This window comes from Podarcis cretensis (genome assembly GCF_951804945.1).
Source record: "Podarcis cretensis genome assembly, chromosome: 10".
Classification (NCBI taxonomy): Eukaryota; Metazoa; Chordata; class Lepidosauria; order Squamata; family Lacertidae; genus Podarcis; species Podarcis cretensis.
Genome location: NC_137179.1, coordinates 45,923,643 through 46,066,195, shown reverse-complemented (window position 1 = coordinate 46,066,195; position 142,553 = coordinate 45,923,643). Strand labels below are relative to the sequence as shown.

The following is a 142,553-nucleotide window of genomic DNA, read 5'->3' as shown; positions in this document are numbered from 1 at the left end:
TCTTTAAAAACACAAAATGTAGTATGTTTTAGAACATATTGGTACTGTTTAGTTTATTTATGAAATTTAAAGTTATAAACATCTTTATTTTATTTAAACAATAATTGCAAATCTATCCAGGGTTAGGGTGCAGCAGTTTAAAATTCCATGTTGAAGGTACCTTGCCAATGTTCACTTGGAAAAATAAGGAAAAAATGAAATGAAATACAGTATTGAAGCGATCAATATTGTAGTAAACAAAGGAAAGCATGGGCTTAAAATAGTATTGTAAACTTAAATATTTTCATGCAGAAACAGAATATGCTATATTTTAAGAGAGAAGCTGTGGAACTACACGTTCCTATACTAAGATAGCGGTTTTACATTTGGATAGTCTGTTAATAATATATTATAGGGTTATTATACTTAAACAGTTACTATACTTGGAATCCAGACCCATGCAAAGTTACAGACCAGCTCCAACCCCCTGATCTGTGCTGTAAGAGGGATTATGATATGGTGGAGGTATCCCATCTGCCAGGCTCCACCAGTGGATGGGCTTAGCTGCTGAAATGGTGATGATTGAGTAGTTAATGCTAGTGGTGTTTCTGCTGGTGATACCAAGGGTAGGACGCCCAAACCAGGACATTGCTAGAGGGAAAGGGGAGGCACAACTAGCAAAGTAGCTTAAAAATTAAAATCCTGTCTTCCACTCTGGTCAGTTCTGTGCTCTGCCCTGTTCCTACCTGGCCAGGGTAAAGATTTCTCTGTTAATTGGCTTGAGCGTCACTGAATTCAGTGGAATTTGCTTTTGAGTAAACATGCATAGGAACAGCTGAAACATTCACTGGAACTGCAGAGAAAATTATCTCTCCTGAACAGTTACTTGTTTTATTTATAGCCCATATGATCTCAGTGAATATAATTGCAGATAGTAGCATAACTTGTGTTTTTTTGCTCTGAAAGATCCATAGGTTCTGAATCTATAAACTTTCAATTGGAACTTCATGGACTTCAAACAAGGACCAATTTCCTGTGAATTTTGAATTAAGTCTTAGTGTGTTGCTTTTCCGATCATAGCAGCAGTGCTTTTATCACTAACATTTACTACCTTGGTCTGAGAGATTTTCAACACTGTGAACTGACTGCATAGTGATTTTACTTTAAAACTGGTTTTTAAAAAGTATTTTCCTCATTCTGAAAGAAAATGCTGCATAATTTTTTTCTATGTTTCCCAAAACTTTCTTGTAGATGAGAAACTAACATACAGGAAAAATGCATATAATTCAGGTTTTTTTCTTTTGGGCCGTCACGTCTCTATATACATTTCCTTCAAATTGAACAAAACTATGTTAACAGATCAATTTTTTTTAAAAAAAAGCTAAGTGTCTTCCAAAAAAAGTTGAGTTCCATACACAAACCCTCCAAAAAAATCACTTAAATTATTGTTTTGGCTTAGTATATAAAAAAGACTCTGGCAAAGCTGCTTTTCTGTTTAGTTATAATATTGCCTTCATTTCGATAACATTTTAAGAACTCAGCTGCCTAAAAATACCTTCCTGCTCATATTTATATGAGAATGTAGTCAGATATACAGCTGGAATCTTTCATGATGGAAATGACAGAAGGAATGGGATGTTGTGAATTGTTTTGGAAACAAATTATTTCTTTTTCTCTGTCCATCAATGAATGGTGCTTGGAAGTATAAATAACCTGGTACTTGAGAAATCAAGGGACTATTGATACTCTCTGAAAGCAACTGTACATTGAATGTGTCAGGATAATCTGAAATCCTGTTAAATATATTTCAGCTAACTGGATCCTGATTGGCAGTACTGCATGGTGTTAAGCTCTATAATTTTGCTTGAGGAAAATAGGTATTATGAAATATACAGTAGAATGTAAAAGGAAAGAGGATACGATCATAATTTATTTTTGAGAAAAGCTTAGATGTGATCAATTGTCTTGCATTGTTCCTGTTAGTCATCTTTTGTGTCTTATGTACCTTAACACTATCTCCTTGCATGTATGTTCGAAAGAAACTAGGGTAGCTCTTTATCCTTTTCTGACATCCGAAATAGCTTTCATGGTTTTATCTCTGTCTCTTCAGGGAGACAGTGTGTCTAATTAGCTGCTATCGAATGACAAGATATGCACTTTATTGGAGACTCATCAAAGTTGGGATGCAGTCATCATTAGCAGATTTGAGTCTCTGTTTGTCATCAGTATTAATGTTTGCATTGGATCTGCAATGTGCTTAGTAGGAGAGCACTGAACACATACTTTTTGGAGAAATAACTTGCATGATGTTGACATTTCCTCCACAATATCCTGCAAAAAGTGGCAATAACCTTTCAGTAATACTATCTATCCACATTTTTTTTTGCCTGAAAAGTACACAAGACACCATTTCTCTGCTGTCTTTATATTATAACATTAGCTGTAAATCATCCAGTCATTTGGATATCACAGAAGGGCACAGAGTAGGTGCACCTACTGCTTCATTTTGAAGTCTTTACAGTGTAATAATTTTAGTTGTGAAAAGTACAAGACATGATGTTATAGGTTGACATACTTGCAAAAACAAGGTGCTAATGAACATGTGCATATTCTGGAAACTCCTCAGTTAATACCTTTAAAATCATAAATCTCACTCTCTGAATTTTCCATCTCCAGGGTTTTTTGTGTGTGTCAGCAAAATCCAAATTCTGTTGTTACACCAGTCAGATGTGCATATGCTGATTTTGCATGCTTTCCTAACAGAACTGTATTTTGGAAGACCGAAACAGAATAGAATGGGAGGGCTAATTGGATGGAGGCTATTTAGGTTTGTAGACGCAGGTGTCGAGAAATAGGAGCAAAGAGCTGTGGCTGGCACTAAAATGAGGTTCCTAGGTCACAGGAAGTCCTGACTTTCCTTAGATAACATAGATCTCACATATTTCCAAGCTTTTTTTCAGCTACCAGATTCTTTGAAAACAATAAAAGAAGCTGGTACTGATTCCCAGGGTGCCAGATTTCTGGGTCCAATTGTACCTTTTGTGCTTGTGCAGCAGTCATGCAGAGATACTGAACACATACTCAGCCTTAACCACCTATCACCTGGACAGGATACTCTGCTGAATTGATGAGCCCAAGTTGAATAGCAGTCTAGTAAAATGTGATTTAAGAGAATAATATTGCCAACCACCTTTTTATGTCTACCTATTTTTCAGTAAAGTGCTTTATACTAAAGGCAAAATTTGCCACGCCTAACACAGATAAGTGGAGAAAGTATCAGCGTAGGGAAAACTATTTACAAGCGTTTGCTTGATTGCTGTATTGGGTTTTGGTTTTTTTCTTTGTACAATGTGGTACAGTGGTACCTCAGGTTACAGACGCTTTAGGTTACAGACTCCGCTAGCCCAGAAATAGTACCTTGGGTTAAGAACTTTGCTTCAGGATGAGAACAGAAATCACACGGTGGCAGCGAGAGGCCCCATTAGCTAAAGTGGTAGCTCAGGTTAAGAACAGTTTCAGGTTAAGAACGGACCTCCAGAATGAATTAAGTTCTTAACCCGAGGTACCACTGTACCTGATACTCATGCAAAAGTGGGCACAGTAAACACCGTCCCATGAATTCTATGGTGGTGCTCAATTTTCCTGCACAACATTGTGTGTTAATATCAGCATATTCTGTGGTTGGTGCCGATTGAATCTTGTGTTCTCCCCTCTTTGTGACTGCTGCTTCACCTCTCATTCTCCGTTCACTTATATTACTATTTTTCAGCAAACTTGCATTGTTGCACCCATTCACTTCTCTGACAAAATCAGCGTCACGGCCCTGTCAGGCAAGGAATGTCCAGAGTGATGAATTAACTCTGTATTGTCAAATGTACACATAAAAGTTAGGAAAAGGCATGCCTATCAGTCCTGCATCTCTCAGCTACTCCTAGGCCTGCACTGGATGAGGCAGTTGTCGCTCCCGAACTGTGTGCAAAGAGGCAATGACTCTGCCTTCATGTAACCTGTTTCTGCTCCTCCTGCTTCAGTCCTCTGCTGGTTCTGGGAGACAGTGGAGCAGGAGAGGTGAGGGCAGAAGGAGAAGGTGTGGAAGTCCTTTTCTCTACACCAGCCTGACCTGTCTTCCTCCTGCACCTGTTCTTTCCTTTCCAACCCTGCAGCTTCTCCTGCCTCTGACTCTCGATCTGGCTATTACAGGCTGCCCCAGATCACTGATCTCTTTCCAAGTCAGTCTCCAACCTCCCTCCTGGTGCCCTCTCCTCAGTGTCCAAGCAGTCACTAACAATTAGGGAGGCTTATAATAGAAACAGAGCATCTGAGTACTGCATGATCCTGGCAGAACACCTGATCACTCTGCAGTCCCAGGCACCAGCTATGTACAACCACGTTTCACAGTTGTCTTGTATCCTGTTCTCTCTTTCCTCCTCTTATTTAATGCTTACTGGGGGTTTTCTTCACCGTGGAATTAAGTTAGAAAGTATATGGGTGCAATTGCATGCAATCTGGATGTGGGGAGCACATATGCACAGGATACTTCCTTCCCCAGATTTTATTTGTGGGCCAAGGAAAGATGGAAGTCAATGTGAGAAAGTGTTGGTGCTGACACATGTAGCGTGCATAGATTGTACAAAGTTCATTTATTAAACAGACAAGATAGAAATACGGTACTTTGCTTGAAATTTCAGTTGTCAGTGGTACTATTTCTTTAACAGCATTTGATGATACACAGATTTATATTGGGCTAGACCTAAGCAGTATTGCGTGTGATCTCCCTTTAAAAGGACACATTTGTGAATTTGGTGACGGTGTTGGATTCATAAATCCTTTTTTTTCTGTTTCTTGAAGGCTGATTAATTTTACCAAGTAAAGGTTGAAGCAGATACCCACCTCTTAAAATCCAAAAACACAAGGAACCTAAAACCCATCTCTTAAAAAGTAATAATAACAATACGAGCAGTAAAATGATCAGCGACTGTATTTACCTTTTGCTCTCTCTTCACAGTAGCATGACTTGATAAAAACAATAAAAGAGTTTCCACACCTTTAACAGTCATATAAAATGCTATCCTTCTGTACAACTGTTCACCTTATTTTACATTCCGTCCCCCAATTTATTTTTTTACAGTTCTTTTAATTTAAAATATTCCAAATGAATGTTTCTGATGCTTGTTTCAAGGTAAAAAAAAGAAAGAAAGTGTAACTTGAACTTGCATTGTTGTCCAGTCTGAAATTACTTCTTTTAGATGATGCATACCAGTGTTAACTATCAAATCTAGTGAGTGGAATGACTTTGGACTTAAGATATGGTCAAGATTTTTCTCAAATGTTTGTCAATAGTTTTGCTGGGCTATTATGACAGTATACTAGGCTGGGTACAGAGAACGGTGAGCGGGAAGAAGCTCATGAAACAGGACTTTCGTTCTGCCTCCACCCCTTGAAAAGCCATACTTGAGGCTCAGAGCAAGTGGTTGCCTCTGTTTATTATGCAGTTTCCCATCTCCCCCAACAACCACCTGCAGCACTAAGAGAATCACCTTTATGCAGTGCTTTTTTTCTTAAAAAATGTTTAGGAGTACTCTCATTTTCCTACTCATATTAAAATACTGTCCCTCAATGAGGCCAAACTTAGATTCACAAAATATTTAGGGGTATGCGTACACCTACGTCCCCCCCAGAAAAAAAGCACTGCCTTTATGACTAAAGGAGATGTGGAACAGGGAAGACTGTATGGGTATATTCACTTCTGCAAGCTTCCTCCTCACAATTTTCTGGATCCTGCCCAAAATTTACTCCAGTTTAACATAGACTTTTGTGTGAAATAAGGAAAGTAGAAATTAATATCTGATGAAGTTCCTTTTATTGTCCCTGAAATTTTAATTAAAAACAAAGCTACTTTTTGAACTGTATTTACAAAGCACAGTTGAAATACTCTCATCATTTTTAAGGCTGGTAACATGTATATTTGATGTACATGTCTTCTACTATATTTGTCCCATTGTACTTTTATGTAAAAAAATGTATGACTGTCATTAAGAATGAAATTGTTGGTTCCTGTGGCACAGGGCAGTCTTCCTGTATGTTCACAAAGGCCCTACCATAGAACGGCTTCTTTCTTCATGAACAGTTCCTTTGAAATCTACCACAGAAGTGTCCGTGAATGGGGCCAGAACCTTGATCTGCGGCTAGGGACTGGAGCACATCAATATAAATCTGATTAAGGCCATAATATATGAGAGACATGATGCATGTCTGACAACTTTGTTCTTGTTTCAAAGAAATTAACACAGTAGTGTGAAATGAGCCGCAAGTTTGCATTGGTAGTGACATCCCTCTGTTCCAGAATCTCTTTGCAGTGAAAAAAGGGGGGCAGAGTTAGGAATTAAAGTCTTCTCATGCAGAGCTTTTATGTCCACATTGTCTTAGCTGAGAACATGAGGTATCATCATCAAACAGGATGATGTTGCTTTTCGATATATTTGCAAATGACCTGAAAATGTAACTGAAAAAGTTTTATTCCCGTTTATGGTCAGACCTGAGGTTACTTTCTGAATTTCACGTTCCTTAGTGCTTTGATTTTTTGAGGTATTGTATGTGAAACAAATGATCTTAAAAATGGAGAAGGTCCTTCACTCAGGAATTTCTATACTTTTTGTTTAGCAACGGATGTCAACAACCTGAACTCCCTGTTAATTTCCAATGCAATATATACATATATATAAATATATAATATTATATAAAGATACATATATGGTACTAATTGTATATTTCCCCTGATATTTGCCAAACCTTGAATGCAGGCAGTTGTCTTGTTTGTAAGGCATTGATTGCTACTGAATGTATAGGAAATGCTTCCATTTTGTAAAAGGAAATAGTGTTTGTATGGTATACCATATTATGGCATGTTCCAACCAGCAAGTATGGTGCCTTTCTTTTTTTAACATAAACGTGTCATTTCATTGTAGCATCACCTTCAGCTATGTCTTCTGAAACATTGCTTCTCTAACCCTGCACTGTGGTTCCGAAGTTATGGTACAGCCCAGCTAAAATCTTAGCATGAAAACAGACAATAACAGTCCTGTAATCACCAGTGTGCCACAAATGCATTTATTAAATGCATAAATATACATTTCTATGAAAGCCAAAACTGTATTTGTATGTTACTTTTTGTCATTACATTGTAAAATACTGTAAATTTGTTGTTGTTATTTGTTCTAATTTTGCATTATAATTTTTTTCCTACATAAAGACATCCTACATAGCGACTTTGTATAAAAGTAGCTTTCTAGAGTTTATTTTATAAAAATAAAAAATTCTAAAGAGTTGCCAAAATCCTTCTGAAAAATTCACAAACTTGTTTCAAGCCACCCCTCTCCCACTGTGGTTTGTTTCAAACATTCCATGCTTCCTTTTGAGCAAAAATGACATTTATACTACACATAGTATGTTTTGTTTTTCAAGATTCATATACTACCATTTAATTTTGGCGTGCTTTGTCATTGAGCTTACCAGATGATGTCAGTTTCAAAATGTATTCTGTAATATTGAAAACATCCCCTCACCAGTGCCAGCTTCATACGAATTGTAGCATGGCAATAAAATATTGATTTTTACTATGTAAGTGTTCAGTGCTTCTTGAGTGGATGGGGAGAAGAGTGTTTTCAGGTGTTTGTATTTTGTACTTTTTCTTACAGTCGAGTCAACTGTAAAGATAATCTGCTTTTAAGTACACATCACATTAATTAGCTATTCAATAATCTCTCCTGTTTTGGATTGAAAGCCACCAAACCTAGTTAGTGCTTGAGCAGACAAACGTGAAGGCTGGGTTAAAACTATGGTGAACTCCCTTTGTCGTTTCTATAGAGAGAGTGGTTTTGTGTAGGACCGTTCAAAAATGCAAGTTTCCCTTCTCCACCTTTAAATGGTGGAGTCTGTTAATAGCTTCTGGCCATTATTTTTGTTGATAGTTTAAATTGGACCAGATCAGAGGGGTGCCTAACCACTATCTCCCATCTTGAAGTCTAGGTCTCTGACATTTGTGGCAACCCAGTACAGTATTTAGAACCTTCGGTTTTGCCTAATTAAAAAAAATATAGATACCACTGTGTGGAGACTGCTATACCCAGAATTAACAGTTGCTTCAAGCTGTTGTTGCTTCAAGAAATCTTTCTGCATACTCCATAAGTTTTTATACCCAATTCTTCCTTTGCTGGGACTTCTGCTGCTTTCCATTTTGGGGCGAGTAACATTCTTGCCGCTGTAGCAGCTAGATCTGAAAACCCATCTCCACCCGTTACATTACAAGCTCGTGCCGATCCCTGGCTAGGCTCCAACCCGCTACGCAGAGGCATAATAATAAAGGACCGGCCGCTAGACGGGGAAAAACTACACTTCCCGGCATGCAACGAGCCCGCTCTGCCCTTCCTTTCTCCGGCGGCGCGCGTCATTTCCGGTGTTCGTTGAATCCGCTCGAACGCGCAGCTGCGGCTCCGGGCACGAGGCGGCTGGGAAGATTCGAGTAGCGGCCTGGAAGCCCGACCGCGCCGTCAACATGGTGAGCCTCGAGTCTAATAATCCCATCCTCCGTCCCTCTTCGCTGAGGGGGAGCCGGAGCCCGTCGTGTCTGAGGTGGGGAAGGGAACCGAAGGTTCCAGAATTACCGGAAAGGGGGAGGGGAGGGGAGCCGGTGACGCCCTGGCGGCAACGGCCGGGGATGGAGAGGCCCCTGGGCCCCGCTCTCCTTGGGCGGCGCCGTCCACGGTCGGTAGGATGCTGGGGCCTTCATCCCCTCAGCCCGTCCCCGTCGCCTTTCCTCGGCCCGAGGAGGAAGGGTCGCCTCCCTCCCCCTTCGGTGCGCAGGCGGCGCTTAAAGGCAGCCAGCGCCAGAGACAAAGGAAGCCGCAGCTGGGGGGGACGACGGACTCCGGAGAGGCCTCTTGGTTGTACTTCCATGCAGTCGCTTCATAGGGTTGGAAGGGATCCCGAGGGTCATCTAGCCCAACCCCCTGCAATGCAGGAATCTCGCGTAGAGATCATACATGGCAGAGGTGGCCAGCCAACCTTTTATGATTCAAAATCTCGCCTCCCGAGTTCATTGGGGATTTGTGTGAAGACTCCTTTCAGGGGAGCCTGGCTGCTGCCATGCCTACGGCGTCGCATATCACACACCCCCACACCGCCCTTTTTCTTAAATTTCGATGTAGTGATTTGCACCGCAGTTCACGTTGCATTCTGCAGCAGGGGTGGGGGGCCTGGATCTGGTGGGTGGACCACATCCTTGTTTCCTTCCCCAAGTTTGACAGGTGGGCGAGGCTACCCGTATTTGTGCCCTTGTTGTTTGAAACCAAGCAGCAGAGGCAGAGAGGCATGTAAAGTGCTGAGCATCGTCTGATCATTGAGCCTGGCGACGCCATGTGTGTGGCGTTCTGCAAGAACTAGCATCCGTCTGATCTGCGGGTCTTGCAAAGTCCCATGCACAGTACAGTGGTACGCTTCAGGTTACATACGCTTCAGGTTACAGACTCCGCTAACCCAGAAATAGTGCTTCAGGTTAAGAACTTCTTCAGGATAAGTACAGAAATCGGGCGGCGCAGCAGCAGCAGCAGGAGGCGCCATTAGCTAAATTGGTGCTTCAGGTTAAGAACGGACCTCCGGAACGAATTAAGTACTTAACCCGAGGTACCACTGTACTTTGCAAGACCTGATTATCAGAGCTTGGGAAGCTTTGCGGACAGTGTGTCTTTAGCTGCCCCACACTTGACAATAGCAGGTACAAGACAGGCTCGTGTGTATTGACCAAAATGGCCTGGTGGGCCGTGTGGGCATTATTTGGCCTGCGGTCAAGATATTTCTCATCGCTGTTCTGCAGCTGTAAGCTCTTGTTTGTTTGTTCGATTTGTGTGTACATTTTACACCTGAGGAGGGACAAGCATGCTCAGCTCATTCCCCAAACATCACCATACTGTCGCCTTCCACAAATTGGAGGATGAAGTGCTTCTACTCATTGAGGCTCCACATGTGATCTAGAACATTGCTTTTGTAAGATATTATTATTATTATTATTATTATTATTATTTATATCCCACCCTCCCCAGCCGAAGCTGGGCTCAGGGCGGCTAACAACAATCAAAATAATCCAACATTCTAAAAACATTCATTATAAAATTAATTAAAATCAAATTGATGGCAACCATTAAGCAAAATTCAGTGCTGATTGCCAGAGGAGGGGGGTCAGGCTGCGCCCTGACCAAAGGCCTGGTGGAACAGCTCTGTTAAATTTGTATGTCGCCCTTCACCTGACGACCACAGGGCAGTTGACAACATTAAAAAAACAAAACAAAATGAGAACAAAATACATAATAAAATGAAAACAAACCAATTGCTTCTCTCCCGCAAACACATTTAAAAGACCATAGAATGTTAAATCAGCCCGAGACCTGGTTAGAGAGTAACATTTTTGCTGGGCACCTAAAGATGTGTGATGAAAGCACCAGGTGGACTCCTTGTGAAGAGCATTCCACAAATGGGAAGCCACTGCAGAAAAGACCTGATCTTGTGCCGCCATCCTCCAGGCCTCTTGGGGAGGCACTCAAAGAAGCACCTCAGATGATGATTGCAGGGTATGGGTTGGTTCATACTTTAAATCACACTGTCAGCCTCCACCCTAACCCCCAAATAGAAAATGATGTCCACTTCATACTCATGAAGGGCAATGACAGTGGTGATCTGGGAGGCAGAACTTAATGCTCTGGTACCTGTTAGTGTGTAGGATTTATAAGTGAACATCATGCCTGAAAGGAGCAATAGTCACAATGTGAGCAATTCAGCAATTACGTAACACTCATAGTAAGTGGATGGCAAGGTGTAAAATTATTATTTGAAAATTAAGTCTTTACTATATGCTAATTGGCATTTTGTTTCCTATTATTTCAGGCATCCTTATCCCTAGCACCTGTGAATATCTTCAAGGCTGGTGCTGATGAAGAGAGAGCAGAGACAGCCCGTTTGGCAAGTCTAATATTCATTGACGCTTGATATCTAGAACTGTAGTTGCACCTGTATATGTTTCGCTATAAAAGAAAGCTTGAGCTTATTCTGCTTGGGGTCATATTTATAATTTCCTCTTTTTTATTCCAGTCATCTTTTGTTGGGGCTATTGCCATTGGAGATCTAGTTAAAAGCACTTTGGGACCTAAGGGCATGGTAAGTTATTTGTGATTTCTGAAATACATTGTTTTTGTCACTGTTACCACTTTTGAGTCAAATATTAAATATCTTCAAATATGGACCTTCAGGACAAGATTCTCCTTAGTACTGGAAGAGAAGGCACAGTGACAGTAACCAACGATGGCGCAACTATCTTAAAAGCTATTGGAGTGGACAACCCTGCAGCCAAGGTTTTGGTTGGTATGTTTGACTAAATCCATTATGGGGATATTTTATTTTGCTAAATTAAAAGATTGTAGAATGTCTGCTTCCTGTGAAAACTACGCTGTGTTCCCAGTCTGACATTATTCACCACATCATGCTGGTTCTTGAACCAAAGCAGTCAAACCTAGACGTAAATAAAAAGCTGGACTGGATGGTGCTGCTTAAGCTGTATTGCATAATGCTGTATTTGCTTCTCATGACATAGCACCCTATCCTGGGCACATACAGCCTTGCCTATAGTATGACAGTGCAGTTAGAGAGATCCTGTTTTTATCTCTGATTTCTGTATAGCCGTGTAGAATGCCAACATGATACTTCAATATTAAAGCTTGTGTGGTAACGTTCTCCTCACAGATATGTCCAAGGTTCAAGATGACGAAGTTGGAGATGGAACTACTTCAGTAACTGTTCTGGCAGCTGAATTGCTAAGGGTAATAAATAGTTCCATTTTTTTAAAACACTGAAAAGGTATGCTGAAATGCTAAGTTGAAGTTTTTTTGCTGCAGCAAACTAATATAGCTAACTTTATAGAATATGTATAAGGTATACTGATAAAAAAAAATTGGGAGTTTTTATTTGTTGAAGATTCCAGGTAATCTTATTTAAGCTGTTACATCATTGAGACAACTGAAATAAGGAACAAGAAAGTGGCATGTGTTTGCCGGAGAGTACACTTGTTACTGTTTTACTTGCAACTGCATTAAGATAAACTAAATACTTTTATTTTTCTAGGAGGCAGAATTATTGATTGCCAGAAAAATCCACCCTCAGACCATTATTGCAGGTTGGAGAGAAGCCACAAAAGCAGCAAGAGAAGCCTTGGTGAAATCTGCTGTGGATCATGGGTTAGTTCTAGTCACAGACAACAGGCATTTGTCTCTCAGATTGTTAAGGTCCAATATCATGTAACTAATGACAGGTGTGTGCAGCCAAACAAAAAAGGAAAGTAGCATTAAGAGCTGAATGGTGCTTGCACTTAAAGAAGTGTTTCCTGCTATTTGAAACACACAGTTTGTTGTAATATTCTACCAATAAGCAGAATAGTCTTGAAATTTATCCTGACCATACTACTACTACTACTAATTTATTTATACCCCACCCATCCGGCTGGGTTTCCCCAGCCACTCTGGGCAGCTCACAACAGATTAAAAACATTCTAAAATCTGCAGTATATTATTTTAGATCTTGCTGTATTTATTTATGAAAAACATGTTTTAAAGACAGTGGTGTCGGATGCAAATGGCTTCTTCCCTCTTTAGTTTTCTATTTTTCCAACTACTTTAAATATTTTACAGTGGCTATTATGGAAAGAATAGCCTCCCTGTTCTAGATTCTTTTGTCCTAGTGAACAAGACTTCTTCACATTTGGATAGGACAGTGTTCTAGGATAGTATCCTATATTTTGAATAAAATTGTCTTGTATTAGAAGAAATTGACCTGTGTTGCAAAACTTTGATTTATACCAGAGTTCAAAAATGTGCTAGATACAGAGGGAAAGGAAGGACTGGGTGTATGGCACATTAATGAGGCAAAACCCTATTGTACTGCTGTTGATTCATGGATTTTAAATGCTGAGGTTCTGCATTTGAAAAAATAAAATCCATGATTCATGGATTAATTTAGTCTCTTCAGTATGCAGATGAAACATTGGACATCTTTATGTGAAAATACAGTTTCTTCTAAACTACAAATAGTGCAGCACATGCTATTAGGCATCTGCATGGGCTTACAGTATTTTTGTTCTTAACATTTGAAGATAATGTCTTCCAAGTTTGGGTAGCGGCTTGTTAGGTTGGTGTAGGTGGGTGGTTGTTATTCAAAAGTAGAGTGTCAGAAGCCTTGCAATTATATGCAGAACTCTGCTGTGTGGTTCTCTGGATCAAGGCCATATATTTTAGTGGTGATCCAAGATGTGCTTTTAAGTTTACTTTTTCTGCTTTTCAGGGGAAATGAAGCTTCATTTCACAAAGACTTGATGAATATTGCAGAAACCACACTCTCTTCAAAATTGCTTACTCATCATAAAGATCACTTTGCAAAACTTGCAGTAGATGCTGTCCTTAGGCTGAAGGGATCTGGTAATCTGGAAGCTATTCATATCATCAAGAAACTAGGAGGAAGTCTAATAGACTCCTACTTGGATGAAGGTATAATTTTGCTTACTGGTAATAATTCAGTAAATTATGTCAAAGCAAGGAACCTTGTCATTGCTTACTATGAAGATAAAATAGCAGGCTTTCCACTAAGCCAGTTTAAAACATTTTTTACTGTCACATAAACCATAACACCAGACAGTGTTAAAAAAAAATAAAAATGGTGCCTGCTTTATTCCTACAGGCTTGCACTGGGAGAAAACTAGCTCACAATTCCTGTCTTAGTGTTATGCCCAAACCAGGGATCATAGTTTGTTTCACTCTAAGTAAACTGATCTGTAATCTTCTTTGCTTACTGCTCATTGTTTGTAGGAGCGAAACAAACACAATCACTGGTTCAGATATAGCGCTGAAAATGGAAGGAACAAGATGGGTTATGGCTTACTGTGATATATAAGTGCAGCCAGTATTTGTATATTTCTATTAGCCTTGGTAAAATTTTGAAGGCAAGTTCCAATGTAATATTTTGCATGCAGAGAAGGGCCTCTGAAAGCTATTTCCATAGATGTGAAACGTAAGTGGATCATGTTTACATTGCTTCCTGAATGGTTTTAAATCACAGGATTACCTATGTAAACTGAATGTTTGCCCATTCTGAGAAACCTTTTCATATTTATGCACTTGGGTCACTTCATAATGTATTGTACAAATTAAGCATCTGAAGTAGCCTCAAATTATCTACATTTAAGAAGCTAAGTATCTTCTGATTCTATTACTGTTTCATTTTGGTCTGCCTTATGTGTTCCTTGATGCTTCATATGATTTGGGGGGAATACTGCTTTGTTTTATTCAGCTAAGTGTTTGAATCTATTTCTATGACAGTTTGAGTGAAAAGAGACCCAGGCAACCTGTTCAGTTTCATAAAATATGCCCGATAATCCTTGCTGCTGTAACGAAAGTCTGATTCTTCTTCATTTTAGGTTTTCTGTTGGATAAAAAAATTGGAGTCAACCAGCCAAAAAGGATTGAAAATGCAAAAATTCTTATCGCAAATACTGGCATGGATACTGATAAAATTAAGGTACGCAATTTTTGTGGTGCAAATCCTAGTGAAGTCAAAGCAGTTGAGCTATTTTTTAATATTGTCATATTTATTTCTTAGATATTTGGCTCCCGTGTAAGAGTGGATTCCACAGCAAAAGTGGCAGAAATTGAACAAGCAGAAAAAGAGAAAATGAAGGAGAAGGTTGAACGTATTCTGAAACATGGAATAAACTGCTTTATCAACAGGTATGTATTATGCTGAGGATGTTTGGAACATGCTGATTGACCCTTCAGAGCCTCTGCTGACAAGCCTGTAACTACATAGTGGCACAGTTCACACATCACCTTAAACCACAGCTTAAAACAAACTGTAGTTTAGTGTGAGCAAACAGCATTCTGGTACAAGGTGCTCAGAAATTCCCACATCACTCCTTCCTCATATCTTCTGCTGCTGCCGCCATGCCATACCATGGATGAAAGCTAGAGCCTGGCTTGTTGAACCCAAGAACAAAACCTTGGTTACTAGTCTTTAACAGTTAAAGTCATACACAGTGTTTAAAAATCATTGTACTGTTAAGCACTATGGAAGTTTTTGTTGAGATAAATTAAGATATGTTTTCTGCTACATTATTATGAGCACCTTTTCTTATTACAGGCAATTGATCTATAACTACCCAGAACAGATGTTTGCTGCTGCTGGTGTTATGGCTATTGAACATGCAGATTTTGCTGGAGTTGAACGTCTAGCTCTTGTTACAGGTACAGAATTATTTTTAACCTGCCTTTTGTTACACAAGGGATCCCAGAATGTGGTACAGTAAAAAAACCAAAAAAACCACAACTGCATAATAAAAGTAAATCAGCAGCACCAGAAAAAACATGCCAATAATACTCTGGTTTCTCTTCAGATCGTATAAATCTTTTGCCTTTTACTGAAAAAACATGCCAGTAATAACCAGGAATCACATAGTAAATACTTTACCTTGACGGCAAAGTACCATCCATTGAACAAAGGATCTGAACTCCTACTCCTACACTTCTTTCTTTCTTTCTTTTTTTTTTTTACAACATACTGTAAATCTGATTTCTTTCTTAGCTATTCGGGAAAGTTACACAAGAACCCAGCTTCTTTGCTGTTTGTGGGCCAACCATGAGAGCTGAAATTGGCTACCAATACATTTTTTAAACTTTTTTCGCACAATGATAGTGAGGATGTCTCCATAATTTAAGGTGAAAGGTGGCATATCAGCATAGTAGTTTCTTTAAAACAAAAAACACACAGAGAGAGAGAGAGAGAGACTGATGAACATACATACTGCTCATACTTCTTTTCATAAAAGCTTTTTTTCAAAGTTCAGGTTTGTATGTCTACTAAGTAAAAGTTACTAAAACTATTTTACACTGGTGGTGGAAAAAGGCTAACACGAAGTTGCATTCATTCTCAGGTGGTGAAATTGCTTCAACTTTTGACCATCCAGAATTGGTGAAGCTAGGAAGCTGCAAGCTGATTGAAGAAGTCATGATTGGTGAAGATAAACTTCTTCATTTCTCTGGAGTTGCCATGGGTAGGTTTTGCTGCTCAGTGTTGGACAGAACAATCATATGCACCAGCTACCGTCCACTGCTGTGTCTGTGGAGCAGCTGCCACCTTGCATTCATGCTTTACCCAAGGAAGGGAGGAGAAGATACCCACAGTCTGAAAATTTTAAAAACAACAGGCACGTTCCCTGGAAACTATCAGGGAAGGTGGTTAGCAGCAGTGCTCATATGTTACCCACACATGGAAAGAGCAATGACCCCAACACCTCTACCACCTTGAGACAGAATAACACCTTTTGCAAGTATGCAAAGGGAAATGCCTGAATATGCAACAAGAGCAGCTACAGAGCAACCATCTCTGGTAGCTCAGTTCATCTAGTGGGGGGAGGGGGGTTATTGGTTTGTTGCTGTTTCTTGTTTTTATGCTTTTATATAGTGAACTGCCCTGAGATCTGCAGATGAAGGGTGGTACACATATTTTAACAATAATTAATAATAATAATAATAGCCAGTCAACACTATGCGGCTTTAGGATTTGGCTTGATAGACAGCAGGGCAGCAGGTTCAATGTCCTTTTATATGTAGGAGACAGGATTTTGTTGGAAATATTTTTATTGCTTTTCCTTACCTTTTTATACCTTTTAGGTGAAGCATGCACCGTAGTTCTGCGTGGTGCAACACAACAGATCATAGATGAAGCGGAAAGATCTCTGCATGATGCACTGTGTGTTCTTGCCCAGACTGTAAAAGATACTAGAACGGTGTATGGTGGAGGTAAATATACAGTGTTCTTATTTTAACTCCAGCAATTGAAAGTTTAACTTTAATACTTGCTCAGGTTAGTTACAAGGTGTCTGTTTGTTTCCTAACTCATAGGCTGCTCAGAGATGTTAATGGCTAATGCTGTCTGGGAGCTTGCAAAGAGAACACCAGGCAAGGAATCTGTAGCAATGGAGTCTTTCGCTAAGGCCTTAAGCACGGTAAACTAGTGTTTGGTTCTCTTTACTACCAGTATAACGAAGCACAATGCTCTGGAAAGCTAATAATTATGAGGAGGAGGATGAGCACCCATATGACATTTACTGGTTGTTGGTCATTGCAAAGTCTTTCAAGATGGTAGTTTTCAGGTTTGTGGCTCATGCAGCCAAACTGTGCCCTTGTTAACCAAGGAAGAGTAACATTACCTATCTTCCTCTAGGCCCTTTCCAATGTTTCTTTTGGCTTGGCTGGCTTTACATAGCGTTATTTCTAAGCGCTTTTAAAACATGGGTTGGCTTTCTCTCTCTCCAAACCAATTGTAGCAGGATTCCCTTGAACCAGGAACGGAGGACTGTGGCCCTCCAGATGTTGTTGGACTCCAGCTTCCATCAGCCCCGTCCAGTGTGGCCAGTGGTCAGGGATAATGGTTTGCTAGCCCTGACCTAAGCAGAGATCTGGGATTCTCTTGTAAACTTGTTTCTCTTCAGTGAATGGGAGGGATTGCCAAAGATTGTCAGTATTGACAAATTCAGATTCTGCATCAAGGATACACATATTTTGAGTAAGGATAGTGCAATGGTACGATAGTAACTACTAGCGCTTATATGTGTGCTGTGCATTATTGTTATTTATTTTTGCAACTGGCATGTAGTTTGCAGGTTTGTTCTTTGCCAGATGGTACAACAAGCCTGCTTTATTTTGTTAGCTCCCAACTATCATCGCTGATAATGCTGGCTATGACAGTGCAGATTTGGTTTCCCAGCTTCGAGCTGCTCATATTGAAGGGAAAACCACGTATGGACTTGGTAAGGATTTTTATATATAGTTTGTATGTTTTATTTTTTAAAAATGCACCTTTGTGTAACTAAGACTAATAAACACTTGCAGTGGGAATAGAAGCTGCTTTGGGGTGCTTTACATTCAACAACAGCAGTGAAAATTAAAATCAGGCGTAAGACTGAATTTCACTAAATGCAAATTCCACTTGAAAATGTGTAGACCTTTAATTAAATCAGTATCATTTTAATAGTGCCAAGATAGAAAATGGAAAACAATTATGGAAATGGAATGCTTGCCTTATTAACACAGAGAAACTTTTTTTAAAAAAATCTTTTGAAGACATGAAGGAGGCTACCATTGCAGACATGGCAACTCTGGGAGTGGTGGAAAGCTTTCAAGTGAAACGGCAAGTTTTGCTGAGTGCTGCTGAAGCTGCAGAGGTGATTCTCCGTGTCGATGATATTATTAAAGCAGCTCCAAGGTAAAACCCAAAGCTTTCCCAGTTCTTGCGAGACAATGCCGTAATCAATCTTTATCAGAAAAACAATTGATTTGAACTATAATTTCCTTATAATAGGTATGCTTCTATGTTTATGAAATTTTGTTATGGTTGTACATTTGATGCTACCGACTAATAGAGGATATACTCCCATCAAGGTACTATCAGTGTCCTATTTGGTCGAGTAGGATCTGTTCCAGGTTTTGAGGCCTGAGGATGTGGCCAAGGGAGTTGAAGCAGTGGGACTGAAAACATACCCCCTTGGCACTTGCCTTCCTTGGCTGATTCAAAATAATCAGAAGGGCTTGGCCAGAGGGATCCAGCATGTGGTGAACTCATACATGAAGATCTGTAGGGAGGCCCTCTTGATGGAGCTGCAATTAATTGACTGATGCACAGCGCAGGAGGGAGGACTTTCTTGGTGTTGGTTGTCTGACTGTTGAATTCCCTCCCTCTCAGATGTGTCTGGTGCCAACTCTCTTGTAGATACACTAATTTGTCCAGGAATCTGTGGTAGTGAGCCAAATGATGGTTTTATCCTCTTGACTTGTAGCTATCTCTGCCTGCTACTGTTACGAATTGAAATATCATTGTAACCTACTCTGGGATTACCTGGGCAATTAAGAGTGGACTGAGAAGGCTGTTGCTGATGAACTAAATAACAAACATGTACAAACACTTTTAGGTTCTTAACATTCTAGGCTTGCAATGAACTTGGAGACTCTTCTTTCCTCCCAACATTTTTGTGTACTGAATTCTGATTCTTCTTGCAGGAAAAGAGTACCAGATCGTTATCCGTGTTGAGTATTCCGTGGTCAATAAAAACACGTGGACCAGAAGTTTGCAAAATACGTTGTGCCCTTCAGACCGATTTGAAGAATAAAGGGATGGAATATTGAGCTTTGGCATATGATCATTCTTTTGTTGGTTTAACTTATATTGTTTCAAAAAGACCAATTCATTCTTATTGTATAACATCTATACTTCCCCACCATTCTCTTTGTAGTACCCCATAATAAAAGTTTCAAATTGTTTTGACTTTCCATTTACCTTGGTATAGTACCAGAGTGTGCGCTTTTTATTGGAAAGACCTTCAAATGCATACATGTGAAACAATGAGAGCACAATTCAGATAATATGCAGGTGGCTGATCATGATAGCAAAGTTTACTGCTAGTATTTAAAAATGTCATCCTGTGTGATGCTTTTATTAAACATTGCATGAAGATAATACAAGCCACTAAACCTTAGCTAGTTGTGTGCTTATCACATCTCGGCAAGGAGGAGGTAATCTGAACTCTCGCTGTTTTTGCTGGAATTGGAGGTTCAACTACATGACTTCCTCAAGACAATAAAAGTTAATTTCTAGTTGGCATGTTAAAAAAAAATCTGGAAGAAGTAATTGTATTAGCTGATTGCAGCAAATGATAGAGTGCTGTGGTACTGTAACTATGAACACATGTCTTGTGGCATGAGCTTTTGTAGGCTGTAGTCTACTTTGAGTTCTGAAATAGCTTGGAAAGTTGGAGGAGAAATAGTTCACAATGAAATAATAAAAAGCTTGGGATCACAGCCAACATATTTCACGCCTTTTAATTTAAAAGGTAAAACAACTAACTGCATACATCCTCTTACTTGTTAGGCATGTATAATGGGCTAAAGCAGTGGTTCCCTATTGGTGGTCTGTGGTACCATTCACATAGTGAAAAGTACCGCAGAGATACCTACATTTTCAAAAGTAGGAGGGTCATTGGCTTGACTATTGAAAAATGGGGTCCGCAGTACTTCGTTAATTGGATAAAACTGGGTTAAATAGTTAAATGGAAACAAACTATTCTAATGGGATATCTATAAATCTTGCTTTTCTATCAGTCATGGCTTCCCCAGAGACTGATCTGCTGAACACTATGCTAGGGGTCCTATCTCTCCTAACCCTACACATTCTACATTTCCCTGAGCAGCGCTCAAGCTGGTATGCAGATAGACTCCATGTAGTCGGATTTGTAACTGGTGAACCCCAACTTAAAAGTTCTCATTTACACACAAAACCAGGATAAATGCAAAGAATTTCCCAGTTTTGTTGTACTAGATACATTTGCAGGATGAAATATCTTCAAAGTGCCTTCAAAATACACACAATTTCTTTAATACCACAGAGCTAGTGCTATAGCATTGGTTTTAATTGTACAGAAGGCAAGGCACCTGCATTTTTATCTTTAAATGGATTCCTTCCCCCCCTTCTCAAATTAAAGATTTGTTTATAATGTGTAAAGGTAAAGGTACCCCTGCCCGTACGGGCCAGTCTTGCCAGACTCTAGGGTTGTGCGCTCATCTCACTCTAGGCCGGGAGCCAGCGCTGTCCGCAGACACTTCCGGGTCACGTGGCCAGCGTGACGAGCTGCATCTGGCGAGCCAGCGCAGCACATGGGACGCTGTTTACCTTCCTGCTGGTAAGCGGTCCCTATTTATCTACTTGCACCCGGGGGTGCTTTCGAACTGCTAGGTTGGCAGGCGCTGGGACCAAACGACAGGAGCGCACCCCGCCGCGGGGATTCGAACCGCCGACCATGCGATCGGCAAGTCCTAGGCGCTGAGGTTTTACCCACAGCGCCACCTGCGTCCCGACTGTTTATAATGTGTATTAGATTTTATTCCATCTGAATTCTGTAGAAGAGCTGCAGGTATCAGAAGGGGTACGTTAGCTGGCTGTCACAGTTCAGAGTTTATCTTGCTAATTCTAGATATTTAAATTACCAAGCTGGGCATGCACACAATACCGTAGAAATCAAGAGAAATCAAACACATGCAGCTTTACACTGGATTATACAGCCTGTGAAAACAAAGTCCAGATACTCTCATCTTTATCTGGAGATGAGCACCCTGGCTGAGAAGGCTCATGTGGCAAACTTACAAGTTCTGCACTCTAGTGGAAATTTTTGTCACTCGGCTAGACTGAGATGGCCTGGAGGAGGGAGAATGGAGTCGATGTCCTCAGATCCTTTGTCCCTATCCATACCAGATCGTTTCCTAGGTTCGGGGCTTTCCTCAGACCACCTCCCAACCCTATGCACCCCCTTTGCTACCTTGGGTGCGTTTCTGCAGGGGTTGTGGTCATAGATCACCAGCTTCAAACTGCTCAGATGCACAAGACTGGGGAAGTAAGTGATGACATTGCGGTCGACGTCGATAATTTCCAGGAATGGCATGTGAAGCAACACGGGGGGGAATTCGGGCAGCAGGTTGCCTGAGAGCCAGATGCTGCGCAGGTCCTTCAGGTACCACAGCTGGGTAGGCAGGGAGTGCAGCGCATTGGAGCCGGCGTGCAGCGTCTTGAGTTGCTTCAACTCGCACACCACGTTGGGCAGGTGATACAAACAGTTGGACTCAATCCAGAGTGTCTTCAGGTTCTGCAGCTGGCGCAGCTCCACAGGCAAGTCTCCGAGTCTGTTGTTGCCCAGGTAAAGGATACACAGCTGCTTCAAGGTGCACACCACCGGGGGAAGCGTTTGGAAATTGTTGAAATCCAGTGCCAAGATCTGTAGGTTCTGCAGCTGTTCTAGCTCAGAGGGCAGATGATTCAGATTGTTGTCGCTCAGGTACAATTTGACCAGTTCCCTGAAAGAACAAACGTGCAGTGGGAACCTCCTCACCTGCCTGCTGCTCAGATCCAACATTTTATCAATTGGCATCTCTTCAAGGTCTCCCAGGATGTATTTCTGGCAGGCATCTGATGGGAAGAAAGCAATGACTGTTCGGAAAGCGTTGCCCATCCTAACAACTTTGGAAAGTTACATCGGCTCTTTGCTACCCAGTGAATCAGGCTTATGGAGCAGGGAAGCTGCCTGGCTTCTATTTTGTGTGCTGCTCCCTCCTCCTTGCTGCAATATATATGGTCCACATAGCAACAATCATGAATCTCAAGAGCCCTGAAATGTTCCTGATAACTGAATGAGTGTCTGCTGATGAGAAATACAGGCATTGCCTTGGAATAGCTCTCGTGCGCAAAAGCAGCAGAAAACACCGAGGTGAAGTTCTGAGATTGCACAGTGGTTAATCAGACATATTTTCCAAAACAGTCCCAATGTTCCCCTTAGCATGCTCTACTCTAAAGGCTCGGCTCTAATGGTGCTTTATGCTATAGTCACTTGCCAGTAACATGAGAGAGAGGCATGTTCAATACTCATTTATGTAAATGTCATCTACTATAAGTGTTTATTCATTGCAAGTAACATATTATGGCCTCTGGCACAAGCTAAAGGGCTCTCAGCCATGGCCTTCAGTCAGGGTTCAACCATCAGCCAAGCAATTCTTGTTGGTCCTAAACTGTGACAGGTTCCTGTTCTGGATAGGTGCGGCTGTTTTAGTATACCTGATGTAAACTACCCTACACCTGTACCACAAACCTGAACTGAATTGGATTCCATTGGCTGCTTTTGGTTAAAAAATATGTGGGAGTCTTAAGCATGGGATTCAAAGACACCTTTAACATCTAATTTGACCCCTAGTGGATGGTTTCAAATTTCATGGCACAATTAGGCAAATCCTACTGCTTAAATTGGACATTGATTTATATGACATTTTGCTATTTCTGGATGCAGAATGCTTATTTACATTTATTTGTTGTTAAGGAACATATTTAGGACTTACTTAAATATATTATGGGGTAAAAACTCTGGTTCACAGTTTAACTATTAATCTAGTCTTATCAATGCAGATCACAATGACCTTAGATTGCTGCACCTTGTGACTATGTTGGCAAGCCAAAGTCTCCTTGCAGTGGGCTAATGAGATCAAGGCAATGAAAAAATAGCCAGAGTCTGGACTTTTGAGGACCTTAATGAGTGATGGGGGGGTGAAGACCAGTTAATGTAGGATGCTCTGCCTCTCAGAGGTGAAAGTCTTGAGACAGACGGTAGTTGCACCTTTGTCTGCAAGAAAACAGGAGCTGATTCACGTGGCCCTCTGCATGTGATCAGATGTGAGTGTTGACTGAATCCTGATTCAACTTGGGTTGTTTCCCCAAATGGTCATGCAGTGACTCCATCCACTGGTGCCCATTGGGACTGCTGGAGTGCAAGGCAGGGAGGGAGGCCAACAGGAAGTGGAGCCACAGCCAATGACAAACAGAGCCAACTAAATTCGTTTGGACCCCATCCTTGTCCCTGTTGAGTTTTACAATGGGAACAGAGAAACTGGGGAGGAGGAGGGAAGCGATAGGCAAGGCTACCCCTTGGGCTATAGTTGTAAGCAAGCAGCCGGCCAAGTTTGGGTTTGGTGGTGCAGTGAGCCATTTTCCCTAAGGGACGAGCCTGTATAGTCTCCGTTACTCACTGGGCTTGCCCTGAAATCTTTGCAAAGCTGCTTGCGTTAGATGTGCAAGCTGAAGGCCAGAGCCATTGAGCAACAGTTTTTGACACAAGGATTACTCAACTCCATGTTATATATGTCAGGAGTAGGGAAGCTTTTTCAGAGGGCCACATTCCTCTCCAGGCAGCCTTCTGGGGGCCACATGCCAATGATGGGGAGAGCCAGAGGTAAGGAAGAGGCATTGCCAGAGTTCAAGGACGCACTTGAGCTCCAGGAGGGTGCAAAAGAGGGCTAGTGAGAGGCATGGCCTGGGGAGAGGCCGTGTGGCTGAGGAGGAAGAGGTGCAAACTGGAGACAGCTAATCTGGAGGGGTGAATGTTGCCCCCAGGATTGAGATTCCCCATCTCCGATACATTTTGTAGGAATAACTTGAACTGATGAATTGGATTGCAGACAGACTGTACCTTTGAAGCACCTTCTCTCTCTCCATGAATTCTGGACCCTGTCGTTTCTTTATGAGGTGCTGGGAATTATAGCTCCCTGAGGGGTAAACTACAGCAACCAGAATCCTTTGAGGGAAAGAATGTGCTTCAAGTGGGGTTTAAAGGTATATAGTGCCGACACAGCCTTAGAGTGCAAGCTTTGCACCTGCCTCCTTGGGGAGAGGTTAAATGAAAGTAATTCAGTAATAGCTAACGAGAAAAGGTGACATAAGGAAAGGTCAAATTGCTTGTTATGGTGCTGAATCTTTCAGATGAGGCCATTTACCCTTCATCTTTCTATAGTGCTTTGAATTGCATAGGTTCACCTATGAAAACCTGGGGACATGGTAAGACCTGGTTTATAACTACAGTGGTACCTCTGATTACATACTTAATTCATTCCGGAGCTCCGTTCTTAACCTGAAACTGTTCTTAACCTGAAGCACCGCTTTAGCTAATGCGGCCTCCTGCTGCTGCTGCCGCGCCGCCGCCGCGCGATTTCTGTTCTCATCCTTAAGCAAAATTCTTAACCTGAGGTACTATTTATGGGTTAGCGGAGTCTGTAACCTGAAGCGTATGTAACCTGAGGCACCACTGTACTTAGTCCACACTGAAAAAGACTCATTATTCTTAAGCGGTAGTGGCATGTGTGGTGAGACACAGCCAACCTCCTTACAATGGAGTCTACTAGACGCAAACTTTCAAATTTCAACGGCGCCCTGCGCAACACAACAAAATTTGACACCCCCATCCACATCTCTCGACTTTCATTATAAGTCATTGTTTCAGCCCCCTGCAGCGCCCTCTCACCAATGTGGGTGAACCAGTCACGCTTCCCTAAATCCACCTCTGTCACTGCTCCTTATCTGGACAGCGTTGGGGCAGGGCAATAGTGGCAAGGTTGGGGTGGGATGGTTGCACCAGTGGGAGCATCCCTGCCGGTCCAGCACTCCTGTCAGTGCAACTGCACAGTCTCACCCTTATTGGCACTTTTCAGCCCCATTCAGGTAAGCAACCACACCAGTGTCAAGCCCTACCACATGCACTGCTGCTACCTGCCTCCATCACTCCCTTGTTGGAGTGTTCTAATGCAGAGGTGGGGAACGTGTGGTCCCCTAGATGTCGCTGAACTCCAACTCCCAGCATCCCTGGCTATTGGCGATGTTGGCTGGGGTTGATGGGAGTTGGAGTCCAACAACAACCTGAGGGCCACCGGTTCCCCATCCATGTTGTAACAGATTGCAGTATTTACACAAATTGGCGGGTCCTTGTCCAGCACATTACAAATGTCCTGCCAAGCAACTGACCTGCAGTCATTGCCTGACCCCGCAAACAGCTGGTTGTGATCCAGCAAAGTATATAAAAGAGACAGAGAGAAGAAAAGCCAGCTTTATTTCCACTTCCAGCTGAAACCATGAGGGTTCTCTTAGCAGCTCTGGTTTATATTCCGTGCCTCACAGCTGTAGTAAGGTAAGGAAGTATTTCATATATTTTAAGTGTGTTCTTAGCAGTGGGCCCATGTTTCTGTAAAAAGGAGTCTTGTTAATTATTTCAGAAGCTTTTTTATATATAAAAAAGAAACTTTTGGTGTTGGCATGCTATAGAAAGGCATTTGCTACAAGATGGTACTAGACTCAAACCCTGGGCAAAATTCATGGAAACATTTCCCCTGCAACAAGTCCCAATGATTGGAAGGCATAATACCACAATTTATGTTAATTTCAGTTCTTGGGAAGATGCTCTATACTAATTCAGGCTATTTATCTAGTCCAGTACTACACAGACTAGCAGTGGCTCATGTACCTCAAATAGGAATGGGGGAGAAATTTGATTCCATTGGCACTTAAAAGTGAGCTAACCAACTTTGTGTTTTCTGAAACAAGATGCGAACAGAAGAACAGCTATCCTTCAATATTCTCAGCCAGCTTTTTCAGTGCAGTTCTCCAGTCAAGTAATGTATGTAAAAGTGCCTATACAATGGTAAAGGGTGCACATATTAGTGAAAATAACATATAAACATGTGTATATTGGTATGTGCATATAAAAATTTACACAGGAGAGATTTTCGCTAAAATGTTGGCAAATTTTCATGAGGATTTTTTTTTAATCACAAACTGATGAAGAAATGTGGAATTTAAGATTAGAAAACCGAGAGAAACCCAAAATGGACATGTTTGCCCATTCCAGGCCTCAACATCTACCATGTAGTTTTATAACACTCTAAGGGCTGGATTCAACTCAACTGGTGCACTAGCAGAAGCCAGTGCAAGGACTTGCGATAGCTCAGAAGAGCTTTCCCTCCTCTTCTCCCCCTGCACGTCCTCAATTCATTTCGGTGGGTCGGGGAAACCCCAGAACAACACATGTGGGGAGGAGAAGAACGGTTGTTTCATCTGGCAGGCAGAAATGCTTGAAGAATGATCTTATTAGCTCTATGTTGATTTCTATCCTAAGCTAGGCAAAATTAACATGGTACATACCAGGGGGAAAATATTGATTAAACACCCTAGAAAAAACATACTAGTCCTAGTCCTAATTTCTGCTTTTCTGGGATTTTATTGTCCATTGTGTGCCACACCAAACATGCATTCATGTCATCCGCCCAGGATCCCTCTAACGCGATTTGAATCTATCAGAGGAAAACTCCGTAAAAGAGGAGAGCTACATAAGCTTCTTGAAGACCGCCAACCTGACATTTTTGTTCAGAGGTACCCGCACTGTCTCCCTTCAGATATTAATTTGTCACAGGGACTTGCAACAGAAAGGCTCTATGATTACATGAATGTGAGTATGTCACTGCATAATAATGGGATGAAAGCTCATAGGACAGATGTTGCTCATTGATTGATTGATTTGAAGACTAATAACCTGCTCTTTCATGAAATAACAAGGCTCCTTCATAAAATAACAAGGCAGATTGCAACATATAAAATAGTCTATAAATGTCTATAAAAGAAGTAACTAAAAAATGTCAGCAAACATCCATTGCTCAAAGTATATGCCCATCTGTCTCTTAGTAAAATTGCTGTACTTGGAACCTATTAAGCCAATATTTATAGAGCTCTTAATAGCCCAGACCATACCAGAAACATTATTGTTGTATTGTAAAGTAAACCTAAAATAGATTACAAATTTAAACCACCTGTTCACTCCCAGGACAATTAGGAATTAAAGCACATGCCTCAAATAAGCGACAATTGACTTTTTTATGTTTTCTTAAGATATAATAGAGGTTCCATATGTAAATTCCTAATTCTAGGAAACATTTATTCCTCATAAACTGCAAAGAGAAGGAAGGTTGATTTTATCATTTAACGTACCACTGGCAATGTGGTGCCATCCAGATGTTGCTAGACTACTACTTCCATCATCCCTGACTGTTGACCACACTGCCTGGGGCTGGTGGGAGCTGTATTCCTCCAAAATCTGGGGGGGGGGGGCACCATGTTGACTCCCTCTGTGCTAACCATTTGAGCAGAATAGCTATCAGGCTTCTTGTCTAAGGATTTGTGAGTGGTTCTTGTTTTAATTCTGATCCTGTTTACTTGAGGAGGTGGCTGGACTTAGAGCAGGTCCTTCAAAAGGGACTGTGCAAGAAAATGAGGAGAAAGGGATCATGAGGTAAATCCACTTGATGACAGGTGTGGTAAAAGCAACTCTTTCCTCAAACTGCTGTAGAAAAGGAACACGATGAGATGGAAAACAGTTTCCTTTAACAGTTTCCTTGTGAGGCCACAAAATGTTTTCATTTTGTTTTAACTATGTTTTGAGGTATCTGTCAACAAAGGCGCTGCCTTGAGCCAAAGATTGGGGGGCCAGCAGTGCCGCGATGCGGTCCATGTGTGACATGCCAGTGAATTTTGCAACACGTGTTGTGTCATGTGTTGTGTGTGCATCGTCGGGAGGAGGCCTTGCCCAACACCACAGCTGCTCCTCTCTCACACTCAGGAGGAGGCTGCCTTTGATGCTGTGCCACACTCGGCTTGGCAGTTTGGCCTCCTCCACCCCCTCAATATTGGGGGCACTGAGACCTCTGCTAAGAAATATTGAGGGCGCTGATGACACCTCCACCCCTTAGAGTTGGCACACCTGGCCGTGAAGGTCTGTTAAAGCAAAAACAACCAGGAGTCTTATGGCCCCACTATTATATATACATGCATATGTGTGTGTATGTACAGTGGTACCTCGGGTTAAGAACTTAATTCGTTCTGGAGGTCCGTCCTTAACCTGAAACTGTTCTTAACCTGAAGCACCTTTAGCTAATGGGGCCTCCCACTGCCGCCACACCGCTGCTGCACAATTTCTTTTTCTCATCCTGAAGGAAAGTTCTTAACCTGAGGTACTATTTCTGGGTTAGCAGGGTCTGTAACCTGAAGCGTCTGTAACCCAAGGTACCACTGTATATGTATATAATATTGTTAATTGTCAATAGCAATAGAGGGACTTGCTCCCTTGCAGTTGCTGACCCATGTTGCCTCAAATGTGTCAACGAAGGCTGGGGAACCCGTGGTCCTTCAAACATTCCAGAAATAAAAAGGTAAAGGTAAAGGACCCCTGGACGGTTAAGTCCAGTCAAAGGCAACTATGGGGTTGCAGCGCTCATCTCACTTTCAGGCCAAGGGAGCCAGAGCTTGTCCACAGACAGCTTTCTGGGTCATGCAGCCAGCATGACTAAACCGCTTCTGGTGCAATGGAAACCAGAGTGCATGGAAACGTTGTTTACCTTCCCGCCACACCTGTACTTATTTATCTACTTGCACTGGTATGCTTTTGAACTGCTAGGTTGGCAGAAGCTGGGACAGAGCAAAGGGAGCTCATCCTGTTGCAGGGATTCGAACCGCCGACCTTCTGATTGGCAAGTCCAAGAGGCTCAGTGGTTTAGACCACAGCACCACCTGCTTCAGACATTCCTGGACTATAGCTCCCGTCATCCCTGCCATTGGCTGTGCTGGCTGGGGCTGATGGAAATTGGAACCCAACCATGTCTAGGTTGTCACAGGTTCCCCAGCCCTGCTGTAAACAAGGCTCTTGGTTTGCTCAGGAAAGAGTGAAATTGCTCCAGGAACAGCACCATGGTAGCTTCTCCTATTTCGTTCTTTAAAACAAATATGCAAAATATGCATTTCCAATTAAAGCAATGAAAATATAAATTAACAGTTAAAGCCTGTTCTGGGAATACAAGATCACTTCACCTTCTGCAGCAGATGCCAGGAATGGGTTGTTTTTTTAAATACTAAAAATAGAACATGAGACACGGCTGTGCTGCTCGCTAGGGGATGATATGGAAGTGGAAGACTGATAAGCTTGTGGAGTTCATTGGTGGGCTGATCCTGTCTTGGCATCCAGGATTCTTTGCCTGGTTTCTAAATTCACTTGGATATTTAAGAAAGCAAAGCTTAATCAGGCTTGTTAAGAATTTCTGAATAAAACATTCCCTCCCCCAATTTGAACAACATCCCATGCAAGGTATGGCTCAGAGTTCTGTGCAGTAAGTCATTTAGAAACATAGCTGCGCCTTTAAGTGCAGGGTTTTGTTTTTAAAAGCAAAATTGCCATGGTGGGTTCCCTAATACAAATGGGAATCCTAGTATTTCTCCAATTTGTATAGAGAGAGAAAAAGCTCCTATTGTTGGTGTGGGGATTGGGACCATGGCAGGAAAACAAGATTAAAGCCCTCTGGCACCACACTAAAATCCCAGTCCAGATTGGGACCCAATGCTGCCAATTCCTTTAAAAGACAAACACCAAATTGGCAGGTTTGTGACTAACGTAACATGTGTAATCCCTCCCAAAAGAGCTGTGCCTGGCACCTTGATTAGATAGCTTCTGGTGAATGCTGAAGACATACCTCTTTACCTTGGCTTTTTGGGTGTATACTTTTCAGACCCACCTCTATTTTCAGTGTTTAGGCTTGGAGGGTTGTTACCTCTGCTTCTAAAATGGAACTACCTACCCAACGTTGTGTTCACCTGATGGGCACCATCACCTACCTGAAGCTCCCCTAACCTTGTATGTCAGGTGACTGAATACTGGACTGATGGGTTATTTTTCCCCTAGGCCCAGTACTATGGAGAGGTGAGTGTTGGCACTCCACCTCAGCGATTCACCGTGGTGTTTGACACCGGCTCCAGCGATTTTTGGGTCCCATCCGCTCGTTGCTACAGTAAAGCTTGCAGTAAGAAATATTTTGACATTTAATGGGTTTAAAGCAGCAGCAATCTCAAACATATTCAACCTTGTGTACCACAGAATTCTCCAGACCCAAACGAAAATTTAAGGGTACAAATAATGGGCAGGGTACAAATAATAGAGAGAAATAATGGATTGGAGACAGGGAAAGGGAGATTTTAGATGGCTGATTGGGATGGAAGCAGCACAGAATTTTAGTCAGGGAGGGCCATAAAAAGGTATGTAGGGCATTGATGTAATCCATTTCTGTCTTTTCTACCACTCTGTGAGTTCCTGAACTTTCGCCAATTGCCCACTGTTAAGGAAAATTCCGGGTTGAGAGCCTACTCAACAGCCCAGCTCATTGGGGTATAAGTCCCCCGTGGGTCCATGCAGTCAGTAAAAGAAGGAAATTCCAGCCAAGCAATTTGGAGCAAATCAGCAGTCAGTAGACTTAGATCCTTTTTTGTTGCGCAACAGGTTCAACAGCAGCAAGTGAACCCAGAGCAGGGGGCGACATTGACTTTCCCACCATATCCCAGAATACAGTTCGCACAGCATCATCAATACATCATTGCTACATCACTAACATGTCACAAAAGGGGAGGGTTACACAAGATTAGCATAGACAGATATATCAGGGCAACACCCAAGTATAAGATTAGCATAGGCAAACATATCTTAGGTACCCACCACCCAAAAGTACGATAGAACTTCCTTTGCATGTCTGGAGCCTGAAGCAAGTCTAGTGATGAGATTTGGCTTCCCTTGGAGAACAATGATTGTCACCTCTGGGAATTTCCCTGGGGCAGGAGGTGTGTAAACATGTCTTCAAGCTTGGGGAGGTGGCAGGGGAAAGAGTCCTTTTTCCATGGGCAAAATGACTTGGAATGGAGGAACTTGGCAAAGGGGTTGATTTTATATGATTCATAAAGCTAGGTATCTTCCATGAGCTGTCAAGTCAAAAGGATACATTCAGGCATAATATTTGTAACATTTAACAACTTCAAATATATGCCCCCCCCCAATAATTTCCATAACACCACACAATGCCAGTAGAAGGAACAGCCAAATTCGGTATCTGAGTGATCTCTTGCAGGCATGGAGGTTCCAATGCATGCAAAGAGCTTTTTCTGTGTTGGCTTCCCCATTTGCTTTAGTCACAATGGAAAGGATGCCTGCCTGCATCTCCCCCACTTATCAGAGTGAAAGGGAAATCATGTTTATTGCTGAGGTTACTAATGGCCCTTGTTTTTACAGGCATGCATAAGAGATTTGAGTCATTTATGTCATACTCCTATGCGCAAGTAGGGGAGCCGTTTTATTTACAATATGGGACTGGGAGTTTGATCGGCGTCACTGCTAAAGACACCGTACAGGTGAGAGAAGCTTTTACTAGGGTTGCCTTCGAGCGTTCTGTATTTCGTTGGGTTCTTGGCAGTACACATGAGGGCATGGATAATTTGGGACATGTCTTTTATAATAATTTAGCTGATGTTCAAAATGCATTGTTAAGGAAATCCAGTCCATGTTTTATGTGTTCCAGTTCACCAAACTCTCTTTGAAGGTAAGGGAACACAAACCACACAACTATCATATAAAATAACTTTATATGCAGATGATATAGCATTAATACTATCATTGTTTCTCATCTTTGCCAGAACTGGAGAAAGTTACTGGCATATATGGTTCAATATCAGGTTGTGTGATAAGCTTTTTCCATCAGAAGCAGGGAAACTTAGGCCCAAACTATAGAATTTTGTGACATAAACCAAACCTGAAGAGGTTCAAGAAGGAAATTGCTTTGAACTGAATAACCTGAACTAGAATGTGGTTACATGTTTTTCATATTGTTTCTCTTTGGCAAATCAATGAACCAGTTCAGCAACCTTTCCATTGAGGCTCAAGATTTTGGAGAGTCCGTCTATGAGCCTGACCTGACCTTTACCTTTGCACACTTCGATGGGGTGCTAGGCTTGGGATATCCATCGTTGTCAGTGCTACATGGACTTCCAGTATTCGACAATATGCTGAGGCAACAATTGATAGAGGAACCTGTATTTTCCTTCATCTTGAACAGGTCAGTGTTTGAGAGTGAAAAGATAGGATGGCGCAAACCAGCCTTTCCACAGAATGGTTTCTGGTGAAATATTCATGTTGTTGTTGTTGTTGTTGGCAGCATCCATCTGTCTCAAGAGACAATAGAGTGTGCCTTCTGGGGTAAATCAAACCACTGTGATAGCAACACCAAAGTAACTTACCTGGGACATAAGCCTGGGCTTTGTGTATGAGAGTCCTTGGCTGCCTAGACAAGACCACCATCCCTCTGGCCTCGCTGATGTGGTCCAAAGGAAAGCAGAGCAACACTCTTGGCACCAGCTTGGCTGCAGGAGTTGCCAGAAAGAGGAGCGCAAGGTGCCATCAAATCATCTTAGGGGCTTCACTCCAGATTTGTGGAGGGTTTACTCAGTGCTTTTTTTTCTAAAAGAAATGTTTAGAGGTACTCTCATTTTGACTCAAGAAAACCACCATTTTATAGTTCAAATTGGGGAAAATAAATACAGTAAATGGACAAAAGTACAAAGATTCACAAAATGTTTAGAGGTATGCGTACCCCTGCATACCCCCAGAAAAAAAAGCAGAGTATATATATATATATATATATATATATATATATATATATATTTATGCAGTTATTGTGAGGTTTCTGGTACAGTGGTACCTTGGGTTAAGAACTTAATTCATTCTGGAGGTCCGTTCTTAACCTGAAACTGTTCTTAACCTGAGGTACCACTTTAGCTAATGGGGCCTCCAGCTGCCACCACACAATTTCTCTTCTCATCCTGAAGTAAAGTTCTTAACCCGAGGTACTATTTCTGGGTGAGCGGAGTCTGTAACCTGAAGTGTCTGTAACTTGAAGCGTCTGTAACCCGAGGTACCACTGTACTACATGTTTTCCACACAATTCATCAGGAGTGGAATCTGGCTCACAAGTTTTATCTACTTGCTGCATGATTTCAGTGAGCTGAGAATGCCACAGGTTTTAGGGGGCCCTCAGCCAAGATGCCAATGATCCAGTAAGGAGGCCTACTTGTAGTATAATCATAATAATCAAAATTATGAACGTTAATTTATTAATCACCTTCTACACCATCATCTCAAGGGGACGCAGGTGGCGCTGTGGGTTAAAGCCTCAGCGCCTAGGACTTGCCGATCGAAAGGTCGGCGGTTCGAATCCCTGCGGCAGGGTGCGCTCCCGCTGCTCGGTCCCAGCGCCTGCCAACCTAGCAGTTCGAAAGCACCTCCGGGTGCAAGTAGATAAATAGGGACCGCTTACCAGCGGGAAGGTAAACGGCGTTTCCGTGTGCGGCTCTGGCTCGCCAGATGCAGCTTTGTCACGCTGGCCACGTGACCCGGAAGTGTCTCCGGACAGCGCTGGCCCCTGGCCTCTTAAGTGAGATGGGCGCACAACCCCAGAGTCTGTCAAGACTGGCCCGTACGGGCAGGGGTACCTTTACCTTTACCTTTACCTACACCATCATCTCAAGTCAATGGACAATAAACCCCCCCAAAACAGTTAAAAACGCAAAGAACAGCTGATACATTTAAAACAAAACGGAAACAATACAAAATAGACACTCATAACAAAGGCCTATTTATCCAGCTGGGAAAGCCTGTTGGAACAAAAATGTCTCCAATTGTTTCTAGAAAGTGCAGATAGTGGGCACTTATCATATCTCAGCAGGAATGTATGGTATGACTATGGCTGCAAACATACCATACATTCTGCAGAACCAGGGAAACCACACTGAAAATCCTGCTGGGAGTTGCTGAGATCTTTGGAACTTGCATGAGAAACTTTCCTGCAGACCACAGAAATCTTCTGGATATGTAAGGGATAAGGCTATCCCTCAAGTAACCTGGTTCTGTATATGTTAGCACCAAAACCTTGAACCTGGCCTGGTAGCAGATTTCTGTTTCATCTTTTTGTTAGAAAATGAACATATTCATATTTGAGCTTTTAAAGAACTCCAATCAGGGCTGTAATTTCTAATGAACTTCTATTATTATTATTATTATTATTATTATTATTATTAATTATTATTATTATTATTATTATTATTTATTATTATTTATTATTATTATTATTATTATTATTATTTAATCAATTTATACACTGCCCTATACCCGGAGGTCTCAGGGCAGTTCACAAACAAAACCACAACATATAAAATCAAACCAAACACAATAACCCCCCCCCCCCCAAATGTCATTTAACTCTATTTGAGTTGCTTTTCAGATTTGGACTTGATGGTTCTGAAGTATTAAATACTGTTTTTGTATTCTGGCTTTTCTCTTGTCATGGTTTGACTATGGCTGCAAACATTCCATACATTTAAACCATTGCTTTCCCCAAAGAATCATGGGAACAGCAGGTTACCCCTCACAGAGCTACAATTTTCACCACCCTTATCAAACTCCTGTTCCCAGACTTATTTGAGAAAAGTCATGTGCTTTAAGTATGCTTTGAATGTATGGTATGTTAGCAGCCTAGGACACTTGCAGCTTCCAAGACAAACATAAATATCTTAGAAGGCTGAACTGGTTTACACCCTCATTCAACTTCATGTCAAACCACAACTGTTTTTATGCTTGCCTATCCAATAATAGTTTTTCTTTTTTCTTTTAGAGGAGGTAACACTGAGAATGGGGGTGAGTTGATATTCGGAGGCATTGACCATTCTCTCTACAAAGGGTCCATTCACTGGGTTCCAGTCACTGAGCAAAAGTATTGGAAAATTCATATGGACAAGTAAGTTTGAAAAATAAATTAACCAGAAACCTTTGGAGTGGGAATGTAGAAAGGAAAGCATCTCCGGATCAAATAACACAAACGAGCGAGGTACCGGGGGGCGGGGTTGTTGTATTTGGTCCAAAGCCCTTGTAGAATGTGATTTATGGAGCAAAAAATGTGCAGACTCCATTCTAAGCAATTGCTTTGGGAGAAAAGCGCTTGCTCTCACCTTTCAGTGTTTTTAACCAATGAGCCAACTCACAGCTTTGATTGTTGGGTACTATAGAGAAATAGTAGAATCATGCTTGTCCTAGAGAGGACCCTTAAAACGAACCAGGAAGTTCTTTCTCCAGACAATGGCTGGAGGCAATTCAGCAGGTTAAGCCTTGGCTATTATGGAAAAACAGTTATGGCGGAAAGTTCACCTGAGGACATTATGCCCGTCAGGCAAACTTATTACTTGTGTGTTGCTCCTGATTATTTTTGTGAGGGTTTCCTCCACCCCCTTGCAAAACAGTCTGAATACAAATATATTTTACAGCTAATTTTATGCAAATATTGTGCCAGTCTTTGCAGGGTGTGGGGATGACCCAACCTACATGCCATGTACCAGGCCCAGAAAATCTCTTTGGAGCTCCCGGGTGATGATATTTGGAGCCCAGCAAAATCCAGATGCCACAGTTCCCCCAGCACTGTTTTAAGATATTCAAAATTAGAACTAGTTGAATAATATGGAGGCAAATTTTAATATCTTTCAGAAGTTAATTTTGCTGAATTGATTTTAAAAGGTTATGTTTTAACTGATTGCTGACCTTTGCTTGCTTTCCTCATCTCTATAGCCCACATGCTTGCAACCTGATTCAATCAAGAGTATTCGTGTTTGTTCTTTTCTCCCCCCAAAAATACAGCGTGAAAATCCAGGGACAGATAGCAGCATGCAGAGAGGGCTGTGCAGCCATTGTAGACTCGGGTACTTCTCTCATTACTGGCCCACCCTCACAAATAATACGACTGCAACAAAAAATCGGAGCCCACCCAGCACCGCATGGCGAGGTAAACAGAATGTTTGGGGCAGCAGAGCCTCAAAGAAAATCCAGATGTCAGAGCCACCCTGGGTCCCAGCTCACAAGAGACCAAAGTCCAGTCCAAGTTATATACAAAAGGTTTTATTGAAGATCATTGTCGTCATTACATCCAAACTCCGTGGCTCCACATCTGTTACCCTTAGATGTTAGAAGTCCCCTCTGAGTCCGTCCCTCCCCTGCACCAATTTAAGAGGCTTGTGCTGCTCCACCTTTTCCTCTCCTTCCTTTTCCGCAGGGTCTTCCTGCCCCCCTGTGTTCCCTCTTTCCGGGACTCCCCAGAGGCTGAGTCTTCTCCTGCCTGCTGCCCCCTCCTTCGTGCTTTAGCACCAGGCTCCTCCCCAGAGCTCTCCCCACTTCCGCGCGCCTCCACATTTGAACTTGGCGCGCGTACGTTGCTCCTCACCTTCCTTTCAACAGCCACACTGCTCCCGGTACTGCTTTCCGCCCCTTCCGGCAGGACGTCTTGCCCCGATCTCCTTCCCCCCTCTGCTCCTTGTTCTGTTCCTCCCGACACACTGGTAACTCCACCCTCTTCACTCCGTTCCGGTGGAGAAGCAGGTCTCGATCTCCAAATCCCACTGGCGGTTCCCCCTACGTTCCCCTGCTCCTGACTGCTTCCCCCTTGGGCTCCCCTTGGCTTGACCAGGGGGGCTCCCTTTTGGGAATCCTCCGATCCACTGGACGGACTCATGGACCATCTCGGGTCATTGTCGTCCTCTTCCTCGTCAGGCTGGAATCCTTCTCCCTCACTCTCGGTCTCCTCCCTCCTCTGCGCCTCTCTCCCTGAACCCCTGACATCCATCCCCCCCTCGAAGCCCCCCCTTCCCCCCTCCCCCCCATCGGGTGCGGGTTGTGGGAACTGCAGCTCCTCGGAGGTAGATGCAGGATACAGTTCGGCTACGTCCATGACCTCTGCTGGCAGCTCGGTGTACGTGTGTTCGAATTCGGGTTCTTCACCCAACATGTTCGCAGTTCCCTCTTCCATTGCTACTTCGTTTGGTGCTGCCTGCCAAGGCCCCTTCAGCCATTTCTTGCGCCAGGCTTCCTCTGGTTGCTCATCCCACCAATAAGAGGGCTCTGTGTCCACCCCCGAACACGATCCCCTGGGCGAGTTTGAGTTCGGCGTTCTTTCCTCGGCTGAAGAAAAGCCGTGGAAAGTGCTGCCTGAACATGTGGGGGTAAAGAGCCAGTCATCGAAGTACTCGGCTGGCATGGGTCTATGTGGGAAAAGGGCATGGAACTCGTCCTTTAAAAGAGGTTCGTCTAAAGCGTAGTCCGGCACCCACCCACTGGCACTGACTGGTGCACCCTCTCTGACTAGAAAGTATTCTATTCCCTCTTCCCCCCATCTCGAGTCCAGGATCTCTGTGACCTCGTTGAGTGGTTCGACCCTAGGCGATCCCTCCCTCCTAGGTGACTCTGTGCGTGGCTGCGGTACTGTTTCAGACTCCTGAAACCTGTGCGGGGCCTTGTAGGGAGTGAGCACCGACCTATGAAAAACCGGGTGGACTCTGGAACCTTCGGGGAGGGCCAGTCGAAAAGCCACGGGGTTGATCTTAGCCTCCACCTGGTATGGTCCTAGCTGCCTGTGCCCTAGCTTCTTCTTGGCCAACGACTTGGTTGGCATCGCCTGGGCCGCTAACCACACCCAGTCCCCCACCTGGATGTCCTCTCCCACTCTTCTGCCTTTGTCTGCCTGCACCTTATATGCTTGTTTGGCTAGCTCCAAATGTCTCCGCAGCTCCTCGTGCACCTCTTGTAGTTCTGCAGCGAACTGGTCGGCCTCTTGCGGCTCCCCCTCTCTTGGTGCTACGAACCCCGGGAAGGTCCTGGGATGACGTCCATTGTTCGCGAAGAACGGCGTCACCCCCGTCGACGCATGCTTCGTGTTGTTGTAGGCAAACTCCGCCATCGGTAGGTAGTCCACCCAAGCTGTGGGTCGCTGATTTGCATAACATCTCAGGTACTGCTGCATGATCGCGTTGACCCTCTCGGCCTGGCCGTTGGTTTGTGGATGTCTTGCCGACGCTAGGTTGATCTTGACGCGCAGGATACCTAGGAGCTTCTGCCAAAAATTGGAAATAAACTGGCGCCCCCTGTCGGACAGGATGGCCCGCGGCAGCCCATGCGCCCGGAACACGTGGTCGATGAAGAGCTTGGCGGTCTGTTCCGCCGTCGCCACCTTCGCGCAGGGAATGAAGTGCGCCATCTTGGTGAACAAGTCCACCACCACCAGTACCGCCGTTTTGCCTCTGGAACTGGGCAGGTCAGTGACGAAGTCCAGCGCCACCCTCTCCCACGGTTGCTGTGGTGTTTCCAGTGGTTCCAGCAAGCCCGCCGGCTTCTGGTGTACTGGCTTGGACCTCTGACAAGTGTCACATCTGGCGACGTACTCCGCTACTTCTCCTCGCATCTGGGGCCACCAAAAGTCCCTGGCCACCAGTTCTATTGTCTTCTCCCTGCCGAAATGGCCCGCACTGGGAGCGTCGTGCAACTGCTGCAGAACCTTTGCTCGGAGCTCGTCGCTCGGCACGTAGAGGGCACCCTTGTGAGTTAACAGTCCGTCGCGTAACTGGAACTCATCGTCTCTCAGCGAACCCCTACGCAGCTCCTCTATTTTGGATTGTGCAAACTGATCTACCTGCAACGCGCGTCGCACTGCGTCCAGGTCGACAGCGATGGCAGCGCACGCCCACGCCTGCGGTGCAAAAATGTGCCTGGCTGCTATTGGCGCCGCTTCCTCAAGATATTGCGGTTTCCTGGAGAGCGCATCGGCTATAACGTTGGAGTCCCCTGGGACATACTCTATCCTGAAGTCGAAATCCGCGAAGAACTCTGCCCAGCGCATGTGTCTTTGGCTCTGGAGTTTCGCCGTGCGCCAATACTCTAAATTCTTGTGATCCGTGCGGACCTGCACTGTGTGCTTGGCTCCAATGAGGAAATGTCGCCACGCTTTGAACGCTGCGTGAATGGCTAACAGCTCCCTGTCCCATATGGTGTAGTTTTGCTCCGCTTTGCTGAGCTTTCTGGAGTAAAAGGCACCGGGTCTCCAGTTTCCATGTGGATCTTCTTGGAGGAGTACGGCTCCAACCGCTCTGTCTGACGCGTCGGTCTCTACTCGTATGGGCTTGCCTGGATTCACGTGCAGCAGCTGCTCCTCGGAGGCGAAAAGGCTTTTAAGCTTCTGAAAAGAGCGCTCCGCCTGTTCCGTCCACACGAACCTCTTTTTCTTGGAACTGAGAGTGTCCGTGATCGCTGCCGTCTCCTTTGCAAAACCTCTGATGAATTTGCGGTAGAAGTTGGCGAAGCCGATGAATCTTTGGACTTCCTTCCGATTGCGAGGGCTCTTCCAGTCCAACACCGCGCGGACCTTGGCGCTGTCCATGGCCAACCCCTTGTCGGACAGCTTGTAGCCTAGGAAATCCACGTCCGTCACATCAAACTGGCACTTCTCTAACTTGGCGTAGAGCTTGTTCTCCCGTAGTCTCTGCAGGACTTCCTTTACGTCCTTCTCATGGGCCTCCTCCGTTTCCGAAAAGATCAGGATGTCGTCGAGGAAACACACGCATTTCTTGTAGAGAAGTCCCGCTAGCACGTGATGCATAAATGCTTGAAAGACGTGAGATCCATTTTGGAGACCAAATGGCATCACTCTGTATTCGTACGTGCCCAGAGGCGTGAACATGGCCGTCTTCCACTCATCGCCCTCCCGGATGCGTATGAGGTTATACGCTCCACGCAGATCCAATTTGGTGAAGATCTTCCCCTTCCTTACGGTTGCCAGGAGATCATCTATCTTGGGCATGGGGAAGGCCTTGGGTTTGGTCTTACTGTTTATGAATCGATAGTCCACAATGAGTCTTTTTTGGGGCGTGTCCTTTTTCTTTACAAAGAAAACAGGACTGCCCCCCACCGCTTTCGATTCTCGGATGAATCCGCGCTTCAAATTGTGCTCTATGAACTCCCTGAGTTCTTGCATCTCGTCCTCAGACATGGAATACAGCTTTGCAGTCGGCAACTGCGCCCCTGGCACCAGGTCGATGGCACAATCATAAGGCCTGTGGGGCGGCAACTGGTCAGCTTCCTTCTCGCAGAAAACCTCCAGGAACCCCTCGTACTTGCGGGGTACTGCCTGCACCATGCCAAGTTGCAACTGCTGCTCAGCTCCCTCCTCCTGGCTGGACTGGATGCAATGTTGAGCACAGTACGATGAGCAAAAGGTGATCTGCCGTTGGTACCACGCTACAGCAGGACTGTGTCTCTCCAGCCAACTCATGCCTAATACTATAGGCGTGTCTGAAAGGCGGGTGACATTGAAGCTGATGACTTCTCGATGATTTCCAATCCTCATCACCATGGGAGGCGTCTGTTGCACAACTTGTCCTCCTAGCAATTTCCTGCCATCCACCGTGACTACGTTCAGAGGTGTTGTCGCTGGCAGAAGCGCTATGCGATGCTGCTTGACAAAGTGCGTCCCCACAAAATCTGCGTTGCTACCAGAATCAATCGTGATGGGGACTTCCAGGGTGGTTCCATTCGGCAACTGAAGTGTTGCAGTGAGCTGCACCGCTGGCTTGGGTGGTAAAGGGTCTGTGCGTTGCAAAAGCGCTGGGGACTGCTCTACAGATTCGCCTGGCTGAGCCCCAGCAGCTCTGCTTCCAGCCAGGCACTGTCGTTTCCCTGAGGTTGCTCTGCTTGCATCATTTCTGCTGCAACAGTTGCTAAAGCTGCAGTGTGTTTCTGCAGCCTCTGGGGACACTCTTTCGCCATGTGCTGTGCACTGTCGCAAATGTAACACTTCCTGGTCCCTCTAGGAGGCTGTGCCTTTACTGCACCGGAAGCTGGGGCTCTGGCTGTTGCTTGAGCCTTAGCACCACCAAGTTCCATGGGCTCCTCCCCCTGCCTTCCCAGTGGCGAAGGATGTGACTGACTGAACTCCCTGGGGATGAAAGAAGACGTCCTCGCTGGTGGACGCACCTGACGTTCTTCCTCAGTGTGCCAAGGACGTCCCTCGTGCCTTATCCCAATCGCCAAAGCCCTCTGCACAAGCTCCTCCAGGGTCTGGGGTCTGTCTCCCCTGGCAAGTTCATCCTTAATGGGACCGCTGAGCCCCTCCCAGAACAAATCCCTCACAGGTGCACAATCCTTCTCCCAGCTTAGCGCAGTCAGTAAAGCAAAAAATCTGGAATGGTACTGACGCACAGTGGCTTTGCCTTGCCGCAATCCAAAAATTTCCCTGCGTGCAAGATCCACATCTACAGTTGACTGGAAGCAGGCATCCATTGCTTTAATGAATTCATCTGCATCGCGGCGGGCAGGGCCATCTTCACGCCACAAATTGCGCAACCAGTCTCTGGCCGGCCCATGCAAGTGAGAAACAATAAACCCCACTTTCTCCTCCTCATCTTTAAAGTCATGACGAAGCAAGTGCAATGCATACAAAACGTCTGCTCTGAAACTGGGGTAGTGCTTCAGGTTCCCATCGAAGTGGGTGACTAGGCTGCCCCCCCTCCGTCCAAGTCCAATCCCTTCCCTGCTTGCACGTTCCCACCTGGTTTGCAGGTCCTGGCAGCGCTTCTCCGTTTCGTCATGCTTCTTCTGAGACGCAAGGACTGCAGCAGTGAGTTCGGAAACTGTAGTTCGCAGAGCTGTCAACTGCTCCTCCGCACTCATGGCTGTCACCGTTCGTGAGCTTTGCAAAAAAAAAAATTTTTGCGTTCTTTTGAGGGGACTTACTGTCAGAGCCACCCTGGGTCCCAGCTCACAAGAGACCAAAGTCCAGTCCAAGTTATATACAAAAGGTTTTATTGAAGATCATTGTCGTCATTACATCCAAACTCCGTGGCTCCACATCTGTTACCCTTAGATGTTAGAAGTCCCCTCTGAGTCCGTCCCTCCCCTGCACCAATTTAAGAGGCTTGTGCTGCTCCACCTTTTCCTCTCCTTCCTTTTCCGCAGGGTCTTCCTGCCCCCCTGTGTTCCCTCTTTCCGGGACTCCCCAGAGGCTGAGTCTTCTCCTGCCTGCTGCCCCCTCCTTCGTGCTTTAGCACCAGGCTCCTCCCCAGAGCTCTCCCCACTTCCGCGCGCCTCCACATTTGAACTTGGCGCGCGTACGTTGCTCCTCACCTTCCTTTCAACAGCCACACTGCTCCCGGTACTGCTTTCCGCCCCTTCCGGCAGGACGTCTTGCCCCGATCTCCTTCCCCCCTCTGCTCCTTGTTCTGTTCCTCCCGACACACTGGTAACTCCACCCTCTTCACTCCGTTCCGGTGGAGAAGCAGGTCTCGATCTCCAAATCCCACTGGCGGTTCCCCCTACGTTCCCCTGCTCCTGACTGCTTCCCCCTTGGGCTCCCCTTGGCTTGACCAGGGGGGCTCCCTTTTGGGAATCCTCCGATCCACTGGACGGACTCATGGACCATCTCGGGTCATTGTCGTCCTCTTCCTCGTCAGGCTGGAATCCTTCTCCCTCACTCTCGGTCTCCTCCCTCCTCTGCGCCTCTCTCCCTGAACCCCTGACACCAGAGCTGTTGATATGATGGTGGTCCAGGACATATTGTTTTGAGTTGTGGGGAAAAAAGGATCAAAGGTCAAAATAAGGGGGAAGTTTTGGGCAAGGCTAGAAATATACCGGTACTTCACTGAAATTTGAGAGAAATAGGAAGTTACGTTGGTCTACTCTCATGTTATGGGCAAAAGCAACAAAGATTCTGGTGGTACCTTGTCATTCACACCATACATTTAAAGCAGTCTTCTACCACTTTAAGAGTTGTGGCTTCCCCCAAAGAATTCTGAGAACTGTAGTTTGTCAAAGGTCTCCTAGCTGCCAGCTCTCCCCACCAACATACCAACACCAATAGGTCACTTTCGCTGTTTATGTGAATGACAATAAGAACCCCAGTTCAAGTGGAGGAATTCATTTCTGTTACAGTTTATTGTAGACTGCAGAAGACTCTCCAGCCTGCCCCCGATAACCTTTACCATTGGGCAGAGAGAATACACAATAACTTCAAAGCAGTATATAATCAAGGTATGTATCTGAATTCTCACGGTTGCTGTCTTCTGATGCAAGAGCTGTGTGGAGTGTTTGTGGGCTAAGTGTTGATATGGAATGTGGGTTTCTAGCTGATGGGTGTAAAGAGTCTCTCAAGAGCCACCCTAGCAGCTGGCATTCAGAGGAGCACTTAACAGTGGGTGCCCACTGCCATCTCGCCACTTTCCCCTGTACAAACATCCTTGTACCCTTTGGCCAAAGGGTGTGGAAAATTGTCAGAGGGAGGGCATGTGTTTTGAAGAGGCTCATGAAACGAAAGCATGTTGGTTTTGGTTCAATCCAGGGACGGCATGGCTCATTTCACCACTTAAAGTGAAATGGGAAATGCCACCTTTACTCTGCTGCTGCTCCCAACGTCACATGTCATGCTGCATCTGCAGCTGGTGGAGAAGTGGCGCCCTCACCAGCATTGATTTTGGGCAAGATTGCACTGATTTTGGGTGACATCTCACCCCAAATCATGTGAGATCTTGTGCTCTCTGCGTGGGTGGCTTCTGCCGCCCAAGGCAGCAGCCTCACCCTGCCTAATAGCTCTGGTTCAAACAGCTCTGGTTCAAACGCTAGTGGAAAAGCATCACCCAAACAGAAGTGTTTGTTTTTCTGTGACAGCAAACCAGTGGAGGAGAAGCTTTTTGCCTCAGTGGCTTTCAGGCTCTGGATCTCGGCCCCCGCAACAAACCGATGTGGATTCTGGGAGACGTATTTATGTCAGCTTTCTATTGCGTCTTTGATCGTGGGAATAACAGAGTTGGATTTGCACACAAAGCAAAATAGCACGAGTAATGGGAAATGCTTTGACAGGGGTTTGTATCCTGCCAGTAAACCTGCCCTAGGTGCAATGAGTCCAACTGATTTGGACAAGGAGGGGCGGGGGGAAGAGGCAGTGTTAAAGAAGACTTGAAAATTCTTTGATCAACTTGGAAGTGAATCAGTGTTTTTTTCTCTATGTGGGAATAGGAAAGCAGTCGTAGGTTGCAACCCTGTAGCCACTTACAGTGGTACCTTGGTTCTCGAACGGCTTAGTTGTTAAACAAATCGGCTCCCGAATGCTGAAAACCCAGAAGTAAGTGTTCCAGTTTTTGAATGTTTTTCAGAAGCTGAATGTTTGACACGGCTTCTGCTTGAGTGCAGGAAGCTCCTGCAGCCAATTGGAAGCCGCACCCTGGTTTTCGAACTGTTTCAGGAGTTGAGTGGACTTCCGGAACAGATTAAGTTTGAGAACCAAGGTACCACTGTACTTGTGAATAAACCCCTTTAAACTCGGGGCTAAAAATGCATGGAATTGTATTTTAAATCTCTGGACTAGAATTTTTCTCAAGGAGCTGAAGGCGAAGCAGGAGGTGAAGCTGTCTCAGGGATGGTGGCCCTCCCAGAGCAGCCCCACTTTTCAAAGAATGGTATGTGCATCATTGTTCTCACCTACCGTGCTCTTCCAATGGCACATTTCTTAGTGGAGGGAATAGGATACCAGACTAATACGAAAGGGAAGAACCCAAATTATTCACTGCAAATTAGATTTCCCCTTCTTCTGAGCAGTAGTTATGGAAAGAGGAGTCTTGTCTTCTCAGAGTTTGTGTTGTGTTATAGGTAAAGGTAAAGGTAAAGGTACCCCTGCCCGTACGGGCCAGTCTTGACAGACTCTGGGGTTGTGCGCCCATCTCCCTTAAGAGGCCAGGGGCCAGCGCTGTCCGGAGACACTTCCGGGTCACGTGGCCAGCGTGACATCGCTGCTCTGGCGAGCCAGAGCCACACACGGAAACGCCGTTTACCTTCCCGCTGGTAAGCGGTCCCTATTTATCTACTTGCACCCGGAGGTGCTTTCGAACTGCTAGGTTGGCAGGCGCTGGGACCGAGCAGCGGGAGCGCACCCCGCCGCAGGGATTCGAACCGCCGACCTTTCGATCGGCAAGCCCTAGGCGCTGAGGCTTTAACCCACAGCGCCACAATTCCTTTGACTGCAATCCTATGCATGGTTTACTCAGAAGTAAGGATGGAAGGATCTGTCCTTTTCAGTTCTCCCAGTTTCTCAGTTTTCCAACCTCAAATTAAGTTCTTTCCATTTCTGTGGCAATTTGTGAATCTTTTCTAAAAAATCCTCATGAAAATTCATCCTCATTTTTAGTGCAGGTTTCTCCAAATAAACATATTTTTGTATGTTCCAAGTAATGTACACATTTTTGCAAGCATTTCCCCTAAATATAGGTGTTTTCATATGTTATTTTCACTATTGTATCCACACTTTTCCATAACACGTTCATTATTATGTAAACATTATTTGGTTGGAGAACTGCACCACAAAGTTTGGCCGAGTCTGAATTTTGTAGGATATCTGTGTTTTGGTTCTCGTATTGCTTTGGCAAGTGCAAATTTAATAGATAAGGCTTTAAATGTGTACTGAATCAAAGTTCTCCTCCATCCCTACCCAGAAGTCAACAAATTCCAGTGGGGTTTATTGCCATGTAAGTGTGCATGGTCCAATGAATGGGATTTACAGGTTAAACTTATGCAGAGCTGAGCTGTAAGTCTGGAATTTGTCACTTGCACAGTGGAAAGGAGAGAACTCCAGGCAATTTGGTTTTTAAATCTCAACTACAGATGCTGAAATCGCTTAAAGCAATTTAAACTTTACTTCTGGCAACTGTGTCAACATGTCACATTTTAGATCCTGCTTTGGCCATCTCTCCTACACAAAAATATTTTACAAAGGCTGAATACTAATCAAATGGTGTTTAAACAGATATTTTAAAAGGCTGCATTTTTCACTAATGCCCACAGGGCTAGATTTGTTAAATCTGGTTTTAGAATCAGATGTATGGATGAATTAAAGTTGATCAAGAAAATGCCCTTTGGGGTTGTCCTGTTTTCACTTTATTTGACCATTTTGTTTTCATTTGCAAATGACTTCACTCTGTTTGTGTCCTCTTGCGGATTTATGCTGTGGGAAAAGGGAATGGAGGACATTAACTCTGTCATACAAAGAAATGTCTCTATTGTTGTGAGGCATAAAAGGGGGGAAATCCAAATGTAATGGTGCGGAAATCTCCAAAGTGTTTGCTGCCAACTTTGATTTACACCTCTTCCTTTCATTGCATTCTCCTAATTTGACTGGAGATATTTGGTGGAGACAAACAGCATATTTAAATCTGAAGGAATCCTGCTTTATTATAAACAGGACAGTTCTTACTTCAGCCAGAAGGATAAACACCCTAAATGTAGCTTCATGGAACCTGTGAGAATTCCTCTTTCAGTTGATATTCCCGTGTGCAGATTCAAACATCATTGTTTCTTCTGCCCCACTACCTCCACATGCCGTTTGCATTCAGATACAGATGCAGGTGGCACTGTGGTCTAAACCACTGAGCCTCTTGAGGTTGCTGATCGGAAGGTCGGTGGTTCGAATCCCCGTGGCAGGGTGAGCTTCTGTTGCTCTGCCCAGCTCCTGCCAACCTAGCAGTTTGAAAGCACACCAGTGGAAGTAGATAAATAGGTACCGCTGCAGCGGGAAGGTAGATGGTGTTTCCGTGCGCTCTGGTTTCCATCACGGTGTCCCGTTGCTCCAGAAGTGGTTTAGTCATGCTGGCCACATGACCTGGAAAGCTAACTGTGGACAAACACTAGCTTCCTCGGCCTGAAAGCGAGATGAGCGCCACAATCCCATAGTCGCTTTTGACTGGACTTAACCGTCCAGAAGTCCTTTACCTTTACTTATATTACAGACAGTGGGAGAAGGACAAAGGAGATTTTAATGGCCCAACCCTCTTTGGGACTGTCTCTTCCACCTCTGTGCCTCCCTGCAGCTTTTTCTCCTGTCTCTGACTGCCCAGCCTCTTCCTCTTCCCCCTGCCTCATGGATGCCACAGAACCCCACAAATCACCGGTTCTTTCTCTTGGATCATCTTCCTGCCTCCTTTGCCCACACTTTGGACTCTCTAACCTGTTCATGACACCAGGCCTTTACCAATGTTTCATTCCTGTCATTTTGTTAATTTGTACCCTGTTGGTTTATCATCTACACTGGTTATTTTCACTTCAATTTTATTGTTTGTTTATTTTTTATTTTTTTTAAAAAACATTATTTCACCCACTCTTGGCACTCAGCCCCTGGAATAGTCACTATAAGGGGATGCAGCCATTGGGCTGGATTCTGCCTTGGATATCAAAATGTCTTCTCTGACACCCACCATTGTGAGGTCTTGCTGAGGTCATGATCATGCTTCCACAGCTACTGCCATTGGCTGTGGACTGCCTGTGATGTCACAAAAGCAATAATGCTGCTGGGTGGATATAAAGGAGGTCCATCCCCTTCTTTGTACCAGAACACAGTTGGCAATTGCTGTGACATTCAACCCTCAGGTGGTCCACATGGCAGACGGAAGGAGGTAATCGCCCAGCCATGGGATGCTGTGGAGCAGCAAGAAGGCACGTTCATATGCTAAGTGGAAGTGAGGGTTGAAGGGACTTGATTTCCATGGTTGGTTTTAATAATAATAATAATAATAATTCTTATTCCCCAGCCACTCTGGGCGACTTCCAACAAAACTACAGAGGGAAAGAAAGAGGGTGGTGGTGTGTGTGTGTGGGGGAGAAACCTCAGACTTTAAAAGCTTCCCTGTGTCTCTCAACGGCACCAGCCATATTAAGAGTGTTCAGGCTGTTGTGGGGGAAATTAGACTTCTACTTCAAACAGTGAGATGGGGAGTGCGGTGCATCAAAGGGAGCTGCAAAGTGGGGAAGGAGGGAAGGACACCTGGGGGGCATAAGAGGGGAAGGACAATAGTTGTGACACTGTTTGTCAAGCCCTAATTTCTCTGAGTGACTGTGTGCCTGAAAAGTCGCTTGATGCACACGCACAGAGATAGAGTGTGGAAGTGGCCACAGCGGCCATATTCACTTCATACATACAGTTCCCTGTCATGAGGGATTTTATCATTAACCCATTCTGGGGAATGTAGCTATCTGAGGGGAATATGGAGTGTCTCCTAGCAACTCCCAGCTCCCATAACAAACCACAGCTCCCAGAATTCTTTGTGGAAAGCATTTAAAGTGGTATCAGAGGGCTATAAACATATTATAAAGTGAATGTGGTCTAGAAATGGTGTACATCCTGAGGAGAATGCCACTGTAGCTAGAGCTGGGAAAAAGGAGATAAGGGGAATACTGACTGCTTTGCTATCCAAGCGACGTGTGGGGCAAGCTACACCGCAAAGCTTAGGCTTAGATTATGATGGAGCAGCTGCTGTTTCTGCTGTTCTTCACACTGTGGACCACCAGCATGGAGCTCTCAGGCCACTGGTGATCCATGAGCCAGTTTGGGAACCTCTTGATATATGCAACTGTGTTGATAGGCAACTTTCTCTATTTGCTCCAAAGTAAGATAATGTAACTCTCGTAGTGCTAATCATTAGGACTATTTTTGGCTCCTAAATTTTCTTTTTAAAAAATAATTCTTATTTGATTTTACAAGTATAGAACTATAACAATACAAATTACATATCCATATTTAGAGATATTTCCCAAATCTCTAGACTTCCCACCTTCCCCTCCATGGGTCCTATTGTCCACCTTCTCAACTGCATATTATTTCATAGTCCACATTTTATATCTCTCCATATCAACCTTAGTATTTGCTACATACAAGTGTTATTAGAATCCTGCTAATGTTTTCATCTGCTTATAGTGGTCTCCTAGATCATTTCCCCCCATTCTTTTGGTCTTCTTGGTTCCTGAGCTTTCCAGTCAATTGGCTCCTAAATTTTCTATAATTGTTGAGCTAGCTATTGAAAACCTGAGTACAATTTTACTAACAACAAGAAAGAAAAGTATTGAAAGGCATTAGTTATGAAAAGGACAATTCAAGAGAAACAAAGCCATTGTAATGATATCCCACCTCAAGCAAATAACACTCATAATATTTGCACAAGCGTATGTTGTTTTTCGAAAATTCCTGTGTGTTTTCAAACCGGTTTTCTTTTCCGTTGAAGAAGGCTGCTGAAATAGTTGTGTGGCACTTTCTAATTGAAAACATCACCAGAAATGTCACACTAATTAAGAAGGCCTGATAGAAACTGATGATCCGACGCTGGTGTCAGAACTGTGAGGGGCTTATTTTGCAAAATGCCAAACCTGCCAGAGTGTTAGCGAACAAAGACAACTCATTTTTACTTGTTCACAGTTTGAAGGGGAAAGGATGGATCTTTTTTTTTTATAATAATTTTTTATTGCATTTTTCACAAAAAAGAACAAAAAAGCAGATTTTCACAAACATTACAAAAGAAAAAGAAAACATAGACAAAAAAAGAAGAGAAAAAAAGAGATTTTAACATAAAAAAACCTCACTTTCCAGTTATAACCTTTAAAACCTTATTTTCCTTACTTCCACCCGCCTCCCGATCTTGTATTCTATGTAATAATTAGTTCAGCAAGCTCAATCTTTGTTCATTTTGATTCTTGATCCCTCCCTTTGTGCTCTTATTTAACTCAGTCACTAGAACCCCTTCTTTTCCTTTTCAATGTCCTCAACATTCAAAGATTTTACAGTGTTTTTGTAGATAGATTTTAAACTTCTTCCAGTCCTCTTCCACCTGCTCTTCTCCTTGATCTCGAATTCTGCCGGTCATTTCAGCCAGTTCCATATAGTCTATTACTTGCATCTGCCATTCTTCCAGGGTGGGTAAATCTTGCGTCTTCCAATGCTTTGCAATAAGTACTCTTGCTGCTGCTGTAGCATACATAAAAAAGGTTCTGTCCTTCTTTGGCACCAATTGGCCGACCATGCCCAGGAGAAAGGCCTCTGGTTTCTTCAAGAAGGTATACTTAAATACCTTTTTCAGTTCATTATATATCATCTCCCAGAAAGCCTTAATCCTTGGGCACGTCCACCAAAGGTGAAAGAATGTCCCTTCAGTTTCTTTACATTTCCAACATTTATTATCGGGCAAATGGTAGATTTTTGCAAGTTTGACTGGGGTCATGTACCACCTATATATCATTTTCATAATATTCTCTCTTAAGGCATTACATGCCGTGAATTTCATACCGGTGGTCCACAACTTTTCCCAGTCAACAAACATGATATTATGACCAACATCTTGTGCCCATTTTATCATAGCCGATTTTACCATTTCATCCTCAGTATTCCACTTCAACAGCAGATTATACATTCTCGACAGTATCTTAGCATTGGGTTCTAACAATTCTGTTTCCAACTTTGATTTTTCCACCTGGAAACCGATTTTCCTGTCAAAATGATAGGCCTCTCTTACTTGAAAATAGTGTAACCAGTCTCGCACCTTGTCCTTAAGTTTCTCATAGCTCTGCAATTTCACTTTGTCTCCCTCCTGCTCCAAAATTTCCCAATATTTTGGCCAATTAGATTCCATATTAAGCTTTTTCAGGGCCTTTGCTTCCATAGGTGAAAGCCACCTTGGGGTTTTATTTTCCAATAAATCTTTATATTTCATCGAAAAGGATGGATCTTAAGGCGACAGGGAAAGTAATGGTTGTTTCAAAGCATGCCACATTTTACCTTTTGTGAACAGCGCTGCCTTTGAGTGACTGTAGTGCAATATCCCATCCGCACAATATAGTCAGTGCTGAATAAATAAAGCGGGAAGGGGTGGAACTGTAACAATCTCTGCAACTGAGTGAAGGAGCGTGTCTGGATCCCATGTTACAGTAGCAAGAACAAATTTATTACAGCAGGGGAAACATCACATAGAAAGGGGAGATTATCCTTTTGCATCGCTGCCACAGGCAAATAGAGATCAAGGGAAAGGCTATGCACAGATTCACCAGGCTTCCCCATTGCAGACATTTCTCCAACGTGGCATGGAGGTGGACCTGGCAGTGGTGGTGGGGCAGGGCCAATGGGAAGCAATGCCATGCCCTCTTCATGCAATCTTAACAAGAGCCTGCTAGATCAGGATGATGGCTCCTCCAGCCCAGCGTCCTGTTCTACAGTGGCCAAGCAGATACCCCAATGGGAAACCCGCTAGCAGGACCTAAGCACAAGAGCTCCATCTGCTCCTGCAGTTTCCAGCAGCTGGTATTCAGAAGCAATACTGGCTCTTAACTGTGGAAGGAGAGTGAGACCATCATGGCTAATAGCTCTATGCGATTAAGCAACAATTAACCACGGAGAATAAGGCTAGTGAGTCAGGTGTGCGTGCAGGAGCCAGGCCCTGTGACCAATAGGACTTTGCAGGACTGGGGCCTTCCTAAGTTTGTTCTGAAGAGGCAAGGCGTGGCCACACAGGTGAGGCTGATTGGTAACTCACAGCACCTGGTGGCAAGAGCTGGGAAGGGATAGAAGGACAGCATTTCCCTTCAGCTCTTTGCCACAGGAACACGCTTCCTGCCTTGCTGCGTTTGGCTTCTTGCTTCCTGATACTTGAACCTCAGCTTCTTGACTCCCTCCTTCTTGATCCTCGGACCTTTGACTTCTTGACTCCTTGCTTCCTGACCCTCAGACCCTTGGCTTCTTGACTCCAGCTCTCTGACCCTCGGACTCTTGGCTGCTGACTCCTGGCTTCTGGACCTCCATCCCTGCTCCCACCCTGCCATCTTGCCCCCAGTCTTGACGTCCGCTCCCGGGACTTCAATCGCCTGTGAACAGGACCTTGACATAGTGACTGATGGGAACTTCTATGAGCTTATTTCTTTTTTACCTATTAAGTAGCAAAACAGGCTAGAAATGATACGGAATGAAATGCACCAGTAAAATGTCAACCAGTTGCCAGAATGGACAGGGCTCAGAGGAGGAATCTTCACCCTTTTCCAGTCACAATGTCCCAGTAATGGGCAGAAATATGCCTGCCGAATGTTGCCGCTGCCTTCTTATCTGTGGCTCTTAAAGAAGCTCCAACACCAGTTAAGATACAGGCAGCCCCCTGTTTATGCGAAGGTTACATTCCAACACACACATCGGTGAAATCGTGCATAACTGAAACCCACTGAAAAAAGCCTGCAAACACCCCACCCCACCCTCCATTCTGCCCTTTTAGTGGCATTTCAGTGACGTCTTTATGACGTTTCCAGGTCACTTCTGGGTTCGGTGCAATGGTTGTATACACAGTCGCACACATATTGAATATGCATAAATGGCGCACTTACCTGTATGGTCATCTTACTGTGTACACACACACACACATACACCCCCCACCTGTATCTCATATTTACCTGTTCAGTTTGAGCTGAATTACTCAGAATAATTAAACCAAGATAGGATTAAATATTTTCAAATTGTATTATCAATATTGAGGCTTTTGGTGAAGCATAATGTTGCCTGCAAGCTGTCGCCTGTCCTGAGGTGAGCTGTTAAAAAATAGATGCCCTGCATGGCATGAGTCAGCAGCACAAGATCTTGGCGCTCTCCAATTTGTCAGAGGTGCCCTTTATTTTTCTCATTGCTACACTCAACGATATAAAGGATATCAGTTTCTATAGCATCCACTTGTTCTGGTAAGTGGCTTATGTCAAATGTATTAGTAGCAGCAGCAGCAGCAGGAGAAGAAGAAGAAGTGGGAGTGCTCTCAGTACTTAAGCTGCCTTCTCCAGGCATTGTCCCAGACTCTGTTGAAAGAGATTCAGTTTTTGTCCTAGGTGCCGCATGGTGAGTAAAAACTTCTGGGTATTGCCACATTTGATCATTTGGCAGGTTGCTGGATGTGGTGCTTTGATGGGTGTGAGGTTCCTTTTCCTGTTTTGCACCAGTGGATGAATCCTGTTGCCCGGATCCCATATGAGGTGATGCAATTTTTGAAGGAAATATGAGCAAATCTGTGGGAGAGCTGTGCAGCGGGGCACAGTGGGTCATCACAGGTCCTTCGGAATCAGTCTCTGACTCACTTTGATTGTCAAAATCTTCTTCTGTCAGGATGTTAATGTCCTTGTTTATTTGTGAATTCAATCTGCCTTCATTTTCAACAACCATCTTTTCAACTGCTGCCGAGTCCATTTTAGCTAGGTTTTCTTCTGCACCGGACTGGTAGCCTGTCTCCAGACCTTCATTCCTGCTGCTTTCTCTAATGACTCCAAGATCCATGCTCCCGTGCCCCCTCTCATGGCTTTTCATGCTGTTTGAGGAGAAATGTCTCCCCCTGGAGTGCATTTCTAGCAACTTGCCAATGTGATGCATTTCGTGAGAGGGGAAGAAAACAGAGTTCTCACTCGACTGCCTTTGGTAGGACCGTCTTGTTGGGGCAGGAGAGCCTTCACGGACACTCAGGAACCGTTTCACTTTTCTCAGCATCGAATGCTGCCTTCTGGGTTTATCGTTATTCCGCGGCCAGTTTTCTCCATGGAGGAACTGGCTATCAGTCAGGCTGCAAGTTGAAACATGAAAGTGGTTATCATCCCTATTGCTAACAATGAACTCAATTCTTAGTGTGTGGATCCTTATGGGGCCTCATCCACACATGGTGGCATCATCCACAAAGAAAAGGGAGGCAAGTTCTGCAACCCCCCCAGGATTTACAGAAGTACAACAAAACCTTTGGGAGGGTAACTCTATGAGGGGAACATAAAAAAACAGCCCAACCTCAAGGACTGCCTCTCCCCATATAAACCATCCCAGACTCTATGCTCATCATCTGAGGCCCATCTTGGTGTGCCTCCTCCATGTGAGGTCCTGAGGGTGGCAACACGAGAACAGGCCTTCTCTGTAGTGGCTCCCCATTTGTAGAATGCTCTCCCCCAGGGAGGTTCGTCTGGTGCCTTCATTATACATCTTTAGGCATGAGACAAAAGCGTTCTTCTTCAACCAGGCCTCAGGCAGATTAATATTATGCAGGCTTTTAATATGTGTTTGTGGGAAGGGTGGGTTATTGTTCCACTGATTTGTTTTAGTTATTTACATGTGTTTTTTTGTAGTTTATTCTGACTAGTAGTCACCAATAGGTTCCTCTAACATGAATTTGCCTACTAGTCATGGTGCTAAAAGTTGCCTACACTGGATTGGAGGCAACGTTCTCCAGAATACCACTTGCTGGAAGCAACAATGAGTGCTGCTGCCCTCATGTGCTTGCCTAGTGACTGGAAACAAGAGACTGCATGAGATAGCAAGAGCTCTGCTGGATCAGACAAAAGAGCTATGTTCTTAATAGTCTGACATCTGGTATCTTCTATCAAGAATTAGGTATGTCTAAGCCTGAATTCTTTTAGGACTGGGCTGTTAACGATGGAACAAACTGGGCCCATGAGGAACCATTTTGACCCTGTCTTAACTATGGTAGGAGACCGCAGACTTGCGTACCGCATTTCGATGGTGGATCCAAGGAAAGATGGAATACAGGAGTCTGCAGCTGCTAATGTGTAGGGCGGGCGGGCAGAGGAATCATCCCAGTAAATGTCTTTTTTCATTCTGGGTAAATTCATGTGCATTTCATCAACAGCCAGAAGTGAAACCTGGAACAATGGCCGTGAATTAGAAAGCTTGCAATGCAGTTTCAGGCGCAATAAACTCTGACCACAGTCTAGAGAATAGAGAGAACTGCACTATTCATACCCAGAACACCCAACATGACCTGGTCATTAGTTTTTTCCAAGCAGCAGCTCCTTGCACCCTATGACAAAATTATACTGAAACGTGGGCATTTCAGAAGCAATTTGTGAAGTGGTTGCTGTTTGGAGTAGGGCGGATCTGCTCCCACAGGGTGTCTGCAGGCCTTTGAGCATGCATAAAAGAGCTCTCTTCTGGTAGGTTTAAGCTACAATCTGTCCAGACTAGCCAAAACCAGAGGAAAGTGAAACAACCTCAGAGGAGAAAACACCACCATTGGCCAGAGCACTTACTAGGGTTTGGAGTACCTGCTGTAGGAAAAATGCATGCATATGAACACTAAAGAGCCATGCAGCCTGACATTTCAGATACTGCAGCAAAAAAATATTTGGAACTCTTGATGATAGCATATTGTAGGGTAATGATGTGTTTCTCCTGTACTTTTGCCAAGAGAACAATCCGCCTCTTAGCTCTGAAATCAGTCACAGCAAAATAAACGAACATGGCAGGCAGAGAAGAGCCTTCAGCAATGTGTTGAAGTGGAGCTTGCGAAGAAGTGTTCGAAATATGTTTGTAGTCTAATCTGTGAAATGTGGGAGGAGGGCATCACGCAATATTATCCATGGCAGAAATTTTTTTAAAAAATTACATTGCTGCAGAGCTGAAGAAAATAATTGTAAGTGGCAGCAAGAAAAGTCACACCTGCAGATTCCTATCGATGCACCAATTTGTTTCAAAATCATCGTCGTCTTCACCAAATGGGTTGATGAGCTGCTCAGCAACCTGTTATTAGAATTGCACGTATATATAAGTACATCACCAAAAGCTGAAATATCAAAAGATATTTATGCTACAGATTTGTACTAATGCACAGTCCTCTAGAGGGTAAGGACGATGCTTATGATAAGTGATTGTGCAGTCTCCACATTTTCCCAAGTGGATTTTGCAGCACGCGGCACCTGATCTACTGGACTGAGAAATCTGTTGGAGTAGGGGAGGTAAAGTATACAAAGAGGCTGGGTTTTCTTTGATAAATCTGACAGATTCTGCCAGTTACAAAGAGGAATGGGTAGAAGAATCCAAATCCCTCGTCAGTCGTGCTGGGGCTTAACAGACCCAATAAGCACGCGAGACGTAACCGGCTGTGTTCTTAGATAAATAAGGTATACTATTCATAGTATCAAATTATAAATTGCAGCAGAAGTAACTTATAAAGTTCAACAAACGAACAAAGTAGAAGACCCAGTGGATCAGATCATACTTTAGTCAGTTCATGCATAAGGTCCATCTGTGTAATGGTGTCTATTCCATCTGTCTGTTCGTAAAGTCCAAAAAATCCACATGAAAGGTTGTTACAGTTCCACAAAATCCTTACACAGAGTCTAGACAAGGATTTCCAGAATAATGGCCTTGTTTCGCCGTCCTGGGCTTCATCAGTACTTAAAGCTCATATGTGATATTACAGAACAGTGGATCTTATGGCATCATAGTATCTGCATGACCAATATCACCTCGAAAGCCCAGCTGCTCATGACTGCGAGAGCGGAAGGTGGGTGGTTCAGGAAGGAAAGTGTTATTTCATTATGTCACTTCCTGGGCTAACATGACGAAAAGGTCTATATTGGGCCTATCTTACCATCCTGTGATGGCAGAAATATTGGCTCAAGGGTGCAGTGGTTCCTAGCACGAACCCAGTGGATTCAAGATGAATTACGATTTTGCGAACAATTATGTATCTCGATGCTACAGAAGTAGGACAGTGAGACTTGCTATACTGCCCAGCTAGGCAGATATCTGTGAACACGAAATCACATTGCAGGGCATCCTTAAATGAATGTGGAAGATATAAAGGAGAGTGACTACAAATGGAAACATTGCGTTGGCTCATCTGCTACAGGCAATGCGGCACATGATATCACAGTCTGAAAAGAAATGCAAACCAGGACAATTAAGTGCTATTTTAGGATTCCTGGATATGAGAACTGAACAGATTAGTGACTAATCCAGGACAACACAAAGTAGGATTAAAAGGGCCTCATGTGAGGGGGACTGTTGTCCTATACATAACAGCAATGACTGGCAGCCAGACAATGATTTCAAATAACCTGTTTTGCAAACTAACTAGTATTCAGTGCCATCAGTAGATGCAAATGCCCCTTTCATCTAAGACTTCATAGAACCTTTATTTTCAGTGAGGATAGAACTCACAGGAGGAGAATGCTTTTATTTTTATGTATCTTTGTTATTTGTAGAAGGAACCTTTGCATAATACCTTTGGAGCTGTGCTGTAACTTCTCCTTCTGGGCATAATTGCAACAAACCTCTTTTGATAAAAATTGCAGCAGAGGGTGTATTCCTACTTGCGATTTCACTATGACAAGGTCTGCTTTGTAGGCTTCCAAGGTATGACTGTACTTGCAAGAAGGACTTGTGATGTAGCTGCTTCGGGACTTTGGGAGATTGGAAGTGCTGCTACTTTTTAGTTGCATTGTGACATTAGGAAGTTCTTATGATGAAACTGGACTGGGCTGTGATTTTTTATTACTTCCCTCCACATTGGGGGAAAATATGCCTGCATTGCAGGGGGCTGGACTAGGTGACTCTTGCTGCCCCTTCCAACTCTACAATTCTATGTTTCTATGTCTGATTAAAATGTATAACCTGCCCCATATCTAGGATTTAAGATGTGTGAGAGTTACAATGTAAACATAACATACTGGGGAAACCCAGCCAGATGGGAGGGGTATAAATACTGAAATTATTATTACTTCATACAGTAAAATCAGATTAAAACATATGGTTTGATGTTCCTAAATAGGCACCATTAGAGGATCCATTTTCTCTGGAGGAGGATAGTACCGGAGGGTTACTCTTTTCTTGACGCAATCTGTTTATTTGCTAACGTACAGGTTAAGCAGATATTATTGAGGCACTGAGGAAAAGCAAGTATGTTCCTCGGCCCCAGGTACGTCTCCACAACTCTGTGGGCAGGCCCATACTAGCTAATAACTCTCACCGGACTCCTGGGAGACAGGCATGCACAAAAACTATTTGTTTGCACCAGTGTCTCCATGTGCAAGGGCTTCTGAAAGGGCCACCACAGCCCTACAGATCACAGAGGCCCTGTGTATGTTCAGCATTGATTGCTCTTATTGCTCCTGGCCAGGACTCTACTCTGGCAGGGATGCTGAGCCTGAGGCCCTCTAAATGACTCCCATTTCCTTTCATTATTGGCCATGCTGGCTGGAGCTGATGGAAGTTGGAGACCAACATCAGGGAGTGGCACACATTCCCTGCCCCTGTGCAATGGCAAGGTTTCATCTGATACAGTGGCTGTACCCTTTCGGGGAGACATGAGCACCACAGCCATGTATGCTTTTGTCTTTCCAAGGATGTCTATTGCAATGAGGTGTACATGGCATTATGGAGCTCTGGTTAGAGTGGGGAGATGCATATACAGTGGTATCTTAGTTCACAAATGCCTTAGTTCTCAAACACCGAAAAGCCAGAAGTAAGTGTTCCAGTTTTTGAACTTTTTTTGGAAGCTGAACGTCCAATTTGGTTGTTGGCTATTGTTTCCGGGGCTCCTGCACCAATCAGAAGCCATGCCTTGGTTTCTGAACATTTTGGAAGTCAAACAGACTTCTGGAACGGATTACGTTTGAGAACCAAGGTACCACTGTATTTGGCACTTTTGTTTTTGCTGTTTATTTTGCGTTTTTGTTTTTGAGGATTTTTTGGTTAAATTGTTTTTGTGACTGTGTGGAACCCAGTTCAGCTATTTATTGATTGACTGTGTGACTGCGGAAATGGATAAAAGCCCCCCATCCAAACAATGACTATCATTAGTGCAAGTAAGAAATACTTTTTATTTTATTTTTATCATCTACAATACTGTCTTATTTATTTTATAGTACAGTACATTGATTATTGCTTTCACTTTATGGATCAAGGGTCTTGTTAGGTAGTAAAATTCATGTTAAATTGCTGTTTTAGGGGTTGTTTTAAAAAGTCTGGAACGGATTAATCCGTTTTGCATTACTTTCTATGGGAAAGCGTGCTTTGGTTTTGGAACGGACTTCCGGAATGGATTAAGTTTGAGAACAAGGGTACCACTGTACATTGTAGGACAATGATTGGAGAGCAACTTCCCTCTTCATCTGTGATATCCACTATGGTAGAAGCAGGAAGCTCTGGCTACTCATTCATATCTCTCTGTCTCTGTCTCTGTCTCTGTCTGTACTATTTTGTTTTTACCTTGTAAGCACCACTGAGTGGGCTCCTGCCCTTTAAAGGCAGCCTCAAAGCCCCCCACCCCCCACTACTACAGTTGATGAAGTGGTCTGTGAAATCCAGGGCTGGCAGATTCCTCTATACACCACATACATAGCCTTCTCAGTGGGATTTCGAGACAGAATAACACTTGCAGCAGTTTATAGTAGGCTATGTATAAAACTGCCCAAACCTGCACTGATGAGCAGGGCTGTTTGCAAAGTTGAGCTACAAGTGGCTCGACACATTGGTGTGGGCAGGATGCTGTGCATAATACTTAGAGTTTGCAAGAAGCCTGTGATCCAGAAATGCTGCTTGCAGTGTCATCGTAAATGCCAAACCTTCTGCAGTATGCACTATCAGCAGTGTGAATGTGTTCAGATCATTGTAAGAAACATAGCCCATCGGATAGCTATATATTTTTGGTATTACCTAAATCCTGTGCTTTTTTTTTTTCTTAAAAAAATGTTTAGGGGTACTCTCATTTTCCTACTCATATTGAAATACTGCCCCTCAATGAGGCCAAACTTAGATTCACAAAATGTTTCGGGGTATGTGTACCCCTGCGTCCCCACAGAAAAAAAGCACTGCCTAAATCACTATGTGATGCTGTATGCTGAATAATTGCTAAGTGTCCCTCTCTATATCCCCTTTACTTTGTAATTGCGTCTATTCAGATTGCAAGCCTGAGAAGTATAGCCGGTGTGCTTTTAAGCTTTATAGAATATTTTTAAATAGAAAAAAGCAGTCTGAATATCATTGTTACTTTATCTTAGCCTGGCTTGGACTATGAGACATGGATGCCAGATATGATGCTGTTGGCTGAGCTTCATGAAACACAGTGGGCTGTGTCCAGTGGTGACCTCGTGTGACCACAATGGACTTCTATCTGAGTGACAGGACAGACTTTCCAGAGCAGATTTGCAAGGGAATGGGAGAGGGGAATGGGGGTGGGGGAGGAAAGGAGAGGAGCAATAAAAGTACAGATAGCTTTTTAAAGGGGCCCTTTACTTCCATTGACTTGGCTGGAAGAAATCTTACTCACTGAATCTGAACAAAAAAATCACAAGAAAATTCCGAACACACTGGAAAACTATAGTAGCGATTTACCTTTAGCCATCCTGCATAGAAGAAAAACTGTAACAATGTGAAGATAGGAATATAAAGATCTAAATCATGACCTGGATAGTTTTGTTCAGGGTCCAAAAACTGACGTCCTATCAGGCACGTGAAGAAGAAGGTGTAGACAGCAAGTGTTACAACCTGAAATGAATTAAGGCCACATTAAGCTACTGCTATGGATATAATAAAGGGATGCGGGTGGCGCTGTGGGTAAAAGCCTCAGCGCCTAGGGCTTGCCGATCGAAAGGTCGGCGGTTCGAATCCCCGCGGCGGGGTGCGCTCCCGCTGCTCGGTCCCAGCGCCTGCCAACCTAGCAGTTCAAAAGCACCCCCGGGTGCAAGTAGATAAATAGGGACCGCTTACTAGCGGGAAGGTAAACGGCGTTTCCGTGTGCGGCTCTGGCTCGCCAGAGCAGCGATGTCATGCTGGCCACGTGACCCGGAAGTGTCTCTGGACAGCGCTGGCCCCCGGCCTCTTGAGTGAGATGGGCGCACAACCCCAGAGTCTGTCAAGACTGGCCCGTACGGGCAGGGGTACCTTTACCTTTACCTTTATGGATATAATAAGGCAAAGGTAAAAGGTAAAGAGTCTTGAGAGTCCCATGGACTGCAAGAAGATCAAACCTCTCCATTCTGAAGGAAATCAGCCCTGAGTGCTCACTGGAAGGACAGATTGTGAAGCTGAGGCTCCAGTACTTTGGCCACCTCATGAGAAGAGAAGACTCCCTGGAGAAGACCCTGATGTTGGGAAAGATGGAGGGCACAAGGAGAAGGGGGCGACAGAGGACGAGATGGTTGGATAGTGTTTTCGAGGTTACTAGCATGAGTCTGACCAAGCTGCGGGGGGCAGTGGAGGACAGGAGTGCCTGGCGTTCTCTGGTCCATGGGGTCACGAAGAGTCGGACACGACTAAACGACTAAACAACAAACAACAAAAAAAGGTAAAGGACCCCTGGATGGTTAAGTCCAGTCAAAGGCGACTATGGAGTGCAGCGCTCATCTCGCTTTCAGGATGAGGGAGCCAGCGTTTGTCCACAGACAGCTTTCTGGGTCACGTGGCCAGCATGACTAAGCCGCTTCTGGCGCAACAGAACACCATGACGGAAGCTAGAGTGCATAGAAATGCTGTTTACCTTCCCACTGCAGTGGTATCTATTTATCTACTTGCACTGCTTTTGAACTGCTAGGTTGGCAGGAGCAGGAACAGAGCAACAGGAGCTTACCCTGTGACATGGATTTGAACTGCCGACTTTCAAATCAGCAAGCCCAAGAGGCTCAGTGGTTTAGACCACAGCACCACTTGTGTCCCTATTACGGATATAATTACTGTATAAGAAGTGTGCCATATATATATATATATATATATATATATATATATATATATATACCTACACAGTGAACGTGCAAAGTTCTGTTGGCCACCTATAGTGCAATACATTCTCATGCAAGATGATACAAATGTGACATGGCAGTGGGAGAGCAGCTCCAAGTTGGGCTGTTACGGTTTGGTCTTTATTGAGTCTCCAATTCCACCTCAGCCCTAAGAAGTGAATAAACCAGGATAGGGAACCTGTGGTCCTCCAGAGGTTGCTGGACTCCAACTACCATCATCCTTGCCTATTGGCCAATCTGGCTGGGGCTTCTGGGAGTTGGAGTCCAGCAACATCTAGAAGGCCACAGGATCCCCATTCATGGAATAAACTATTTGTGAAAGCAAGAGGAGGTGGAGGGAGACACACAAACTTTTCAGGCTTCGAATATACACTACATTTAAGTTTAAACTTTTCAGCATCCCAAGATCCATCTCTACCCAACATTCATCATTGTTTCTGTATATTGGCAAAAGGTTCCACTTAGATACCTGTGTGTACACTAGGGGAATTCCAACCCAGTCATAACCAAATAGCAGGCTACACCATGATCGATAACGATTCATCTCCTAAGTGGAAAACAAACAAACACAAAGTTGATGTGGTCACTGAAGAGAATGACTTCATTCTTATTAATATTAGCATGGTGGAGCTTGGTAGTAATAGTGATGTAACAGACTCTCTGGCTGTAATTGGTTTAACTGATGTGATGTCACAGCGTAGCAGAGCAGGATTGGTTTAGGTAGTGGATTGCCTAGGGGGATGGCAGATCTTAGAGCTAGAACCCTAAGGCTGGAACCTTAAAGCCAAATAGTAACATTTTATGAAATGAACAGTGCAATCTATACATGTCTACTCAGAAGTAAGCCCCCTTGAATTCAATGAGGCTTGCTCCATCGAGGTATATGTGGATAGGATTGCAGCCTGAACTATGAATTATATCCTGGATTTTTCAGTTGAACTTTAAATCATACCATTGCTATAGGCCAGAGGAGGTCACTTGTGTATGACAGCTGACAATATAACACTGTCACACTTTCATGTTTCCTGGTGCCAGGAGCAGCAATTTTAATGTCTTACAAAGTCCTAGAATGGCATTGTGGGAAATTAAAATGGCGGCTCCCAGACCCAATTGCCTAGTACTGCTGTTAGGTAAGCCAGAGGAGACTTGTCAACATAGGAAGGGAATCACTAGTGGGCACTTTGTCTGCCCCACACTCAAGCCTGACAGCAGCCCTGCAACAGGCTACAAATGCAATGAAAATAAGGCATTTGAAATGCAAACCAGTGGAAGGGTAGGATGTGAAGATGCCTTGCCTGTGGTGTCATCTGAACTAGGGCTGGCCCTGGTGTACTGTAGTGTAGGATGAAACCCATTCACTATGATATAATGGAAAGTAAAGAGACAGGCCTATGGTTTATATTCGTAAAACAGGCATGTTTAAGAAAGAGCACATCTCACCCCCTATGGCGTTAAGCTGTGTTGGCTTACTTACGATCAAAAGGGTCTGCAAGTCTACACTGTCTCTGATCCTTCCGTCCTGTCGCGCTTTCGCTGCCAAATTTCCAAACCAGACAAAGGGGACCCAGTATTTAAGGTGGGGAGATTTAAGTTCATCAAATATTTTCCTTTCCTCTGGTGTCATAAAACCTGTTTATAAAGAGATAGAGTTGCCTTTGGATCTCCTATATTTGTTCAGAAAGCGCATCCTCTGAAGCACGTGACCCCAAACAACCTTACTCATTTCTGCTTGTACTCATGTATTATTAAAAGGCTGACCATAAACCCCTTCATACAATCAAACATGTCTAAAACAAGGGTGACGAATCGGCTCTTGGAGCAGTTTTATATAACCTTCAATGGCCCAACCAAATTGTAGCCAAGGTGCAGTTAAAAAACAACAAAAAACTGTCAGTTTCACCTGAAAGAAAGAGAAGCAACAGCTCATGCTGTGTACTGCATAAATATGGTGGTTCCAAACCACCTTTGGGGTTGGTCTGGAGGCAGCAGTTGGTGCAGAATGTGGAGGATAGCAGTGACATGCGGTGAATTTTTTTGTAGGGGAACAGTTAGAGCCAGAGATATCAGCTTCTAAGGACAATTTTTTTTGGGGGGGGGTGTTTGTTGTGCGTGTGAGCATCACGCCTTCCTCCCTAAGCTGGGCAGAAGCTTCCTTGGCTTTGGGAAGGAGGTGCCTGGCCTCTGACAGAAACTCTGACGATGGGTTTCTACCATTATGAATCTAAGCTCTTAAAGTCAAACTGCACCTGCTTGTGGAATCCCATTTCCTATAATGCTACATTTAGCATGATTGTCATGGTTCATGCATCACCCCAAGTACTTACTAACTGGAAAAGCAACTCCCAGGATAAGGACGGAAGTGCTGCTTCTCTTTCTGACGATGTGGCCCTGTGCCTTGCCTACTGATACGTCAAAAGATTCTGCCCCCGCTCAGTTATGGCCACATGTGACGTGGCTGAGATGGAGAAGAAGAGAAATAGACAAATACCTCCTTCTACCACGTGGTCCATTGTTGGAAATCGCTTATAGACAGCTGTGCTCACTGAACGGAAGATGAGGAGGGACGTTAAATTCACGTAACGCATTAGAGTTCTTCTGAGCAAGCGGCCATGCTCGTCTCTCCCCTGGATAGTACTGGAGATCAAGAACATAAGTCTGTCTGGCCACGGCAGATTTACAAACTGGTTCCACCAACGGTTCACCACCAAAGTAACATAGAAGCCTGGAGATTTTGAAAGATCCCGATTCACATTCATTGCTGCAAATCATCACATAGCTCTGGCTCTTCTAAAAAATGTGCACAGTTAAAATATACACCTAGGCTTACAACAACTCCGTCATGGAAAGCACTGGGGCCTATAACTCAGTAGTGGGGAACTTGTCGCTCTCCAGTTGCTTCTGGACTCCCACCCATCCTAGTCAGGTAGCACAATGGTTAGGACTGATGGGAGATGCAGTCTAGTAACATCAGGAGGGGTGCCAACTTGAATAAAATATTGGGGGGGGGGCAGGGAAGCCCTGCCATGCATAATTGATCACAAGATGTGGCACACACACACCATTTCAATGACAATGTCCATCAACTTTCAAATATTTTATTGGGGGGGGGGATCGAAAGCACCTCGGCCCCTAGGAGTTGGCTCCTATGTCTGGAGGGCCAAAGGAGTTTTCCCACCACCGCTGTAGTTGTTTTGTGAAGTCAGATGTCTTGACGGGAGTATTCAACAGGAAAGTATCACGACAGAGCAGCAAGTGCATTCCTACTCCCACGCCACAATTCAAGGTGCACAGCACCCAAGACCAGCCATATTATTTTGGCCACAGAGGCAGAAAATTCCACAAGCACTTCCCCTCCTTCTCCTCCCAAGCAGTAAAAATACAATCCTAATAATTTAAATAAGTAGCAATTCACTGCCTTTTCATGATACCCTAAAGCAACTACCTGGAGTGGATGCTACACTTTGCCAGCCCTGATAAATGGGAAGAAACTAGTGCTAGCATGTCTCCCGTCCTCAGGCTGGTACTGACATTGTGATTGTACCAGCATCAGAGCAGCTTGTGAACTGAGCTGCCTACTGGCTGTACACCCCTGGTGCATATGATGTGCAGTTAATATTGTTAAACAATTTGGGAGTAAGAAATCTGGGCCAGTCTACCATGACTCACCCAGAGATCTATCCAGTAGATCCCAAACGCCTTCCTGCCCATCCCTGCTTCAAGGTTAGTGGTGAAGTCCTAAATGAAGTCATGGTAATTATGGGATATATATATATGTATATACTCACCAAGCACAAAAGTAACTGGGATTTGTTCTGCATATTTGTCACAATAAATGGCCAGTTTTTCAAAGTATCGTTTCTGGCTACCAGTAAGAAAAAATCTGCAAGGACAAAAGAAAAGGGGGGCGGGGAGATATTAGTTTTTCAAGTTAGTTTTGTATAAAGAGCAGGTTACGGTAATTCCATTTTAAGAATATAATATGGGCAAGCAGAAATACTAGTATTAATAGTCATTTACTGCATAGGAGGTGATAAGGAAGCTCGTCTGTGTGTTTCACAATTATGACAAAAGCCACTGCTCTGAGACTGACAAGTGAATGGAAAAATCTCAGATATGCAGAATGAAATGAATTATACAACTATTATTCCGGGCATATAACTCACTGGGGCATGCTTCTCAGCAGACATGTATAGGCTTGTCCCTGCTTAGCAACGTGGGTGAAAATGAGAAATATTCAGTGCATTATGACAATATTTCTACAACAACACAATTCTGTATAACGGTAATAATACAGCCCATTAAAAACAGATCTGATTATATAATCCATGGTGGGAAAGGGGGAATCAATCAAACAATGGCCACTCAACAATAGCTTATGCAGGTTGTGAATCTTGGAGGTTGTGAAAGATGCAAACTCTAAATCCACATCAGCACCCAGATCAAACTATGCAAATTGCTTCTAAACGACTCTCATTACTATTCAGGACATTCCCCAAAAGATCTATAACAAGACAAAATTGGCTAGATTGCACTCCCCCCTTTTTATTCATTTATGAAAACAGTTTTACACCACCTTTCAGTCCTAACTAGGGCCCCCTGTTGGAGTGAACAAGAAGACGACAACAAAATTAAAATTCAACAACAAAATTACAACAGAAAATTACAGATCAAACAAGAGCACAGTAAATGAAAAACCATTGCAAGCATGCATCATTATAAAACATTTTTGCTGCCTGCCTAAATGTCATCAGAGATGGGGCCAGTCTAATGTCCCTGGAGAAGCTGTCATGTGATCCAACTCTGAAGAAACCCAAAGCTCTGGCCAAGGACACCTCAGGAAGCAACCCACACTCAAAGCTCTACTTGCAGAAATTTGATAGGAAAAACGAGCACAAGACATAAATGGGCCTGTTTTTGCTAGAATGTATTACTAATTGGGGGAGGGGAAGCTATAGCTCTCCTATTGACATATTATTATAATAATTGAGTATTTGTCTTCATAAAGGGATGTAGCTTTTCCCCCACAACACTTTTGCTGTTGAATATCAGAAACTTTTCCATTTCATTGTCAGTTGGTGTGGTAGTGACTCCCATCATAACTGCAAGGCAATCAGCTTCCTGGTTGGAACAGGAGGCATGGGGGCTGCACAAGAGATCCTGGACCTTGTATGCTCTTGCTGAAGCCAAGCAGGTCTGAGTCTGGTCAGTGCCTGGATGGGTAGACCCTGGGAAACCACTTGTACGCTGTCTCTGATTCCATGAGAAAAGTAGGATATACATTTAAGAAGATTAAATAAATAGTGATATTGCATAGCTCCTTCAGTAGAGCTTGTGCAGGAGAACATCCTAGTGGATTGTGTCCCACGTAGTCATGTTTCTTCAAGTCTCTCTTTGAGTACCAATCTTTATGTGGCCTAGATAGCACCATCTTCCTACAAGAAGATACAAGCAGACCTGGGGGAAATTCAGGGCACAGATCACTTGAGTGTTGGTGAGGGGGATGGGAGCCATAAAACTGGGAGGTGTGGCTAATCAACTTCAGGCAATACCAATGAGACGGAAACATGGAAGGTGCCTAAAGAAGCCAGGGTGGCTACCTAAAGAACTTTTAACTGAGTTAAGATTAAAAAAGGATGTGTACAAAAAATGGAAAAGGGGGGAAACCACCAAAGAGGAATTCAAACAAATAACCAGCATGTGTAGACACAAAGTCAGAAAAGCTAAAGCACAGAATGAACTCAGGCTTGCTAGAGAGGTTAAAAGCAACAAAAAAGGCTTTTATGGGTATGTTCGTAGCAAAAGGAAGAACAAAGAAACAGTGGGGTCACTCAGAGGAGAAGATGGTGAAATGCAAACAGGGGACACAGAAAGGGCTGAACTCCTCAATGCCTTCTTTGCCTCAGTCTTCTCTGATAAAGAAAACAATGCCCGACCTGAAGAATTTGGAGCAAATGATTCAGCAGAGGAAACACAGCCCAGAATAAGTAAGGAGATAGTACAAGAATACTTGGCTAGTTTAGATGTATTCAAGTCTCCAGGGCCAGATGAATTGCATCCAAGAGTATTAAAAGAACTGGCAGATGTGATCTCAGAACCACTGGCAGTCATCTTTGAGAATTCCTGGAGAACAGGCGAAGTCCCGGCAGACTGAAGGAGGGCAAATGTTGTCCCTATTTTCAAAAAGGGGGAAAGAGAGGACCCAAATAATTACCGCCCAGTCAGTCTGACATCAATACCAGGGAAGATTCTGGAGCAGATCATTAAGCAAACAGTCTGTGAGCACCTAGAAAGGAATGCTGTGATCACCAATAGTCAGCATGGATTTCTGAAAAATAAGTCATGTCAGACTAACCTGATCTTGTTTTTTGACAGAATTACAACCCTGGTAGATGAAGGGAATGCAGTGGATGTAGCCTACCTTGATTTCAGCAAGGCATTTGACAAGGTGCCCCATGATATTATTGTAAAGAAGCTGGTAAAATGCGGTCTTGACTATGCTACCACTCAGTGGATTTGTAACTGGCTGACTGACCGAACCCAAAGGGTGCTCATCAATGATTCCTCTTCATCCTGGAGAAGAGTGACTAGTGGGGTGCCACAGAGATCTGTCTTGGGCCCGGTCTTATTCAACATCTTTATCAACGACTTGGATGATGGACTCAAGGGCATCCTGATCAGATTTGCAGATGACACCAAACTGGGAGGGGTGGCTAACACCCCAGAGGACAGGATCACACTTCAAAACGACCTTGACAGATTAGAGAACTGGGCCAAAACAAACAAGATGAATTTTAACAGGGAGAAATGTAAAGTATTGCACTTGGGCAAAAAAAATGAGAGGCACAAATACAAGATGGGTGACACCTGGCTTGAGAGCAGTACATGTGAAAAGGATCTAGGAGTCTTGGTTGACCACAAACTTGACATGAGCCAACAGTGTGACGCGGCAGCTAAAAAAGCCAATGCAATTCTGGGCTGCATCAATAGGAGTATAGCATCTAGTAATAGTCCCACTGTATTCTGCTCTGGTCAGACCTCACCTGGAGTACTGTGTCCAGTTCTGGGCACCACAGTTCAAGAAGGACACTGACATACTGGAAGGTGTCCAGAGGAGGGCAACCAAAATGGTCAAAGGCCTGGAAACGATGCCTTATGAGGAACGGCTAAGGGAGCTGGGCATGTTTAGCCTGGGGAAGAGGAGGTTAAGGGGTGATATGATAGCCATGTTCAAATATATAAAAGGATGTCACATAGAGGAGGGAGAAAGGTTGTTTTCTGCTGCTCCAGAGAAGCGGACACGGAGCAATGGATCCAAACTACAAGAAAGAAGATTCCACCTAAACATTAGGAAGAACTTCCTGACAGTAAGAGCTGTTCGACTGTGGAATTTGCTGCCAAGGAGTGTGGTGGAGTCTCCTTCTTTGGAGGTCTTTAAGCAGAGGCTTGACAACCATATGTCAGGAGTGCTCTGATGGTGTTTCCTGCTTGGCAGGGGGTTGGACTCGATGGCCCTTGTGGTCTCTTCCAACTCTATGATTCTATGATAATCTTTCACCCTCCAGATGTTGCTTGATGACACCTCCCATCATCCTTCACCATGGTTGGCCATGATGGCTTGAGCTGATAGGACTCCCAACAACATTTGGAGGGCTACACATCCCTGGAACAGAGTATCTTGAGAAAGGGCAGGATTGGCTACAACTGCATCCTGAACAGAAAACAACATACTGAAATGTTTTGTTGCAGATCCCTCCATCATTATCCAAGGAAAGATTGCAATACGGAGTTTTTCACGAGGTGGGAAAAAAACAAAACCCAGTACCTGTATAATAGACTTATTGCCGTGTAGAGAGAAGCAAAGAGCAAAAATTCTCTGTAAAGCAGTTTGTAGATGCTTCCTTTCCACTTGAGAAGCAATCTGTGGAACCCAAAGAAAGTGGCATTTGCTACTTTGCTAGAGTATGTGACTGTCATCGCCTCTGCTGGTTGCTCCTGGGAAAATGGAAAGACAAAACACAACAGGTAACCCGTATAATTTTTATTTATTTATTTGCGTATTGATAATCCACACTTTCATTTAAAAATATACATCAAGGTGGTATACTACATATAAGAATGCAATTGGAAAAAGCATCCATAAAAATGCTATTATAAGATCGAAAAGCATCATTGGTTAAAAAAGGGGTCTGAAAGAGGAGAGGGAGTGGGTCCCACCAAACCTCTACTGGTAGGGTGTTCCACAGGCCACACTAATGCTTCCTTCCACTCCCTAGTGAAGGACAATTGAAACTCAGGTGTGTGGGGGACTACCACACTTGCCCCATCGGAAGATCTCAGTACATGTGGTAGCATTGAAGGGATCAGATGATTCTTAAAGTAAACTGGGCCTAAGCTGTCTAGGGTTTTGTGAATCAACACAAGCACCTTGAACCTGGTTGGGTAGCAAATCAGCAACCAGAGCAGCTCTCTCAGCAGAGTTACTGAGCGGAGTAACTTGTTGCCAGTAAGCTACTCCTGTGAACAGTCTGGCAGCTGCATTTTGCCCTAGTTGAAACTTTTAGAAGGGATACAGGGGCAGACCCACATAAAGTGTGTTCCAGTAACCAAGCCTTGAGGTTACCAGTGCATGGGCCATTGTGGTCAGGCTCTTGTGGTCCATAAATAGTTGCAGCTAGCATACCAGCAGGAACTGGTAAAAAACACTCCTGGTCATGGAGGTCACTTGGGCCTCTGGTGACAGAGGTGGCTCAAGGTGTACCTACAGACTGCGTCCCTGCTCCTTCAGAGAAAGTGCAACCCCACCCAGAACAGGAAATCCAGCTGTCTCCTGGATCTGAGAACTACTCATCCACCAGGCCCCTCTTTCCAGGATTCAAGCTCAGGTTTTTTTTACGTAGAATATCAGCTTAGACATACAGCATCACAGCAGCCACCACAAGGAACAGTGTTACCAGAGTATTCACAGCACATGCAATCTGGATGCCTGCTGTGATTTCCACAGACATAGCCTACATTTTCCCAAGCTACGTAGCTCCAAGGGATAACAATATGCTGTAAATTATGAATTCTGTAAGAGACACCGGATCCTGCAATTGTGTGGCAACCCTGCTAATAGACAGAATATATTCTATGTAACTCAAGCTGTTCTAACGCCAATCTAACATGTCATTAGCAATGATGCTGCAGCAAGCATAGAAATACCAATAGGCCCTCTGGACGAGGCATAGGCAAACTCAGCCCTCCAGATGTTTTGGGACTACAACTCCCATCATCCCTGACTACTGGTCCTGTTAGCTAAGGATGATGGGAGTTGTAGTCCCAAAACATACGGAGGGCCAAGTTTGCCTATGCCTGCGACTTTACTGGGGTTTCAACATGCTGCTCAGAATGCAACTTTCCATCCGCCAAGTAGATTCAGCAGTAGGAGATTTGTTTCCCAACCAAGGCAAATGTTCCATTAGTGGAACCTCTAGCTGAAACATTTTCAAAGCACAGATTAAGCCATTTGGGATCCAAAGTAACAAAAGGCATTAGTTGCAATGTTATTGGCAGTATACATTGGCCGTGTTTAAGAAACCACCTAACAAAGACATGAGCTGCAATCTGGCTTTACTGAAAATGGTGGAATTTAGGCTGTAATCCCCGTAACACTTAACCTGCGAGCAAGCCCCACGAAATTCAAGGGGATTTACTTGCAATGCAGACTTGCATGGTTTTATTAGCCACACATAATGGATAATGGGATTCTACATTAGCCTCCAAACCATATTATTTATTCAATTTATAACTCAAACTTTTCAAAATTTTTTTTTTTTAAAATAATAGATTTTAAAAACTCATATTGGAAAGGAGTATTAATCCCACCTCTATTCATCATTTCCCCTTTGAGGCCCTTCCATGACACCCTCCCAATAAACGAGCTCATATAAATTGATCACGCAAGCTTTTTAAAAAAGTATTAAATAATCACAAACAGACAATAATTTCCCCATCATGAAAAGCAACCACCGAATGCCTCTACAGTCAGTACTTTTAATGCAACTATAAATAACTGCTGTGGGTTTTGTGTGTGCTGTACAGTAACTGTGTATCCTAGAATTGCAAGTGTAAATAAAACACCGTAAGAACATCAATCACATGCAGGCATAAGAAAGGCTACAGCATGACTGGCCGAGGTAAATGAGGCTTTGCTGCATGTTTAAAAAACGTAATTTATTTCCCCCCAAAATATTTGTTCAAGTGTTAACTCAGGTTAACTCAAGCACGGAGAGATATCAAAATAAAAATCGACTAACCTGCTCTCCTGATGAGATCACGCAAACACGGAGATGATGATCTGAGGCCTTCTGCGCTCCCCAAGCGTGGGAGCATTCAGGTCACTTTGTTTCCCTCTCCACCTTAGACACACAGCCTATCAGGGCTTTAATTGCTCCCTGGAGTTCTCACCATGGCGGACTGACAAGCACAGGGGTTAACGTGTCTTTCCACTTCTGGAAGCCTGTTTTTGCCAAGTTCTCTACTGCTGTCAGCTACAACAGGGAACAAACGCAAGCAGCGGCAGCAGCTGCTGATCTGGCTCTTTTCTAATCTATAATTATCACTCCACTTGTTATCCAAAGGAGGACCCCCTTTGGTCTGAATGCAGAACCAACCATGGGCATGATTTGCCATGATGTTTTTTCAGCTTGGATTCCTGCCCCCCCCCCTTCTGCCATCTGCCTAGTGCAGAAGAAGTAAAGAACCACTTCAAAAAACAGGAGCCTGCTTCTTTTAAAGTGCTACAGAGCAACCTTAACTGCTCTGCAAAGTTCAAAAACTTGTGCAATTTGGTGAAGGGGAATTGGATCAATAAATAGGTATTGCTTTGCCTGCTTGCTTTCTTCTGAAGGCAATCGGTCTGTGCCTGTTTCCAGTGGTTTCTGAGATCAGGAGAATCATTACAAAAATAATGTGATTAATCTGAAGATTAGGAAGATGTATGAGGTCTGGGATTCTGGGCTTAAAAAAAATCCTAAATCCTGCTAGCAGAAAATAGAAAAAAAAAAGTCAATTAGAATAAATTATGCACATTGAACATGTCATTTGTGAGTGTGTTTTATGTAACCTGACTCATGATGTGAATATGCTTTGTTCTGGTGGCCCAGGGTTCTTGGTGGAAGAATTAGGAATTCTGTGATGCATTTTTTCTCTCCTCCACAGCCTACAAGATGAGGAAGGTTAGGGGTCTGACCGGTGGGGCAGGAGGCTTGCTCATTCCTTGGAAACGAGTGGAACTAGTGAGAAGTAGTGGCTCAGGGAATTTATTTGGGGCTTGAAGGGACCAGTGTCTGGAATGCAGAGTAGAATTAGTTAACATAAATAATACTACATGGTAGATATGTGAGATGAATGAATCAGGACTTAAGTCTGACATGTGATGAAATGGTTGCATTATTGACCGAGTTTTTTAGGCTTTGCTAGTGACATTGTTCTCGACTATTTTTCCAGTACTCAGAGATACCGTAGTTTATTCTGATACATCAATTCAGTAGTTCATTCAGGTTTTCCACTTAATAAACATATAGGCCATCAGCAAGAACGAGGGATGGATGAATCTGCCAGTTTCCCCCATTTCTTATGTTCCTGCTCTTAGATTCAGTTCTCCACATTTTTGCAGTACTATCCAATTTAAAAAACAAAACAAAACTTAACAAAAATTCACCAGCATTTCAGTGTGTATGTCCCCTGATGAGAAATTTTTTGTATGCACCTAAACATGTTACAGGCAATTTCCTTTAATATATGCATATTTGTATAGTAATTTCACTAATACATGCATTTCTTTCTCCATACAGTGGTACCTCAGGTTAAGTACTTAATTCATTCCGGAGGTCCGTTCTTAACCTGAAACTGTTCTTAACCTGAAGCACCACTTTAGCTAATGGGGCCTCCTGCTGCTGCCGCGCCGCCGGAGCACGATTTCTGTTCTCATCCTGAAGCAAAGTTCTTAACCTGAAGCACTATTTCTGGGTTAGCGGAGTCTGTAACCTGAAGCGTATGTAACCTGAAGCGTATGTAACCTGAGGTACAACTGTATTCACTTTCTCCATGTTCAAGCATTTTTGTACAAGTTGTTGGGTGGCAGAACTGCATCAAGTGTGAATTTCAAAGGCTAGCTGGGTTTCAGTCTGAGTGTTGGTTCAAGAAGTGTGAAACAGGTAGTTTCTCATTGACCATACAAACAAAACTGAATTTTGCCTCCATCCCAAGTAAGAACCTTTGTACAGTCATACCTTGGAAGTCGAACAGAATGTGTTCCAGAAGTTCGTTTGACTTCCAAAACGTTTGGAAACCAAAGTGCAGCTTCTGATTGGCTGCAGGAAGCTCCTGCAAGCGTATGTAACCTGAGGTACATTCGGCTTCTAAAAATAGTTTGCAAACTGGACATTCGGCTTCCAAAAATAGTTTGCAAACTGGAACACTCCTGCATTTGTGTTTGGGAGCCAAAACGTTCAAGAACAAGGCTGTTCGAAAACCAAGGTACGACTGTACTCGGGCATTTCAGTCTGTGTGAGTGATCTCGTGTGTGTAGATCGGCTGTGTACAAAGGACTGCTATAGAGGGGGCAATTGTACCTTGCACTCAGGGGCGGCGAACCTATGGTCCTCCAGTTCTTATTGGACTACAACTCCCATCATCCATGGTTACCGTCTACGCTGACGGGCGTTGAAATCCAGCAGCATTTGGAGGGCAACAGGTTCCCCAAGCCTGCCTTGCTTAGTACCTGGGATGAATTTGCAAATCTCCACTCTGCACTGACAGTACCTGTTAGGGGGGAAGAACAGGGAATTGAGACGCTCCACCTTTGCCGGCCATCAAGAGATCAGCACTTTTACAACTGCTAGCACTGCTAACATTTTAGATGCTAATGGGTATTCAGTGAGTGCAGCAGTGGTACCCCGATCCTCTGCTGGATTGGAGCCATGGCCTTTTTGCTCAGGGGCACCAGCTGCTTGCTTAGTTCCTGGCAGTGTCTAGGAAAACACTGGCTGCCAAGAGCAGACATTTCCCTTTCCAGACAGAACAAAAGCCTGCCAGAAATGTGTGAGCAAATGGGAAGAGGATTTACTTAGATGTATATGTGTTTAGGATCCTATCCAGACATTGTTATCAACCACTTATTCCAGTATGGGGATACTTTAACAGTTTGTTGACACTGCAGTACTTCAGGTATGCCGCGAACATTCAAACTACAATCTTAAAATTGTAGAGAATCTGCACCATTTACTTTAGTAGAGTTTATTATTTCTGAGTAAATATACACAGGATTGAACTGTAAATTTTATTATGTTGTGATTTAGTTCTCTGATAGGCTTCTTTGCTCTCTACTTTAATTGTTATGATGCTGTGGTGTTTTATTTGCTTGTTCTAAGTGATCTATTTGACTTTAAAGCTATCTGATTTTAAAGCTGTACTTTTGCTGCATTTAAACTGTCTTTCACAGAACTGTGATTTTTTAAAAAATATAATTTTTATTGGTTTTTACATATATTTTCTTGCATGACATCATAGCAACCTTTTTACAAAAGTAGAACATCTGGCTCCAAGAGCCTGTGACTTCCCTGACTGATCGTTTTCAAACCAAATCTCTATATATTGCATTTTCCTATATTTCTTATTCCTGCTAAATCTTATCCTTATATAATTACTTAATTAACTACAATAAGTAATAAGTCATTAATTTCTCCTTACAAAACTTCCTATAGGGGGCCACCAGGGGGCGCATTGGAAGATGGCCGATAATAACATCTCTCTGACCCACACGAGGTAATTAAGAGGCTGATATGGGAGTATGCAGCCTCCCTTCGTTGCCCCAAGGGAATGGGGAACGCTGCCTTGCCTGCTGTGCCCATAATTCGCCCCCGGATTCGAAAGAAGGGGGTGAGGGCACTAGACACAAAGCCCTCGGGTGGTCTGGCTCTCCCAGACGCTGTCTCTGATCGTGCACTGGTTTGCATAAGCTCGAAATATATAATTGGAAATGAAGCAAATGCACATATTTCAAGTGAAGAACGGGAGTGAAGACTGCTAACTGAAGTGACCTCTGTGAAACAAGAGCAACGGGTTTGGATTTAACGGAATACAACATGAAGAAAATACACCAGGTTCAGTATGCCGGAGCGGGACTGGATTCCTTTTCTTCTATGTGATTAACCAATAACCCCTCCTCAAAAAGAACCGTAGTATAACCGACCTAAGCAGGATGATTAAAAACTGTGTGGAAATGATTTACTACCAAAAGCTTGGCTTGTGAGATCGAGAAAAAGAACAAGGGCTTTTGATGGCGCAGCAACAAAAAGGGAGTCGCCATTTTGATGGGTCATGTCGAAAGATTCATGATTGGGAGGAGGAAGCTTTGTTTTCATATTGGATTCCTGGTAGAACCTCCTCGAGGACTGAGAAAGAGGGACAGACCTGTGAAAAGTGAATAAGTAGACAGCAAGAATGTTTTTCTTTATGGATGATGAAATACGGCAGCTGTCTGAAATATGACTCTTGGACGAACGGAAAAATCCACACAGGAATACAAATTTGTTTCAACCCGCTTATGGAGACAATCAGAGGCCACAAAGACAGAGAGGAAAAATATATGAAAACAACTAGAAGAGATGTAGAAAACAGCAAGAAAGGATTGGACAGAATTTTGAACATTATTTGGACAGATTTGTGGACTTTTAAAGCAGCAGCAATAAGAGGATTGGATCCCTTTCGGAACTTGAAATATGGGTACCCCCAACAAAATTTAAAATTAGGCTCTGTAATTTGGAACTTATGTGATTTGATTTGATATGATTGGTCTGTTAATAAAAATTATTTTTTAAAAAACCAACAACTTCCTATAACCCTGCTGTTAATTGTTTACAGTTGTCTTTCAAATATAACATAAATTTATTCCAGTCTTTCTGAAATGCCTGATCCTGCTGGTTCCGAATTTTCCCCATCAGATTTGCCAATTCTGCATAGTCCATTAATTTCATCTGCCACTCTTCTTTCATTGGTAAATCTTCTTGTTTCCATCTTTGGGCTAGTAACATTCTTTCTGCAGTTGCTGCATATAAAAACAATGTTTTATCCTGCTTGTGTATTTCTCTGCCTACTAGACCTAATGTGATTTTTAAAATTATTGTTTTCCTTCGCAGGCCACCCACAGACTTTCTGTTATATGGTGGCTAATAAATCAATTGAATGATTAAATAAATGAGTACTCAATTGGGCTTGCTTCTGAATAAGCATGCAAAGGATTTGCTCCTTCTGCTAGGCATAGTCTTCAAGATATTTAAATAAATCTTATGATTTACATTAAAATTTATATCCCACTTTTCTAGACAAAATTTCAACCCATGATGGCTTTAGAGTATCTTTAGATAAAACAATGACACAAAACAATACCAAATTCATTAAATCAAGAAGCCAACAATAAAACAATGGAAACAGAAGAGACAGAAACCAGGGGAAAATGATATATTTCATATTGTGTTTTAGCATTTTATCTTTATGCGGATGCAGAGGAATGTGTAATTGGGCAGTTGATAGAAATACCACAAATAAAAAATATATTTAAAAAAATGAATTTTACATTTCAGAATTAAAAGGTATAGCTTGATCTTCACCCCTTGATTGCACCCCAGCTTCAGCCTTGACAAGGAAAACCATTCACCCCCCCCCCCCACTTTTAATTAAAAGTAGCATTTCCTTCTAAGCAGTTGCTAATATATTTCTTGGCTATAAGAATTTCTGGGTCTTGGCTGCACTGTTATCTTTTAAGGTTAGCACATTCTGCTTTGCAAAACTAACAGTTTTAAGTTCTCGGTGTATCCTGGTTAAAACACAGCTTTAATTAACTTTCATAATAAAATACCACAACTTTATTGAATTTAAAAAACCAATAGAAAAGAAGAGGGCGTTTACTACAGTGATATACGTATATTTGAAAGCATTCTATGTAACAAAGAGTAAATCCATCATAAACAAATGTTACAAAGGAGCATTGATTTACTGGGTTGCCAAACACACAAACTGGTCATGGCACTTCTGCTGTCAACGAACCACGTCGAAACAATACCGGTGTATTCCTGACAAACCCCTCCAAGGATTTGTTGCAGTTAGTCAGCGCTTGCCTCCTGATCAATGCTCAAACTTCAGGGGACTACGAGGCAGGAGGAGCCCAGACCACTCAGCTTATCCCTTTATAAGTGCTAGAAACCAGACCGCTGAAACTACAACAATTTGCAAGTTGCCCATGATTGGGGCCCGGACAGGCGTTGAAGTGACGGGACGCAGCCTCCAGGGGGAGCCCGCGGAGCCCTCTGGCGCCGCCTACCTGGACCTCCTCCTCCTACCCAGTGGGCCGCTGCTTCTTACCTGGCATCTGATTACTGGAGTTCCGCCCGGCCCGAGGGCGCCGCGTCCCCTTGGGCGCATGCGCGGCGGCGGCGGCTCTCCGCCTCTCCGCTTGCCCTCTTGTTATCAGAGACTGGCTGCAGCCGCCGAAGGAAGAGGGAGCAGCGCAGGGAGCCGCCGCCGCCTTTGACAGGGAAGCGTCTCACTCGGCTTGGCAGGTAAGCCTTTTCTGTCCTTCTCTGCAACTCTGGCTCTCCGGGGCAACCCAGCCCCACCTGTGGCACCTTCTCGCCTCCCATCCCGTCGGGGGCTCCTCCTCTCCCCGGGCAGGGGCTCCCCGGGGCACCCGAAACACGCAGCTCCCGAGCAGCCGGGACGCCTGGAGGGGAGGCCCTTCCCTTTCCTTCCCCGCCGCCGCCTCCGTCCCTGCTGTGTTTTGCTAGGCACCCATGGCGGAGAGGCGCCCTTCTGCACCCCTCTCTTTCCACGCGGGTTCGCCTCCAAGATCACTTCCAAGCCCATCTGGGTGGCCGTTCCTCAAACTCGACGGAGTCACCTTGCCCAAATGCGCTCAGGAGCGGCTCCTTCTCTCTTCCCCCACCTTAGTGCATTCATCAAGGAGGGTGTCTAACAACCATATACCGATGGCACCAATTTAGATGCGAGAAGGGGGTGAATGAAGATAGTGTTTGATGGAGGGGGGGGTAACCTGATGCAGCTCCCTAGATAGCACTGCATTTAACGGTGTTTCTTAAGAGAGGGTTGGACACCCAGGATCTATGGTTTTTAAACCCTTGACACTCTTTTAAGTGGCTTTGCATTCATCTAAACACCCTATTGAGGTTCCCAGCACTCAGCGCCTGTGGCCCGGCCATCTGCAGACGGCCACATTTTGCACAGTCAGTCTTTCTGTTGTTTTTCAGAAAGCCAGCACTTGCAAGTTGGAAAGCCTGCAAACGTGCAGAGTAATGTTTGCAACCCTGTGGCAGCCATAATGATGTCTGGCTAGCCAGTCGTCTGCTCCAAGAGCGTTTGTTGTTTCTATGCCCTGCTTTACTGGCTCTGCCGGCTACGTAATTTAATGCTGTTCCCAGCTGTCATCCCCTATATTCCATCTTGAAAGCAGAATAAATTATACAAGGGCAATATATGCAAGTTTAATTAGCACAACTTATTCTGAACTTGATCTTGACTGAAGGGGGGCTAGAATTTGGGAGGATGTTAAAGAAGGCTTTGCATAAGAAACAAAGTCAAATGAATTTAAGAGGCAAATTTCATGAAAGGAATGGGAAGGTCTGGTAATTGTTGCTTTAAAAATTAACATGGAGAACAGATTGGAATTACTCTTCATAAAGAGTTGACAGTAAAACTTTGTTCCTGGAGTTAAACATTGACGGTTTTTCATGAAAACATCGTCTTTAAAGTTTTGATACGAACTTGACAGTTCTGCTGGATGTAAAGCAGAATGTGTCCGTTGTTCTTAAAACTAAAATGTCCATTGTGTTGTCTAGAACAATTTATCAATAGGAGACCTACTTTCAATAGCATGCTAATGCCTTGTAACTGGAGATTACCAATACTGTAAGTACTACAGATTTAAGGTAACAGTATTATGAAATTGAGGTTAAGTTGAAGGAAGGATAAATGGAGTCTCTGTTCCTTCACAGTTAATGTTAAAAGTTCTGGATGGTGGCTTGTGGGGAACAAAACAACTATTTTCTGAAGCAGTGTTTGGTTTGAAAAAGTTGTGAAAGCAACTTTTATTTTGATAGGTCTTGTGTCTCTCATTTGTACAAGTTCTTCCTTGTCTGCTTGGTTCATAAATGGTAGGGCATTAAAAATAAAAAAGAAATAATGTATGGTTCTTTGAAAATTGGTTCTAACATAGATGAAAGGTTGATAATGCATGCATATGAATGTCATTACTGCATAAATTTAATCTATTATACATGAAACAAGGGGGATGGTATGCAGAAATTAAAACAAAATTGTGTGCTTTTTAATGTTTCTAGCAGTTTATATATGTTTCCTGTTTTCTGTGCATAGTCACATCACCCTTTATGTGTCCCCTCCCCTCCTTAAGTCCTTTGTCTATTCCACCCCCCAAGGCCATTTAGTAGTGCTAGAGTTCTGTTACGCTAGGTTAACATTACCTTGAGAATAAAAAGGGATAAATAATTTATCCTAGTCATCATGCTTTTAATAAATAACTAATGTCCATGTAACTTGCAGCTGACACTTAATACTCAAATCTCATTTTAGAAGGGTCATATTTAGTGGAGAATATTCAAGTGTATCTTAGAATTGTCATTTTCGTTGGAGCAAAACATATTTTGAGTATCACGACATCTCCTTTGTTGTTGTTGTTTAGTCGTTTAGTCGTGTCCGACTCTTCGTGACCCCATGGACCAGAGAACGCCAGGCACTCCTGTCCTCCACTGCCCCCCGCAGCTTGGTCAGACTCATGCTGGTAACCTCGAAAACACTATCCAACCATCCTACAAACAAATATATTTTGAAGATTTTTTAAATGACCTAGAAGCAAGTTAATGGATATTCTAATAGTGCACATTGAAAAGTAGCCTTGTACTCAGCACAGATTGCTATGGGCACAGGTATGCAAATTTAATTTGCCCAATGCAAGTATTACCCCTAGCTTGCCTAGGAATCTAGTCCTGATTCATAGCCTCATTGCCATGCACATTTTCTGTCAGCTGCCGTTTCTCACTGGTTGCCATGCTCCTTGGATACATAGGCTACTGTCTCATTTGTTTACCTGCAGCAGCAGTTCTTCACACTGCGTCTAAGAACTGGTTGGTCTCAGGAGAAGTACTACTAGTCAGACTGAGCAACTGATAATGATTGGGGAAGCAGAGAGATTTAGGGGGCAATGTAATACAGTGGACGCTTGAGTTGCGAATGTGATCCGTGTGGGAGGCACATTCGCAACCCACAGCGTTCACAACCCGCAGCGCAGCACCGTGTCTGCGCACACGCAGACTGCGATTCGGCGCTTTTGCACATGTGCAAAGCACCGAAAACCGGAAGTAACCTGTTCGGGTACTTCCAGGTTCGGCGCAGTGCGCAACCTGAAAATGCGCAACCTGAAGTGTGTATAACCCGAGGCATGATTGTAATCTGGAAAAAGGGGAGGGGACATTATAGCTGTCATTTGGAGTTTGGGCCTAATTGATTTAACAGTATTTCTGTCCTTAGGGTTTGAGTTAGTAGGTAACGTTATGCAGCCACAAAGTTGTGTTTTGCTTGCCTGATATAAGTCCTGCACTTCTGTTAGCCCTCACTCTGTTTCCAAGATCACCTTGGTTCATTGCACTGCCTGTTTTATGTCATCCAGCAAGTTGTTCTTAGCTAGTGATATAGCCCCGCTGAGCCATTGGCTCAGTGGATTAGGTGCTTATCGGCAAGTGGCTCATTGACCTAGCAGAGCCGCTGAGCAACTTGATTTGTAACATGCACCAAATACATGTTTGTAGTGTTTACATGTACATGATACTAGGAAAAGAAACAAGCAAGGCATCCTTCATAATAACCTCACAAACCTGCTATTGAATGCACAAACTGCCATTTGTAAATCCCTGAGCCTCTTGGACTTGCTGATCAGAAGGTCAGCGGTTCGAATCCCCGCAACGGGTTGAGTTCCTGTTGCTCCTGCCAACCTAGCAGTTTGAAAGCATACCAGTGCAAGTAGATAGATAGGTACTGCTGTGACAGGAAGGTAAACAACGTTTCCGTGTGCTCTGGCTTCCATCACGGTGTTCCGTTGCGCCAAAAGCGGTTTAGTCATGCTGGCCACATGGCCTGGAAAGCTGTCTGTGGACCAACGCCGGCTCCCTTGGCCTGAAAGTGAGATGAGCGCTGCAACCCCAGAGTCGCCTTTGACTGGACCTAACCGTCCAGCGGTCCTTTAACTTTTTTTACTTTCTACTCTGACTGATAGCAGCTCTCCAGGGTCTCTGCTAGCCACCTTCTACCAGAGAACTTTTATTTGGATGTCTCATGGACTGAATCCACAACTTTCTGCATGCAAAACATAGCATCTATCACTGAATAATGGCCTCTTCATGTAGGGTTTAATTCTATACACTCTTGCTGCTTTTTCCTAATAACAGAGGTGCAGGAGAGGAGCATTGTCTATTGGTCTGTGCAGGATATTTATTTTTTTATCACACCAAAGTTCCTCTTGCCTCAAGAGTGCTGAAGATGTTGTGCATGCTTCTCCTCACAACAACCTTGTGTGGCAGGTTAGGCTGAGAGCCTGGCCCAAGATTGTCCAGTTAACTTCTTCACAGCTGGGTGTAGATTTTTCCAAAGTTCTGGTCCAACATTCTAACTGCTATACCACACTGTCTCTTTAAATGTTTGGCTTTAATGGAAACTTTGAGATTTAACACTAAAAGTGTAGAGGATAAGAGTAGCAGAAGAAGAACTGGAACATTTCCTGCCAAATAAACATTAACTCAAGGGAGTCGCGTCCTTTGGTCAGAGTAAAAAAACCCATAGCTTTGTGTTGTGCAGAGACGGCAAAGATTGACAGAATTTTGCTCGGAAGATTACATTTAAAATATTTAACGAAAGACACATTCTTTGGAATTTGAGATAGATAAAGCTCTAAGCTTTAACCAGCTCTACTCCATAGTAAACCAACAGTTAACATTTGTACTTCTATCCAGAAATAGTCCGTTCCTCCTCCTGCACCAGGGGCTCACTTTACATTTCTGTTATCTTCCTTACAACAAAAGTGATTGAATTCACACTTTTTTCAAAATATTCAATTACATGTTATTGCTCTTTCTTCCTTTTTTATTATAAAAAAATTGCATCTGACAGAAATGGGCATTAGAGTTGCAAATAGGATTAGAAACCTCATTCCTTAATGGAAGAACACTGAATGGGATTAATGCAAATTGACTAGTAAGGCATATAAGTTTCCACTCAAACAGTTCTCATTTTTTTTAAAAAAATTAAATGCTCACATTTATTATACAATGTTTCTTAAAATATGTAGTAACCTGGTGCAAATCTGCAGTTGAAACTAGATTATTTTTTTTTAAAGAAAAGAATCTCATCGTAAACAGCAAGAGAAGTCACAAAGCAGCTTTCTGTCTTATGTTGTTATTGTTGATGAAGGTAGTCTCTGGTGATTGGTTGCAAAGGCTAGTGATGGCAAGAATCTGGGGAAACTTCCAGAATCCTTATCAAAGATGTAACTATTCCCTTGCCTCCAACATTTTTCTTTTTTTTTTTAAAGTCTACTGATTTGATTATGCCTTCCTTGATTGGGATAAACGAGGTTGTCTTGCAGGCTGTTCATTAAGGGTTTTCATGCAGAGGCCGAATCTAAATGTGGCATTCTGCATTTGTGGGCAACTGCACAGAGTGGGTGTAAGACGTCTGTGAATCTCAAAATGCCAAAAATAGCCCTAAATTGCAAAAGCCTGCTGGCGAGTCACGTGTGTTTATCAGTTCATGCTGTGTACTTAGCGGAGAATTAATCCTTCATATATAAATGTGCAATATCTTGAGTTAGCCTTCCCTTCAATGCTGTAGTTTAAGTGAATTGAGGAACCTCTCAGTCTGTTGTCCTACACATACAGGAAAAACACAAATCCTTAGGAATCTGGTGGTGGGCAGGAAGTTGGAAGATGAGCAGGTTCTGTTGGTTCTCTGGAGAAAGGGCCTTCTTGGTGAATCCTCATCTCTTTTGGCCCTGGCTTACCCAACTTTAGCAGCAGTCAGTTGCAGCCCTGGGTGGGCATTATTTAAATTTCCCTTAATGCCCCAGTGTGTCACTTCATTGGGGGAATTGTGGGAAATTAAATGGTACCTAGAACAGCCAGCCAGTGCCGATCAGAGCACTACGTGAGGTGGGGGGGAAACCTAAAGTGGGGGGCTAGACAGACATTAGCATTGAACCTTGCCAGGGATTTGGGGTCTCGACAGCTGCCCATGGGCACTGAGTGCTGATGTCTTCCCCTGAAGGGAAGACCATTACTGGAAAGGATGGCAAGATTATGTCTTTATTAGAAGTGGAAAAAAAATATTTTAAAATCTGTTTCCCTCCCTATTTTTGATACACTCATTTCTGATATGTAAGTTAGCATTCTAATGGACTGGAAAACTGAAATGGTCATTATCTACATTAAAATTCCAATGTATATATTATGTAAGGTATGATGTGGTCATAGACTCTTCCTATTATGCATGTTTAAAATGATTTATATTTTAAGAACTTAAAACTTTGTAAGTTTTATGACTTTAGGATGCAGCTGGGAAACTGAACAGGATTTCTATCTCATACCTTACTTACCCTCTTAATTAGCTCTGTGTCACATGTGCTTTCGGAAAATGTGGATTGACCCTGTGTTTGCATGTTGTGTGGTGTTATCTTTGGAGAACTGTGTCCATGACTCCAGTGTCTGGTGCTTACCAAGCTAAAGTCCATAATATAATTTATTAGCCACTTACCCAGAAATTGTACAGAGGCCAGTCCAAAGCTTTTTGTATTCAAATTTTCGTTAGCTTGCAACTTTTGACACATGTGACACCGAAACATGTTTTAAGGTCTCCTCAGAGGCTAATGCATTGTGTAAGCAAGCCTTGAGTGCTGATTAAACCATATCACTTTCACCTTGTTTATAGAACTAAAACATAAATAAGCTTTAAATGGTGGTTTGTTTTTTAAAGAGTTTTTACAACTTTCTGTCACTGTTTCACTAGAGATTTAAATATTGGAACTTCCTTGTTTCTTAGATTGTCTTTACACATGAGGCTTAAGCTGGCTTTTCTTTGAGAGCGTAGAACTACTCTGGCAGTAATTTACATAAAATGTCTTATTTGCCATATAATAATGGTGACAAAAGTGACAAAAAAACCTCAGTGCCTAGGACTTGCCGATCGCATGGTCGGCGGTTCGAATCCCTGCGGCGGGGTGCGCTCCGGTCGTTCGGTCCCAGCGCCTGCCAACCTAGCAGTTTGAAAGCACCCCTAAGTGCAAGTAGATAAATAGGGACCGCTTACCAGTGGGAAGGTAAACGGCGTTCCGTGTGCTGCGGTGGCTCGCCAGATGCAGCTTGTCACGCTGGCCACGTGACCCGGAAGTGTCTGTGGACAGCGCTGGCTCCCAGCCTATAGAGTGAGATGAGCGCACAACCCTAGAGTCTGTCAAGACTGGCCCGTACGGGCAGGGGTACCTTTACCTTTTAATGGTGACAAAACATGGCATAACTATCTCTATAGAGGTTCTAAGGTCCTTTTTACTTCTGAAATTGGCGTTTCCAACACCATTCAGTGCTTGGTAAGAACACAAAGTTGTTTTGTCTGTTTTACATCCGAATGAGCACAAAACTGGTTCTTGTATTCATTTCTTTGTTACCTGAAAATGTAAATCACTCCCTCTAATAGCTGGTTTGGCTGGTGAGTGCTGACAGGATCTTAGCCAAAATGAGGCCACTGAAGCAAGAGAGAATGATTGGCATGGTTCCCAGAAGTACAGAACATATTTGAGAAGAAATACCCTAAGAGCTGCCCCCCCACCCAAAAAACCCAGCCTGGCTAAAGCTGAGCATGCTGAGTGGACTCGAAAGGTACAAATGGAAAAGGGGGTGGCATTGAATGGATTGGAGTATCCTGGAAGAGGGCACAACTTGACTGAGCAGGAGTTTTGTTGCTGCTCTCATTTGTACTTGACTAATTCATCTTTTCACAATGAAGACAAGGACACTTCCAGACTAGAGCAATGCCGAATGCTAGGATCAAATTGTGTGTAAATTGGCCAGTTGGGAAGTCATGCTCAACCATAGTTGATCATGGCTGGAACAAGACTTGGGGGCTTGCATGCTCCCCCTCCCTTATCTGTCTCTGGCATGACTATGACGAGGTGATCAAAAGTGTCCATTTTTTGTTACCCATTTGTTATTGTTTAGTCGTATCCGACTCTTTGTGACCCCATGGACCAGAGCACGCCAGGCACTCCTGTTTTCCACTGCCTCCCGCAGTTTGGTCAAACTCATGCTGGTAGCTTAGAGAACACTGTCCAACCATCTCGTCCTCTGTCGTCTCCTTCTCCTTGTGCCCTCAATCTTTCCCAGCATCAGGGTCTTTTCCAGGGAGTCTTCTCTTCTCATGAGGTGGCCAAAGTATTAGAGCCTCAGCTTCACGATCTGTCCTTCCAGTGAGCACTCAGGGTTGGTTTCCTTCAGAATGGATGCGTTTGATCTTCTTGCAGTCCATGGGACTCTCAAGAGTCTCCTCCAGCACCATAATTCAAAAGCATCAATTCTTCGGTGATCAGCCTTCTTTATGGTCCAGCTCTCACTTCCATACATCACTACTGGGAAAACCATAGCTTTAACTATACAGACCTTTGTCGGCAAGGTGATGTCTCTGCTTTTTAAGATGCTGTCTAGGTTTGTCATTGCTCTTAATGATAGCATGTTGCTTTTTTCATTTTTGCTTCTGGAGGTAAAATGAATATCTTAATATGCCTGTTCCTGGAATTGAGCTATATCTGCACTGCTTGAACCATTCTGCTACAATAGTTTCTGGAGTAATCTCTTCCCTCGCCATTTATTTTTGCTAAAAGTTGAATTCTAAGACAATGCTTAGCTGTAAAATACGAATACTGTAGAGGTTTTCGTGCAATGCTGTCTCTAGAAACATTACATTATTTACTATAATTTGTTTACATCCTCTTCAGTGTCAATTACGTGCATTCCAAATCCTTTGTCTGAATGCAGCTGCCTGTCTTGCTAAAAATCCTCAGGCCTCAGTATCTGCTTGGTGGGGGAAGGGAGGTCAGGAGTTGCATCAGGTAACAACCAGCTCCCTTGGGGGTTTGGATTGCTGACTATATAAAACAAAGATTTAGCAATGCAGTGCCTTGGGAAGCTTTGACCCTCATGATTTTTATACAGTTGTTATTATTAAAGATGTTCATAAGACGATTTTTAGGGATTAAGCCTGGTCAAACACACTGAGTCAAAGTACATTAGATTCTATTGTAAATATTGAGTCTTGAAGAAAGGCACGGTATGGTCAAGTTATGTCTTCTGGTTAGGTGTGGACATTCTAAAAATAATTCTGGAGAATCTTCCTATCCAAATTTGGGTGCTTTGCTTCGGAAAATGTTCAGAGGCCCTAGAACAGAGCTTTCCGAGCTGTGTGTCGCAACCGACACGTTAGTGTGTCCGCTGCACTGTATAGGTGTGTCACACAAACACCCCCTGCTCTCCTCCTGGGGCCGGAAAGGGGTTAGTTTAACCTCTGTGGTTTGCTAGTAAAACTGAATTACTGTGTCGCAAAGTGATGTATGTCTAAAAGGTGTTTCACCAACCTGAAAAGTTTGGAAAGCTCTGCCCTAGAGAATGATCTAACTTAGAATGTTTGTTTCACTTGTATTTAATAAACAAAGCTAAAAATTTGATACTGTCAAACCTCCCAAAGACCATATTTGTAATTGTCATCCAGTCATTGCTACTAATGAGCTTATGAAATGAATATCTATCTTCTCTCTATCTATGTATTTTTGGGAAAATAAAAGCACTGAAAATTTTTCTGACCCACACTACTGATTTGATTACACCTTCCCATTTCGAATCTCTGGCACCCTATCTGCATAACTAGCAATTCTAAAATATAGACATGCTTTTGCTCTTGCAAGGTTGAATATATTGCCCTCAGCTGTACTTGAGGGATGATTCCAGCAGATTCCACACGGAAAATGCTTATATCCCTGTGGAGATGGCAGTACTGAATCATTGGCCATGCCCTTCTGGCTTGCACTCTTTATAAAGACTTGAGGAATGAGATTATCATCCCTCTTTTATTGTCCATTCCGGGTCGCCCAACCACTGCCACCGTGTCCTTTCTCTTGGCAGATCAAGATGAGCAGGTGACAGCAAAGTTTGCAAGGTTTTTAGCTGGGGCAATCAGAATAAGATCCACTATTTGACTATTGATTCAAAACCCTAAAATGTATTTTATATAATTGACTTTTTATTTCTCGTTTTATTGCTATGGCCGATGGCTGCCGCAAATAAAGATTCAATCATTACAGCAGAGTTAGCCAATTTGGCTAGCCAACAACAGATGTTGTTGGTTTATATTTCACCAGCCCCAGCCAGCATTACCAATGGTAGGGGTGATGGGTGTTGGGGCTCTGCAACATCTGGAGGGACCTACATTTGCTATCCCTACATTTCAGCAAGGCTCATGCCATTCATGACAGAGGAATGAATTGAAAATTTATTACGAAATGGAGAACTCTTTTGAATATTTCCCTCTAAACAACAACATGCACGGTACTTGCAGAAACATAGTGATTTCTGAGCTGTTGGGTTTGCAGTAGTTTTGCCTTGCCAGCCATACTTTCAGGGTGAGGAATTGTCCTGCAGTTTCCAGCTTATATCAGTTCTGTATATTTGACTTGTGATCCATGGAACTTGGTCTTTTCGGGTAGGCAATATAGAAAACCACAAGGTTCAGACTTGGTTACAAAAAGTAATTTGTGTGCCTGTGAACATTAAAAGAAGCTTTAATTCTCATTTATGTAGGCTGTAAGAAAAAAGGAGAGCACCGTATCCACTGTAGGCAAGAACTGAAAGTGTAGCTACACTTTTCTCCTTGTGTGCTTAAGTCAGGCATCCCCAACCTGCGGCCCTCCAGATGCTTTGGCCTACAACTCCCATGATCCCTAGCTAACAGGACCATTGGTGAGGGATGATGGGAACTGTAGTCCAAAACATCTGGAGGGCCGAAGGCTGGGGATGCCTGGCTTAAGTTTTATTACTGTCGTATAGAAACTGAGCGTTTAGTTAAGCACAACCGTAGAAGACTACGTTTTTAAAAGGAGGTATTATGCAAGTTTGTGCAAGCTGTATATTCAGGCTTTCTTCTTCCTTACAAAGCAAGCATTTGAGATGAGATGGGAGGCGATTTAGTTCTGGACAGTCTGTGCTTCTAGAAAACCAGTAGGAATACCAGGAAGTCCCTGTTTACTGTGCAGACTTGGTGGGGGGTTTCTTGGCAGAACACTTTGGCAGTTGGGAGATGAAGCCGCATTCCACAGAAAATTACAGTGTTTCTTTTGTGTGGCTGTTTCTTGGGTTATTTTCTTCGACAGTCAAAAGTTGGAGTACAGTTGTCAGGGTAGCAATTTATTGCACGCCACTTCTGCGCGCAGTATGCAATAGGAGCAAAAATAACATTTTGAATAGAACTAAGCTGCAATATACTTATGGAAAAAAAGGATTAAATGACTGAAATAGATATTAAGCTTTTACCTTCATGTTAGTAAGCAGCAGAATCTCTTTCCTCCCACCCACACACCCCGGCAAACACATCTTTTCCATAGTTGGAGCTTTCTCCATTTGTCCTGCATAAAATTATCTGAAAGCTCATAGCTATCAGATAACATAAGAAATATAATAAATATAATAGAATATCTGAATGCCAGGAATGAGAAACAAGCTATGTTGATCTTTGTGGATGCGGAAAAGGCCTTTGATAATATATCATGGAATTTTATGTTTAAAAAATCTGGAACTTATGGATGTAGGTTCAGAATTCTTTAATGGAATAAAGGCAATATATACAGAACAGAAAGCGAAGCTGATAGTAAACAACTATACAACGGAAGATATTAAAATAACTAAAGGTACAAGACAAGGATGCCCATTATCATCACTACTATTCATCTTGGTGCTGGAGGTTCTGCTAAAATCAATAAGAACAAATGAAGAAATAAAAGGGGTGTCTGTAGGAAAAAATGAGTATAAAGTTAAAGCATTCACGGACGATTTGGTAATGACAGTGGAAGAGCCAGTGGGAAGTGTTAAAGGAATTCTTGAAGAAACAGAACAATTTGGACAAGTCGCAGGATTTTATCTAAATAAAAAAAAGACTAAAATTATTGCTAAAAATATGGACCAAGAATTAATAGAGGAAATGCAACAAAGGACAGGATTGGAAGTGGTGAATAAAGTGAAATACTTAGGAATATGGTTAACCCCCAAGAATATCGATCTGTATCAAAACAACTACCTACCTGTTTGGAATGGAATAAAAAGGGATTTGGAGGTGTGGGGAAGATTGAAATTATCTTTTTGGGGGAGGATATCTACGATAAAGATGAGTGTGCTGCCAAGGATGTTATTTCTATTCCAATCACTGCCAATAATTAAAGGGGCATCAATTTTCAAAGAATGGCAAAAAATAATTTCAAGATATATCTGGCAGGGCAAGAAACCAAGGATCCAGTTTAAGTTATTAACAGATGCGAGAGAAAGAGGTGGCTTTGCCCTGCCAGATTTGAAATTATATTATGAAGCATCATGCCTCTGTTGGCTAAAGGAATGGATTAAATTGAGGAATGGAGAGTTGTTGGATTTAGAAGGATTTGACAACAGATTTGGGTGGCATGCATATCTATGGTATGAAAAGAGGAAAATTCATAAAGGCTTTGAAAACCACATCTTCTGAAGATCATTGATAGAGGTGTGGGAGAGGTACAAAAATTTGTTGGAACCAAGACTCCCCCACTGGATTTCACCATTGGAAGTGATGAGTGTGAAAAAGATAAATATGAGGGGGAGGTGGATAACTTATGGAGAATTGATAGTAAGGGGGGGGGAATGGAAAATGAAAACTTATGAAGAGGTGAAAGAATTTGTTTATGACTGGTTGCATTAATATCAGATCAATGAAATGTTTAAAAATTGTAAAATGTGTGGATATGAAGGGAAAGAATCAAAATTTCAAACTGAGGTATTGAACAATGAATATAAAAATTTGTCTAAAATATATAAAATGTTGCTGGAATGGCATACAAAAGATGAAGAGGTAAAATCGGTAATGATACATTGGGCCAGAGATTTTGGTTATAACATACAATATGATGACTGGATGAAATTATGGAATGAAAGGTTAAAATTTACAGTGTGTACCGCATTGAAGGAAAATGTAATGAAAATGGTCTATAGATGGTACATAACGCCAGTAAAATTGGCTAAAATGTATAAAACATGTAACAAGTGTTGGAAATGTAAAGAAAAAGAAGGAACTTTCTATCATATGTGGTGGGAATGTAAAAAGGTGAAAGGCTTCTGAGAAATGATATATAATGAATTGAAAAAGATGTTGAGACATACATTTGTTTAAAAACCAGAGGCCTTCCTATTAGGATTGGTATGTAATGAAATTAATAGAAAAGACTGCAAACTTTCCAATACGCAGTAACAGCAGCAAGAATACTTCTGGTGCAAAGATGGAAGCAGGAAGAAATTCCAACAGTGGAAGAATGGAGAATGAAACTGACTGAATATGCAGAACTGGATAAACTGACTGGGAAGATTCGTTATCAGAAAGACCAAAAGTTTATTGAGGACTGGGGGAGATTTACAGAGTATCTGAAAGGCATATGTGATGTACAGACAATGCTTGTTGGTTTTGAAGAGTCTCTGTGAAAAATTAAGAAATATTGTAAAAAAGAAGTAAGTGAAAGGTAGAGGAATGGCTAAAGGCAATAGTAAGTTTAGAAATGCGTTAACAATAGAAACTTGAACGAAAGATTGGCAGAGAAATTGAGGGAAGTCAAAAATTGATTGTGTGATAAAGTATGAGTAGATTGTAGAAAAATGTTTGAAAAATGAATAAAAATTATTTTTAAAAAAGAAAGCTCATAGCTTTCATTCAACAGTTCTCCTATTTTTGGTTTAAACCTACCATCATTCCATGGTATCCTATATGTGTTGTTATCCTCTCCTTTTTCTAAGCATCTCAGAGCAGCAGCATAACATCATAGTACCCTTGAAAGGTAGGCACCATTAGACTTTACATCTGAATGGGAATGTGAAGCTGAGTTTCCCATCTGCATTGCTTCAGCCCCTGCCCCATGCTGATTCCCCACACCGATACATTAGGTCTCCAGCTGTTTTTTTGGACCACAACTCCCATCATCCCTAGCTAACAAGACCATTGGTGAGGGATGATGGGACTTGTAGTCCAAAAACAGCTGGAGATGCAAGTTTGGGAAACATTGCTCTAGAGCAGATTTAGGGGTTGTGCTGGGAGGGGATTCTGTTGCTAAAAGCACTTGCACTAGTGGAATTGTTTAGTTGGGTACCACCCAATGGCTTAAGTGATTTATTTCAATGGAACTACTAAGTATGACTTAGCTGTCATCCAATGTCGCCATATCTGGCCACACTGTTTGCCTCTCCGTTTCCTAAGGGTCATCTCAGGTAAACAAGCAATACAGCTGATGTAGTGTAATAATTCAAAAAATTATTCTCATTTTAGGACTTCGTATGATGAATCTTTTATTATGGCCAACGACACCCTGGAAGGTTTTCACGAAGTGAATCTAGCCTCGCCCACCACTCCAGATCTTCTAGGAGTGTATGAATCTAGTGCTTCTGAACAAACTACCTCACCCACGGTCATCTACCGGCTTCATGCCTCAGCTGTGTGCTCCACGCCAATTCAGCCGAGTGCCCTGAACGTCTCTGATCTTCCTACACAACCCGTCTATTCATCTCCTAGGCACCTCAATTGTGCAGAAGCATCAGGTATCAGGTTGGTTGTGAGAATCTTCTCTTGATGATCTAAGCAAGCTTTGTTGCAAGTCACTTTCTGGTGTATGTGTTTGTCTTTTGTTTTTTCATAATAATACTTTATGTGCAGCAGTATACATTGCTAAAATATGTATGCCTTTTTCTTTCAGCATCAGTGTTACAGAAACCATTCCTTGTTCTACCTCGGGACTCCAAGGTGCTTCGTCCAAATATGATAATTCCAGAAAGGCAAGTAGCAATGCCGAGAGAGAATTTTTGCAGGGAGCAACCATAACAGACTCCGCTGAAGGAAGTGATGATGTTTTGGGACTGAGCACAGACAGTCTGTCTCGCCTACGGAGCCCATCGGTTTTGGAAGTCAGAGAAAAGGGCTATGAAAGATTAAAAGAGGAACTTGCTAAAGCTCAGAGGGTAAGATTAATGTATATGGTATGTTTTTTCAGTTCTGTGTAAGTGCAGTTTACTGTTGAGCGTAGAATTCAGCATCCTGAAAATCTTGGAGTTCGTGCAAACTTCCAGACTTCCTTTATTTATTCTCTTAACGTCATTGGTATATTGAAAATTGTTCACGAGGTGCTTAATAAAAATAAAACTTGTAAAATCAGTTGGAAGGAACCCCAAGGGTAAAAAATTTAAAATAGAAGCAGACAGACCTTCAAATTTCAGTCTTGATCAAGAGGTTTTCCACTCTAACATTCCAGAAGAATAAAAATGTGATTGATTGCCTCTGAAAAGTAGGCAAATAACAAGGCCTATATGGAATAGCCTCTCGTTGGGTAGATTGCAGAATATGCTCTGCTCTTAGCAGAATCTAACCTTGCATCTGAACAAAACATGTATATATAGTGGGGAGAGTTAGGACTTCTTATAGAAGACTTTCCATGACCTGGGCCCACTTAATGCTTTATGTTAAAGTACCTTTAACAGGGCCTGGAAACAGTCTAGTAAGTAACAGAGATGCTGTAATATGACCCCATAAAGTTCATTGCAGTAATTGAGTGTGGAAGGTGCATGGATGACAATGGCATGTCTCTGTGATGATGAAGACTGGCTTCAAGCTGCATGGGCAATGTTTGACGGAATCTCAAAGGTTGTGAGATAAAATGTCAATATGAATTTCAGTGGTTCAAGGGAGAGTATTTCATTGCCCTGTACCCCCTCCCTATGAATAGTAAAGCAATTTAAACTACAAATATTTGCCAATTCAGTGATTTATACAGTACTATCCTTCAGGTACAGCATACTTTAAGTGTTAAAATACATAGTTATGAATAGCCAAAAGGGCATTTTGCAAAGCTATCATTACTCTTTCTTATTTTCTAACAGGCCTCTAAGAACGTGCTGTTAAAAGTCCCCCTCCCCCCCAAATTTTCTTGCTAATTACATAGGCTTATTTAGCCAAGCTTAATCATTCAATCTCTTTTAAAATGAATATTATTTTCACTTCAGTATCCTGATGGTGAGGATGTTGATGTTGTTAAATGTGTATATTGTCCTTCATCCGTACATCTCAGGCCTTCAATTCTGTATCTATAAAATGAACTTAGGTTGACTGATTTTCGTTGGAAAAGTGATGCAAGTCTTGGGTTTTCCCTTCACTCATATAAATCACATATGGCCATAGCCTGTGGAGATGCTGTGTACAATGTAGGCATTGATGTCATGAAAGAGAAGGAACGATCCTTCTGCTTGGTTTCTGTTTTTTTGTTTTGGCCAGGTCAGCATTGCTTTAAGCCAAGACTTCTCATGTCTCAATCTTCAAGCTGCTTAGTCTAGAGTAGCCCTAGTCATATAAACAGGGCTCTTTCTAAGGAACAGGCCTTGGAACTGCCTTTTCAGCTCACCTTGCTTTCAAAATGAAACCCTTTGCTACTTTGCAATTTTGCCGAGTTGCTTGTGAGTGAGCTTTGCAAACCTTTGCAAATCTTATCCATCATCCCGAAAGTATCCTGTTACCCTCCTGGAGATATAACTCTTTGTTTTCTGTTCTGTGTGAGCTTGTCACGCGTGTCTTTTAAATATTGGCTGCCCCCTGGTGCTGTATACTTACTAACACTGGCAAATGAAAAGGTGAAGGGATTGTTTCCATTTTGGTTCATTCTTGATGTCTTTGGGGGGAGAGGCAAGGGTTGTTTTGCTGCGATTCCTACTTTGCCTGAAAGTATATCATCAAGCTGAAACTACTGGCTATGCACCAGTAGCAATTCCCATGAAGAGCTTGTATGGAGCAAGGTTTCTGTTCCAGCAAAAGACAAGCAAGGGGCAACAAGGCAACCCATAAGAAGCAGTGGACCCTGTTTCTTTTGAAAATGTAGAGCAGAAGGACAGCAATAACTTCTCCTCTCTTTCCTTGCTATGCCCCATTGCTTCAAGCACTTTTGTCTCCAGCACAACTTGCTTCTGGTATGAGACCCACATCAGGAGAAAAGAGCAGAAAGGAACTCAATCTCTCATTCTTGCCTGCGTATTCCATTTCATGTAACGCCACTGCCCTTTTACACATGAACAAAGCAGACACGTGAGTAAAATGCACATGGCTGCTGTATCGTGTCTAGTTTGGTCCAAACATCTCTCTTCTGCCCAGGGTTGGAAAAGTCATAAATTATAACTCTCAAAGTCAACACCCATTTCTTTTTCTTAGGAGCTGAAACTGAAAGATGAAGAATGCGAGAGGCTTTCTAAAGTGCGCGACCAACTGGGACAAGAATTGGAAGAACTTACTGCCAGCCTCTTTGAGGTTTGTTTGGAGAGTTTTCTGTGGTAACACGCTTCGGATTGAGGTTGCCATTTGAGGATGTACTTGAATGTCTCCCCTCACCCCACCCCACCTTCAAAAATGGGAAGTTTGGGAAGTAATTTATTCTTGTAAGTTCATCTGCTAAAAATGAAGCAAATTTCTTCACCAGTTGGGGTGACAGCAGATTCACCGGTGTGTGTGTGCTCATGCCTGTAAATGCTGTTGTGTAGTCGAAATTGTCCAAGCCATGCTTCTCCAAATAAATGGCGGGTTTCCTGGGTGGAATAGCAGCTATATTATTGCCTTTTGAAAGGCAATCAAACTGCAAAGTAGCTGTCTCTTCTGATTGGACCTCGGACTCAAACATTATGTTTCCAGCACTTTCCGTCGCTTATCTTTAAGGTATGGGCGACTCGCCTGTCAGTGCACTTGAGACTTTCAAAAGCAACGTGAAGAGCAGCTGTGAGGTTGAGTGACTTCAAAACCTTATCCCTGCTATCTATTATTTTTAAAGACAAAAGAGAGCCACATTTCATAGCTTACTGTTTTCATTTGGCAGGAAAACCCGTGCAAAAGCATTTATATACCATGCAAATGTTTGTTCTTATAGGAAGCACACAAAATGGTGAGGGAAGCAAACATAAAGCAGGCGACAGCTGAAAAACAACTGAAAGAAGCACAAGGAAAAGTGAGTTAATGATATCCCTGTGACCCAGAGGGATTTGTTTTTGTGCGTATGCATTCCTTTCCCCAGCTTTTCACTCACAAAACAGCCTCCTCAAGTTGCCAACTGACCTTTGAACTCTAGGTGTTTAAAAAAACGCAGTAGTGGTGTCAAGCGATGAGGTTAGATGTGTAAAAACAGACTACGGTGGATTGGGACCCACGAGTGGGCTTTGGGCTAGTTTCAGGTGGGCCTCGGTACCAGAGCCTGCCTTGTACATCCTCATTGTGCCTTAGCTTTGTGGTTGGACCCAGTGCCAGTACCAACAACTTGTGCTGAGTAAAAGTAGGCAGGAGACAGATGTTTTGGATGACACAGGAAGGAAAGTCTCCTTTCTAAGGATAAAGGGCCAGAGGGCATGCTGAAGGCAATTAGAAAGTGAGGTGAAAGGTTAATATTATAAATAAAAATAGGGAATATAAAGGAAAATTGATAAGAGTGGAAAGCTGTTGCAGTTAGGAAGAAGTGAACGTGAAAGGACAACAGATGAGGAGGAGGAGGGAAACTTGAAGGGGGGCGGAATACAAAGTACAAGCTGAGTGTGAAAGAAGAAAAGGGGAAGAAATTACAGGAGTTGGGCAAAAATACTTTCAGGGGTAAATGGGGGTGAGAAGGGGAGAATATGAAAGAAAAAGTATTTTCTTATAGAGCCCTCTGGATCAACAAATTCTGCCCCAAATGGGGAGGCTGAGCAACACTAGCTTGAGGAAAGCTTATACAGTGGTACCTCTGGTTATGAACTTAATTCGTTCCGGAGGTCCGTTCTTAACCCGAAACCGTTCTTAACATGAGATGTACTTTCACTAATGGGGTCTTCTGCTTCCGGCGCGCCCCCGGCACGCGACTTCTGCTCGCATCCCAGGCAAAGTTCACAACAAGGAGCATCTACTTCCAGGTTAGCGGAGCTCATTACCCAAAGTGTTTGTAAGGAGGACGGTACATAACCCGAAGTTCCACTGTATATGAAATTCTTTGCCGCAAGGAAAATGCTGTGACATTTTGTAATATTTTTTTTTGGTAATTTCCAGAGGGGGATTAGATATCCAGTAGAAAATGACGTTAGTAATTGTGAGCTGGTGGTGTCAAGCTCTGTCTCCATCCGACACTATTTAGTGATTGTTTGGCCTCGGTGATTCTCATTCATGTAACCTATAGAAATATTTGTATGACAATTTGAACAAATATCTGAGCTAGTTCTTGCCAGAGGTCTAATTTATACTACTCACTTGGAGTTGTGTCATTATTTCCCTTTGTAACTATTCTGCAGTATGTTACAGACTTCAGCTGGAACATTCCTTGCCCCTTCAGTCACTAGAGTTCTGTTTTTCTAGTTCAACAGTGAGCTGAGGTGATGGACTCCATTTGTAGCGTACTTAGCGATGAATAATTTCCTCCCCAGTGGACTTTTGTGTTTAGTCTGTTTCCACTGTATGGCAATGTGAGGAAAACGAAAGAATGACCATGAATGGTAAACTGAAAGATCTGTTGAACAAGAGGATATAAAGTCGATTGCTCTCTTTCTTTTGTGAAAATGACTTTATGTTGTGACTCTGGGGCACACAGGTGTCTTCCTTTCTCCTGGTTTTTAACAAAACAGATCTTTCAAGCAAGTGAAAGGGCAGAGAATGAAACTAATAGCTGTGGCAGTAGTGCCACGCAGCGTTGCTGTTAAAGGACTCTTACGTGGTGACCCCTAACCTCTGTAGCTAGCCCATTGCTGAGATTTCACCTTCAACTCTGCCAATAAGGCATCGCACAAGTTACTCATGTTCAGAAATGCCCCAGAGTGTTCTTGTCGAATTATCCAAAAGCAAACCCCAAACTAATTCAAATATACGAAGTCTGCTAATGCAGAGTTCTGAACGGATAAGCTTTCTTCTGGCGTCTTACTGGCGAGTCCTAGGTCTCCGGGGCTAGGTCCCTTGGTTACTTCAGGTCATTTTGGCTACAAAATACTTTATTCCATGAAGGATTTTGTCACAAATGAGTGACTGTAGTAGAAGCAGCTTTTGCTTGCTTTCCAGTCAATTATTTCCAATCAATTATTTGGTCTCTCCTTTTCTTTCGTACGTGTTTAGATTGATGTCCTTCAGGCCGAGGTAGCAGCCCTGAAAACGTTAGTGCTGTCCACTTCGCCGACGTCGCCCACGAAAGAGCTTCAATCTAGCGGAAAGACACCCTTCAAAAAAGGCCATGCGAGGAACAAGAGTACGAGCAGCGCGATGGGGGTCAGCAACCAGGATGTCGCCATGATGCAGCCAATTGTGAAAGACTGCAAAGAGGTATTTCATGTTTGTATGTATTGTAGGTCTGCATCAAAACACCTGCAACGAACTGGTAGAAAACAATGGCACTTGGAAGCTGCCATAAGGCAATACCATCCACTGAGGCAATGGAACAAAGCATTTGCATTCCTCTTCCAAAGAACAGTTTCTTAATTCAGCTGCCTAACTGTGGCCAGATCACTCTGTTCCCCCTCAAAAAAGATGTGTACATTTTGCCTAAAGGACTGCCTTCAAGCTCTGTCTTTTGATTCAATTGTTTTTAAATTCAGCTCCCTTACCCCGTTAAACAGGTCTTTAGAATGACCCACAAAGAGAATATTTCTTATCGTCGTGAACTTCATAAAACTGGCTTATATCAGGTGTTCCATGTTGCTTTCCTTTGTGCGCTCAAAGAAAATAAGGCTTGCAAATTTAAAATACCTGCACCCTTATGTGAGTTAGTCTCAAGAGCATGAGCTGAGGTTAAGAAACAAAGGCAGATGTTGGCAGGTAACCAATGCCCTAATTAGTGATTGAACAAGGAGGGAAATATAACCTTTCTGCAACTTGACGCCTGTAGCTGTGGTATTAGGGTGTAATCTACCCATGTTAAATATGTGTAAATCAGTGGGACTTAGGGGTTCTTATCACTGTATAGTCATGTAGATTCTGTATTCAAGGTGATGTGGGTGTCATCTGCAGTATATGACTTTAATATGAATTTTGGATTCTTCTTTTCATTTTGTTTCATTTTGTTTTTTTTTAATGATAGGCTGACTTAGCTCTGTATAACGAATTCAGATCCTGGAAGGATGATCCCACTATGGACAGGGCATGCCCTTTCCTGGATAAAATCTATCAGGAAGATATCTTTCCGTGTTTGACCTTCTCAAAAAGTGAGGTAACGTTTTGGAACCATATACAGGAACTCGCTTCCTCAGGAGGCGGTGATGGCTACCAGCTTGGATGGCTTTCAAAAGAGGGTTGGACAAATTTGTAGCTATCAATGGCTACTGACAATGTTGGCTCCTATTTTCTGCCTCTATGGTCAGAGCAGAATGCTTCTGAATGCCAATTGCTAGAAACCACAGAATCCTGCTTGCAGGTTTTTCGCAGGCACCTGGTTGCTCGCTGTCCAGAGACTCAGGGTTCAGCTACCTTAGCAAAGAAAAAGTGTTTTATATGAGTTATAACACTGTGGCACCAGATGGCGCTGTAATGTCCCGTCTTTCATCAACGGGATTTCCCGTTACGAAGTTTACAGCGTGTTTTCCGAAACGTGTTTTTGATGTGCCTAGATCCAGCCTAAGTGTGCAGTTGTTTCAGGATAGCATGCTGTGTATTTAATATCTTTAGGAAATTTCAACAGATCTAAACTCCTTGCTCCATTTTCAGCTGGCATCTGCCGTCTTGGAAGCTGTGGAAAACAATACCTTAAGCATTGAACCAGTTGGCTTGCAACCTGTTCGATTTGTGAAAGCTTCTGCGGTTGAATGTGGAGGACCAAAGTATGTTCAAACTGGTGGAAACAGATCATGCAAGAGACGTGAAGATGCTATTTCAAAACAATGCCTGCCTGCCGGTCAGAAATGACTGGCATAGGTTTGCTAAAGGCCAGAAATGTCATAGGGTGCTGCAGAAAAGGGCCATGGGGTTTCTTTTCCAAGTGAGCTGTTTCGTGCCAAAGAATCACAATGTGCATGTGCATTCAGGCATAGGTAACATAAATGGCGGGGACGCGGGTGGCGCTGTGGGTAAAACCTCAGTGCCTAGGACTTGCCGATCGTATGGTCGGCGGTTCGAATCCCCGCGGCAGGGTGAGCTCCCGTCGTTCGGTCCCAGCTCCTTCCCACCTAGCAGTTCGAAAGCACACCTAAGTGCAAGTAGATAAATAGGGACCGCTTTCTAGCGGGAAGGTAAACGGCGTTTCCATGTGCGGCACTGGTGCTGGCTCGCCAGCTGCAGCTTCGTCACGCTGGCCACGTGACCCGGAAGTGTCTTCGGATGGTCTGGCTCACGGCCTCTTGAGCAAGATGAGCGTGCAACCCTAGAGTCAGACACGACTGGCCCGTACAGGCAGGGGTACCTTTAACATAAATGGCAGCTGCTGTGTGAACAGTGGGGCAGGCCTTGTCCGGAGTTCCTTTGAGGAAAGTTGGTGTTATGTGTCCTGAGTTCTCAGGCTCAGGATTTGGGGAGGCAGCTGGACCTGGGTGGGGTTCCTCTCCTTAGGAAGGAGCAGGTCTGTACTTTGGGGGGGTGCTCCTCACCTGTCTTGGAGGCTCAAGTGGCCGTGGTGGCTAGGAGTTCCTTTTTCCAGCAACAGTTGGTTCGCCAGCTATGGCCCTTTTTGACAGAAATGACTTCACTAAAATTTTGGAACTGATCACTCAAACATGATTCATTTTGGTATAATGTAAACATTGCCATGTCACTGCCGTAGACTCATGGAATTGGAAGGGACCCAGGCTTTATTAGTGTGATTCTCGCAACTTGACAGTGTACTATAAAGTTAGCATAACATAGTTTTTTCTCTCTCTCTGTAAATACTGCAAGTGCTTATTTGTATTGCCACATAATAGCTGAAAGTAGTGATAAGCACAGTCCTTTCAGTTATCTTTAAATATTTGTTGTGTCTTGACTTTGAAATTATAGTTAGCAATATATTCCACAGTTGAGAGTGCTTACTGGATATCCTTACCTCTGCTGTCCACCTGAGGTATATTAAGTGACTGAGAATTTATGGTGGATGTTCTCTCAAGGAGATTTTGGGATTCAATAAGCACGATTGAGGAAGAGAGCGTGAAAGCTGCATGACCACTGTGCACAACTATCGTTCACGATGTTAAGTGGTGTCTGTAAATCATGGTGTAAAATCAGATTGCAGATTTCTTGTTTAATTGTAGGCAACTGTACCAGACCTCAGTTTTCATGTAGTTTAGATATGTTTCAAAACAACAACAAACTACTTTTCTGTTCCATCCATACAGGAAATGTGCTCTCAGTGGACAAAGTAAAACATGCAAGCATAGAATCAAGTTGGGGGACTCAAGCAACTATTACTATATTTCTCCTTTCTGTAGATATAGGGTAAGTACTGGGGTTCCCTGTGCTTTGTTTGACTCTGCTCATGGAGCAGACAGTTGTGTAATGCCCACAATTAAGTATATTAAATTATAACACTTGCGTCTCTCTTGTGCAGATTACATCTGTGTGTAACTTCTTCACATACATTCGGTATATACAACAGGGGCTTGTGAAGCAGCAAGATGGTAAGTAAAGATCTATGTCTAATGCAAATACCAAAAATTACTTACTTACTGGTGAACTTACTGTAGGAAGGCTCTGTGTCTATCTGTAGTTGAGCCTTTTCTGACCCTAACGATTGCCTACTTGTTATTGGCAGTGACTGAGTCTCCATTCATTGAGCAAAGACTTCTACAGCAGCCTTTCCCAAAACATTGCCTTCTAGATGTTTGGGACTACAACTCCCATCATTCCATTAACATTGACTGAGCTGATGGGAGTTGGAGTCATACGACATCAGAAAGGACCAGAGCTTCCCCATCCCTGCTTTGCAACCTCTAGGGTTATGCATATACCATATGCAGTCGTACCTTGAAGGTCGAACAGAATCTGTTCCGGAAGTCCGTTCGACTTCCAAAACGTTCGAAAACCAAAGCGCGGCAGACATTTGTCTTGCAAAAATAGTTCACAAACCGGAACAGTCACTTCCGGGTTTGTGACGTTCGGGAGCCAAAACGTTCTGAAACTAAGCTGTTCGACTTCCAAGGTACAACTGTACTATGGGAATATGGACAAGAAGCAATACAGAAAGCGAGGAGAATTCTTCATAACTAAGCCTGAAATAATATAAGATTTATACCACCTAACTGTTGGTAAGATTTAGGAAGTGTCCCGAAAAACAGATTGCAATCCAAATTATAAATTGCCAGGTTATCACTGGATGCCGTGTAACCAGATAATTTTCTCTCCCTGTGCTTTAAATAACCAGAAAAGAATATTTTTTTTTGGAGGGGGGGATTCTAACAAATGCTGTAAATTCGGTGACTGCGACACACGGGCACACATGATTTATAGTTGTGGTTCAGGGGCCACCAACATGGTACGAGTGGGTATAATGGCATCCTTGTCTGGTGCCCACAAAGACTCTGAGCCCCTCCCCCTCCCCCGCCTCTTGGCCATAAGGTGACATAAGGCACCCTTGAAAAGTACATAGCTGAAGGAGGACGTTGGAAGAGTTGACACCCTTTTCCACTTCCTCTTTCAGCTCTGAATGCTTTCCAAGGCTCAGATGAATTCCGCTGGATCTGATCTTTGCTCAGCTCCCTTCTATCTCTCAGGGGTGTCAATGGGGGGCGGGGAAAAGTGATTGGAGGTGGGTACAGCTTGCGGCGCTTCCTGAAAACTCAGATTGCACCAATGGGCCTAAAAGGGCTTGGTGGACCCCTGTTCAAACCAAGTCTGGTAGACTAGTTAGATTCTCCCCTTCCCTCGTGCCCAACCACATTAAACTGGTAAGAAAACTGAACCCTCGGCAGTTTGATGACAGGTTAGTAGTGTTTCTAATGCAAAATGCATTAGCCAAGCTTTGTAGCAATGCTCTTGAGCTGCGTTATTTTTAAATACTGAATTTTTAGTATCTGAAAACTCAAGACCCTTTCCCTTTTCTTTCTTTCAAAAAAGAAAAGAAAAGAAAAAAGCCCCTGTTCCTGGCGCAGTGGATGATACTTAATGTTAGCATGTTAATGTTTTGGAATGTCTTTGTCTGACTCATATGACTTCTGCAACCAGTTTGCATTCTGTAAAAGGGAAGGAATAACATGAAAGTATACAAAAGTAGATAAGTATACAAAGCTGGGAGCTTTTAACGAAACTCGTTTCCCCAACATGTCTGTTTTCTTTGTTTTACCTTTTGTTAAAATTTTAAAAGGAAAGCAGTACTAGTAAATCTTAGTAAAATAACGCTAAACATACTACAGTGGTACCTCAGGTTAAGTATTTAATTCGTTCCGGAGGTCTGTTCTTAACCTGAAACTGTTCTTAACCTGAAGCACCACTTTAGCTAATGGGGCTTCCCGCTGCCGCCACGCCGCCACTGCGCGATTTCTGTTCTCATCCTGAAGCAAAGTTCTTAACCTGAGGTAATATTTCTGGGTTAGCGGAGTTTGTAACCTGAAGCTTATGTAACCCGAGGTACCACTGTAAAGGAAAAACGAAAACAATCACTTCATGGAAAACCAAGGTAAGTACAAAGCAGAGAGGGAGCCATAAGACAGCAAATGAAAAAAGGGAATGTTGCTAAGTAGGGTTTGGTGAAAGGGGGCATGATTTGGACCACACAGTCAAACAAAGTCAGATGTCAGAGGTGTTGCTCAGTGAAGTCATGCTTCACTGGGATAGGTAGCTTCATATGTTTGTTTATGTGTATGGCAAAAGTCCTTCAAGTGGCAGTAAAGTCCACTGGTTGAGCCTTAAGATAATGAGTTAATTTTTCTGAGACTCCTAAGAACAAAGCTTTCTTACACCAACAGTTCACCATAGTAAACACATGCTTCCATTTCCCTTTTTACAACCAATCTAGCTGCAACTAAAATGTCTTGGGTTTTTTCTTTCTTTCTTGTGCAGTGGATCAGATGTTTTGGGAGGTTATGCAGCTGAGGAAAGAGATGTCGCTGGCAAAACTCGGATATTACAAGGAAGAGCTGTAACTGCTACACTTCTGGTGCTTGCATGCACTTCCATAAATGTACATATCTTCAGAGTGGTTCAGAATCCTTGTCACAACATTAATATTTATTTTGAAAAGGGTCCAAGGCTTCTCCTCCTGTGCAAATTGCGCCACATACTCTTGGAGTTCAGCAAGATTATTTTATCTAAGGATGGACATTATTGTTTCGTTTGAAATGAAGGCAAGAGGATATTCAGGTGTACTATAGCGATTGTAACTTTAACAGTTGAGAAACGCAGGTTTGATGCTGTTCAAATATTGTGTTCATTTTTGTGTTCTGGAGAGTTTATAATGTAGGATTTCGACTTAATAAAAGTTAACTCAAACTTGAGTCCTGTGGTGTCAAACTTTAAAAGGAAAAGTGCGCATTCTGCAAATTGTGAGGGACATGTTTCTGCACAGATATTCCCATTACTATAGGGAACTTGGCGTTAATAGCTTGGGGTAAATATATATGGCAATACCAACCAAAAACTAGGGCTTTGAAGTAGTAAAGCTGCTTCAAAGTTGGTATCCCAAATTACCCACCTGGTGTCTTATGGGATTGGAAATATCTATATAGGGGTTTTCCTCTGGAGTAAAAAGGTAATGGTAAAGGATCCCTGAATGGTTAAGTCTAGTCAAAGGTGACAATGGGGTTGCGGCGCTCATCTTGCTTTTAGGCCGAGGGAGCCGGCGTTTGTCCACAGACAGGTTTCCTGGTCATATGGCCAGCATGACTAAACAGCTTCTAGTGCAACGGACCACCGTGACAGAAGCCAGAGTGCACGGGAACACCGTTTACCTTCCCACTGTAGCAGTACCTATTTATCTACTTTCACTGGTGTGCTTTCAAACTGCTAGGTTGGCAGGAGCTGGGACAGAGCAACGGGAGCTCACTCCGTCGTGGGGATTCGAACTGCCAACCTTCTGATCGGCAAGCTCAAGAGGCTCAGTGGTTTAGACCACAGCACCACCCGCATCCTTTGCCTTTTACCTCTGAGTGGAGAACATGAGAAATCCCTTCTGGACATTTAGTCCAACATCCTGTTCTCACAGTGGCCAACCGGATGTCTATAGGAAGCCTGCAAGCAAGGGCTCGGTACGACAGCCCCTCTGTCCACTTGTGGCTCCCAGCAGCTAGTCCTCCAAGTCATCCTACCCTACCCCCAACCTCTTTTTCTGTATCTTTTACAGAATCTTTTACTTTCTTGGTTTATCTTGTATGTTTTCTTATCTTACACCATTCTGTTCTCCACCCCTTTTCCTATATAAGCTTCCAAGGAGTGAAGATTTAAGCACCAGTTCTATTTCCTTCCAGAACCTAAAAAAAATGCTTGTGCACTTAATGTAAGGTGTACATATCCCAACCATTCAGTGTTTTAAAAAGAAAATAACTCTGACAAATACTAGAGGACCATTTTTCCTTGCCTTGTGTGCCATCTTTTCATGGCATCTGAGCTTTTGGCATATGACTTACCAGGGTATGGCCATAAACGTGTTTAAAATACCCCAGAGGCCAAGTCACATAACCATGCTGCTAGTGGCCAGATGCTGCTTTTCACTCAATCTGGATTGTGTAACTAAACAGGCAATCTGGGTATTTTGCACATCTATTCCATCTTTATTTATGGTACTCTGCAAATATCCTAATGATGGGCAGGCCTTTTTGGTAATGTCTATCATCCAAGCTGATCTACAAAAATTCACCAAAGCCCTACTCAGAGTAGACTCATTGAAATGGATGAACCTGAGTTACATTTATTGATTTTAATGGGTCTACTCTTGAGTAGGACTAGAATACAACTCCATCCCATGATAGTGTATTAAGCGTAACCGTAAGAAGTTGGGGTGTCAAAGTTGGACTCATCCATTGTCTCCCGAGACAGACAGATGCCAGCAACAAGGAGTTTGGGGGGCCGCATGCCAATGGTGGGCAGGGCCAGGCGCAAAAGCAGGCAGAGAAATGAATGTGAGTCTTACCATTGTATAGTAGGCTAGTTCATACGAACATTTGTACAGTCTTCTCTGTCCTCCAGCCAGGTAAGCAAAAAGTAGGACCAGAGTTTTGGCGGCACATTCCTGCCAGGCCAAAAGGAGGGTAAAAAACAGGGCTGGTAAGGAGTGTGGTTCCTGGGACCAGCTAGAGAAGCAGCCAGGAGGGCTGCATTTGGCTCCCTGGTTTGCAGTTCCATCCATGGTTCCCCATAGTTCCTCTAAGTATGCTTCATGGATTTAAGCTGGAATTGATTCCTTGGAGTTCCCTTCCTCAACAGAGAAGTTTTGCTGTTTTCCTGCCATGAGGGTAAATGGAGAAAGACAATTGCAAAGTTTTATTTGTGTTTTTCCTTTTTTAAAAACATCTTTATTGAAAGTTCAAAAAGTACATAATTATATGTGCACTAAACATGGTTAGACATAAATGAAAAAGAACGAGAAAGAGAACCCGTGTAGAAGGGAAAATAAAGGGGGGAGGGAAAAAAAACCCCCAAACTATATTTTACAAGGTGGGTATTGTAATTCACCAGACATTGACCTTTTACAGTATTTGTAAGAATGGATTCCAAATATCACTGAATTTGTCCATGGCAAATTGCAAAGTTAAAATTTATGCTCGTTTTGCAAAAAAGTGCACAGGAATTAAAGCTGCCTGAAACTTCATTAACTATTTTACCAAATACAGGTCTGTGTGTCACACACACGGCAAATATATTGGAGGTTTGTGGTACTATACATCAAGTACATAAGAAGTGCAACTATGGGTGGAGAAGAATGAAGTTTGTTCTGTATTTCACTTCCTGGACTTTAAACATGCAGACTGGAATATACCATATTTTTTGCTCTATAAGACTCACTTTTTCCCTCCTAAAAGGTAAGGGGAAATGTGTTTGCGTCTTATGGAGTGAATGCAGGCTGTGCAGCTATTCCAGAAGCCAGAACAGCAAGAGGGATTGCTGCTTTCACTGCGCAGTGATCCCGCTTGCTGTTCTGGCTTCTGAGATTCAGAATATTTTTTTTCTTGTTTTCATCCTCCAAAAACTAGGTGCGTCTTGTGGTCTGGTGCGTCTTATAGAGCGAAAAATACGGTAATTATCCTTCACGTTTTACACTTGCTTTGCTATACAGGGGTTGGCTTCAAAAATAACAACAACCCAAATGTCAACTGTATTTTAAGATAAAATACGTCTGGAAATGTATATAGAGATAAAAATTAGCATTTTAAACTTTTATACAGATTTTTTGTTGTTGTTGTTTAATCAGATTAATGCAGAAATGGGACAAAACAGATTTATGAATGAATGTATCGTAACATTCCTACCCCAACTTTTCTCCAAGGATCTCAAGGTGGCTTACATATTTCTCCCCCTCACAATAAACTCTGTTTGTTGGTTAGGTGGAGAGAGAGGGACTGGTTCAAGGTCACCCAGCCAAGTTCATTGCTGAGTGGAGACTTGAACTTGGGTCTCCCAGATCCTAGCTCAGCAGTCTAACCATTGTAGCACAGTGGTGTAACAAGCGACAACTCGAACCGTGACTGATCATCAAGAAATAGCTTCATCTTTAGACTAGCTTTTTAAAAAGAAAAGAAAAAGCAAAAAATCCGATCGTACCTCCATTTATAGCATTTGCCTTAGCTATACATAAACACATGCAGAGGAAGGACAGGCAAGAGATAAGCAACCTTTGTTGCCTCCTTAATTGCACACATGCTGCATAGCAGAGGGAATTAAAGGGTAAAGGTCCTTAAGGAAGGAAACACTCACTGGGATCAGCATTACGTAAGGGGAAAATACTGTACACGTTTTGGTCCTAAAGTTGTGGCAGGATCTTTATTTGGTGCTGTAACCTTCAAATCTGACCAGGAGCTCATTTGCAAAAGTCCTGGATTCCCTCCGGCACGCGTAGCCTGTGTGTTTTGACAAGAATGAAGGAGATCTTTTTTGGACATGTTGGTAGCCCTCTGAAAAAGTGCCAGCTCTCTGTAACTAGCTGAGCAAGTCTGAACGCTCGCAAAGTGGTTTGGGGTGCAAACTGCTGCCTCCTCCTACTTGCCCATGGATGTTGTGGGTGAAAATGAGGCTCTTCAACAGTTCTTCGAAGGTAGGTGGCCAGCGGCTAAAGTCAAAGATAGTTTTGTCCATGCTAAGGGAGTGTGTTGTATTTTCGTTGCCTCTTCTGATCACTCCCTATTCATATACACCAAAAGATGACTTACTTTTTGCTGGGCTATTCTCCCAATTTCGTTACCAAAGAGAGCACATGTATTGAGTGGGTGGGGCCATGTGAATGACTAGAAAAGAACATATTTTAATATATTTATATCTTGCCATACCTCCCAGGAACTTGAGACTGATTCATTTATGATATTTATATATTATGCGGGAGGCAGTGGAAGACAGAAGTGCCTGGCGTGCTCTGGTCCATGGGGTCACAAAGAGTCGGACACGACTAAACGACTAAACAACAACATGCTTCTTATTTGGACTACAGGGACTACAGAGTATATGAAGCATAAAATCAAATACGTACAGTGCTACCTCGGGTTAATAACTTAATTCGTTCTGGAGGTTTGTTCTTAACCTGAAATTGTTCTTAACCTGAGGTATCACTTTAGCTAATGGGGCCTCCCGCTATGTGATTTCTATTCTCATCCTGAAGTAAAGTCTTAACCCAAGGTACTGTTTCTGGGTTAGCAGAGTCTGTAACCTGAAGCATCTGTAGCATGAGGTACCACTGTAACTCAATACAGAGAAAATGTAAACAGACCTCAGAGCAGACATAAAGCCATTAAAATGGGTAAGATTTTTAAGTGTTTTCCTGGTGCCTAAAGAATGGTAGTGTTGGTGCCAGGTAGTCTAGGTCTAGTGCTATGCATGACTACAACAACAATCCCATGAGGAAGTTTAGGTTGAAAGATGATCACTGGTGTGAGCCCATCCAGTAAACTTCATGGCTGAGTAGAGATTTGAACCTGAGGTTTTAACACACATGAATGTTCACCATACTGTCTGCAGCTTCAAGCTGTGATCTTATCCAGCACTGCATGCGTGTGGGGTTTTAATTTTAAAAATCTTAGTACGGACGTACCCCGGAAGTTGAACAGAATCCATTCCAGAAGTCCGTTTGACTTCTGAAAAGTTTAGAAGCCAAGGTGCGGCTTCCAATTGGTTCCCGATTGCGCAGGTGTGCTGGAAACAATAGTGGAAGTCATGCCAGATGTTCAGCTTCCAAAAAAATTTAGAAAACCAGAACACTAACTTCCCATTTTCAATCGTTCGGGAGCTGGAACGTTCAACTCCCAAGGCGTTCGGGAGCTGAGGTACGACTGTACATTTAAAAATATTTAAATGAACAATGATAAGAGAATGAACTTCGTAGTCATTTTGTTCAGAAAACCCTAAAATCCTCTGGCAGCAACTTTACATGCATATTAATCAAAACATCTTCCTGAAATCTAACCACATATTCACACATATTCACATTAGCCACATCCCATATTTTCTAAGCTATAATTATATAAAGGATAATTCACTTTGTTTTTTAGTATTGGACAACTAATACATATATTTATGCTGCTTGTGGTTCTGTAGTCCCCCTCTCCCTTTGACATTATAATACTATTGTGCCTGATATATCTATATCTATATCTATATAGATATATAAATATATATAGATATATAGATATATATATATTAAGAATATTAAAAACAGAATAAAACATCAAACATTTAAAAACTTCCCTAAACAGGGCTGTCTTCAGATGTCTCCTAAAAGTCGGATAGTTGTTTATTTCCTTGACATCTGATGGGAGGGCGTTCCACAGGGAGGGCGCCACTACTGAGAAGGCACTCTGCCTGGTTTCCTGTAACTTCGCTTCTCATAGTGAGGGAACCGCCAGAAGGCCCTCGGCGCTGGAACTCAGTGTCCGGGATGAACGATGGGGGTGGAGAATTATGTGGTCACTGAAAAAAATGAATATATAACAGCATTTTTCAGCCGAAAACCATAGCCCGAATTCTCCATGTTTAATCTTAAGGGCAAGACGTGCACAGAGCACTGGAGAATGCATTGGTGGATACACGGATGTTGGAAGAATTCATAGACAGTGACTTTGAATCATTTGGAAGCCTGTAAGTATGAAAAGTACACGGTTTTCCTCATCATTTCCCTCCACCCATTTCTTAAAATTGCACACAAATAATGGCAGGGATAAGGGACGCGGGTGGCACTGTGGGTTAAACCACAGAGCCTAGGACTTGCCGATCAGAAGGTCAGCGGTTTGAATCCCCGTGACGGGGTGAGCTCCCATTGCTCGGTCCCTGCTCCTGCCAAACTAGCAGTTCGAAAGCACGTCAAAGTGCAAGTAGATAAATAGGTACTGCTCCAGTGGGAAGGTAACAGCGTTTCCGTGCGCTGCTCTGGTTCACCAGAAGTGGCTTAGTCATGCTGGCCACATGACCCGGAAGCTGTACGCCGGCTCCCTCGGCCAATAAAGCGAGATGAGCGCCGCAACCCCAGAGTCGGCCAAGACTGGACCTAATGGTCAGGGGTCCCTTTATCTGTACCTTTAATGGCAGGGATGACGCCCCATTCCTGAAACAGGGTGAAGATCCATGCCTTATTCAAAATAGGTTTTTCAAGGACAAATGACAAATGAATGGCTGCTAAACAGCAATGAGATTTATTTTATCCCTGCTCCTGTGTCTTCCACCCCACATTGTTCAAGAGAGCCCCATACCTTCTGAATAGGCTTGGGGCGGGGAGAGGTTGTAGGGGAAAGCAAGGAATGGGAAACTTTCCACTGTGAACTTAGGACCTGAGCCAATATCTTCAACGGCTCAATTGACACTTCGAAATATCCTGTGGAATGGGAGGAACAGCAAATGTGCCCCAAGCTTCTGTTTAATGGAGCCATGCCAATGCCGAGAAAGGGGCAATATTATCAGTTCTGGATTGTGCTTCTTCCTTTTCCATAGGCAACTCTTTGAATATGTCAATGCATCATATAACACATGTGAATGTGTGGTAAGACAAGTGTCAGCGGTCATTAGAATAGCGGACTCACTTTGGAAGGAGAAGGAAAGAGTAGAAGCGCTGCTATCATAATTTCCCAACAATCAATTGCAGATCTTAATAACCACAGTTTCTCTTCAGTACTTGTTATCATGCCATCCGTGGGGGTTGCGCTAGCCCACACATTTATTGGGCTCATCAGGAATCCTTGCAGAACGATACCTTAATAGCTCACGTAACATGTAGATCTGCTTTAAAAGCTATCCGCATGGCCTTGGCATAGCTAACAAATAGGTTTGTGGGGTTTTTTTTTGTAAACACATAGAAACTACATTTTTTAATTTGTAATTTTATTTTTTATTTAACATAATTGTTACAAAATATAAGCAAAATATTGCAAATACATACATACATATATATATATCAAATAAGCACATATACAGTGGTACCTCAGGTTAAGTACTTAATTCGTTCTGGAAGTCCATTCTTAACCTGAAACTGTTCTTAACCTGAAGCACCACTTTAGCTAATGGGGCCTCCTGCTGCTGCCACGCCGCTGGAGCATTTCTGTTCTCATCCTGAAGCAAAGTTCTTAACCTGAAGCACTATTTCTGGGTTAGCGGAGTCTGTAACCTGAAGCGTATGTAACCCGAGGTACCACTGTACATGAAAGAAGGAACAAAAGAGAAAAGAAGAAGAAAAATAAAGAGAAAAAAAGAAGAAGAAAAGTTGGAAGATACATTTTTGTTATCTGTATAATGGCTTTTGCCCCTCTCGACTCCAATTCTAGGCAAAACACGCTCCCAGACTCCCCGCCAGATTCAGGATCGGAGCCCTGCTCTCCCCCACAGACCAAAGGTTGGTTGTGTGAGTTCTGATTGGTTGGCATTCTGGACTGGGTGTTCAGTGTTCATCTGAAGTGGTGACGCTGGATGATGCAATGCTTCTCTATCTCTCTTTCTCCACAGTCACGTATTATGACATTTCATACCCTACTGGGTTGCGACCTTCAGCACCTCTCCCTTCCGTTGGGCCCACCAATAAGTTCTCTTGCAACTTTTTTGAGACTTCTTGTAAGACAAATGCTATCGGACAAGCGTGTGGTGCACACCATGACTTCAGTCTGAAGACAGGCAATGCGCCAACTCCCTGGAATAACTCCACGCCATCAAATAATCATGCTTTAAATGGCTCCCCGTTAAGACCCTCTCACAACCCCAGGTAATTTAAAATATATATTACTGTAACCAGTGCTTTCCTCCTCATGGATTAGCAAGAAAAAGTGTGAAGAAGAAAATGATTCTGATTTAAATTTCACCTGCAAAAAGAAAGAAAAAAATTCTGCTGCATCTTTCAGAGGCTCGTCATATTTTAGAGGCATTTCCTTTTGTAGGAAAGAGCTGCTGTCAGCAAATTCATGTTGTTAAGGCGCACAAAATAAGATTTCAATCTCTCCACAAGGTGGCAGCATTTAAATGTTGAACAGCTCAGTCTTGTGCAAGTTTTACTCAGAAGTAAGTTACATTGTAAGGGACGTAGGTGGCATTGTGGGTTAAACCACAGAGCCTAGGGCTTGCCGATCAGAAGGTCGGCAGTTCGAATCCCCACGACGGGGTGAGCTCCCGTTGTTCGGTCTCTGCTCCTGCCAACGTAGCAGTTCGAAAGTATGTCAAAGTGCAAGTAGATAAATAGGTACCGCCCTGGCGGGAAGGTAAACGGTGTTTCCGTGCGCTGCTCTGGTTCGCCAGAAGCGGCTTAATCATGCTGGCCACATGACCCGGAATCTGTCTGCGGACAAACGCTGGGTCCCTTGGCCACTAAAGCGAGATGAGCACCGCAACTCCAGAGTTGTCTGCAACTGGACCTAACAGTTAGGGGTCCTTTACCTAAGTTACATTGTGTTCAGTAGAATTTAGGATTGCATTTGTCACATGATCTTTCTTTGAAATATTGCATTAATATTTTAATCAATCGGTATCAGCCTTCATGTTCCTTCTAGTCTTTCCTTGGTATCTAAAAAGAGAAAGCACTCTGAGATGTTGGAGGACCCTCTAGAATTTCAAAAATGGTCTGGCAATGTTGGACAAAGTAAGTGGAAATGTATATTTTGTGGGTAGGGGTGGGGATCATCCTTCAGCACAGCTATGTCCACCTCCATACACCTGAGACTTTAAAGTACCGTAATATAATAGTGGGTTTGGAAGATGGAAAGCATGAAACTAAAAACACCCAGCCTTGAGCCAAGATCTGTCTATCTACCTATCAAACTGATCACTGACATTCCTGAGGGGCCTGTATGAGAAGGCTTGGACTTAGTTATTTCCTTAATTTTATTTTTTTGTTTGCTGTGTTCTGTGGGCTGGAGATCAGTGCAACTCACATGTCCCATGTGTAATGCCAATGAATATACACATTTGCACCAGGTGGGGAGCTGTCATTGATCCAATGTGCCAATCAGCCCGCCCCCTGCCCCTGCACCTCTGTTGTTTGAACGAAAGATCTGGACCCCTTGGATGGTATTCAGTTCAGTAGTTCTGCTAGTGCAAGCACTTTTGACTGTGCAGCAGAACTTCCCCTCCTTCTCCTCTCACCACAAACCCTGTGCACTCCCTAAATCTGCTCTGGAGGGTTGGGAGAAAACCCAGGACATCTTTTAGGAGTGTGTGGGGAGCACAGAGGGAAAGGAACTTCAGTTGTACAGCCAAAAGTGCTTGTTCTTGCATAATTGTTTAGGAGGGGTGCTGCGCCCCATATGCAATTGCACACACAATGTATCATCTTCTTTGGCCCCAAGATTCTGCAATTCTAATCCTGTAAACTGCTATCCAAGCACAACTAGCAAAAGATGGTACAAGAGCGTCTCTATGGCTCAAGATGCCATCACCATCATTTATTGTTTATATGCCGCCCATCTGACTGGGTTGCCCCACCCACTCTGGGCGGCTCACAGCAAAATATTAAAAACACAATAAAATATGAACCATTAAAAACTTCCCTGAGCAGGGCTGCCTTCAGACGTCTTCTAAAAGTCAAATAGTTTATCGGTATGACATTTGAAGGGAGGGCATTCCACAGGGCAGGCGCCACTACCAAGAAGGCCCTCTACCTGGTTCCCTGTAGCTTCATGTCTCGTAGTGAGGGAACTGCCAGAAGGCCCTCAGAGCTGGACAATGGGCTGGACAATGTGGGTGGAGACGCTCCTTCGGGTATACAGGGCCAAGACATGCTTCTTCTAGCCTGACAGAATCCCAGAAACAACAATATGACAGCTCTGCTGATGGTCTGATCTCCTTCCAGTGACTCTAAAGGATTCTTCTCCTGACATACAAGAGTATGACAATGGTGTGCAGAACGTAGTGTCTGTTGAAAAATCCTATCCATCCCTTGCCTGGCAACCATATCGGATATCTCCCTGGAGCAGCCTGTTCAACCATAATTATGAAAAGCTGTAAGTGCTTATCACATTCCATCCTTTTTTCATTGTGATGCTCAGATTAGAAAGAAATAGACACCGCAGGCTTCTCTTGAGGAAATTTAAATGGGTTTGATGATGATGATGATAAATTTATTCATACCCCACCCATCCAGCTGGGCTTCCGCAGCCACTCTGGGTGGCTCCCAACAGATTAAAAACAGACTAAAACAATGATTGGGTTCTTAGGTTGTAGGCTGCCTTGTCCCAAGTCAGAACACAGTCCGCCTGGCTCATACGGCTTCTGCTGGCTGGCAGAAGCTCTCCTGGGTTTCAGACACTGGAGTTACCCCCAGCCCCACTTAAGAGATGTGAGAATTATACCTGGGACCTTGCAACACAGGAGACATTCTTGGGGAGTCCGCACAGCTGGGGAGGGAAGGATTAAGGGGAACTAATGGGTGCTGGGTGTCCATGCCAGACATGCAGATGACATGAGGAAGGCCAAGCAGGTGGCTCACCCAGTGCACACCCAGTTAAACTGTTCAGCTTGACTGTGTGTCCACTGGGTGAGCCACCTTCAAGATGGCATTTCTAATTTCTGTCCTCATGTCCGACATGGACACCCTGCGTCCGTTAGTTCCAGGCATTCTGCATGGAGGCTGCCTCTGAATATTGTTCGCTGGGGAGGAACAGATGAGGAAAGCTATTGCTGTCATGCTTTCTTGTGGACTTCCTTGAAGCATCTGCAGAAAGCAGGATGCTGGCCGAAACGAACCTCTGGTATGATCCAGCAATGCTGCTCTTCTTATTCTTTGAAAATAAGAGACATTTTCCACCTGAAACCGATTGGTGGCTTAAGCTGCATTTTTAGTATTGTGTAAATCAAGTAAATAAATAGGCACCGCTCTGGTGGGAAGATAAACGGCGTTTCCATGCGCTGCTCTGGTTCGCCAGAAGCGGCTTAGTCATGCTGGCCACATGACCCGGAAGCTGTACGCCGGCTCCCTCGGCCAATAACACGAGATGAGTGCTGCAACCCCAGAGTCGGTCACGACTGGACCTAATGGTCAGGGGCCCCTTTACCTTTACCTTAAACCTACCCTATAAGCACCCGGGGGTTTGCTGGGATCATAAAAACAAGGCACCATAGCATCTCTCTGATGTTCTTGCATCCTGTTGGAAATCAAGTGACTGCCAATGTACTTATGGTTACTGCTTAAAACTTAATATAGTCTTACTTTATGAATACATTATTTTACTTCTTGGATATGTGCAGTAGTTCAAAGTCTTTCATATCTATGGATACCTTATTTTATTTCTTGGAAATGCACAATTGTTAGAACCATTTCTTGCTTTATCATCTTTTTAGAAGTAGTTCCATAATATGAACAGGGATATGAGACTGGGCTGGGGTGGAGGTGTCCGCGATACAAAAGAGAAGTAGTGAATAACTTCTCAGTTTATATATTTTTTTGTTTCTTCATTGTCCAAAACTGGGCATATCTATTCTTTCAGCAGCAGGGTAATATTGGGACTACCAAATGTTTACTCTCCAATGTAGAAGAAACATTTAAAAATACAGATAAAGCCTGATTTTCAGGAATTTGTATCTTTGAAACTTGATATCCTCTTTATTACATGCTTTACAAATCCAGAAGTGAGTGGACATTATTTATGAGCCGGTTCTCTTCTCTGCCGTAGATTAAAATCTCATGAAGAAAGTGACAGGTCTCAAAAGGGACTATTTGCTCTTTCTTCACCATCCCGAGAGACCATAAAGTTGAAATAAATCTTTTGCAAAAGTCTATACATTCTAACCTCTAATGGCCAAGTGAAAGGAGGAATCCCAAAGAGCCACCTTTCATTTGCTGGGAGGAAAGTGGGTTTCCACAGTACCATGTGACAAGGGATCATTGTTCAGCCTTCCTTTAATGAACAAAGTGACTCTATATAATGGAGACTTTGAGTCTTGGGCTGTAGCTTTCAAGTGATGTATTACAGAGATGCAGACAGAGAGGCACAATTGTCCTAGATAGCTAATTCACTGCTTCTTTCTAGACGGCCTTTGAGACCTTTGCCCCATACACGATAGCAGAAAAGAAGGGTCTCACATTTGGTAGAAACCCATGTTTAAACAGCACATGATAGCAGCCATCCTCATAGTGACTTTGCATAGTGACCACCTCCCAATCCACATTGCACAGTATATTTATTAGGACCAAAACAAAATGTCACAAAATAAGATGTAGGTTTAATGCTCTTCAGAATTCTTCTTCAGGCTGGGATATGACACACAGTCGTGGACTGGGATGGAGGTTGGGGAGGGAAACAAATAAGCAAATGAGGGACAAAAATGGGCTTGATGCTGTTGCTGTCTCAAGATGGGAGATTGTAGACTTGGTTAGATTTGTCCCTGCTAGAGCCTGCTGCAAGTCTCAGGTTATGCCTATGATTTTAGGATAAAGAAGCAATTTGGAAACACCGGGGCATCAGTTTTCCAGATTTGTTGCTAGCATTAAGTGAAACAGACATGAGGAAGTAGAAAGAAACATACTTATATTAACTAAACTGGAGATCAGTTGAAGTGGGTGTTAATCTTCGTGAGACTACAAATGTAGGAAATTTTTTATTGCCCAGAAAAAATCTACTGGATAATACTGCAGGAGGTTGAAACAATCTTCCATGTATTTTTTTACTGTCATTTACATCAGGGGGTTTGATGGCACACAAAATATCCTCAATCTTAAAGAGTATACTTAAAGAGTATCTTCCTTGAGGGTGCTACTACATTTATTAATGAGCAGCTGCAAAACATCAGCATGTCTCTTAGACCTGATGTGGCTGTTAGTTCTTAGCTAGGCATTTTTTAAAATAAATGGTTTTTTGCTGAGGTTGTGATTTTGCATTTCATATTTGTATTTTGACTTATTGGTTGGTTGACCGTCATAAATATCTGACTGGATATTTTAAAATGAGGGTTACATGAGAAAAATGAGTAGCCTTTTCGCTCACTGTGTCAGAGAGGCATTGTGAGCAACAGTGCTCCCTTCTGTTTCCTGTCAGCCCTGGAAGGAGCCAATCACTCTCTTAAAAAGGAAGGTCCTTGAGGTGTTTAGGTATCTCTACCTATTTCCTGCACAGCATTAAAAGCCAATTTAAGAATCCATTATTACTTCAAAGATCCCCCTCCAAAAAGACATGAATAATTTGTTCCTGGCATATCCACATCTATGATATTGTCTGAGCGATGTAACTTGCTGAAATATTATTCCACTTACAGATTCCTCTTGTGTGTGTTTTCTTTCCAGCCCAGATGTAGGATATTACATTGTTACAAACAAAGGATTTAATTTTTCAACAGCAGATAGCGCTTTTGTTTGTCAGAAGAAAAACCATTTCCAGATCACAGTCTACATTCGAGTGGTTGGACACCCAAAATTCGTCAAAACGCATTTGGGGCTGAAGCCGGTAGAAACGTTTTACTTGAAAACTTTTGGTATTAAGGCAAGTGTTCTTCTTTCTTTCTTTCTTTCTTTCTTTCTTTCTTTCTCATTTTCATTATTAATTTATTTCAGATACTTCTATGCTACCTTTTAGGGCAGGTACGGGGAAGCAAATACAGCCCTCCAAACCCTTGGGACTATTCCCAGGCCCTCCCCCACCACTTGCCCTGCTTCACACCTTCCTTGAATGCTTTTGTGTGGCTGGAATATGCCCTTGAACTCTGATCCTCCCTCTTTCTTGCCTGAATGGAGGTCAGGTATTTTCCCAGATAAGCTTAATGTACAGAAACCTTCTGGTATGTTAAAAAAAAAAAAGAGAGAGAGAGAGAGAGAGAGAGAGAGAGAGAGAGAGTCTTAAACCTCATTTGCTTGTTATTCCATATTTAGATGGAAGCTCCCAATCAAGTAATCATCATTGAGCAATCTCAACCTGATCGAAGCAAAAAACCTTTCTACCCTGTTCAGTAAGTAAAAACAAACATACAAAACACCAAACCCCACACATTATTATTATTAGTATTATTAGTAGTTCCCCGCCCATCTGACTGGGTTGCCCCAGCCACTCTTAGAGGCTTCCAGCAAATATAAAGGCATAATAAAACACTGTACTTAACAAGGAAATATATGTATCCATTCAGTTATTTATTGGACATATCCCACTCTATTCAGAAATATCACAGTGGCTCCTTTCGATTTCCAGTCTAGGCACCTATCTATTCTAGGCCACCACCCAGCCAGCCACCCCTGCCTAAAAAGAGCAGGTAAAGCAGAAAACTGCTCAGACCCATGCTTTCTAGGCATGGCACAAGGGCATGTGTGGACATCCTAACTATTCATTTGCTAAAGCCACTAAACTGTTTAAGCTGTGCACTCCTGAGTCAGAAAAGGTAAAGGTAAAAGACCCCTGGATAGTTTAGTTCAGTCAAAGGCAACTTTGGGGTTGTGGAGCTCATCTTGCTTTCAGACCGAGGGAGCAGGCGTTTGTCCACAGACACCTTTCTGGGTTATGTGGTGCAACGGAACACCATGATGGAAACCAGAGTGCACGGAAACACCGTTTACCTTCCCGCTGCAGCGGTACCTATTATCTCCTTGCACTAAGAGCTCACCCTGTTTTGTGGATTCGAACCGCCGACCTTCCGATCAGCAAGCCCAAGAGGCACAGTGGTTTAAACCACAGCACCACCCATGTACACCCATGTAGGATCTAAATATCCTTAAATTTAGCGTCTTCAGGTGCTGCCTGTCTGTATTTGTCAATAATCCGTGGATCGTGGCAGTACTACCTTTAGGATTAGGAAGTGTGAGTATCAATGAGCTCCATCCTTTCACTTTTCCATAGAACAACTTTCCTTAGGACAACTTCCTCCCTGTGGGTAGGCTGAGATCCTGCATGCTTCGCCTAGAGACCAAATTAGATGTGACATCATTCACTACAATTAGTAACTGCATAAGTGACTTTTTAAAAAGTGAATTGTATGGGTGTTCCTCAGGCCCAATCTGGGTTGGGACTTCAGTGGGCATTGAAGACCCCCTTCTACCATTGCAATCTGCCAGGGTCCAAACTGGGCCCACCAGACCCACTGTTTACTTTAGCAAGACATTCATGGAATTGCTAATCTTGGGAATGCTATCATGTTTAGTTGGGCTCTTTTGCAGTTGATGCTTGTTGAGCAGCTCCAGTCCTGTTTCCATGCCTACATCATTGTTTTACTGATGACAAGGCCAAAGACATATCTTTTTCCTAGGAGGTGTTATGTATTCAGTGGTCTGTGTTTGCCTGAGCTTGAGTCTGGACTAAGGATTCTGAGCTCCTGTGTTCTGATTCAATACATGATGTCCAATCACACAGAACATTTCAGGATTTGGGCCTCTGCCATTGGCCCTTGAACTCTGAGTCGTGATTCGCAACTTGGAAGTTTAGACAGCCAATCATGTTGGGAGTGGGAGTGGCCCAGGCTTTTAGGAATGTATATAAGCAGTTGCTTTGCCCCTGTTTCCCAATTATGTAGTTAAATAAAGGTTCTTGTTGTTATCACTGCGTCTTGCATCATGGGAACCCACCTACACTTCAGGAGTATTTGAGGTGAGGGATATATCATTTGGGAGATGGAAAGCACCAGGGAAGGAATCCAAAACTGTTGAGACCTGAGAGCATCTGGCTGTAAGAAGATTCAGCAGAGCGTTAGCCAAAAATGAGTCTTCACAAGTTGTCTTGCCAATTATCTGTCAATAACCTGGTGATACCCCGCAATATACATCTTTTCACAAATGTAAATAGATGAATACTTGAGAGACGCAATGGAAATTGGGGTGTGGGAAGTGGGGAGCAAAGTCACCTATTATCACTGCCACCTCAAATTAGGGGTTGCTCTCTTTGAAGTGCATGTGTGTTACAAGTGATAAAAGAAAATTCTGTGCACTACATAGATGGCGAATGCTCACCTCTGTTAAGGACTGAGAGTTTAACTTATTATGCACCTTGTGGAAAATTTGCTGTGAATTAACAGTTAAACTGAAATTTGTGCGCTTTCCCCCTTTTGTGCTATAGAGTTGATCTGCCAGGAGACCAGGTGACCAAAGTAACCTTGGCACGATTGCACTTTAGTGAAACAACAGCCAATAATATGAGGAAGAAAGGAAAACCTAACCCTGACCAAAGGTATTGCATTTGGCAGCAAGCATTTCACACATTTCACCATGTGATTATGTTTTAAGGCTCATTACTCTTCAGCTCCTCTGTTATCTTACTTCTTTTTCTGGTCCACGAAAATCTCTCATATAGATTTGTGTGTGTGTACACACACACACACACACACACACACACACACACACCTCATGGCTTATTAAAATCTATGGGAAAAGTGTGACGTAATTTGCAAGCACCACTGAACCCAGTGAAACTTACTTCTCAGAAGTCCCATTCAATGCAGAAGGGTTTATACCCAGGTAAACCTTTGCACATGTTCAGAACAGTGATTATCTATTGTGTAATTAATGTATATGGCATGTGCAGCCTTACAGCACAATCCTAAACATGTCTACTTAAAGCAAATTCCATTGAAATAATGGGCCTTACTCTGAGGTAAGTGGGTTTAGGATTGCAACCTTAGTGTATGTATTGTTATAAGTTTGTGGGGTGCCTGGTGTCTCCTTCTAATTCTGGACCCCACTTCTAATTCTGGGGTGCCTGAATTTAGCATGTTAAAATATAAATCATGTTAAAACATGAGCCAGGCTGGCTTCCCGATGAAGTCATTGCCTGGAGAGATGAACCATTAAAAGAGCACAAGGAAGGCCATTAGCAGAGACTCTCTGGCCCTGGTGGCAAATGGTGAAAGCCCCTCTCTGAGGTGAGAGATAATTAACAGAGACAAAAGGCCAGAGTTTCAGGAAGGTGGGGGGCAGAATGCAGTGGAAAAAGAGGTAAGCAAACAGGAAAAGTGTCAGTTTTGCAAGCTGGACAGGGGAAGAGCACGAGGTAGGCTATCTATTTCATGCTGCAGAGAAGGTCAGACACAATGTTTGGGGGTCTGTTGGAATCCAAGGCTACAGCAGTAGAAGGACAAGACCATGTTGGGATCTGAATGCTCTCACTATCTAGGCTCAGGTTGTTGTTGTTGTTGTTGTTTAGTCATTTAGTCGTGTCCGACTCTTCGTGACCCCTTGCCAGGCACTCCTGCCTTCCACTGCCTGGGTTGTACATATGTGTAAATAAACCATATATCATAAAGACATCGCAATCTCTGTTGTGCCTCATTGTCCAAACACAGACCCTGGTAAGGACACAAGACCCTGGTATCTCACACCGCTCAGAGATTGGGGTGGTGTGTCACAGTATGTTTACTCAAAAGTAAACCCCAGCTTCAGGTGTGGGATCCCCTGGGGGCTGGGCAGAGAGAGAGAGAGACTTTGTCAGGCAAGCTCCTAAGCATGTCTACTCAGAAGCCATTGACTCAATAGCATTGACTTTCAGATAAGTGGGTTTCAGCTTACTCAAAGGGAAATCCCAACTTTGGGTGTGGTTTGGACAGCATTAGCATCCTTGTAATGTAAGTCTTGGACAGAGTACAGGAAGCTTCTCTGTTTTTAAGGCGCACACCCCTTTGTTTCCGGAGTTCTTGGCCATGTCTGTGATTTTTTTAATGCTTGAAATGATTTTCTAATTAAAAAAAACAACATTCTATTCAGGTACTTCATGTTAGTTGCTGGGTTGTACGCCGTCAGTCAAGACCAGCCTTATTTGGTGGCTGCTCATGTTTCGGAAAGGATCATTGTCAGGGTAGGTCCAGTGCCGGATACTGTCCTGTGTTTTGTTACTGCTCTTCACCTCAGCTGTGCAGTATTATTATTGAGATTTATGGGGTGGCTTTGCTGCTGCAGTAATGGTTTCGCACTCTTTGCCCCACCTCTTCCTCCCTTCCCCCATCTTTGTGCTTGCAGTGGGAAGCGTGTTTTATTCCTGTGAAAGTTGGGATGCTAAAAAGTCCTTGCAATTACAAGGGGCTGCCAAGTGGATCCAGCCCTTGGAACTGGAATGGTCTCATAGCCTGGGCTAACTCACATGATGTTTGTGACAATAAAAGCGGGATAACCCGTGTTTACTATTTCGATCACCACGAAAGCGTGGGTTGCAAATGTTCATTCAAAAGTTGGCATTTTAAAAAAGTATTTATAAAAAATATATATATCGCTGCATTCTAGAAATACATCACATCGGTTTGCAACTACCGTATTTTTCGCCCTATAGGACGCACTTTTTCCCCTCCAAAAATGAAGGGGAAATGTGTGTGCATCCTATGGGGCGAATGCAGGCTTTCGCTGAATCCTGGAGAGCGAGAGGCGTCGGTGTGCACCGACATCTCTCGCTCTCCAGGCTCCAGGAAGCTATCCGCAAGCCTTGCACGCCCGGGGGGAGTTCCCCCAGGCGCGCAAGGCTTGCGGGCGGCAGCCGGGAGCACGGGGCGCCCTTTGGGGGATGCCCCGTGCTTCGTGCAGGTGTCGGCAAGCCTTGCGCACCTGGGGGCGCGTGGGGCGCCCTGAAACAGAGCGCCCCTCGCGCCAAGCAGACATCGGCCAGCCCCACAAGCTCGGGGGACAGCGGGGAGGCGCGGCACTGCCATCCCACTGTTCCCCGACCTGGATTTTGGGGGGGGGGGAATAAAGGAAAAAATTTTTTCCTTTATTTCCCCCCCAAAAAAGTAGGTGCGTCCTATGGGACGGAGCGTCCTATGGGATGAAAAATACGGTATATAAAACCATGCAGTAAAATCATTTTTTAAAAATTAAAAACAAACTAAAAGCAAAATAATTAAAAACAAACATTCAAAAATTCCACGACTGCCATGTAAACAAAAGCCCTTTTCAGGCCTTCTTGGTTTGCATCCAAGGAGAGGCACAAGACCACATATCTCAGCCTGACCCCTTTACCAACCCACCACAACCTTCCTGCGTTGATTGGGATGGACTGAGAGGGAATTCTAACTGCACACAGCGGATCTTGGTTCCACCCCCCATCTCCAGACTATGCCACTCAATGTGGGAAGGTCAGGGTGGAGGGAGCTGGGGTGTCATGCAGAGTCCTGCCACCCCAGATACAAATTAAGAATGCCTGAAGAGGACTAAAATCTTAATAAGATCTCGTGCATCTGAAATCTCTGCTTAACTTGGTATGTGCAGCAAAGGCCCGTAAGAGAGAAGCTCTGCTCCGCTTTTCCTGCAATACTAGGAAGACTCAGCCATCTACTCACCGAGTTGTGGTTAACAGGCATATCAGATCATGCTCTAATTGTGAGGTGCTTGGCTCCACATACTCACAGATGGCAGAGAACGGTTAAAAAGAAAGAAAGCTTCCCCCGGTGCTGTTTTGCTTGGATACAAATGGGAATCCTTGAATTCCATACTGACTGTCTGATCTTTTTAAAAATAAACGCTAATAAATTACTAAAATCTCAGCTTCATCGTATTTTGAACACCTGCCCTAATTTTGCATTCTCATCCCACTTCCCTGAATGGTAAGATGTTCCAGCGAAATGTTAGTGTTTACAGCACAATCCTAGGCATGTCTACTCAGAATTACGTCTGGCTGAGTTGAGTGAAATTTATTGCCAGGTGACAGAGCAATCCTAACAACAGCAAGCGGGCATAATTTAGGCAAGTGTAATTTATGCTCTTACCCTTGTTCCAAGCTTCCTTCAGGACCCTCTGGCAAGGGGCTATTGCTGGATGAAACAGCATGGAGGGTGGGCCTGAGTTTTGAGGACATGACTGAGCTGAACAGGGTTTGGAATAGGTGCAAGTCTCTTCTCATACCTTCCGGTACACCAAAGACAAAAACCAGGACGCCATCTTCTGGGATGCCATCTTTTTCTTGTGGAAGGATGGCGGCCATTTTGGACGCTATGACCTTGTGCAATTTCACACCGCGATTATCCCCTCTGAAAGTGCTTTTTTGGGCATGGCGCCCTGAAAGGATGTTCTCTTTCTATACCAGTATAGTAAAACATGCGTTTGGGGGAGCTGCACAATATTGTGGCCCAGTAAAGCTGCTTTTTAAAGGGGAAAATTGCCTGAGATCATGGCACCCAAAATGGCCACCATCCTCTTCAGAGGAAAAAAGGGGATGTCCCAGGTTTTTGGGGACACTTGCCCTGTCCTGCTCAGGCCATGCCCCAGAACACCCCTTTGGGGGATTTATGCCATTGCAGATTCTTTTCTTGTTATTTAGCCAGATTTGTCTAATATCAGTTGTGCACTTTTGAAAGTCACTTTGCTTTAGTAGATGCTCCCAATCCCACCCTCCATCCTGCCCCCCCCTTCCCTCTCTGATAAGATTCAGTGAGGTGATTTTGGACCAGATGTTAGCTTCAGGCCTTCCCTTCCTTGCCCCCTGTTGCATCTTTAAAGTATTTCAACACACACCTTTTGGGTGAGGTTTTTACTCAGCTGTTAATTTTGCTGCGTCACAAAGAAGCATGAGGGTGCATTCCTCTGGAAGGATTTTGCATGGTACTAATTCCCCCCACCCCTTAGAAAACGAGTTCTGTGTTTGTACGCTACTGACCTGAAAATGTTTTCAGGCCTCTAACCCTGGACAGTTTGAGAATGACAGCGATACGCTCTGGCAGCGAGGACATGTTCCTGAAACCGCCGTTTGCCACGGTCGAGTGGGAATTAACACAGACGCACCAGATGAAGCCCTGGTTGTCTGTGGAAACATGAAAGTTATGGGAGCAGTCATGCATCCATCTGACAGGCGAGCCAAACAGAATATCCAGGAGGTGAGCGAGACAGGGAAGTAATTTCCCAACACAGCAGCACGTGTTCGCATGGAGACGGCGACTGAGAGGCAGGCATTGCATTGCGAAGTAACCAGATGTTTCATAGCTTTTGCTCATCACTTAAAAAACTAGCAGTGTGCCAGAAGGGATGGGGAGGAAGGAAAAAATAAGAAGGTGCCTTGTATGGCATAAAAGTATTTTGTCCATCTAGGTCAGTATTGCCAACTCAGGCTGGCAGCAGTTATATGGGGAAGGGGTTCCCCCCATCATTTCCATCAAGTGGGAACTGAGGAACATAAGAAACTGCCTTATACAGAGTCAGACTATTGGTCCATCTCACTCAGTATTGTCTACACTGACTGGCAGCAACTCTCCAGGGTTTAAGGCAGTAATCTCCCCCAGCCCACCTGGAGATGCTGGTCATTCAACTTGGGAGCTTCTGCATGCGACAGATGCTCTACCATCTTTTCCCATCTTGAGCCTTTTAACGGGAGGTGACACTGAACAAAAAGTACGAAATTCACTAATTTATATTTAAATGATGTCTCAGTTGTCCTTCTTTGTGGTCACATCCACACCATTCATTTAAAACATATAGTTCCCCCACATATATTTTAAAGGAACCTATCCTGACCAGTGGCGTAGCGTGGGTTATCAGCACCCGGGGCAAGGCAAGTAATTTGCGCCCCCTAACCCATGGATTTGCGCCCCCTAACCCGTGGATTTGCGTCCCCTAACCCGTGGATTTCCCTAACCCCCAGATGTTGCGCCCGGTGCGGCCGGCCCCCCCTGCACCCCCCACGCTACGCCACTGATCCTGACTACATTTTGAAGTCTGTGCAGTCGTACATTGGTTCTCAAATGGAATCCATTCCAGATGTCCGTTTGACTTCCAAAAACATTAGAAATCGAAGGCATGGCTTCCGATTGGCTGCAGGAGCTTCCTGCACTCACTCGGAAGATGCATTGGACGTTTGGCCTCCAAAAAATGTTCGCAAGCCGGAACACTCACTTCTGGGTTTGCGGCATTCGGGAGCCAAAACGTTTGAGTCACCAGGCGTTTGAGAACCAAGGTACGACTGTATCTGGGTTGCATCCAGTGGTGGTTTTGCACTAGTGGAAAGCACTTTTGTACTTGTACAAAACAGGGCACCCAACCTGCCCTATCAATTTCAACCCCCTGTGATCCCCAAAAAGCTACTCCTGAGGGTTGAGGAAGCCTCTGGGATGGTATGGGATATGGCACAGATTATTTCAGTAGGTAAGCTGAAATTGGCAAAAATGGGGTACCCCACCTTGTGGAAACCCTCTCCCTAGGGCTCCCCCCCCCGGTGGATGCCATTGCCATTATAAGAGAACGAGGGAGGTGTTCGTGGTGAGTTCCTGCACCTCTTTTTCTAGATAAATAGCACTGCCTCACACTTTGCCTCAAAATACGAATTGGAATATGGGGGCATTAAAACTGCTTAATAACAACTAGGCATATTAACTGCGGCCACCTCAGACTTCAAAAGCACATGACTTGACTGTTTTAAATATTTTAACATTCTAAGCCTTGTCTTTGGTCAATTAGGTTGACACGCATGAGCAGCTGAGAAGAATAGCACGGATGCGGCTGGTTGAATACGACTACAAGCCCGAGTTTGCATCTGTTATGGGGATTAACCAGATCCATGAAACAGGTATTTCATCAAATCATCTGTTGTTTTCAGGTCTTCAGGCATAATAATCTTGAATACACCCCAGCATCATCTTCCTTTATAACGTTGCAATGTTTGCCTTGGCAGTCAAACGTAACGCAGTAATCCAATTAATGAATGTATCAATTGCATTTTATTGTGTTTTTTAGACTGCCCTTCAATCACATCCCCAGGGCAATGGGCAAAAGAACAAAACACCTAAAATGCAAATGCGAACACAACAGCAAACCAATACACAAGGCCCCAAGTTCAGAAAAGTGTCTGGAAAGTTGGGGGAAATAAAAAGGGGGTTGCCTAGCACAGGAAACACCTCATAGTAGCTACATGGTCAACCTTGTTAGAGAGGGTTCTCCAAAATTGTGGTGCCTCTGTCTTCCAGTAAATAATAAGGTACAAAATGTGCAGGTGGGTCAAGGGTCTGAACTGGGAGGAATAGTCCCCTGGGTTATACCAGGGACTACATACAGGCATTGCACCTAGACAAGTGGGATCTGCAACAAAATATTGCAGTGTGGAATGCTTCTGTTCGGGATTCAAATCAATAAGCCATGTCCTTTTTTCAGGATACTCCATTCCATACTTCCTGTTTTCCATAGCAGTCAGTAATCCATTGTTTATTAATATTTACAGTGCTTAAGAATAAAATAAAACTTCTGGCTTCTAGGTAAAGCAACAAGGAGTGCTTACAGAAGGAACCCCCTGTGAGAAATGTTCTGCTTTCGATTGCACCCCTTCTCTTATTTTTTTGTGTGAGCAGGAGTAATTGCCCAGGAAGTTCAGGAACTTCTGCCAAGAGCTGTGAGAGACACTGGAGACTTAACATGTGAAAATGGAGAAAAAGTGGATCATTTCCTCATGGTTGATAAGGTAATTCTGTTTTCCTACAGTGCAGTAAACCATCTTGCTTTGAAAAAGAGAAGTTGTAAGTTCACTGTAATTAGTGTTCACGATTAGTCACATCATTTTTGAGATTCACCTTCTGGAGAAGTAATAGTCTACTCTTTGATGGCTCTGTGTTTTAATACAGCAGTGATTAGAAACAGGTGTCCCATCCAAGCAGGGAAAGGGAGAGGGCAACTTCAGAATGTTGAACTGGGGAGACCCAGATTCAAATCCCAACTCAGCCTTGTAGTGCACAAGAAGACCTTAGGTCAGGCACACTCTATTGACTTGGCCTACCTCAAAGGATTGTGGTTAAGATAAAATGGGGGTTGTGGGGGGAGAGATTCATGTACGCCACTTTGAGCTTCCTGGAGGAAAAGCAGAATATACATTGGAAATGAAAACGAGCAATAACGAGCTATTCCTTCCTTTCATTTGGATCTCCCTTTGGCCAATGTGTTATGGCAATGTTCCCAGCTGAATTAACTTCCAAGACTCTCATGAAATGGGACCAAGGTCAAACTTGAATTAAATGCTAGGCCTCATCATTTGGATCTTCAGATACCTTCTTCAGGCTGCTCAAGATAAAGTAGATCTGTATTTTTCTTATCACTGGGTCCTGATGGGAGAAGAGCATTTTCACAAAGGGGAATAGGTTAACCATACGTGCATCCGTTCAGAAAAAATGTGCCGAATTTGATTGTTTCTGAAAATATTAATACTATATACCTGGGGTTGCCAATGTGGTGCCCTACAGATTCTGGACTCCAGCTTCCATCAGCCTCAGTCAGCAAGGCCAATGGTCAGGGATGATGGGAATTGTAGTCCAACAACAGGGCACTATATTGTGTACCCCATATTAATAGTGATGTAAATTATCTGAGTGCCAGTCCTTATGTTGCCAAAAAAGCACTATCCACCTCCACAAAAGAGCAGGCACGAGCAGCCTGGGGGGTGTACAAAAGAAGAGGAATGGTCTACACTGCAACTTTTTGTTTTAGCAGGCCCCTCCCCTCTTGTGGATTTCACTATGAACTTGCACAGTTTCACTTAAATGGCTGCAAGCTCTGGCACTCTGCGGGACCTTGGGACTTAATAAAACTCCAGTCTGTCTCCCTCTCCTCATATAAACTATACTTTTGTGTAGATCTGGGCATGACCGGTTGGGAAGGCATCAGATTCATATCTCCTGTGCAGGGGGACAAGAGGACCATGTCATCGATGTAATGGCTTCAAGACCATGAGTGTTTTGAAGATACCCTTCAGCGAACCAATTGTGGAATGTCTTGTCTCTGTTGATTGTGTGGGCTTTCCCCACTGTGTAGGTTTTGTTTATGCTACATATCATATGCGGCAGTACAATTTGGGCACCATAAAAAAAAAAAACAGACCATCTCTGTGCGGCATTTACAATGGTGTTTTGTATGGCTTAAATGTACTGTGGCAGCTTAATAACATATGGAACAATAACTGCTTTATTCAAAGGCTGAATGGCAGCTTTCAATTTGCACGTTATAGTGTGGGAAAGCAGTTTGCCGAAATACAGCGATATAAATAGTATAGCATCCTGGGGGCCTTGCGTAGACAACTTCCCTCAACCATAGGAGTGGCTGCACCTCTGTACAGAAATGTGTTTGTTTGTGTGATGAGTAAGAAAAATGGGAATGAAAGGGCAGCTTGCCCAAGCCATCACAACCCTGCAAACATCTAGGAAGAAAGCCAGGATCCTGAGGGAGCATTCTTATGTCATGTGTGAGCTGCTTTCACACTCCCGTGGTTGCATTTGTGAAGGGGAACGATGTGGCTTGAGCCAATGGTGTGGCTCCTTCTAGGGAAGCTTGAGAAATCCAGTCTTTGTGCATTCTCATATGACCATCAAAGATTGGACCAGGGACCTTCCATGTGAACAGTAAGTGCTAAGTGTTTAGGACTGCGCTGTACATCACACCGGAGAGAGACACATCTGCTGCTGCTGATCCCAAGTACCTAGTATGCTACCCCTGAACCCATTTCAGCTGTTGTGGGGTTAGGAGGAACAGGCGCTTGGAACTCGTTCCTCCAGAAATTAGCCTACCTGTGACTACTCTGAGAATGTATGCATACAGAAAGTACAAGGCTTTAAGGACTGTGAAGATGAGGTGAGCTATGGAGGAGAACCCCACCCACCCATACTTGATGTTGTGGAGGCATCAGCCCAGGCTTTGTACCATGGAAGGTGCTCATGGTGGAGAGGACCTCCAGGAGACACACACTGTTACCAGCTGCAAAGCCGAAGAGGTGCCTATGCTTAGTGACCTTACCCTAGCCAGGCAAATGCATAGATTGGAAGGCCAATGACTTGGTGCACTTCCTAAATATTCCAAGGCAGTTCTCAGCTCAAGAGATGTATTGTAAGATTTCTCAAGTGCTTATTTTCAGAGAAACAACTACATCTTTAAATGCATCTGGAAGAGCCAGCGTGATATAGTAGTGCAGTGTGTTGGGCCACTTATGAAGTTTGTCGTGTGGCCTTAGGTTCCAGTCATGCTCTCACAGCCTAACCTACCCCACAGGGTTGTTGTGGGGATAAAATGGGGAGAAGGGGACCTTGTATGCAAACTTGAGCTCCTTGGAAGAGAGATGGGATATAAATGCAATAAAATCAATAAGCACATTTAAAAAACAACAACAGATCAACATGGAAATGGGACAGAGTGGAGTTTCAGGTGAATTCATGAGAAAGTGTCACAGAGTAGAAATAGCAGATTTACCAGTCCCTCGCTCCCCTCCTTTCTATCTCACTCTGGTGCACTCTGGAACATGTTTGGAACATGTTCCACTATGTAGCCGCATGGCCACTTCTTCATGCATTCAAATTCAAACCATATTCCCTCAATACTTTCTCAGGTTTATATAAATTGACCGGTTCATACATAAGAAGGCCCACAAAGAGGACCTGGTGTTAGCTGATTCAGTGTCTGTTATCCTGCTTAGCAAAAAAATAAACAAATACTTCCCAAGCTCCCGTTTCAGAAATAGCATAAGGGGACTCTCTTCTTCCATCTGTCTTTCTCTCCCTGGGGAAGTTGTGTTGGAGTTGCAAGATAAATGGTTCAGCTGAGTCTGTTTGCACCATCTGATCTGCACAGAACGTACCGTGTGACAGGGAATTCTGAATCTGTCCATGGGAAACAGTTCGTGGAGGAAAACATTCAGAAACCTCGAATGCCTGTCACGATCTATTTAGTGTTTAGGCACAACACTAATTTAAAACAAATGTTTTAGCGTGGTGCTGCATGATGTCTTCTTGTTAGTCACTGCCTTTCCTGCACAAGTGCTCACCGGCAATTGAGTGCAGATGGCACATAATTTATTATTTTTATTATTTACATACATAACTGATCCAGCAGTTTGGGGGTTGTGGGGGGATTTTTGTGGTCTTTTTATTTTGAATAAAGGTGTTGGTATTGCATGCACTTGAACTCTCTTTAGGGTAGAACTGAGAAATCACATACCAAGGATCGTATCCAAAGGATTGTAAAGCTTATACTTGTGTTTCCTGAACAGCAATATCCTCTGGTGCATGGTGAAGAGCTTTTGAAATCGACAAGAGTCTTAAAAGCAAATTGTGATTCGGTTAGTGTTGTGCCAAACTCTGCTCTCCAAATTCTCAAAAGTTTTTTTCCCCTTCAAAAGAAGCTTCCGTTTTTCTGTCACATTTTCAGAGGAAATAAAAAAGATTAGGGAAAACTTTGGCACATCATTAGTCATGATATAATGGAAGGGGAGTGAGTTTTGTGGTTTAAAAAGGCAGAAATAATACCTTCAGGAAGCCATCTAGGATGCTCAGCTAAGGTAATTCCTTTCTTCACATCTTATTTATTGATGGGATTCTTTGTGTTTCTTTCAAGGATCAAATTTTCATGGAGAATGTGGGTGCAGTGAAGCAGCTTTGCAAATTAACAAACAATCTTGAAGTCCGGATAGAAGAGTTGGAAGCGTGGAATAAAAAACTAGCCAGACTGAAACAGATAAACAGCTTGAAGTCAACGACATCCAGTGAAAAGAACGCAAGAAGGTATCTGCATTTCTCCACAGGGCACACAGCCAAATTCACCAGCTTCCTTAACATGTTACACATAGCCTGTATATCTAAAGGTAGAGCTGAATTCATAGGACGACAAGTTTTGGATACTTCAGGAACATTTTTGTGTTTTATTGTTTAGACTGCAACTTGTTTCAGAGCACTTAAAAAAAAAAAGTAAGGCGGTTGAGGGAGCAATCCCAACTGAGGCTGGAGAGGTATGCAGTGCCAACCTGGCACAGGAAATAGACTGGGGCTTTGGTTCCTTATCAGCCTTGCTTGAGCCCCATTTTTGAGAGCTACAGTGACTACCCGCTAGCAGCCCCAGGTACTCTGCCATATCATCAGTGGTGGAGTTCAGTGGACACCTCTGCAACATCTTACCCTTTTCCAGCAATGTGCATCAGGGATTGGTACTCACCCATAGCTATCGCCATGCTCAGATTTGCCCTTTGATACTCATGATTTCTGAAGAGTCCATTGTTTTGGCAAAACTGTTTCTAGTCGCATACTATTTTCATGCAAATGGAATGCACTCCAAATGTCCATTGCAGCTTCCATGGAAGAAATAATAATAATAATAATAAAATTATTATTTATACCCCACCCATCTGGCTGGGTTTCCCCAACCACTCTGGGTGGCACCCAACACATTACTAAAAACAGAATAAAACATCAAACATTAAAAACTTCCCTAAACAGGGCTGCCTTCAGATGCCTTTTAAAAGTCAGATAGTTGTTTGTTTCCTTGACATCTGGTGGGAGGGTGTTCCACGGGGTGGGCACCACTACTGAGAAGGCCCTCTGCCTGGTTCCCTGTAACCTCACTTCTCGCTGTGAGGGAACCTCTAGAAGGCCCTCAGAGCTGGACCTCAGTGTCCGGGTAGAACTATGGGGGTGAAGACGCTCCTTCAGGTCTACTGGGGTTTGTCATTCTAACCAATGTTTCAGCATGAGAAACAATCTTTGATGGCATTCATCTGAGCAAGCTAACAACAGGATTCACCTCCTTGTTGATTTTCCCTTCTAATATTCTTTTTTTATCACTTCCTGCGATGAATTCACAAAATAAAGCATTTTTTAAAAATATGTATTCCAGGATTTTTAGCCAAGCTACTTCTCGTTTACCATCAAGAAAATCAGCTCACATAAAGGTGAGTGAAAGTAAGAACATAGATTGCGAATAACTCTCCAGTGTGTAGGTAAAAAGACTGTCAATTTAAACAGAAAACCTGTTGAATTGGTTATAATCTCTTAAAAAGGAAGGGGGGGCACACCTGGAAATCACCTTGCTTCCAGGTCGGAACAAGCATGGGGAAGTTGGGGAAAGGGTACATGCTCTGCATGCAGAAGGTCAAATCCTGGCTCTTCTAGGTAGGACAATAGAATCTGGGGCTACAGTCCTGGAACCTTCAAACTGCAGCTTACTTCTGAACAGATGTATAAAAGAATGCATTGTAGGTTGCTAAAGCAAGTGAGCTACACTGCACGCTGTGGGGGAAGGACAAATAATTTTTAAAAAGAGCAAATTTTTTTGCAGACACCTCAACTCAGAAATTGGTTGTCTCAGGCAGCTGATTTTGGATGTAAGGAAAGGGCAGCATATGGTTTGTTATTCAGTCCCCGCCCCCGCCCCCTCCGGCTTGGGTCAAGACTTAGTTCCACTGAAATCCACTGAAATTAGACTTGTGGCCCATTGATTTCAGTGGGTTGACTCTTAAACCTGGGTCCAACCCCTTGCATTTTTATTCCCAGTGAGAAGTGCTTGTGGGATCTTCTGCCTAGAGGTACCAAAGGAACTTTAACAGGAGTTGAATAGTTTTCAGTGTTGATTCTGAGCTGTACTCGCACAAAAATATTCTGATGATGAACACTGCCTGCTCCACATAGGCATTACGGATTAAGCCCATGCTCCTTCCTTCCTTCTTCCTCAGGTGTGTTCTCCAGAGAAAAATCAGTCATGGTCCAGCTCCAGGATCTTCCAGATAACTGTGATTGCCTTGGTTGCAGTTATGGCAGTCTGGTAAAGAAAAGCATATTATTAATGAGATGTTGGGATGTAATTTCAGCATTGCACAAGCAAGGTTCTACTAGTGCAATGGGACTTACTTTTCCTCTCTGCCCCTCCATGTGTTATCACATCTGTCCTGGAGGGTCCCTCAACCCTCTGGACCAAATTTTGAAGGCTGCAAGAAGGAAAGGAGAGGAAATTCAATTGTGCAAGTGGAAGTCTGTTGTGCAAGCAGAACAGCAGCACTGGATACGACCACTTGGTTGTTTTCTTCATCAGTTCATTCATAAAAGCTTTTTGTAAAAAAAATAAAATAAACATGGTTTATTGTTATAGGGAAGAACACACACACACATGTACACATTTAAGTGGTGATGATAATCATCAACACCATCAGACTTCATTTCTTTGATTCTAATATTAAGTACTGGTTTAATGAAATAAATGATAACTGAGGCTCATAATAGAACTTCAACAATGGGGAGGAGATATTTCAAAGATTTTGCTTCTTCTATATTATTATTATTTTTTTGTATATGATGATAGATGTCAATCTATGGAATAAATGTCTCGTTACAGTGTTCTGTCGATAGCCACCATTTACATCCTTAGCATACCCGACCCAGTCATGGCCAGTTCTACAAGCAGGCAAGTAACTGATTTGTCGCTCATTTGAACTTTAATTGTTTGCTCTTTGTGATGCTCTGGGGTTGGGCAGATAGCAGCCTATTTAAAGCATATAAGCATTAAATGAAAAGGATTGGCAAGCCTCCATGGAGATGCAATTGCACTCTTTGGGAGCAGTCACTTTTATGTGCGTGTTTCCCACTTGGTGCTAGCAAAGCATACTTGAATATGCTTGTATACCCTTGTTGCTGCTGTGTTAGAGTAATAGCTGCATGGTTTTTTTTAATATGCTAATGTGATTTTATCAACCTTTCCCAGCAATTCAACAAGTCTGATAACACTCCCTCCACCCACCACTTTGACAGGTACTGTGCTTTACGCTGTTATTTGAGGCTAAAAAAATGTTAATAGAGTAAATCTAAAAACTGTACCCTGCATTGATGGAATTTGGCAGGTGACACAGAATTCTGCATCCTCAGAACCATGACCTTCATTGTACTGTTTTTTTAAAAAGCCCATGAGGTAGAGCCAGCAGAACATGAGTGGACATCCGCTCATACAACAGGATTTATTCTCCTCTCTTCAGTCCTGAAAAGCCTTCCATTCCTCCTAAATCTGCTCCAGGGGGTTGAGAGATGCCCTCAGAACAGATGTTTGGGGTGTGTTTGCAGGGATCTTGGGGGGTGAGTAAGAGAAACAGGAAGTGTAAATGGAATTCTACTGTGCAAACAGGCGGGCGTCATTGGACGTTGCCCCATATTTCTAGGCTATAAGGCTGAAGAAGTACACTTAGAAATATATGGGCAGCACTATACATCGGACTCACAACTTATGCTCACTTTACATATGCAACCTTATGCAGTGGGCAGGAAATAAAGGGAGATTGGGAGAAACGATTCCCTGCTCTCCCTTTATTTATTTTCCCTTTATTTATTTTGCACTTATTTATTTTCCACACTCCCAGCAGGTTTTTCTTCCTTACCAGCCTCTGGGAAGGAGGTGTGAGGGCTCTGGAAACATCCCAGAGCCTGGTAAGGAAGATGGCACATCACTTACAATATAAAGCCACAAAAATATTGAACATAGTAACAAATGAAACAATAAACCCCCAGGGGCTTCTGGGAGCTCCTGACTTTGCATGATGTTGTCTTTGAGCATGGATCCCCCCAGAACTGAACCCTCACTTAAGTGGCATGCCAATTGTAATATTTCTGAAGGCAGGTATGTGGGTCAAAATTTCCCATTGTCGTGGTGTGCACTGCTACTCAATGTGGAGAGCAGAAGTAGAATGAATTAACTGTTGAAAAGAAGCAAATCTGTTTGAACTGAAAAATTAGAATGTATTGACACACCCAAATTTCGCTATGTTAAAACTGGTTAAGGTGATATGTGTGTCACTCATGGATTTCTTCTACTGTAGTGACCAGATACAGCACAATGTCTTCAAGCCCCAAACCTACTGGCGTCATTCCTGAAGTGAATTTTTGTGGCATTTTACCTTGTCAGGAAACTTACTGCTGTCCAAGTCATCAAACAGTAAGAAAAGACCTAAATTATCAGAAGGTGAAGGCAAAGGAACATAGTAAGTTAAATCATGAATGGATGTTGCTACTACTTACGAGAAGACAATTTCTGTGATTGTAGTGATTGTGAAAATGGTTGCTGAGGATAGAGCTCTTCATGTAGCTGTGTGCCTACACTTGCCCAATGACGATAATGTGGAGACAAAATTAGCACTTTGGTGAAATCTGTTCTCAGTTTCTCAGAAGTTTTATTTCTCTGTGAAAGATTATTTTTCAGTTTTTCTGTTTCTTTCTCAGGGAACATGAGGATTCCTTGAGAATTTCAGGGGGTGGGGGTATGCAGCTTACCTTACTGCTGCAAGGTGTTCAAAGGTGGATTATGTGTTTTTCTTTCTGCAGCCCCCCTGGCTGGCCCATCTGAAAAACAAAACAAAACAGACCACAAGAGGAGTTACTCATGTTATCTTTCTCTGGGCTTTCGCTGATGTGCTGGTGACCAGAACAGATAATGCTTTCAGACCAGCACCAGGGGCTGGCTGAATATATTTTGCTATCTGAGGCAAATATGGTGAACCACACCCCATTCTATATCCTGGAAAGTGGCCAGACTGGTAGCTAAAACCTACTTCAAGTCTGACAAAGGGACATTCTGCTCCCCCACTGTAGCTGAGAGCAGCGGGCTAGCTTAGGATAGTATTCTTCAACTATGGATCTCCAGAAGTTGTGGGGCTATAACTCCTCTGACCCCTGACTACTGGCTAAACTAACTAACTGGACTAACTGAGGATTATGGGAGTTGTAGTTCCCACAACACCTGGGGACCCAAGGTTGAAGGACACTGGCCTATGGAGCACACTGCAGGTCACATGACACACAGCTCTGTTCTCTCCTCCACCTCCCCACCATGTAAGGTCTGAGGCCACCATCTCACTCTACTTAACAGTGGAGCTGACCCTGGCTCATCCTGCCGGGACTTGCTGCTGCACCCCTCAATACCTAATTCGCTTTATACTTTTGGAAATAAAACAGAGTATTGCAATGCAAACTGTATACAGTATTCCCTTTGCTTATTCTCTTCTCCAAATGGAATGGTCCTTGAGAAACTGAATATGACCTCTAGAGTGTGAAAAAAGTCCCCTTTCATAAAATGAACTGTCTTCAGAATAGAGCATCTGCAAGCATCCTTCAAACCTGTGCTTGGAAAACTCATGCAGAAGCTCATTTTGCTGTATTTGTTTTTGTCATATAATTGTTTCAGTTTGTGAAGGCCCTCTATTCTTTCCTCAGGAACGAAAAGGAAAGTACTGCCAGGAAACAACTGGTTTGAGAAGCCTGACCTTGGAAATGACTGTAAAGTATTTTTTTATTTCCTTTGAAAAATAAAGTTCCTCAAAACTCTTTTGGTTACTTTAAAATGTTGATCTAGTTTAGAGAACTAGTTTAGAGAGTCGGTCCCGACTGGACCTAATGGTCAGGGGTCCCTTTACCTTTACCTAGTTTAGAGAAGTTATGCATTGCCAGGGCAGCTGGCGCATCTTAGTCTCTGGTCCATTACGATTTCCTCTTGGGGATGTCACCCACAACTTGGCTCAATGGGTCGTGTTCTCCTCCACCTCTTCCTTTTGCCTCCCGTTACCAGCAGGAACAGGGAGAAATTTGAATCAGTTTGCATTTAAAGGTAAACCTACCTAATCTGCACTTTTTGAAACAATCCTTGGGGTTCCTTCATATAGAAGCATAGAATTGTAGGGTTGGAAGGGACTTTGGGGTCATCTAGCCCAATCCCCTCAAATGCACGAATCCCCCCCACAGCCATCGCTGGATGGGCTTGAACCACCAACCATCTGGTTAACAGCCAGACACACTGACCCATTGCTCCACTAAGTCCCATCCTTTTTTTCTGACACAATTTGTACATGTGTTTTTAAATGGTACCATGTTGTTCTTTTCACATGTGGTGTGATTTGGATGAAATTGTGTGTATATCAGAGTTACAATTCCAGAGGACTCTTCAAAGTTAATATGTCTTCCAAAAGCTTGACTTTTGCTTCATGCGAAAATCATAAGGCAAAGTCACTACCATTAATAGGGTGTTATGTACTAAGCTTGGGACCTATAACAATAGGGATGTAGGATCCTAGAATGCAACAACTGATTGGCTTGCAGGAGAAGACCAATCAGGCTCCAGGAGGAAGTTAATCAGCCTATTAGGCTGGTAGGATACTAGCATGCAACAACTGATTGGCCTGCAGGAGAAGACCAATCAGGCTCCAGGAGGGAAGCAGAATCAGCCAATCAGATGGGACTCATTGTGTAAATAATGTATATAAAAGCCTGGGGTTTGGGGGGAAATTCAGTAACTGTTTTACAAGCTGCAATAAAGAGCATAAAATCACTGCAGGACTCCGAGTATATTTCATAGGGCCTTTCACCAGGAGTGCCAGGGTGAGGGCAGAGGACAAAGGCAGCTAATGGAATGGGGAGCCGGTTGTAACAAAAAATTTTCATAATAAACTTTTCATTATTATTGTGTGTGCATTTTTTTAAAAAAAGTTTCTTCATGCCAAGTGTCTATGCTCACGAAAACAATTATTCTTCCTTTCAGGGACTGACACATCAATCATCTCTATGCAGATCTTAGAGACGCAACAAAAAATAGATCGCCGTTATTGTCGCAAAAACCTGCAGTGTGGGTGGGTAAAATTGTTTCCTTGCATCTCTTTGTCTAATGCAGCACAGAGTCTCAATATGTTAAGTTGAGCTAAGGATTTTGCTGCTGCAGGCGGGCCACTGTGAGGAACCAGTAGGGATGGAGGGGAAATTTTATTCAGCATGCACTTAAAGCCAAATCCGACAAATTTCTGAAACATTATGCAGACTGAAACACAGCTATCCTTCAGCAATTGCACTTAATCTGAATTTTGCAATGAAGTTGTTGGGGCAGCCAGTGTTTGCAGAATTGCATGTATTAGGGGAAATTGCTTGCAAAAATTGGTACATCGATCAAAACTACATATAAAAATGTATTTGTTAAGAGAAATTTGCACTAGAATGCAGATGAGTTTTTATGAGGATTTTGAAAAATTGCCAAGTTGCTGTGAAATGTGGAAAACTGAAGTTCAGATTCGAAAAAACGAGAAACTGAGAAAATGGATCTTTGAATCCCTAGCTGTCAGTTGGTTTTACCATAACTTATAGTTAACTCAACAGAGATTAGCTATTTGGAGAGGGCAATTCTATACCTGGGAGTAAAGTGCCATTGAATTCAATGAGACTTCCTTCTGAGTAGACATATGTAAGGTGATAGTGTCATGCCTCCACAATTAATGGTGCAAATATTTTCATCTAAGAACAAAAAAAGTGATACTGCGTGCTCAGGAAACTGATCTCGTGAAATCACCGTGTGATCTTTGGATGAAGGGCGGTATACAAATTTAATAAATAATAATGATAATCATCACCATCTGCACATGGGGATGCAGAATCTTCAGAAAGGCAAGATTTTCTAAATTTTGTTTTTGCTTTTAGTTCATATCCTAGCTCAGTCATGCTCCTGTCATTTATTTCAGCTGTTTTTAATACTGAATTTTAAAGTGTTGTAATGGGACCTGTTGCTGAAGGTTGGATCATAATTTGCAAGAGAATGGCTGAATTATTTTACCTGTTGCTCACTGCTGTTCTCAGTTTTAAAAGCAGGCTACCTTGCTATTCTGTGCAGTGAAGGTGATTGTCTCAAAGTGCCTCCCACTGAAATTGTTGCCCAGTTATGCTACTGGGAACTGTTCATTGCTATTTCCCATTAGAATAGTTGATAAGGTTGCTTAAGGCTGTACTTTGCAGTCTCCAGTTCATATAGCTGATTGGCTCAGCATTTGACTTTTTTTCACTTTTATTGATATTTGCCTAGAATTTCAAAATATTGAATGCCACTGTCACTATTTATTATTTTAGGTCTGGAAATTATAGTTACATTGTTCCCATTAACAAACACACACCTGTCATAGTGAAAATCTCTCTGGAAATCAAGTAAGTACACAGACAGATTTTGCTATAGATAAACTTTTTTTTTTAACCTTGTCTGTTATTATGTATATGGTATGAATGAAGATTGTGCCCAGATCTTAACAGATCCTAATGAAACGGCAAGGATGAGAAAGCACAAACCAAAATTTACGAAAGGCCTTTAATGGTTCACATTCTGCTGGAAACCTCAGTTGGCCTTAATGGAGCTGGGTTGAGTCCTTAAAGCCAATTCATGTGTTGCGCTTGGCTGCTGATGTTTACAGTAGAGACCCCCTGTGAGTGCAGACGTTGAGTGTACTGGCCGTTGAATCTAACTTCAGCTCATCACTGATGATGGGACAGCATCTTCCACTGAACCTGAGAGCAGCTGACTAATATAGGAGGTCCTCCAACATCTCCCCTCTTCTCCCTATCCTCCAGCAATCCACCAGCCTAGGCAGCTGCTTCACTCTGCCTAATGGTGGGACTGGCCCTGAAAGTCCATCATTCAAACATTCACAAAATTTGATTTGCACTATTGATATGAGTTACCCCCTGCTATGCTATGGTACTCCTGGAAGTAGATTATTCACTTGATCTGCAAAATGGGAATGCAAGGAGTCATATAAGAACTGGCCCATAGAATTTAAACTCAACATTTCCAAATTGCTATGATCCCATTTCCATGTCGGTACACTCTTTTGAGCAGCTATATTGTTAGAATTAGCATTGATTTTCAGTGGAATTCTGTCTCCCAATATGGAGCCACGCATTTGCCTTGGGTGCTTTGCTTGTTAAACTCCATAGGTCTTATTTTGTATATTTTTTAAAGCAGTACTATAGAATCTTGCTACTTTTAATATTATCCTTGTTCCTTGAAGTACAACGGAACCACTCATTATCTTTCAATGCAAAATCACCTTTGGAAAGTCTTGCTTTCGTCTTCCACAACAAACCCGTCATAAGAGGGAACCCTTTCCAGAAACTACACAGGTACTTAGTTCTGTTGTCTCTTCCATACAAGGAGTTTTATTTACTTCATCTGTCAGTTAAATAACAACTAGAAGGAAGCACTGCCCACTGCTGTTATATTTTCTGGAACCTAGGGAGGCTCCAGCTCTTGGAAATAATACAACAAAGGCTTGTAAACAAGCAAGATGTGTTTCCCTTGAGTTAGGATAAAGTACTAATTCTCATTCTGACCTTGGCAAACCCCAGAACTGCCATAGCCTTAGAAACTCCAGCTTTCCCACATGTGTAATAGGAATGTCAGAAAATTCTGATGAAAATGGGAAAGGAAGCGGAAATTACTGCAGTTTGCGTATTTGTCTGTGGTCAGTGAAATGAATGCAATTGGTATTCATTCACGTTGCTCTTGTTCTTGATGTGCACAGATGATATGTAATTAATGGCTTTTTTTACGTGGTGGGGATGTTTCCGTTACATTGAAATGAATGTAAGTTATGTAAATTGCTACCTAAGTTATGTGCGCTAACCATAACTTATGTAACTTATGTGAAATAGTAGACAGCAAGACAAATAATGTATTATTTGGTGAAAACTGAACTGCAGCAGAATGGAAACAGTGCTGCTTGCAATGACTACATGTCCAGACGGAAATGGTTGCCTTCTTACTTCCCTAATGTGCATTTGCAGCAATAGACATACATGCAAGTTTCATTCCCTATCATCTCCCCCCCCCCCCTCTTATTTGGTTATATAGGGATTCCATCATATTTGGTATCTCCCTGTAAGCTCGTTCCATGACAGTGCTTACCATTTTCGTGTTGCTGCTCCAGTAAGTCTTATTATTATTATTTTTTTAAAAAGACTAAAAAAGAACAAAACATTTAGCTATGATTATTGGATCTATCTTAATCTTACTTTATTGTCTTGTCCCACCAGGATCTTGCAGACTGTTCAACGGATCCTAACTACGCTGGGATATTTTTCACTGATTACTTCTTCTATTTCTATCGGAACTGCATCTGAAAGGATGGCTTTAACTCTCCCTGAAAAGAATGGGGATGGGGAAATCTTTAGTGCTGCTGAAAGCTTGTTTGCCACATTAATTCTTCCTGGCAAACACTTAATGAACTTCTGTTTTATGCCCTTGTTTTGGGAATATCAAATGGGAGTAAATAAAACTGAAGCATTTTGTTGTTTTGTGAGGTATTCATAGAAGCTGCTAGTAAAACTGTGTGATTGCTGATGATTCAAAGGCGAGCACATGAGCCGACTTCAGTTTAAGCTGATTTCCCGCAGTAAGACACAATTGGCTTAAATCCAACTATCTGTCTGATCTAGTTTGTGGACTGGGCTGTAATCATTCATTTTAATGGTGCAATAGAGTAACAGAGTAATTGGACGGAAACAATCTTATTTTGCAGAGCCTCTCGGCATGTTTAACTGGCCCCCTAACCAAAGGAAAAAACAATTGGATTTCTAATGGGATTTGTGCCCCATACACAATATTGTGCTCTTGCAACCCACGCTAATCAACTGGAGGGCAACGGGGAAACCTACGGTGTTAACCAAATGACTTTTTCTTATGTCACCTATAAATGTGCTTTGTAGGAATGTATCTTGAGCT

General features: G+C 43.2%; 7 protein-coding genes across 12 annotated transcripts in view; 5 read left to right on the top strand and 2 right to left on the bottom strand.

Annotated features, from left to right (window-relative positions):
• The window catches only part of FRS2 (fibroblast growth factor receptor substrate 2), a 39,986-nt gene extending 32,391 nt beyond the window's left edge, over positions 1-7,595 (top strand). For both annotated transcript variants that reach the window (XM_079994271.1, XM_079994272.1), the window contains exon 7: positions 1-7,595. This exon is cut by the window's left edge and continues 3,713 nt beyond it. The gene's annotated coding sequence lies outside the window, so the exon portion shown is untranslated.
• Positions 7,596-8,367: 772 nt separating this feature from the next.
• CCT2 (chaperonin containing TCP1 subunit 2) lies at positions 8,368-19,372 on the top strand. 2 transcript variants are annotated; one of them, XM_079994242.1, is made up of 16 exons: positions 8,368-8,533; positions 10,912-10,986; positions 11,116-11,181; positions 11,274-11,385; positions 11,764-11,840; positions 12,142-12,254; positions 13,354-13,556; positions 14,483-14,583; positions 14,665-14,792; positions 15,202-15,305; positions 15,992-16,111; positions 16,731-16,859; positions 16,962-17,065; positions 17,770-17,869; positions 18,183-18,324; positions 19,116-19,372. In XM_079994242.1, exons 1-16 carry the CDS (start codon positions 8,531-8,533, stop codon positions 19,144-19,146), a joined length of 1,608 nt encoding a protein of 535 aa, XP_079850368.1. In that variant the 5' UTR covers positions 8,368-8,530; the 3' UTR covers positions 19,147-19,372. The 2 variants fall into 2 exon arrangements, with proteins under 2 accessions (XP_079850368.1, XP_079850367.1); XM_079994241.1 differs by lacking the exon at positions 8,368-8,533 and adding an exon at positions 8,678-8,830.
• A 1,647-nt stretch (positions 19,373-21,019) lies between these two features.
• LRRC10 (leucine rich repeat containing 10) lies at positions 21,020-22,209 on the bottom strand. The gene has a single exon (XM_079994391.1). The coding sequence runs from the start codon at positions 22,109-22,111 to the stop codon at positions 21,281-21,283; it is 831 nt and encodes a 276-aa protein (XP_079850517.1). The 5' UTR covers positions 22,112-22,209; the 3' UTR covers positions 21,020-21,280.
• Positions 22,210-26,893: 4,684 nt separating this feature from the next.
• On the top strand, positions 26,894-44,147 carry LOC307225948 (cathepsin E-A-like). 2 transcript variants are annotated; one of them, XM_079994378.1, is made up of 8 exons: positions 26,894-26,914; positions 30,188-30,305; positions 31,559-31,677; positions 32,179-32,378; positions 34,989-35,111; positions 36,002-36,146; positions 43,109-43,207; positions 43,841-44,147. In XM_079994378.1, exons 1-8 carry the CDS (start codon positions 26,909-26,911, stop codon positions 44,003-44,005), a joined length of 975 nt encoding a protein of 324 aa, XP_079850504.1. In that variant the 5' UTR covers positions 26,894-26,908; the 3' UTR covers positions 44,006-44,147. The 2 variants fall into 2 exon arrangements, with proteins under 2 accessions (XP_079850504.1, XP_079850505.1); XM_079994379.1 differs by lacking the exons at positions 26,894-26,914; positions 30,188-30,305 and adding an exon at positions 31,197-31,237.
• A 3,392-nt stretch (positions 44,148-47,539) lies between these two features.
• RAB3IP (RAB3A interacting protein) lies at positions 47,540-104,292 on the top strand. Of its 2 annotated transcripts, none has more exons than XM_079994303.1 (11): positions 47,540-47,650; positions 92,210-92,485; positions 92,634-92,895; positions 95,126-95,221; positions 95,832-95,909; positions 98,024-98,227; positions 98,982-99,110; positions 99,605-99,717; positions 101,200-101,299; positions 101,412-101,481; positions 103,859-104,292. In XM_079994303.1, the coding sequence occupies exons 1-11, from the start codon at positions 47,625-47,627 to the stop codon at positions 103,939-103,941; spliced, it is 1,437 nt and encodes a 478-aa protein (XP_079850429.1). In that variant the 5' UTR covers positions 47,540-47,624; the 3' UTR covers positions 103,942-104,292. The 2 variants fall into 2 exon arrangements, with proteins under 2 accessions (XP_079850429.1, XP_079850430.1); XM_079994304.1 differs by lacking the exon at positions 47,540-47,650 and adding an exon at positions 77,997-78,111.
• Positions 52,602-103,852, bottom strand: BEST3 (bestrophin 3). 2 transcript variants are annotated; one of them, XM_079994212.1, is made up of 11 exons: positions 103,406-103,852; positions 71,809-73,572; positions 69,336-69,505; positions 65,299-65,393; positions 64,002-64,235; positions 62,988-63,142; positions 61,983-62,060; positions 60,111-60,263; positions 55,431-55,511; positions 54,483-54,634; positions 52,602-53,553 (listed from the first exon to the last, which is right to left on the bottom strand). In XM_079994212.1, exons 3-11 carry the CDS (start codon positions 69,485-69,487, stop codon positions 52,611-52,613), a joined length of 2,043 nt encoding a protein of 680 aa, XP_079850338.1. In that variant the 5' UTR covers positions 69,488-69,505; positions 71,809-73,572; positions 103,406-103,852; the 3' UTR covers positions 52,602-52,610. The 2 variants fall into 2 exon arrangements, with proteins under 2 accessions (XP_079850338.1, XP_079850339.1); XM_079994213.1 differs by lacking the exon at positions 55,431-55,511.
• A 3,383-nt stretch (positions 104,293-107,675) lies between the features above and the next one.
• Positions 107,676-142,118, top strand: MYRFL (myelin regulatory factor like). The gene is made up of 25 exons (XM_079994154.1): positions 107,676-108,041; positions 109,978-110,071; positions 111,745-111,812; positions 111,923-112,175; positions 112,954-113,042; positions 114,252-114,402; positions 117,678-117,873; positions 118,260-118,336; positions 120,424-120,534; positions 122,064-122,154; positions 124,952-125,152; positions 126,726-126,834; positions 127,610-127,719; positions 131,625-131,791; positions 132,897-132,951; positions 133,732-133,820; positions 134,388-134,456; positions 134,754-134,800; positions 135,856-136,017; positions 137,246-137,308; positions 138,564-138,651; positions 139,910-139,984; positions 140,842-140,953; positions 141,684-141,758; positions 141,866-142,118. The coding sequence occupies exons 1-25, from the start codon at positions 107,996-107,998 to the stop codon at positions 141,950-141,952; spliced, it is 2,685 nt and encodes an 894-aa protein (XP_079850280.1). The 5' UTR covers positions 107,676-107,995; the 3' UTR covers positions 141,953-142,118.
• The last annotated feature ends 435 nt before the right edge of the window (positions 142,119-142,553 follow it).

Coding starts and splice junctions, on each gene's coding strand:
- RAB3IP (XM_079994303.1), top strand. CDS start 47,625: ATGGGATGCTGTGGAGCAGCAAGAAG. Junction 99,111..99,604: donor TGACCTTCTCAAAAAGTGAG/GTAACGTTTTGG, acceptor CTCCATTTTCAG/CTGGCATCTGCCGTCTTGGA. Junction 99,718..101,199: donor GTTGAATGTGGAGGACCAAA/GTATGTTCAAAC, acceptor CCATCCATACAG/GAAATGTGCTCTCAGTGGAC.
- MYRFL (XM_079994154.1), top strand. CDS start 107,996: ATGGATGTTGTGGGTGAAAATGAGGCTCTTCAACAGTTCTTCGAAG. Junction 112,176..112,953: donor AGACCCTCTCACAACCCCAG/GTAATTTAAAAT, acceptor TGTTCCTTCTAG/TCTTTCCTTGGTATCTAAAA. Junction 118,337..120,423: donor AAACCTTTCTACCCTGTTCA/GTAAGTAAAAAC, acceptor TTTGTGCTATAG/AGTTGATCTGCCAGGAGACC.
- BEST3 (XM_079994212.1), bottom strand. CDS start 69,487: ATGACAGTCACATACTCTAGCAAAGTAGCAAATGCCACTTTCTTTGGG. Junction 65,394..69,335: donor GCAATAAGTCTATTATACAG/GTACTGGGTTTT, acceptor TTGTCCTTGCAG/ATTTTTTCTTACTGGTAGCC. Junction 54,635..55,430: donor GCATCGATAGGAATCTGCAG/GTGTGACTTTTC, acceptor CCATTGTTCCAG/GTTTCACTTCTGGCTGTTGA.
- LOC307225948 (XM_079994378.1), top strand. Junction 31,678..32,178: donor CTGCTAAAGACACCGTACAG/GTGAGAGAAGCT, acceptor TCAATGAACCAG/TTCAGCAACCTTTCCATTGA. Junction 43,208..43,840: donor CAAAGCAGTATATAATCAAG/GTATGTATCTGA, acceptor TTTCTGTGACAG/CAAACCAGTGGAGGAGAAGC.
- LRRC10 (XM_079994391.1), bottom strand. CDS start 22,111: ATGGGCAACGCTTTCCGAACAGTCATTGCTTTCTTCCCATCAGATGCC.
- CCT2 (XM_079994241.1), top strand. CDS start 8,693: ATGGAGAGGCCCCTGGGCCCCGCTCTCCTTGGGCGGCGCCGTCCACGG. Junction 15,306..15,991: donor ACGTCTAGCTCTTGTTACAG/GTACAGAATTAT, acceptor ATTCATTCTCAG/GTGGTGAAATTGCTTCAACT. Junction 17,870..18,182: donor GAAAACCACGTATGGACTTG/GTAAGGATTTTT, acceptor AATCTTTTGAAG/ACATGAAGGAGGCTACCATT.